General features: G+C 41.3%; 2 protein-coding genes across 5 annotated transcripts; one reads left to right on the top strand and one right to left on the bottom strand.

Annotated features, from left to right (window-relative positions):
* Positions 1-2,180: 2,180 nt before the first annotated feature.
* Positions 2,181-30,791, bottom strand: LOC121292154 (trihelix transcription factor GT-3a-like). The gene is made up of 3 exons (XM_041213774.1): positions 30,737-30,791; positions 30,033-30,583; positions 2,181-9,078 (listed from the first exon to the last, which is right to left on the bottom strand). Coding segments are annotated over exons 1-3 (900 nt in total). The 5' UTR covers positions 30,739-30,791; the 3' UTR covers positions 2,181-8,731.
* A 44-nt stretch (positions 30,792-30,835) lies between these two features.
* On the top strand, positions 30,836-101,657 carry nubpl (nucleotide binding protein-like). Of its 4 annotated transcripts, none has more exons than XM_041213827.1 (12): positions 31,007-31,128; positions 37,305-37,611; positions 43,168-43,315; positions 47,590-47,624; positions 58,903-58,987; positions 75,451-75,490; positions 75,630-75,720; positions 76,413-76,506; positions 82,874-82,959; positions 95,930-96,050; positions 99,014-99,096; positions 101,319-101,657. In XM_041213827.1, exons 5-12 carry the CDS (start codon positions 58,951-58,953, stop codon positions 101,379-101,381), a joined length of 615 nt encoding a protein of 204 aa, XP_041069761.1. In that variant the 5' UTR covers positions 31,007-31,128; positions 37,305-37,611; positions 43,168-43,315; positions 47,590-47,624; positions 58,903-58,950; the 3' UTR covers positions 101,382-101,657. The 4 variants fall into 4 exon arrangements, with proteins under 4 accessions (XP_041069759.1, XP_041069760.1, XP_041069761.1 ...); XM_041213828.1 differs by lacking the exon at positions 31,007-31,128 and adding an exon at positions 34,874-34,888; XM_041213825.1 differs by lacking the exon at positions 37,305-37,611 and having other exon boundaries at positions 30,836-31,128.
* The last annotated feature ends 27,617 nt before the right edge of the window (positions 101,658-129,274 follow it).

Below are 129,274 nucleotides of genomic sequence, written 5' to 3' on the forward strand. Positions count from 1 at the left end.
GGGTGAAGTGAGGACGAGGGGGACCCTATCATGGTTCTGGGAGGGGAAGGTGTGAGGGCAGAGGAGTGGGAGATGGGTCGGACACGGTTGAGGGCCCTGCAAACCACAGTTTTGGTGTTAAGGAAGAAGGAAGACATGTCAGAAGCGCCGTTGTGGAAGGTGGCATCATAACAGATGCAATGGAGGCGAAAGAACTGAGAGCATGGGGTGGAGTCCTTACAGGAAGCCAGGTGTGAGCAGCTGTAGTCGAGGTAACTGTGGGAGTTGGTGGGCTCATAATAAATATTGGTGGACAGTCTATCACCAGAAACGGAGACATAGAGAGGTCAAGGATGGGAAGGGAAGTGTTGAAGATCGACCATGTGAATGTGATAGAGGGGTGGAAACTGGAAACAAAATTGATACATTTTTTCAGGTCCAGACGAGAGCATGAGCATGATAAAAGCCATCGATGTACTGAAAGAGTTGTGGGAGAGGGCCTGAGTAGGATTGGAACAAGGAATGATCCATATACCCCCATAAAGAGGCAGGCATAATTGGGGCCCATGAGGATACCCATAGCCACACCTTTTATTCGGAGGAAGTGAGACAAGTTAGAGGAGAAACTGTTCAGTGAGAGAACAGGTTCAGCCAGACATAAATGCACTCATTAAAATTAGTTATTTGTTTTGCTGTAATAATGGTACATATTTTTAAGCATAGAAGTTATAAAACATAAGCAGGTCAACCAGTCCATGTTGGGACAAAAGCAAAATACAGGAGATGTTGGAAATCTGGAATAAAAATGGAAATACTCAGGTGGTCTGGCATCACATGTGGAGGGAGAAACAGAGTTCGCATTTTAGGTCACTGTTACTTTGCTTTACCCTTCTCCAATTTTTCTCTTGTGAAAGTACAGGACCAGTGCCTTTGGAAACTCAAGTTATTAATGTGCAACAATTTTGAAGTTTTCCTTCATATCTTTGCCCTCCTGAATCTAGATTGTTCTCTTTTAAAATGAAAATGGCCTGCATTTTTCCATCAGACCTTTGCCTGGGTATGAATGATACACTTTGAAGGATATTTAGAAACAAGATTACCAGCTGTTTCTTTTAAGCTCTGTTGGAATTTTTGGACACCTTTGTGTAATTTATTTACTTTTATCAAGGACTTTAAATTTGAATGGTTTGTTATGTAGTTTTATCATGGCAATTTTTTGATTGCTGTATCTTCATTTCATTCAGTTATGTATATCCTTTGATATTTTATGTATGAAATTAAACCCCATAAGTGATGTTTGAGAGGCTTATATTATTTCCATCCAAAAATATTGCTACGAAAGATCATTTATTTGTCATTGTTGGATCTTTTGAGATGCCTTGGGCACTTTATATATTTGCAATCACCCTGAAGGACGGAATATTTCTTTTTTAGTTTCACCATGAAGCATTTTCACACCTAAATTACCAGTTCAGCATGTTCTTCCCTAGCAAGGTAATGGGATTCAAGCTTCAGAAGAGCACCTACTGTGTGACGTCTTAAAAACTATATGCAAGAGATAAAAGCAAATGAAAACTGATGATTTGTGAAGCATCAAAGAACAAGCTGCATGAAAGAACTTGTGCCTGAATGGTACACTTGGAACATGGCTATATAGGATTGGAATCAGAGTGCTGATAAGAACAGACTCTTAACATATGAAGAACAAAACCTAATTGTTTTTACTTGGAATACAGATTCAAAAACACCCAGTTCCAAACCACACTCCTGAAGAAAATGCTAATGACCATTTTAATTACATTCATTAGACAGCATATAGGCAATCCTGATGGCTCTGCTGATCGTGTGATACACATAATGAACTTGACTTTCAGAATAAATTTACCTAGTCTTTAATTTTAAAAACTTCGAATCGTTGAGAATTGGTACATCCAAAAGCTGTAATGAGGTAACATTACACTGTATTTTTTGTACAAGTTTTTTCAACTTAAAGTGCCTGAGATCTAAAGCAAAACTGGATAATGCTGGAAACATTCAACAAGTTTGGTAGCATCTGTAAAAGAACAGATACTGTTAACATTGCAAGAGTAGACCTTCATCAGCACAAAGCAGAAAGGCTATGCTTGCACTGTTAAACAATGATGTACGCTGAAAATATCTGAATAAAGGGAATAAAACACAATCATTTTTTTAAGGACTGAAGTTTTTTTTATTTGAGAAACAAATGCTTATTGTCACATTTTTTACAGTATTTGGGGAAACAATACTGATAATAACAACACAATTAGAATAATCTTAGAACACATGCCAGTTTATAACATATTGGAGAAACCTAGGATGATATACCAGTGACAGGTAGGTACTATTGCTCTTTCACTAACTTGAAAGATCTATAGCTAATAAGTACCACTGTATCTTCATCCAAGTGGAAGACTCCTGACAACATTACTGGTGTAATAGTTTTCAGTATATGGTGGACTGATAACATTTCAGTGCTTACACAAAGAGGTGTCAAAATTGTTCACATTTCCTTTTAAAAAAAAGGCATAACAGAAACAAAAATGTATGTGTATATATATGTGTGTGTGTGTGTGTGTATATATCTATATATATATATATATATATATATACACACACACAATCATTTTAAAAGCTGCAGTTTTTCAATATGGTTACTATTAATATTGAAATCTATTTTGCAAAAAAATGTCAACTACATTTTAAAATCAATGGAATGTTAGCCAGTCAGATAACAGAATAGCAGCATGAGTGCCCACATTTGAGTGACGTCTTGAATAACTGATCTAACAGCCATACACAGGTGCAAACACATCATTTTCTTATAATTGTAACCTTTTCTAATAACTATATGAAGACATTGAAGCAGCAGACAATTACCAACTTACAGTAAACTATAATTAATATAAGGCTTACATGGTAAAGATCAGTAACAACGTATCCAAGCAACTTATCCTTTTCTATGTACCGATACTAAAGGTAACATTCTTAAGACAATGAATACTGGACTGTCCCCACACATCAATAAACATGAAAATCAATAGCTTGGTGTCATGATACAAACTTCTGATGAGGAAATTTTACTTGGAAAAATACCAAGGAGCTCTTTTATGATCTAGTGATGTAAACAGAATGAAAAGACACCTGTTTGGGTTGGAACGGGAAACGTTTTTAAATCAGTGGTGAGTTTTCCACACAAATTGGTAAAACCAAGGGAAATGGAATGAAGATACTTCCTATTTCGGTTAATCAAAATATCAATTACAGCAAATTTGAAACGTGTAATACTTTACACAGATTAGTTGTGTAAAAGTTAACAAATAAATAATCCCTTTGTAGCAATTAAAAAGTCAATTTTCCAATTAGCTACGGGCTTCTTTTAGATGGCAAGTTGCTGATCTTGGCTGGGTCATTGTATATAATACTGAATAATGAGGTGAAATAAGCATCGGGAAGGAGGAAGTGGGTTGTAACTTGGGACATGTTTCAGCTTCAATTCTTAGAGAGCAGCATTATCTGAGGCCACTGAGACATTTGCTGCTTATCTGTTTCAGAGCTTGAAACAAGACATAACCTGAGAAGCAAGATTCACAAGGTGAAGGAAACCTGTGCTGTTACAGAAAAATTTTTAACTTAAAATTGTTGACATTCTCCATTTTAACCCATGTTTGAGTCTGATCTAGATGACATGATGTCCTGTATTCAATATTAATAATGTTAAAAAATCTCATGAAAGTATCAATGCATGATGGTATTATCCAATCAACTCCTTCAATAAATAAATGCAAAATTTCTCGGCAACAGCCGGAGAATGAACCACGTATTTAAGCCACAATTCATTGTAAATAAAGAAATATGGAAAATTGACTTAAACAGTAGCTGAAACAATAGTCAGATAATAAAGGCTTCATTTGCTCAATTCTGCAGAAAGCTCCTCCTTCAGCTCCAGAATCAACTACCTTCAAAGTCCCAGTAAACAGCAGGCAGAAGCCATGGTAACCTAGTAGTATGTCTAACAGTGGATGTATTCATTTCTAGGCATCTTACAGAGTGCTTAAATCCATGAATTGGTAAATATGGACCTATTAGTATGGTGCTAGAAAGTTGAATTTTTTGGGGGTGGGGAAGATCTAAAACTAAAAAAGGAATTAAACAATGCTTGGGATAAAAGATTTGGCAGAACAATCTTGAAATACAGCTCAGTGCACTGATTCAGTAACTATAAGGCACTATACCCAGAGTATCTCATTCAACATATTTCTGCATTATAGTTGCACACACCAGAACTAGAACTAATGTTCATAAAATAATTTACCTCTCCCTCCAAAAAAGCCATGTGTATTAAGAACAAATATTGCAAGGTACAATGAATAAAGTAGAAATGTACAGATTTCAAAGGTAATTTGAAACTGCAACACAATAGGACTTATAAAATTACTTAAGCATCAACTGGGACTTGTGAATTTAAGAAAGGCATCAGAGGGGAAAGCATAATTTGGAAACTTTCTGAAGTTGCTTTATGATCATTTAAATAAATGATAGGTGCTACATTCTATTCCAAATTGTTTCATCTCCATTGTAATTAGTGCACTTCATTGACTTGAAACTCAACATTGATCAGAAATGTTGAGGAGTTTCCTCCTCCTCCTCACATTTCCAATCATTGGAGTCAACTTCAATGCTCAAATTTAAATAGAAACTAATTTTGTGTGCAGCTCCAGCTGGGCATATTCGCCAGTCCAACAGCATTTACCACAACTTTTGTTATCTCGAAGATAAAAGCAAAAAACTGTGGATGCTGGAAATCCAAAACAAAAATAAAAATAAAAATACCTGGAAAAACTCAGCAGGTCTGACAGAGAGTCTTCAACAGAGAGTCATACGGACTTGAAACGTTAACTGTGTTCCTCTCCGCAGATGCTGTCAGACCTGCTGAGTTTTTCCAGGTATTTTTAGTTTTGTCTTGTTATCTCTGTTGAATTCTGAATTTCTGTTGTCAGGAGTTAATGTGTATTGGAGAAGATAAACAATAGGAAAGGAACAATAGAACAAAAGGGAAGAAAGAAAATGAAAGAAGTGTATAGCTTGTTCGGAGCATCTTACCTTTACCTCAGGCCTTTAGCACACAGTACTTAAGAGATTGTTTTTTTTATAATTGCCTGATAGAAAGATAACCATCTCAGGCAAGCTTCCTAGAAGGTGGAGTCAACCCACACTAATTTCATGAGAACCACTCAACAAAACTAGTAGGGGCCTGAAATCAGGCCACTTCCCAGTCTTAATATTTTCTGTACAATAGAGTGAATGCAGTTAAGACATAAAAAAATAGATCTATGGGATTATGCAAGTGAAGAAACAAAAGTCTCAAAGAAACAAGAAAACATTTTGCTAATTATATCTCAAAAACACTCGGCACTGCACACCTTTTACTTTACCATGATAAAGCTCACATACTAGGAACAACTTTCTTTTTTTCCTTTCCTGTTATTTCTCTCTCTTGGTTGACTCTTTGCATGATCTCTACGTTCTGAAAATGGATCACACTGTGAAACCAAATTTCAACATTAAGCTTTTATTTTACTTCAGTAACAATCTATTCTACTGTACAAAATTGTAAAAATACTTCAAAGTGAAAGAGAAAGGATTCCTCTCCCACCGTGGATCTATTCACAGTTTGTGGGATAGATCATTCATTTCAGTTGTTCTAAGTTCAAATGAATTTTGCACTCAATACATCCACAAGGACTTGTTCTTTTTCTTAAATGATAATTGTGTTATATTTATAATTTAGACATCTGAATCTGTTCTATTTTTCATCTGTTCCTATTTTCACCCTACATGGACAAAATTGTCGCTGCAATTTTCCACAAAAAATAAAAATTCTTCAAAATGGAAAAAACTAATCTTCTATTTGTATGGTTAAAGGTAGTAAACAAAAATGGCTTTACAATTATGAGGTTTATAAAACTGCTAAATTTTGGGACTGTCTTTAATTAAAGGTAAAATGAAGGTGGTCATGTAATATGTTCTGAAGTCTGCCTGACAGCAAGCCTGGGTGGTTTGATTGTTAGAGATTAAAGGGGGCCCAGATTGTTTTATTGGGAAGAAGGTTCAAGGCGTTTACACTTGGAGACAATGGCAGGAGCCGGTGTGCTGACATTGGCTAGACTATGTGTCTTCAAGGTCTCAGAAATGTGTTGAGAACCTCAGGTTGTAATCAGTTGTGATTTAAACTGTGCATTTACCTCCAAGATTAAACAGAGATGAGAGTCTCACAAAGAGCTCATCGGCATTTCTAGCTGGATACATGGCCCATGTGATTCACATTGCCATTGAGATGGGCTTTGAGAGGGAAAGGGCCTAAGATATACTTGAAAACTCACAAACAGGGCTAGTCTTTTCAGGGAGAAGGAGAGCAGATATAGGTGGCAAGACACTGTGTTTCACCACATAGGAATGCAGATGGGAGGTGGTGCTCTGATTGGAAAGACCAAATTCATGAGGAGTTAAAACAAGACTGGAAGATTTGCCTAACTTAGATAGAGAAAGAATCTCCGGGGGAAAGCCTCACGTTCAAAGACAGTTCTGAGGTTAGAAGCTCCCAGGTTGAGAAAGGACAAAAACAGAAGTAAACCCAAGGGAGCAAAGAATCACTGGTTTCGGGACAATTGAATATCTACTTAAAGTACAATGTAAAGTATATCTGTGAGGCGTGTTTTCTGGTTGTATTTAAAGTCTGTTGTTTAAAGTTTAAGTTGTCTACAAAAGGAAGCAATTAGTTAAGAGTGCTTTTAGTCTGTTTGCTACAGTAAATGACTTAACGTGTGAAATTGCGTATTGTCATCTTTTCAGCTATTAGCTGGAAGTTCAAATTTATTTTTAAAAGTTAATGGTCTCTACGGAGATCATAACACTTCTCTTTGGTTAATGCTTTCTGTGATCTAACAAGAGTGCCTGTGGGTAGAAAGCATCTATAAAAGGGAAGGATATGAATTAAGTATACAGACTGAAACTTATTGGCATGAAATTACAGTAACTAAGTAAACAAGCTAAAATAATCTATAATCATAAACTTGGTATTAAAATATGCACATGCTTCTGCACATAAGTTATTTGTAACCACCAGTATTAAGCATCTTTTAACAATTGTGTCTTCCAAGCATACTACAAAGCATACTTTTGTCAGGAGGGATTAGTAATCGAACACAAACATTGTCCTACCCCAGTAACCAGTTAACATAACATTTTTCAGTTTAATTGCATTCAGCACCTTAAACTAGTAATATTTATGATAAGTATATTATATGAAAATACAGTTCATTAACTAGCACCTCTCATTCACAACCCAATGCTAAGATTAATTTACAAATGATGTCTGTGAGAGAAATCACTATCTACCAATTATGTTTAAGGCTTTCAGGTTTCTTGTCAAGATTATCTCAACTGGGACAGAACAGCTCAGCTGTAACTCCTTTTGACAACAGTTGACAAGACTCCTATCTTGTCAAGAAACGCATTTATATACAGTTGTACTATTGTTTTTTGGGTAAAAAAATTAAATCTTTCATTACAAGTCCCTGGGAGTTATTAATTCCTTTTTAAAGCAACATTAGCTCCATTTAATTTCACAATGGCCAATGTTGAAACATGTGCATCTCAAATCAAATGCACATCCTTATCTGTGGCTATTACAGCATTAATTCAAACTAATTATTCAGAACTTCTGACATCATCTAAAAATTAAAAACCAAAGTAAGGTGGCTCTGTAAAAGTGATATTTAAAAATGTTAAGAATTCCATTTCTTAAAAATAGAAACAAATAGCTATTGCTCTGTAGGTAACAGAAGGCTGGATCCTCTGTTAAGGTAATGGCGATTTGTGAACATTCTGGTTTGAGCAGATGCCATTTAACTTAGCAAAGGGAAAGGTCCCATTAAGGCCATGTTGAGTCCATTTGCTAAAACTGAAATACCAAAAAACAAAAAACAGATAACATACACATTTAATCAAAAAAACACATTCACTCATTCACAATTCATGGTGTTACGATTCAGTTAAACAAAATACTGTACCATATGCTATATTACTCAATATGGAACACTGCTCTTTTACATAGTGTTGTAACATTTCCATTTTTTGAAGGACTGCTAAGTGCATTGCATACTTATAACAACTGCTGTGAGGGAAACAATAGAATGAATGACTGGCTATGCTGCAGCAAACCACTTCTAATAGTGCTGTGAAATAAAAGAAAATAACAAAGGCAGGGCAGTGGACTTAATGCAACATTTCCAGTATCACATTGGGTCATTTGATCTCCACAGTCTTATCTCTTACTTCGGGTTATATGAAAGAACATCAGTGATTGATTTTATAGTTACCTTATTTTTGAAGTCTTATATTAGCATTGCTACAAATATTTCCTCCTGACTTCATGTTAATTTAAAAGTGAACTCAATTTTTGCACTAAAACCACTCCCCTGCAGTACTCCCACCCCAGAAATTAGTCAACAAGGAGATGGCTGGTTTACTGTTGAGCTATTGCTCTAAATAGTTTTTCCAAACAACATTGTTTACCACTCAACATGCAAGCTTATCAACAATTAAAAAATATTTTGGTTATGAACCTGTACGCAGTGACATCAGAAAACATACTGTATATAAAATAAAAATGCGCTACAAAGATACAACTTCATTTTTAAGTGAATAAGTTGGCAGTGAATTTAACCGTGACCTAAAATACTTTCCTTTCAGTTATTTCACCCTCAGCAGTTGACGAGGTGGAGGGAAAGTCAGTCATATTATGGCCCATCATCTGTCCCAACATGAATAAAACACGAGCTTCATGTTCTCTATCACTTTGTCTCATCCTTTCCTCCATTTCCATACGGAGTTGCTCAAGACGAGCGAACCGTTCTTCTGATGCCTCCATGTAACGAAGAAATTTTTCATCAGCAGCTTCACTATAGCGAATGAACTTCTCCATCATACCATCCATTATGTCCTCCAGTGAGTGTTTCTTTGCTTTCTTGGGCTGAGGATTAAGTGGCACAGATGAATGGGCACGTCGCACACGGGGAGCTGGGGGCAAAAGAAAAACCCAACAAATTTGAAACATATCCCACTCAACCAAATGGCTTGTACAAACCTAACAAACATGTCTTATCTTGTTCATGATGTATAACAGAAGTCTGGGAACGACCAGATGTTCTATAAAGCCTATTCTGTATTATCACGACTTAACTTCAATACACTATGGCCCCTTCCTGCAGAACTCCACAATCTCCTAGGAGAGAGAAAGAAATTAGGCCAATTTGGGAAATGCTCTGGGAAAATCCTCTAATTTCCAATGGCAATCAACCACCATGGGAGCTGGGAGACGCATCCTCCAATACCCATCTACCCTCTTTGTAGTTCTGTTGAAATGGGCTATTGAGACAATAATTTGATGCTGCATCTCAAATAAAAAGCGATGTATCTTTGCCAAATTATAAGTGACGCACCTGCTTTTTAAATAATTTACTGCCAATTTATAAAGAGAAAGCTTTTGAGTGTTCACAAAGTAGCTGTCATTCAAAAACCAGATAGTTGCCTTCAAATAGGGTTTGAGCCTTATTCCCAAATACAGACTTAAAATTTCCAATGTTCAGTTTAAACAATAACAAATTATATTTATAAAGCATTTTTAATTCAATAAAATGACCCACCGGAGAGTTTCATCGGAAAGTTATCAAGCAAAATCTGACATCAAGTCACGTAAGAAGATATTAGGGCAGATGCCCAAAAGCTTTGCAAAGAGGTAGGTTTGAAGGAGTTAAAAGTGAAAGAGGTGCAGAGAGGCAAAGAGTTTTAGGGAGGAAATTCCAGAGTCTAGGGCCTTGGCAGCTGAAAGCACGGTCACCGAAGTGGAGCTGTTAAAACCAGGGACACTCAAGAGACCAGAACTAGAGGAGGATTAATATTTCTTGAGGGTTGTTGGGCAAGAGAATACAGAAGTAGGGATGGGTGAGGCCATGGGTGGACTTGAAAGCAAGAAAACATCTATTACAGGTCTTTCATTGGAAAATTTATGACAATATTCTACATGCAGTTGTGCATACCACTGATTGCAGTAAACAGTCAACAACCTCAACGTTTATTGGATTTCACCCGAATCACGAAGATCTGTTTAAAAAATTCCTCTCAATATTTTGATAGGGTTCTCCTTTTCATACCTTATTGCTCATCAGTTTTAAGGGATTTGTTCCATGAAAAAGTAATAAAAATGGTACAGATGGGTACTTTTTTGATTCATGCACCTGTTTAAAAGCCCACCGTTAAATAATTAATCATGTAGTACTTAGTCATTTTGTGAGAAGCAGTGTCTCCTTGGAGGTGTATCAATAATCAAACTTAAAATACCAAGGTAAAGGCAAAATACTCTGGATGCTGGAAATCTGAAACAGGAACAAAAATGCTGGAAAAACTCAGCAGGTCTGACAGCATGCGTGGAGAGAAAGACAGAGTCAACGTTTCGAGTCAGTATCTGAAGAGTCATATGGATTCGAAATGTTAATTCTTTCTCTTCACAGATGTTGTCAGACCTGCTGAGCTTTTCCGGCATTTTTTGTTTCTGGTAAAATACCAAAGTGTGCCAGCACTTATTTGAACTTAAAAACAATATTGTTTGACGATGAAATTTCATGCCCATTTTAGTGCTTTTTATTTGTTGATGGGATGTGGGCGTTGCTGGCTAAGCCAGCATTTATTGCCTATCCCTAATTGCTCTTGAGAAGGGGGTGATGAGCTGCTTCTCAAAAGTCATTAATGTTGATTAATGTGCGACTACATAAACATGACTGTCTTCCACTTCCCCTCTTATTTACATGTTGGGATAAGTATCTATGTAGAGTCTTTCGACGCACAGAAGATATCCACCTGGCAGGTCTTCACAGGTCGACCTTCCTAATCACATAAGTGTCTGACTGTTAAAGGCCACCAATGAAAACACCACTGATCCAATCAGCAAACTGAAACCATTAACCAATAAGCCAATTGTAGTGCCTGAAAAGATAATTCTGCAAGAAGTTATTTTAATTATGTTTTATAATAGTATGAGGAGTATCTTTACATGATTTCAGGATATGATCTCAGTAAAGAGATTTAAAGAAAAAAATCCAAATTTCTTTCAACTTGGTTACAGAGTTCAGACACTTCAAATGCATCACTATCAATTCCCAACAAGATGACATGAAAACAAATTATCAGCTATTTTGGGATTATACAGTTAACAATTCACATGTTTTAGAATATGACTCTTAATTTTAGGGATATAACTTTAGGTTGGAGATTAAAGTGTTAAATACAAGTTATACAGAAAAGCCTGGTTAAGAAACAGATAAATCTGTGAAGGCAGATCATCAAGACTAGGTTTAATTAACCTGTGTTTATCATATAAGGTCAGAGTTAATAATGAAAATGAACTTAAATAATGAGTGACCCATTTCTGGACCTCTTGGTAGAGCCAGAGTTCTATTGTTATCTTCATAAAAAAAAAATCAAAAAACTAACAATCTAGAAAAGATAGTTGTAAAACTGAATTAGCAATATAAATTATTCACGAGGGACAGAGTTATAATGTTGTTGTCTGGTGCACTGACCTCTACTTCACAGAGGCTGAGCGTCAACTCGCAGACACTTCCTCTTACCTCCCCCTGGACCATGACCCCACCACTGAACATCAAGCCATTGTTTCCAGGACTGTTACTGACTTCATCTCCTCTGGAGATCTTCCTTCCACAGCTTCCAACCTCATATTCTCCCAACCTTGGACGGCCCGGTACCTCCTACCCAAAATCCACAAACAGGACTGTCCTGGCAGACCGATCGTGTCAGCCTGTTCCTGCCCCACGGAACTCATTTCTTGCTATCTTGACTCCATTCTCTCTCCCCTTGTCCAGTCCCTTCCCACCTACATCCGTGATCCTTCTGACACCCTAAATCATACCAACAATTTCCAGTTCCCTGGCCCCAACCGCCGCCTCTTCACCATGGGCGTCCAATCCCTCTACACCTCCATCCCCTACCTTCCTTGAACAGAGGCCCGAACAATCCCCATCCATCACCACTCTCCTCCATCTGGCTGAACTTGTTCTCTCACTGAACAATTTCTCCTGAAACTCCTCTCACTTCTTCCAAATAAAAGGTGTGGCTATGGGTACCCGCATGGGCCCCAGTTATGCCTGTCTCTTTATGGGGTATGTGGAACATTCCTTGATCCAGTCCTACTCCAGCCCCCTCCCACAACTTTCTCCGGTACATTGATGATTGCTTCGGTGCTGCTTCATGCTCTCATCTGGACCTGGAAAAATTTATTAATTTTGCTTCCAATTTTTCACATGGTCCCTTCCCTTCCTTGACCTCTCTGTCTCAATTTCTGGTGAAAGACTGTCCACCAATATTCATTACAAGCCCACCGACTCCCACAGCTACCTCGACTACATCTCCTCACACCCCGCTTCCTGTAAGGACTCCATCCCATTCTCTCAGTTCCTTTGCATTGTTCTGATGATGCCACTTTCAAAAACAGTTCCTCTGACATGTCTTCCTTCTTCCTTAACCAAGGTTTTCCACCCACAGTGGTTGACAGGGCCCTCAACTGTGTCTGGCCTATCTCCCGCGCATCCACCCTCACACCTTCCTCGCCCTCCCAGAACCATGATAGGGTCCCCCTTGACCTCACTAATCACCCCACCAGCCTCCGCATTCAAAGGATCATCCTCCGCCATTTCCGCCAACTCCAGTATGATGCCACCACCAAACACATCTTCCCTTCACACCCCCCACACCCCCCGGCGGCATTCCACAGGGATTGTTCCCTCCGGGACACCCTGGTCCATTCCTCCATCACCCCCTACACCTCAACCCCCTCCCACAGAACCTTCCCATGCAACTGCAGAAGGTGCAATACCCAGCCCTTTACTTCCCCTCACCGTCCAAGGGCCTAAACACTCCTTTCAAGTGAAGCAACATTTCACTTGCTCTTCCCTCAATTTAATCTACTGCATTCGCTGCTCCCAATGCGGTTTCCTGTACACTGGACAGACCAAATGCAGACTGGGTGACCGCTTTGCGGAACACCTTCGGTCTGTCTGCAAGCATGACCCAGACCTCCCTGTCGCTTGCCATTTCAACACTCCACCCTGCTCTCATGCCCACATGTCCGTCCTTGGCCTGCTGCAACGTTCCAGTGGAGCTCAATGCAAACTGGAGGAACAGCACCTCATCTTCCAACTAGGCACTTTACAGCCTTCCGGACTGAATATTGAGTTCAACAACTTTAGATCATGAACTCTCTCCTCCATCCCCACCCCCTTTCCGTTTCCCCTTTTTTCCAATAATGTACATAGATTTTTCTGTTCCCACCCATTTCCATTATTTTTAAATGTATTTCCATCCATTGTTTTATCTTTGCCTTTTAGCCTATTTCGATCCCTTCCCCCCACCCTAGCCCCACTAGGGCTATCTGTACCTTTATTATCACATTTCTTAGATAATATCACCACCTTCAACACCTCTTTGTCCTTTGTCTGACATCTTTTGGCTATCTCCACCTATCACTGGCCCTCTATCTAGCTCTACTTGTTCCCCCCCCCCCCCCCTTAAACCAGCTTATATTTCACCTCTTTTCTATTTTTCCTTAGTTCTGTTGAAGAGTCATACGGACTCGAAATGTTAACTGTGTTCCTCTCCGCAGATGCTGTCAGACCTGCTGAGTTTTTCCAGGTATTTTTCTTTTTGTTTTGAATTAATCTACACTTGGAGAGGTAGGGATTAATCAAGGACAGTCCATGAGGTTTTGTTATGGGGAGGTCATGTCTGACCAATTTGATTGAATTTTTCGAAGAGGTGACCAGTTGTGTAGATGAAGGCAATGCATTTGACGTAGTCTGCTTGGACTTCAGAAAGGCTTTTGATAAGGTCCCGCATGGGAGACTGATAATGAAGGTAAGAGCCCATGGGATCCAAGGCAATTTGGCAAATTGGATCCAGAATTCAGTTGAGTGGCAGGAAGCAGAGGATGATGGTTTCTGTGACTGGATGCCTGTGTCCAGTGGGATTCCACAGGGATCGGTGTTGGGTCCCTTGCTGTTTGTGGTATATATAAATGATTTCGACTTGAACTCAGGAGGGTTGATCGGTAAGCTTGTGGATGACACAAAAATTGATGGGGTAGTAAATAGTGAGGATAGCCTTAGATTACAGGATATAGATGGGTTGATCAGTGGCAAATGGAATTTAATCCAGATAAGTGTGAGGTGATGCACTTGGGCAGGACAAACAGAGCATGGGAATACATGATGAATGGTAGGACTCTGGGAAGTACTGAGGCTCAGAGGGACCTTGGTGTGCCTGTCCACCGGTCCATTAAAGTAGCGGGACAGGTGGATAAAGTGGTTAAGAAGATATATGGGATACTTGTCTTTATTAGCCAAGGCATAGAATATAAGAGCAGGGAGGTTATGCTGGAACTGTATAAAACGCTGGTTAGGCCACAACTAGAGTGTTGCATGCAGTTCTGGAATCCGCATTATAGGAAGGATGTGATTGCACTAGAGAGGGTGCAGAGATTTGCCAGGCTGTTGCCTAGGCTGGAGCGTTTTAGTTTATGAGGAGAGATTGGATAAACTAGGGTTATTTTCCCTGGAGCAGAGGAGATTGAGGGGGACATGGTTGAGGTGTATAAAATTATGAGGGGCATAGATAGAGGAGACAGGAAGGAACATTTCCCCTTGGTGGAGGGATCAATAACCAGGAGGCATAGATTTAAGGTAAGGGGGAGGAGGTTTAGCGGGGATGTGAGAAAGAATATTTTCACCCAGTGGGTGGTGGGAATCTGGAACTCACTGCCTGAAAGGGTGGTAGAGGCAGAAACCCTCATAACATTTAAGAAGTATTTGGATGTGCACTTGTGATGCCATGGCATACAAGGATATGGGCCTAGTGCTGGAAAATGGGATTAGAATGGTTAGGTGCTTGATTGACTGGTGCAGGCTCGATGGGCCGAAGGGCCTTTTTCTGTGTTGTAGACCTCTATGGCTCTATGACATGGGCTGCAGAATCAAAGAGTTGTTTTGAAATTAAAATGATTTGTTTGCATTTCAGTTTGAACCATCCGAAAGCATGCCACGTTGCTATAGTGATTCAGTGTGGAGTCTTGGTTAGAAGGTTCTTTTACTTGATTTATCTGTGCGTTTGCTAACGGAAGCATGCAGTTCAGTTTGGAGAACAGACAGAGGCCGTTGTAGCTTTGCTTTGGTGTAGATTGCATCTCATCGAATTGAGAGAGCCAACACAAGGTGATAGTCAGGCATAGATAGGGTGGTTCAAGCACAGAAAATACTAACTTCATTATTCACCATTTGAAAAGCAGATAGGATTCTCTCCCAGTTGGGAGTTTGAGAGGGAAAAACAGCCGGAAGAAAAGCAGCTTTAGCTTGGAGCGAGTGGAAGAAATCTACAGTAGTCCTCACGGAGCCTTGTAGCAGAAAGCAGTCAGCAGAGTTAGCTTGGAAAGCTGTGGGAAGGCAGTTAGGTATCTGCCGGCAACTTGAACAAGGAGCTGAGGCATCCACAGTCGTGAATTTTGCAAAGAAAAGGTGGAAAGCTGCGTAGACAAGAAGGACCCTCATAGAATCTTACCTCAGAGGATAGCTGGAACACTTAGGAGAATTAAAGTGAATTCCGAAGGGCTGTGGCGTACCTTTGGATTGGTCTCTCGAGAAGTGAATGCACCTTCAAGGTTGTTTTAATGTATAAGGGAATTCGTAGTGAGGGGAAGTAAAAAGTAAAACTGAGTTCATTATATACGTAGTTGTAAACTATAGTGTTAATAGAACTTACTTTGTTTAAATCTTTTTGATATACAATAAAGTTTGTTTTGTTTTAAAGCATGAAATCTCATGGTGTATTTCTGTCAGTTAATTGCCGGGTATATGGATTTCTTCTTTAAATATTAATGGTTCCTAACAGGGTCGTAACAACTCCAAAATAAAAGATTCTAGTCTCCAAGTTTGTTTGCACAATAGCAGATTTATCCTTCATGGCTGTTCTTTGTTCTTATGGAATGCTATTAACCAGTGGTTCTAGAATCAAGAATGATACAGTACACAAGGAGGCCATTTGGCCCTTTGCGCCAATTCTTTAAAAGAGTTTCTGGTCAGCTGTTTCCTGTGCAGTCAACAATAGGTTTTGTGCAAGACTTGGACTGCTACATAAAATTAAACAACAAGGAGATTACTATTAAAATATAGTGGTCTGATTCATTGCCAGTTTTATTCCATTTCCACTGAAAACTGTACCCTCTGACTGAAGTTAAAGTACATAGAGTTCTCACAAATATCCTGAATTTTCCAACACATGTCTGCCACATCCAATAATAGCCCCACTACCCACCAAAAAACATATTTTCATTTGACCATTAGATATAGAAATTCCTATAAAGGCAAGGGTTTTGTTTTCTACTACCTGCCTTTTTGGAAAGGGAACTTACAAAGTATCATATAACTCAATGAATAATTAAGAAGTTGATCCGTAAAGAGCTCAGATTTTAGTATGATTGCAAATGAGTGATTCACCTGAATAGAATCGCTTCAAGACTAAATAATAAAGCAATGCATTTTTTCCAAAGCCTGCTATCTTGATTTGCTTTAATAGTTACAACAAAAGCAGGGGCAACACGGCCTTCATCTCAAAAGGTGACATTAACGCAATTTTGCTTGCATATCCGCACTTACATTTTCACATTCAAATATGCATTGTCTGCTGGCAACTGGACAGGCGTAAAAGCACCCAGAGACAAAATGCATTTCATCTTTTACTCACTGATCAATTAAGATAGATGACTATTGGATTTTCCAGATCTATGTGAAAAACGATTTACCAGTATTGCATCACAAATATTCAAAAGCAAATGTCAGAAATATTCAGCAGGTCACGGAGCATCTGTGGAGAGAGAAACAGTCAACAATTCAGGTCGATGACCTTTCATCAGAATAGGGAAAAGTTAGAAATGTAATGGATAAACGTAATAACAACAAGTGAAATGGGGGAGGGTAGGGATACGAATAAAGGGAAGGACTATGATAGGGTGGAAGACAGGAGAGATTAAATGGCAAAAGATCTAAATAGTGTTTGGTAGTACAGAACTTGAGTATTGCTGGAAAAAGAGATACGTCTAAGCTTTTTGTCTTGTACTCATCAGGACACTCGCAAGAATACCAATATAAGGGGGAAAACAACAATTTATACTGTAAAGCAAAATACTGCGGATGCTTCAAATCTAGAACAAAAAGAAAAATACCTGGAAAAACTCAGCAGGTCTGACAGCATCTGTGGAGAGGGACACAGTTGACGTTGAGTCTGGATGACCCTTCAGACTCGAAATGTCAACTGTGTCCCTCTCCACAGATGCTGTCAGACCTGCTGAGTTTTTCCAGGTATTTTTCTTTTTGTTCAACAATTTATACTGTATGTGAAGAGAGTCCTGATTGGTTGGCAAGTGATGTTGCCATATCGAATGCACCACTGACAGATGGTGTCTGGCAGTTAACTGCCAAGCATTGTTTGAAATTTAAACCAGGTCGCTTGACCCTGATTACTCAGGACAATGCCTTGACCAATGAGTCAGCGAATGGCTGTCACTTATTTTGTTTAGCCCTAACAGGTACAATGTGCATAGATGTTCTTTCCGTCTGCAAAGAACGGGGCCCTGAGAGTTAATATATGTAGCTTCGGTTACATGCAAATGTGCCACATTGTGAGCCGACTGACAACATCAAATTGGTTGTCAGCGTAATTCTTAGCACATTGAGGATTATTTAGCAAATGCTGTCCAATTGCGGAATCACATCTAATGTCGGACACTGTGTTTTGATTTTTGTAAGCATGGGCTGGTTGGGGAGTCTGAATCCTGCCTGTTGTGAACCGAGGCTGGGACATGTTGTTTGATACGATCCGCCAGTCTTTGGTACGTCCGGCTTACATACCTCCCATCACACTGGCACTGGTTTACCACAAGCCAATCTTCACTAGTCAATATATGTGTTGGGATTCTTACAGTTCCACACTCTATAAGATTGGTCTTATTGGCTAACTTGTAAATAGGGCCTGAGCCATTTGCACAAGCTTGATGCTGAAGTAGGGTGCATCAAAGGCAGGATGGATCATTTTGCACTGGATATCATGCAAACTCATGAATGGGATTCAGCCCTGAAAAATGGCCCGTCTACCTCAGATTACCCTGGAAGGGCAAGGTATCTCAAAAATTTGAGCAATAGGCGAAGCTAGCTGTTTCACACTGTTACTATGCAGTCGCAACACAGGTGGTATTCACTACTAACAGGATTCTGCCGTCAAGTCAAAAAGATGTTCTGACTATCACACAAATGAGTAAAGCGGTACATGAATTTCAGTGCCAGTGTGATGCTAGGTATGTAGGCCGTATGTCTTAAAGACGGACGGATCTTACCAAACAGCATGTCCCAGCCACTGTTCACAACGGGCAGGATACAGACCGTACCCAAGTAGCCCATGCTTGCAAAACTCAAAACACATTGTCCGACATTAGATATGATTCTGCGATTGAGGATTTGTGCTAAGAATTACGCTGACAACCAATTTAAGATAGTCAGTCAGGCTCGCAGTGCGGCGCATTTGTGTGTACTAGAACCAGGGTCAAGCTGCCTGGTTTAAATTTCGAACAATGCTTGACAGTTAACTGTCAGTCACCATCAGTGGTGCATTCTCCACGGCAACGCCACTTGCCAATCAATCACATACAGTATAACTTATTGTGTACCCCCCCCACCGCCACCATATTGGTATTCTTGGGAGTGTCCTGATGAGTGCAAGACGAAAAGCTTAGGCATGTCTCTTTTTTTGACAAAAGGTTTGGTGGTGTAGGGCCAAAGGGAATAGTGATGGGACAAGAAACAAGAACAGGTTCCCTGTATGCAAAAGCAAGGGGAAAACAATACTAAAAGTAGAAGCTGGGGCTGTCTCCTTTGAGAAAAGATGGTTGAGAGATTCGATGGAGATGTTCAAAATCATGAGGTCTGGACAGAGAGAAACTGTTCCTATTAATGGAAAGTTTGAGAACTAGAGGACACTAATTTAAAATGTTTACAAAAGAACCAACGGCAACATGAGGAAAAACCTTTCTACGCAGCAAGTGGTTAGGACCTGGAATGCACTACCTCAAAGTTTGGCAGAGCCATGTACAATCCAGTCGTTCAAAAGGGGATTGGATCAGCTCCTGAAGAGAAAAAAAAACATTTGCAGGGCTGGGGGGAAAGGGCAGGGAAGTGAGACTAGCTGTGTTGCTCTTAACAGAAGCCAGCACTGACACAATGGGCCAAATGTGCTATGCTGTAACCATTCTACGATTCTAAGAAACCAAGTCCTACAAAGAAAAAGGAATCAAAGAGATTACAGCTTGGAATTGTTGAACTCATGTTGATAACCTACTGGACTTAACTGCCTAATCGAAAGATTAGATATTGTTCCTTGAGCTTATGTTGAGCTTCACTGGAACACTGCAGAAGGCCGAACAGAGAAGTCAGTATGAGACCAAGGTGAAGTAATAAAATAACAGGCAGCTGGACTTTACAGAGGTGTTCCGCAAAGTCAACATTTGGTCTCCCCAGTGTCAAACAGACCGCATTTGAGTGGAAAATACAGTATGCTAAATTCAAAGGAGCACACGAAAATTGTTGTTTCATTTGGAAGGAGTATGTGGGGCCTTGGACAGTGAAGAAAGAGGAGATAAAAGTGCAGGTGCTGCATCTTTTGCACATGCATGGAATGATGGGGTGGTGGAGTGGTGATTGAGGAGTGGACCGGGATGTCATGGGAGGATATCACAAATAGGAACAAACAAAATACTAACAAGTTAATCTTGGAGGTTAGAGACATTGTTCACAGCCAACATTAATATGTGACCAGTTTTAACAGTAAACTAGAAGTGTAAATAAAGATTCCACTAAATTCATGGCTTCCAGTGACCTTGAGCCATCAACAGGAATGAGTCGCAAAAAAACTGTCAAAAAAAGGACAGTGTATACCTGTGGAGCAATAAAACACAGGAGTTTAAATTTTCTGACTGAGTGCATGTTTATTGATTTGTATAATTTGGTGCTATTGCTATGGATGAATGAACAGAAATGTAAATGTTTTCCAATTCATAAACTTAGTGGTTTTGTGCAGTGGAGCTCTGAGGACAATGTACCTAGTAAACCAGAACTTGAACTAGTGGTAAAATTGCACAATCATTGTATATTGCTGTCAAGAGTCTATGGGAAGGAGATAAAATGGCATTTGCCTTTACACATCTATGCACTGTAGATTAACGATCATGGGTCATATCATCTGTGCACCATTAAATGATTTGGAGAAAACAAAACTAAGAGCGATTTTAACTTTTAGAACCACTGGCAGTACAATGACTTCAGGCAGGTTTGGCTGCAACTAACTTTGCAGCATGTGAGATATCCCATTCACAGGCTCCTAACTAATTGCAGTGTATGCAAGCACCGCTCCTGACAATTATATGTCTATCTGCAAGTTTATGTGTGAAGGTACTAGTTCTTAGACAATATTTCCTTGTTGTTATCATATCTGCCTTACAACCCTGTCAGCCCATCCCAACTTCAATCAAACCAGATTTAGGGGAATTCCCATGGAGAAACACCCTATACTATTTTGGGGCAAAATAGTTAGACCACAATTGCCACAAAAGCGCCTGAAAACCTAAGCAACAAAAAAATGATTGTGAGGCAAACCGAAGATTGTGCAGAGAATCCTTTTTGTAGGACTCTGAATTAACAGTTGTAAACAGCCCAGTCCCTAAAACATTGGAACATATTTTATACGGGAGGCAGATGAATTACTATTAAACACAAATGAACTTAAAGAAATTGCATGAACATTTAAGTCAGCTCTTGGTAATTTCAGGTGAGAGTTTCCTTTGCCCATCAAATCGCCAATGCACATGATACACTGAACAAAGATTTAGAGTGATGTATCTGGTTCTTAAGTAAATTGCTCATATCCATTTGTTTGGGAGATTTTGGTTGACATATGGGAATATTAACTGGTTGTATGCAGCAACTCATTGGCTTACCTACCAAACTTTTATATAAGTCATATATCATACAAGATGTAAACAGGAATGTTTCTACAATCTGAAGGCATTCAATACTCAACAGAGATGAATACAAGGAACAGCTTAATAAAATAAGGACTGCAAAAAGGATAATGGAAAAGAGAATTGCAGGCAATTGTAGAATTGGAAAAGTTTTTCAGTTATGTGGAAAGTCAGAGACTGCCAAAGATTTTATTGGGCCATTGAAGGTTATGAAGAACTTACTATGTATGTTGGAAATATTACATTGAGAACATCACCAAGGTCTTCACTCTTGAATACAATATTTGACAGAATTTAATGATTTCTTAATAATAAAACTACTAATTGTAATATAAATGAACACGCTGTTTTAGTGAGAATTAAGAACCTGAAAGCAGACAGAGCAACTGAATTGGATGACAGCCACCAGAGGGTCCTTGCGGAGATGGGACATGTGTTATATGAGTCCCTTGCCTGTATTTTTAACAGCTCACTGCACTCTTGAACAGAGGTAGGGGGCTTTTAAAAAGAGACAAGATCGATTCAGGTAATAAGACATAGTTTGGCATCAGTAATAGGAAAGAGGCTTGACAGAATGATTGAACATTTGATCATTTGGCTGGACGGGGATACATTAGGGACATTCAATATGGCTTGAAAAAGAAAACTTACAAATTAAGCAGACCGAAAGAAATTGCAAATCAGAGGGTGGCCTACGTTTATTTTATAAGGTCATGGGGAAAATATTGGAAACTAAACAATGGACCATCCCTTCGAGCTTTTTTGGTGTTTGTAGGATATATATAGCTTCTCAAGAAGAGATTTAAATTATTCATATGGCTTCCTAGAACAAAAGGATGGTGTGGAATTGAGGATAATTAGTTTAAATTTCTATCTGGACATCGCAGTCATGCAACATTGCCATGGGGATAGATCAAGGGGAGGTTTTCTTTTTGGTTTTGGGCTTTATTGCAGTGAGAAATCACCCAAGTAGTCAGTTGAAACGTGGATCTGGAGCTGTAAAGCTGCTGAAACCAGCAGCAGGGGGCTTCAGGAACTGAGGGCATTTTCTGATTTGAAGTCACTAAGCAAGAATGCAGTGAGACCCAGGATTGACCTTGGAATCCACAATTCTGTGCTGCTGAGGGAGATTTGGAGGCCAGATGTTAGTGGAAGGATCCAAGAGATTTCATACCTTGGGGAATAGTGGGAACACTGAAGAGAATCAAAGTGAATTCCTGAGAGCTGTGGCACACTTTGGTTTGGTCCCGGGGAGGTGAAGGGCCCCTCAGGACCCTGTAAAGAAAAGGGGATGCAAGGATACTGAAGGAGATGATAATGGAAATTGATGTGGCACTGGTCATAATTTTTCAGTCCACCTTGGACTTGTGCGTGATGCCAGTGGACTGGAGAATTGCAAGCGTTCCTTGTTCAAAAAAGGATGTAAAGATAAGCCCAGCAACTACAGGCCAGCCACTTTAACCTTGGTGGTGAGGAAGCTTCTAGAAATTACAATTTGGGACAAAATTGTCACTTAGGAAAATGCAGGTTAATTAAGGAAAACCAGCATGGATTTAAGGGAAAATTGTGTCAAATTCACTAGCTGGAGCTTTTTGATGAGGTAGGAGAATTTTGATGAAGCTAATGCTGTTGATGTGGTGCATATGGTGCATTGATAAAGTGCCACACAACAAAGTTGTGGGCAAAGTTATAGGACATGGAATAAAAGGCACAATAGCGACACACATACAAAATTGGCTGAGTGACAGGACACAGAGTAGTAGTTAATGGATGTTTATCACACTGGAGGAAGGTTTGTAGTTAAGTCCCCAGAGGGTCGGTGCTGGATCCTTTGCACTTCCTGATATATTAATGACCTAGACCTTGGTGTACAGGCACAATTTCAAAATTTGTGGATGATACAAAACTTGGAAGCATTGTGAACTGTGAAGAGGATAGTGCAGGTTGGTGGAATGGGTGGACAGGTGGCAGGTGAAATTTTATTCTGAGAACATAGGAGGAGTAGGCCATTCAGCCCCTTGAGCCTGCTCCACCATTCAACTCGATCGTGGCTGATCTTCTATCTCTAAAATAACAGAAGTGTGAAAATTCTTACCACTTGAGTAACAGATCCAAATCCAAACAAATAAATTAAGACACAGTTAACTGTGGCCTTTATCCAACACAAAAACAGGCGTTGCATGCTTCCAAATCACCCTCAAACTCAATTTCTCTAAAACTAAAATAATGTGTAAGAAGGTACATCTATAAATGGCAATTACAGACCCATCAGAATCACTTAGCAGTAAACCAACTGAATTATTAGGTAAAAGCAAAAAACTGCGGATGCTGGAAATCCAAAACAAAAACAAAAATACCTGGAAAAACTCAGCAGGTCTGACAGCATCTGTGGAGAGGAACACAGTTAACGTTTCGAGTCTGTATGACTCTTCAACAGAACTAAGAAAAAATAGAAAAAAGATGAAATATAAGTATCGGAGGGGTGGGACAAGTAGAGCTGGATAGAGGGCCAGTGATAGGTGGAGATCACCAAAAGATATCATAGACAAAAGGACAAAGAGGTGTTGAAGCTGGTGATATTATCTAAGGAATGTGATAATAAAGGTACAGATAGTCCTAGTGGGGGTGGGGTGGGGGGAAGGAATCGAAATAGGCCAAAAGGCAAAGATAAAACAATGGATGGAAATACATTTAAAAATCATGGAAATAGGTGGTAAAAGAAAAATCTATATAAATTATTGGGAAAAAGGGGATCGGAAAAGGGATGGGGATGGAGGAGAGAGTTCATGATCTAAAATTGTTGAACGCAGTATTCAGTCCGGAAGGCTGTAAAGTGCCTAGTCAGAAGATGAGGTGCTGTTCCTCCAGTTTGCGTTGAGCTTCACTGGAACAATGCAGCAGGCCAAGGACGGACATGTGGGCATGAGAGCAGGGTGGTGTGTTGAAATGGTAACTGACAGGGAGGTCTGGGTCATGCTTGCGGACAGACCAAAGGTGTTCTGCAAAGCGGTCGCCCAGACTGCGTTTGGTCTCTCCAATGTAGAGGAAACCGCATTGGGAGCAGCGAATGCAGTAGACTAAATTGTGGGACGTGCAAGTGAAATGCTGCTTCGCTTGAAAGGAGTGAAAGGGCCATTGGATGGTGAGGAGAGGGGAAGTAAAGGGGCAGGTATTGCACCTTCTGTGGTTGCATGGGAAGGTGCCATGGGAGGGGGTAGGGGGTGATAGAGGAGTGGACCAGGGTGTCCTGGAGGGAACGATCCTTGTGGAATGCCGCCGGGAGGGGGTGAAGGGAAGATGTGTTTGGTGGTGGCATCATGCTGAAAATAGCAGAGGATGATCCTTTGAATGTGGAGGCAGGTGGGGTGATAAGTGAGGACATGGGGGACCCTATCATGTTTCTGGGAGGGAGAGGAAGGTGTGAGGGCGGATGCGCTGGAGATGGGCCGGACACGGTTGAGGGCCCTGTCAATCACCGTGGGTGAAAAACCTCGGTTAAGGAAGAAGGAAGACATGTCAGAGGAATTGTTTTTGAAAGTGGCATCATCAGAACAGAGGTGACGGAGGCGAAGAAACTGAAAGAATAGGATGGAGTCCTTACAGGAAGCGGGGTGTGAGGAGCTGTAGTCGAGGTAGCTGTGGGAGTTGGTAGGCATGTAATGATCAGATTTTTCTTTTCCCAACTATTTCCATTATTTTTAAATATATTTCCATCCATTGTTTTATCTTTGCCTTTTAGCCTATTTCGATCCCTTCCCCCCACCCCACCCCCACTAGGGCTATCTATACCTTTATTATCACATTCCTTGCATAATATCACCAGCTTCAACACCTCTTTGTCCTTTTGGCTATCTCCATCTATCACTGGCCCTCTATCTAGCTCTAATTGTGTTGTCGTCCCCCCCCCCACCACCCAGCCCCCCCAAACCAGCTTACATTTCACCTCTTTTCTACTTTTACTTAGTTCTGTTGAAGAGTCATACAGACTCGAAAGGTTAACTTGTTCCTCTGTTCCTCTCCGCAGATGCTGTCAGACCTGCTGAGTTTTTCCAGGTATTTTTGTTTTTGAATTATTAGGTGACAGTTGCCAATATTCTGCAGAAAGAGCCACTGATTTCAGCAGTATTTTGTGTATTAATCTTGTACTTTCCCTTGTGGTTGAAATTTATCCACAGATTTCATATCGAGAAATCCTGAGCAACTCTAAAAATGAAAACAGACAAGTGAAGTGGACACTCGGTAGAGCGCATACCTTCGCCAGCTCTTCCTTGAGGCTTTTCCCTGCCTGGTTGATGCTCTGTAACTGCAAAGCTGAAAAAAGAAATCTTTTTATTAAGAACTTCCATCTCACTGCGAAGACTTCAGGCCAATCCACATCCAGCAACCTGCTCTGAAAACTCTGTTCATATTTTAACAGCTGTGACAAATTGCACCGCAGCAGCTGAGACAATCCACAATATCCTAAAACAATCAACACCATTCTAAATAAAACAACCCACAACATTCTAAAGAAGTCAGTTTTCCCCATCTCCCAGTGTAAACGGACCCTTTAAAAAATTCCAGCATCCAAGTCTACATCTTCACCAAAATCTAATCAGTTCTTCCTTGGGTCATACACTATCTGAGTAGCATGTTACACTGAAATCCGTCCATTAGTTTTTAAGTTATATTGCTTACAGACAAATAGGAGATCTGTGGCATAGTGGTAGTGTCCCTACCTCTGAGAAGCTCTGGATTCAAGTCCCACTCCTGGGTTTGACCAAGGAAGGTCAACATGCGTTCATGTGACCAAACGGGTTGATTATCAATTTGTAAACCCTTTCAATATACACAAATGGCAGGCAGGAAGGACGGGAGAGATTCCTGCTCGGCCATTTGATGAAAAGAAATTGGTGCCTCTACCATCACTATCCATAGCTCTAGGCTACAACATGCATGCAAAAGTGCATGTTGCCACAGTAACTCGAACTCCTTGTGGGGGTTGGTTGGTCTGGAACAGATTGGTGTCAACAGTACGATCTCTGTTCTGGTTGGGTGGACTTGGAACCTGCCTCCTTGCCCTACCCATGGTTGAAGTTGTGGTGCTGTGGGTGGAACTTGCCTTTGGGCAGAGAACGGAGGAAGAAGAAACAACAGACGAACAGGGGCAAAAACATTATTTCTGCCCCCCATAAGTGGTGGAGGTAAAAATATTGGAAGTGTTTCAGCAAGGCAAGCAACATTTGCAGAGAAACAGAAGTCAGTCAAATCAGGGTTACTTTACCCTCCATCCCATTGTTTAGAAAATGGCAGGGTTAAGTTTTATTTAATAAAATAACTTTGTAATTAGGTATTCCTTTCCTTGAATAGAATCTTCATTTAAAAAACTTCACCAGGCTGATTTATTGTCCTGACTATTTCTACCACCTTTTAATATTAACCTATTTTCAATCACATTGCTCTTCACTTAAGAATTATAATGCTTGACCAAAGCCATCTTTCATATACCCACATCTACAGCCTTGTTCTGCAAGATAACAAGTAATTGAAGATAAAAAAATCAATTGGCCCACCTTAATACATCTATCCAGAAATAAATGTACCTCTTACCTCCGCACCTGCCACTGCAGCATCTAAATTTTACTTAATTGTTTCAGGGTTTATGCCTCCAATATTCTATCTGGAAGTTCATTCCATATGTTGAACATTCTTTGCTCAACATAGAATATACCTGATAGCTATAGAACATAGTTGATAGCTATCCTAAATTTGTCTTTACTCGTCTGAACCCATGTCCGCTTATCCTACTTTTGCAACTTAATTTACAGTAAAGTTATGGATTTTCCTTGTCCATATAATTTACTACATTACACACCTTTCAATTTTCTACTTTTAAAGGTGAAAATTCCCAGATTCTACAGTCTTTCCTCGTAGCTCAGCTCTTTTGATCTTCAACAATTCAGGCCTTGTTGTTATTTGCTGTTCATATGGCCTCAAGTCATTTCATGTCTGCCTTAGGTCTTGGTGACCAGAAGTGGATACAATTCTCAAGCTGTGGTCTGACTAACATGCCATAGAGTTTGAACACTGTTTCTTCTGACTTAAGATTGTTTAGGCTGTACAGTTTACAATTCTATTTGATTTCTTGAGTACTGCTCTGCAGTGGTTAGGAATGTTGAGCATCTAGATCTTTTCAGTTTCATCTTCAATATTTTTGATGCTAATCATGGAATGCCTATGTTGCCCACCCGCCCCCACCACCTCCCCACCCCCCCTCAATATTTAGGACTTTATGCTTCATTTGCTATTATTCTGCCAATTTACAATTTTTTTTACCTTATGCATTTTCCAAACTGCCTCCCCAGAATCAACTCTTCTTCACATAGTTAGTCATTATTTGAATCTTTGACCACTTTTCTTCAGGTTTCTGAATCCAAGCGGTTGATGCAAATTAGAAAGAATAGCAGTCCAAGACCAACCCCTGAGGCACCGCATATGGTCAAGGAGTTGGTCATGCAGAATCTTCCCATTCTGAATCTATTTTTGTATGTATAATCCTCAAATCTGCTCCTGATCATCTATTCTATTATTTGTCTAATACTGATCAAAGTCTTGTAGTTGCTAGTGTTTGGTTTTGCCCTTTCTGAAAATGGGCGACTTTTGAGGAACAGGCTTGAAGGTCTGAATGTTCCAATGTTTCCTTCTTATATCTACTGGTACCCCACCATTAATCATTGACTCTGCCAATCCCTCACAATTTTCCTCTGCTGTCTCTTAGGACTCTTGGCATAAGTATCATTTATCCCTTGCAACTTGTCTAGGATCTTCATCACATTGATACTGAAGTCACAAATTGTACCCAGGTTAGTACGAGAAGGGCATGTTTCTCATATCCTGGCTTGTGAAATTTTGGAAAAAGTAATTATTCAGAACCCACAATGGTTATGTATTGCATATGAAAAATTACAAGTTCACATTGATTGAATATGCATATTTATATTGCAATCAAAGAAGCTGAAACCTCCTCTCCTCCTTCCCAATTCCAACAATCCTGATTTGACCTATTTTCCAAAACCAAATCTTACTGTGATAAAAACAAAGAATTGAATAAATTATATGTTGCATTATTTATTGATCTTTGTCTTACTAGCTGTAGAGCACGGGGGCAATACTGGTTACTGTTACCTGCGAGCTACTTGAATATAATGTGTAGTCTGGGGTAAAATCAATCGCTTCAGCTGCATTATTCCTGATAAGGATTTATTCTCACTTTTTCTGCCAAGATATCATTGTTTGAATTTAGTCACCACAACCTTTTGGCTTTGTGTAGACACACATCCTTTGCATTGTGCACCTGTTAATGAGAGGTACTTTTTCTTCATGTCATTCGTTTCAACATATCTTCAAAGAATTTTGTGCAATATAGTTACTGCTGACTTTATGCCAGCCAGCAGTAAGTCTGAAGCGAGCAGGGCCATAAACTAAATCAGGGGTTTATGGTTACATTTCACCACATAAAAAGCAAGTGGGTTTCAAAGATTAATTTTATTTTGAACAATAGTGCAAGAGAAGTGTCTCAGTTGCTCTGACATTGTTTTTATTCAAAGTGCTGGAAAAACTCAGCAGGTCTGGCAGCATCTGTGGAAAGTGAAACAGAGTTAACATTTCGAGTCCAATATGACTCTTTTTCGGAACAGTTCCTGTTGAATTTTTCCAAAATTTTACTGGCTCAGTTGATTTATATTCTGCATTGGTTGTACATGTTTGGTGTTGAGTTTATTGTCTTTGTATGCATGTACATTTCTGTCTTCACTTTTGTAGCAATCACACTCAATGTGCCACTGAAGGCAGTGCAGAGATAAAGAGAGTGCGCCATGCGCACACAAAAATTATTGTAAAATCAGAACCTGGAATGCATACCAGGCCCAGAATAAATATTATTGTCAAGCCATGCAGACTTGTAAAGCTTGCCTCTTCTGAGTTTTGCCAACTCATTTATGCTTTCCCATTTGTAGAAAGCTGAAGGGTGAAAAAAAGACCGGTTCAGACAAGAGTATTCCTACTTTCCTAATCTGCAAAGATAGCGTTAAATTGATAATATGTTAAACGTCCATAAAGTAATTTATTACTTGATTTGCTAAAAAACCTCCAGTGTTCTTTCAAACATTGCTTTTTAAAAAAAACATGAAAGTTGATAGCAACAGGACCAAATAAATTTCTAAAAACACGAATCTTGGTGGGACTTTCCCCTTCCAATTTGTAGATTTTGCATAGGTGAAGTAAAACATGTAAATAAATCTAAATAAATCCTGAAAATTGCACAGCCAAATGTTCTACGAAATCTCGGGATTTAAAAGCGAAAGAACAGAAATATTAAGTTACAACCTAATGATGTCCCAAGCAATTATCAATCCTCCAGTGTCTTTTAATGCCTGACGGCAAAAGCGAACAAGAAAAGTCTACCAGGAATGTAAACAAGCGCCTGTTACAGTTATTAATTAGAAGATTTGCAGAATAGACCACTGAACCCCAAAAGACTTTTGGACGAGGGATCACGATCACTTACTAAATATGTAATAAAGCTGGATTTTTACATAATAGCAATGAATTAAGTTCGGAAATGCAGAGGAAACGGAGAAAGGTACAGGAAACCGAATGCATTTATACACAACTTCCTGTTATAGTCAGAGCATTGTTTACATTTGCCCGGGTTGAATTTCTTGTCACATACGGAATTGCAGTCTGGGACTTGACCATCTAATTGTCATATTACAGTTGCATGATCCGTACTTTCCAGGATTTCTCATTTGGTCTACGAAAGACAATTCTGTACGCTTTGAACCAGAGAAAGGTAAAAATGAAATATACTTACTACAGAAAGCACTGGTAGAGGGTTGAGGTTCAAACTGCCGGTTGCTGGTCTCCCCCAACAAGTGATCGGGCTCCTCGGAAGAACAATGGCCATTCCGGCATTCAACCCTTTGACTGATATCGGAGTGCGGACTGCTCTGCTCCTCTTTGATATCCTGCGACTCACCCGTTGTCGCGATTGCGTCCATAAGTACGGGCCGCTCATTGGCGACCCGAGAACCGAGCACCACATCAAGCTGCTCGTAGAAGCGGCAGATCTTCCTCCCACTGGCGCTACAGCCCCTCTTGATGCTGTCCTTAGCCAGGGTGTATTTCCTCTTCAGCCCCTTGATACGGATGCGGCACTGCTCCGGGGTGCGGATGTAACCCTGGTCCAGCAGCTGCGAGGAGATGAATTTAAAAACGTGGCTGTTCCTGAGTTGCTCGTCCAGCGCCGTCTGCACATTCTCCTCGCTCCAGACGGCGATCAGCGCCAGGGTCTCGGCATCAGACCACAGGGCACCGCGTTCAGACCTCACCTCTGACATCATTGGAAAACCAAGCTCCCGGCGCCTGGACACCGCAAAAAAATTAAACAATAAAATCAACCAACTCCTTTCACCAACACCTCCAGGGCGACAACTCTGCGGTCGGCCCCAATTGAACAGCAAATAAATGAAAACAAAACCTAAAAGAAAAGCCCCAAGATTGAAACAAACGGCTCACATGAAAGGCCCCTTCAAATTTGCCCCCTCTGAGAACCATGGGTAGACGTTGACGTCATGACGACTTCCGGTCGTGACGTCATGACGCCGGGGGGGCGGTGGGGGGAGTTTGTTTGCAGCCGGGCGCGCGAAACTTGTCATTTTATCGGTGGTGGGGGGAAAAGAGGATTAATTGTGACTAATTCTTCTTGTTTTTTTATTCGTAACTGTACGGGAGGTTTAGTGGTGTGTTGATATAAACGTTTTGGGTTGGTGCGTGTTAATTCCGTGCTGAGGAAGTACAGCTCCGGCGGGTTTCGGATGGCCCAGCTGCAAAGAGCCTGGCGGCGATGGCCGGTACTGTGTCATATTGTGCAGGGTCCGCCCTTGGTTACGGCTATGCTGAGGGTCTGGGTGAGTATCATTTTAAGGTCGCCCCCCCCCCCACCTCATCTATCTGTGTTATTCGGGTTGTACCTCAACTTTGAGTATGGTCTGTAATAAATCATGTGTTTTTGAACGGGAAGCTCTGAAGAAAGGTCATACGAACTCGAAACGTTAACTCTTTCTCTTTCCACAGAAGCTGTTAGACCTGCTGAGTTTTTCCAGCAATTTTTTTGTTTTTGTTTCAGATTTCCAGCATCCGCAGTGTTTTGCTTTTATCTTAGCGCATCGCCCCCAGTTGATCACAATTAACTCGCCCACCTCCGGTTTAAAATGCAGGTGAACACCAATTCCTGGGGCACAGATGAATATTGACCAGAACATTGGAAATAATTCTGGTGCTCTGTGAATTGGTCCCATGAGATTTCTAATGTTTACTTGAGAGGGTTAAGAGTTTGATGTTTTGATGTCTTATCCAAAAGGCAGCACCTCTGACAGTGCAGCACTCCTTCAGTCCTGCACTTGAGTTTTAGTCTAGATTTTTCTGCTCAAGTCCTGGAGTGAGACTTGAACCCACAAACTTCTCATTCAGATGAGAGCGTTACCAACTGAGCCACAGTTGATAGCAAGTTCATGGAGAGATTTGAAAATTAAGATGAAAATTTTAAAATTGAGATGTTGCTGCTCAACTAGGAGCCAAAATAGTTCAGGTGAACATGGGTGATGACTGAATGAAACTTAGTGCAAGTCAGGACATAGGCAGCAGAGCTTTGGATAACCGCAGGTTTGTGGAGGTGAAATGTGGGAGGTAGGGTTGGTTGACTCAGATAGCTAGAGTGCGATGTTTAATGGCACTGATGGTGTGGGTTCATCCCCTCTGCTTGCTCTATTGTGATAATCATGACATCGTGAAAAGATAGAGATGTATGCAGAGCCATAATTAGTAACATTCAGGCTTTAGAAAACTCTACATGGAGAGAGAGAGCATGTGAGAAATACATTGCAGTAGTCAGGTCTGGAAGTTAGAGGAATGGATGAGGGCTTCAGGAGCAGATGAGCAGCGGGAGAGTTAGAGTCGGGTAATGTTAGAAAAGCTGAGGGAGAAATTGAAATGTTTCAATACGCTTCTGCTTCCATTGGCTACTGAAGGAGAGATTGACTGGAATTCTTGGTTAAAGTATGGAAACTCTTGTTGGAAATATGTGGTTCTGTTGGAGGACAGCATGGGGTTAGATTGTGATGCACCTTGCAGTTGGATAGCCTGTAGCAATTTATTATTGAGGTGCAACACTTGATGCTTGGTAAGTTAGAGGAAGTATCAGACAGAGTTCATGCATTCAAAAGGAGACATGAAAATTATAAGGGTTGATTGCACGAGGTGGCAGAAAATATATTGACACATTTCCAGCCTGTGTTCCTCAAATAAGAACATAAGAACTAGGAGCTGGAGTAGGCAATTCAGCCCCTCGAGTCAGCTCCGCCATTCAATATGAGCGTGGCTGATCTCATTTCGGCCTCAGCTCCAATTTCCTGCCCTCTCCCCAAAATCATTCAACCCATTTCTAATTAAAAATCTATCTCCTCAAATTTATCCAGTGTCCCGGCATCCACTGCACTCTGAGATAGTGAATTCCACAGATTCATGACCCTTTTGAGAAAAGTAATTCCTCCTCATCTCTGATTTAAATCTACCACCCCTTAGCCTAAAACTTTGGCCTCTCGTTCTAGAATGCCCCACAAGGGGAAACATCCGCTCTACGTCTACTTTGTCTATCCCCTCTAGCATCTTTTATTCCTCAATTAGATCTCCTCTCATCCTTCTAAACTGTAGCGAGTATGGGCCTAAACTGCTCAATCTCTCCTCATAAGACAAGCCCCACATCTCTGGAATCAGTCTAGTGAGCTTCATCTGAACCGCCTCCAATGCAACTACATCCTTCCTAAGGGGACCAAAACTGTGCACAGTACTCCAGGTGTGGTCTCACCAATGCCTTGTACAGTTGCAACAACACTTCCCTATTTTTAGACTCTATTCCTTTAGCAATAAGTGCCAAAATTCTATTTGCCTTCCTTATTACCTGCTTTACCTGCATACTAGCTTTCAGTGATTCATGCATGAGGATGATCTCTCTGCACTGAAGCATTCTGAAATTTTTCTCCATTTAAATAATAGGTCACCTTTTTATTCTTCTGACCAAAATGGATAACCTCACACTTATCCACATTAAACTCCATCTGCCAAATAACACTACTAGGTTTGAAGCAGCATTGTCAAAGTTCAGGTCAGTGTCGCACGGATCTAGATATGCTCAAAGTTTCCATTTGGGTGTGGCCATCACCTTCACAAAACTTAAGCAATGTTATGTGCAACTTAACCCTGAATGTACCAGTGCGTTGCACTGTGGTGTAAGAAGGCACATGACCTAGAGTTAGGGTCATTGTGGTGTTACATACGAACTTATGAAATAGAAGCAATAAAATCATGGGTGATGTGTTTGTTTCAAATTCCATATTCCTGTCTATCCCTGGTAACAGTAGATTCTTGTTAGGCAAGGGAATCAATCTACCTTTGTGTTAAAAATATTGAATGACCCCGCCTCCACCGTCTTCTGAGGCAGGGAGTTCCAAAGTCGCACAACCCACAGAGAATTTTTTTTCCTCATCTCTGTTCTAAAAGGGTGACCCCTAATTTTAAAACAGTGCCCCCTAGTTCTGGACTTGCCCATAAGAGGTAACATCCTTTTCATGTTCACCTTGTCAAGACTGTTCAGGATCTTGTATACTTCAATCAAGTCATACCTCACTCTTCTAAATTCCAGTGGAAACAAGCCCAGTCTGTCTAACCTTTCCTCATAAGACAGCCCTTTCATTCCAGGTATCAATCTAGTAAACCTCCTCTGAACAGCCTCCGAAGCATTTACATCCTTCCTTATGTTAGGAAATGGCGGTAGTTTAAGTAAGTTTCATTGGTATTTGTGGGAGTTTGGAATGAGTTTTTTGAGCTTTAATGTTTAAGTTTGATTTGTATTTCTGTACCTGTGTGTTAAGGAAAGATCAAGTTGAGGTTTAGTATCACTTTAAAAGGTGCCTGCATTTCTGATGAGAGTTTACAACTATAAGAGAAGTTAAGCAAACACAAGAGTAGAAAACTGGGCTGGTCCCTAGCAACAGGAGGTCCAGGGAGGCAGGCTGCCCCCCACAGACACACACACACACACACACACACACACACACACACACACACACACACACACACACACACACACACACACACAGATAGAAAGAACTAGAAAAGCAGTTTTGAGTTCAGCTTTGAAGACTGCTGACAGACAGAAGCAGCTTAAAAGGGGACAGATAGCCAGCCCCAAGCTAAAGAAGAAAATTCCCAAGAATCCAGAGGAGTGGGACAGGAGAAGGTCTGCTTGGGACTTTCTGATCGAAGGAAGGACAGGAACCTGGAAAAAGACCTGTTAAGTGAAGTTAACAGTGAGGGGCAGAGAAAAGCTTAAAGCTACAAGCTGCAGAAAGCAGAGTCAAAGTGATATAAAGCTTTGAGAGAAGTCAGAAGGCCCAAAGAGGCAACTGAAGGTCTGTAACTCTTTGCTGTGGGAATGTGAAGCAGTGGCGTACTGTTGACAGCTGAGTTGGGGTGAGAGAGTGCGTGGAAGAAAGCTTTAATGGATATGGTGACCCAGGGGAGAGGAAAATCGGAAGGAGAGTTTGAAACCTTGGAGGTGAACCCTTGCAGAAGGCATCAGAAAAAACCGTTGGATTGGGAGAAGATTCCAAGGTGAGTTCTTGGAAAGTGGCGATTGGAAACCCTCGTGTGAAAGACAGAGTTCATTGAGACTGATTGGCTCACAGTGTAACAGGGAGTTGAGGAGAGACCCATAGCATCTGCCTGGGTGGCATCTGTCACTTGGTTTCAGAGTGTGGTATGTCTGCCCACAATCGCCAATTAATTTACATGGATTGTACTTCCTGTGAACATTAGCGTATAAGATAGCTTTTGTAACTTGTGTTATCCTTACAAATCTGTATATACCTGTAAACATATAGTTGTGGGTGGAGAAGTATTGTAACATAGCTATTTTCTGTTTAATAAATGTTTTATGCTTTTGTTAGTTTATTAGCTGACTCCGGTGACTGTTCAGTAGCCCATCTCCATGTATCTAAACAAACAAAGAAATCAAATTTAGGACCTATCAAGCTGGGCTCCACTCTGGGATTGGGCTTGTCCAGTAGTAACCTCGGATCGTTATACTTAAATAAGGAGACAAGAACAGCATATAATACTCGATGTGGTCTCACCAATGCCCTGTATAACTGAAGCATAACATCCTTCCTTTTATGTTTAATTTCTCTCGTAATAAAGGATAGCATTCCATCCGCATTCTTAATTATGTGCTGTAGCTGCGTACTAACTTTTTGTAACTCATGCACTAAAACACCGAGAACCCTCTGCACCTTGGAATTTTGCAGCTGCTCTCCATTTAGGTAATACTTTTTTTTTCTTTCAGCCAAAGTGAACAACTTCATATTTTCCCACACCATACTCCATCTGCTATATTTTTGCCCACTCACAACCTATCTGTCTGCAAACTCCTAATGTCATCTTCACAGCATACTTTCCTAACTATCTTTGCGTCTTCTGCAAATTTAGCTACCATGCCTTCGCTTCCCTCATCTAAGTCATTAAGGTAAATTGATAAAAGCTGAGGACCCAGCAAAGGCCCCTGCAGGGCTCCACTTGTCACATCCTGCTAATCAGAAAAATACCCATTTATGCATGCTGTTTTCTGCCAACCAGCCAATCTTCACTCCACACTAATATGTGACCCCTTATACCATGAGCTTTTATTTTCCTCAATAACCTTTGATATGGCACCTTATCATATGCCTTCTAGAAATCCAAGTACAGTATGTCCACAGGCTCCCCTTTATCCACAGCGCATGTTGCTCCTTCAAAGAACTCCAATAAATTGGTTAAACATGAGTTCCCTTTCTCAAAATCATGCTGATTTTTCCTGATTACCTTGAGTTTCTCGAAGTACCCAGCTATAACCCCCTTAAAGATGGATTCTGACACCTTCCCCACAACAGACATCAAGCTAATTGGCCTGTAGTTTCCTTTATCTGCCTCCCTCCCTTTTTGAATAAAGGGGTTATATTTGCTACTTTTCAATCTGATGAAACTTTAAATGCATCTACTACTCATTTGCCACCTCCCTTAAGACCCTAGGATGAAGTCCATCAGGACCCAGAAACTTGTCAGCCTGCAACTCCATCAATTTGTTCAGTACTGCTTCCCGAGTGATTGGAATTTCACCAAGTTCCCCTCTCCCTCCCACCTTCTGATTCACAGCTATTACTGGAATATTTTTTGTATTTTCTATTAGTGAAGTCAGCGGCAAAATATTCCTTCATTTCATCTGCCATTTCCTTCTCATCCACTATTAACTTCCCAATGTCACTCACTTACTCTTTTCATTTTTAAATACCCTTGCTATCCGATTTTACGTTTTTAGCTAGCTTCCTCTATACTCTTAATTTCTTTCTGCTGATTAATCTTTTAGTCATTCTCTTCGTTCTTTATATTCCGACCAATCATCTGACTTGTTACTCATCTTTGTGCAGTGATATGCTTTTTTCTTAAATTTGATGCTTTCTTTAACTCCTTTGGTTAACCATGGATGGTGGGCCCTCCCCTTAGAACTTTTCTTTATAGAGGAACATACTTATTCTTATTCTGAACCATCCCCTTAAATGTCTGCCACTGCCTCTCTATTGATCAATCCTCTAACCTAGTATCCCAGTTCACTTCAACTAGCTCCACTTTTATGCCCCTATTTAAGTTTGAAGTACTACTCTTAGACCCACTCTTCTCCCTTTGAAACTGGATGTAAAATTCAATCATATTGTGGTCGCTGCTACCTAGAGGTACCTTTATTCTGAGGTCATTAATTAATCCTGTCACATTACACAATACCAAGTCTAATATAATCTGCTGTCTGGTTAATTACAGAAAGTGCTGCTGTATGGAACTATCTCAAAAGCTTTCTATGAATTCTTCACTCAGCTATTACTGCCAATCTGGCCAGAGAGGTGTTAAGACCTAGGATGAAGATAGCTCTATATCTGTACCCTTTACTGTATAATTGTATATAATTACGAGTAGTTGATAAAGACCTGTTTTTAACATACAGAAGACTACAAAGACTTCTTTAATAGACAGGATCTACAATCAGCACCATCCCAACATGGTGCCAACTCCGAATCAAAAATCCCTCACAGAAATGCTGAAAAATGAAGGAAAAGAAAATGATTTAAAGAAATGATTTTGAACTGTAAGAAGCTCCCAACTGAAGCTACAGATGCTGAGAGAATTCACCAGAAAAAACTCCTGAGAGAAAAGCCTAAAAGCTAAGAGCAGGGGTTTCACTGCAGCAGAAGACTCCATTGAATCTCCCTTGGAAGTCCAGCTTCAGCAAGCAGAGTTTATTGCCTGCAAGGGTGAGCTACATTGTTTTACTTTCGAGGCTGCAGCTAATCCTGAGAAGTTCTTTTTACTAATTAGGTCTGATGTGCAGTTTGAATGAAACCCGTCGCTAATTCTGATTCTCAGCCTCAACGCATGGCCTCAGAGTTGAACAGGGAAAAAAAACAAATGAATAAATAACTTACCCAGGCTCTCTGGAACCTCGTGACCATCCTAATCCTTAAACAGCAAGCCTGAGGATCATCTAAACGCCTAGTTACTTACAACAATGCCTTGCTGATTAAATCAAGCCAGCTGACCCCATGCAGCTAATGTTGAAATTTCTTCTTTCTGAAGCACACCACCAATTTGCGAAGCCCACCAAAAGCGACAGGCGTAGGAAATCATTTTATTTATTTGCTCATGGGATGTGGGTGTCACTTACTAGGCCAGCATTTATTACCCATCCCTAATTGCTCTTGATGTGGTGGTGAGTCGCTTTCTTGAACTGCTACAGTCCATGTGGTGTAAGTACACCCACAGTGCTGTTAGGGAAGGAGTTCCAGGATTTTGACCCAGCGATGGTGAAGCAACGGCGATATGGTTCCAAGTCAGGATGGTGTGTGGCTTGGAGGGGAACTAGCAGATGGTGGTGTTCCCATGCATCTGCCCTTGATCTTCTAGATGGTAGCGGATGCAGGTTTGGAAGGTGCTGTCTGAAGAGCTTTTGAGAGTTCCTGCAGCGCATCTTGTAGATGGTACACACTGCTACCACTGTGATTGTGGAGGGAGTGAAAGTTTGTGGATGTGGTGCCAATTAAGTGGGCTGCTTTGTCCTGGATGGTGTCAAGTTTCTTGAGTTGTTGGAGTTGCACTCATCCAGGCAAGTGGAGAGTATTCCATCACGTTCCTGACTTGTGCCTTGTAGATGGTGGACATATGTTGGGGAGTCAGGAGGTGAGTTACTCACTGCAGAATTTCTAGCCTCTGACCTGCTCTTGTAGCCACAGTATTTATACGGCTAGCCCAGTTCACTTTCTGGTCAATGGTAACCCCCAGGATGTTGATAGTGGGGGATTCAGTGATGGTAATGCCATTGAATGTCAAGGGGCGATGGTTAGATTCTCTCGTTGCAGATAGTCATTGCCTGGCACTTGTGTAGTGCAAATGTTACTTGCTACTTGTCTGCCCACGCCTGGATATTGCCCAGGTCTTGCTGCATTTGCGCGTGGACTGCTTAAGTTTCTGAGGAATCGTGAATGGTGCTGACCATTGTGCAATCGTCAGCGAACATCCCCACTTCTGACCTTATGGAAGGAAGGTTATTGTTCTGCAGTGAATGGCAACGCCATCTTGGAAGCCTGTAGGCTCTTAAAGCTGTACTCACACTTTAAAAATCTTCACCTTGGATCAAAAATGCCACTTACCAGATCGGTTTGGACTAACCCCAGGGCCAAACTCAACAGGACATTTGGCATCCTTGAGAAGCATTTTTTCAGTTTGTTTGAGTACATTAGTCTAGGAAGACCAGATTATTGCCTTTTATTCCTGGTTTAGTAATTGTGCTCATGTTGTCCTCATGCAAGGCATTGCTGAATCCGCAACCAACCAGCCTCAAGGAACTGTTTGAATATTTTAACCTTCAAGCTGAGGAGAGTTTGGAGCTGAAGAGGCATTAAAAAAAACCCAAGAAAAACAACGAAAAGGCAAAAGACAACACCTGAACAAACCACATGAGGGTGCCAGAGAAGCATAGAAGGCCCAGTAATACATCTTTTTGGGAAGCTTGAGCCAGAAGTCCCAAATGATTTATTTTTCAAAGAAGTGGACAAGTTTCCAGAACTGTACCAGCAGCTGATAGTGAATAACAAGGAAAATGCCCTGCGTCAGGGACAACAAGAAAAAGCAGAGATACAATCAGAAAATGGGTTGGAAGAACTCTCTACCTGAAGTACAGCCGGGCACAGCAGTAGACAAAGGCACTTGCAGAGCTCATTGCCTTGAGAGATGAACCAATACATGGAAAAACACGATGAGTTGGAAAAGACATCGAATGCTACTTCAGAGAAAGCTGCATTGGAGCTACCAGCATTGAAAAAGTTATACACCAATACGCAGAGAGAGAAGACAAGAGCTGAACAAGAAATTAAACAGTTGAAAGAGCAACTAATTGTCCTTCAGGATCAGATTCAAAAACCATTCATTACCCTTCAGCAACATGATGGAATAAATAATACTTTGAGCAGCAGAATGGCAGAACAAACTCGATGAAACTCTGTTAAATCAGAAGAAAACTTGAGACTAAGTACTTGAGCATTGCAACAAAAGGGAAAACCTGATGAAGGGCCTTCACATACATGCAGCAAGGATCTCTCAAGTCTGACCTCAGTAACATTACAAAGTGAGACAAAATGAATGTAATGCCACTCAGAAAGAACTGACAGCCCAGTTTTCAGAGAAGACACCGGAATGTTCACTTTCGGGATGAAGCCAAGAGGTACAAGAATGCATCTGGAGTAGGCATTGCCGCTGAAGTTAGTTCGGGGATTCTCGGGAGACTGAAGGAAACTACTTTTGACAGACACTGGGCATTATGACTCGGCAAAGTGTGGAAAAGTTAGCCCGTTAGAAGCTAGGAGTAGTTTTGGACTGGTTCCTGTAAAGTTGACAATTCTGCAGAGTGCAGTGTGATGTATAAACATGGTGTGGGATTATTGGTTGTGTTGAGAAATTAAAAAGGAACACCTGTTAATTGTTTAGAGTATTAGCTGTCTACTAAGTAATGTTTAGTCGATGTTGATTTTGTTTTGTTTAATCCCAAGTTTTTTGTTTAGTCTGATGTATTTGCAAAAGCTATCAGTCTCTATGGGTATCGTAACATTGTCTAGTCTCGTTTATCAGCAAAGTGATGGAAGCTGTCATTAACAGTGCGATCAGTTGACACTTACGCAACAGCTCGTCTTACTCAAGCTGCTCACAGTTTGGGTTCCGTCAGGACCACTCTGCTCCAGACCTCATTTACAGCCTTTCATGTAATCAAACGTTCCAAGGCATTACACAGGAGCATTATAAAATGTATGACACTAAGCCACATAAGGAGCTGTTAGGTCAGATGAGGGAGGTTTTAAGGACTGTCTTAAAGGAGGAAAGCAAGGTAGGGTTAAAAATATAAAAACACTCAAGCAAGGTAGAGTGACAAACAGATGTAGAAAGGGAGTTTGAGAGCTTGGGGCATTGGCAACTGAAGACACTACCATCAATAGTGAAGTAATTATAATTGGGAATGTACAAGAGGCCAAATTAGAGGAGCATAGATATCGCAAGGGATTTTGGGGCTGAAGGAAATTTTATAGAACTTGTGCAGAGCAAGCCCGCAGAGGGTTTTGAAAACAAGGATGAGAATTTTAAAGGTAAGATGTTGCTTGGCTAGGAGCCAATGTAGCTCAGCAAGCAGAAGGGTGATAGGGGAATGGGAGTTGCTGCAAGTTAAAACATGGGATGACCATCTGTTAATGGAGGGTAAAATATGAGATTTCAGCCAGGAGTGCATTGGAATTGTTGGGTCCTGAGGTAATGGAGGAATGAGTGATGGTTTCAGGAACAGATGAGCTAAGATGGGTGAAATCTGGTGATGATACAGAGGTGGGAATAGGTGATCTTACTGATGGCACGAATGAGGTTAGAAGCTCACCTTGGGATCAAGGTGATACCAAGGTTGTGAGCTGGGAAAGATGGGAATGGATTTGAGAGTCAATAATACGTTCGAGGAATTTGGAAAGGCAAAGGAGGTCGGAGACTGACAGCAAGGATGGTTGGGTCAAGAGTTTTTTTTTTTAAGGAGTGATGACAGCAAATTTAGAAGAGAGAGGGACAACACCTGAGGAGTGAGAACCATTTACAACATTGGCTAACAAGGGGGCCAGGAAGGGAAGTTGGATGATCCATTTAGTAGGAATCTGATCATGTGAACAGGAACTGGATCTCATGGTCAAGATGAGTTCAGTGAGGGCTTAAATGGAGTTAGGAGAGAAATTGGGGAAAGATGCGAGTTCAGGACCAGGGCATGGACAAAAGATCTGAATTCCATAAGTGAGGTGAGCGTGATTGCCCTTGACATCAAGGCAGTATTTGAGTGAGTGTGGTATCAAGGAAACCTAATAAAACAGAAATCAGTGGAATCGGGATGGTGAGGGGAAAGCTCTGTACAAGCTGGAGTTATACTTGCCAGAAAGGAAGAAGATTGTGGTTGTTGGAGGCCAATCTTCTCAGCCAAAGGACATTGCACCTGGAGTTCCTTAGAGTGTTGTCCTAGGCCTAATCATCTTTAGCTGTTTTATCAATGACCTTCCTTCCAATATGGCTGGTTGCGCTATTGCAAAATGGAGGTCCTTAATGAAACCCTATGCCATTGCTTATCGGGAATTTTGGCTGAGTATAGCTATCACGGCCACTTTCTTCTAAAAGATATAAGGAGGTAAAAAGGCAGTAAAAGACAAATCTTCCAGTCAAGGACTGAGGTGCATGGACTTGTGCCAGAATCATGTGAAATGGGTTACAGAAGAATGACTATCACCTGGAAGCATACTGTGCGTTTTGCTCAAACTTGTACAATGTTTATGAAATTATTGCAGTAAATGTTGCTTTGGAAAAAAAAAGTCAGAAGTGGGAGTGTTCCCTGATTGTGCAGTGTTCAATACCATTCACAGCTCCCAGGTACTGTAGTAATCTGTGCCCATGGACAGCATTCAGGCTTGGGCTAATAAGTGGCAAGTAACATTTGCACCACACAAGTACCAGCCAATGACCACCTCCAACAAGAGAGAATCCAGCCATCCCCCCACCTTGACATTCAATGGCATTACCATTGCTGCATCCCCCACTATCAACACCCTGGGGGTTACCATTGATCAGAAACTTAGCTGGATCAGCCCTATGAATATTGTGGCTACAAGATCTGGTCAGAGGCTGGGAATTCTGTGACAAGTAACTTTCTTCTTAATTCCCCAAAGCCTGTCTACCATCAAGTCAGGAGTGTGATGGAATATTCTTCATTTGCCTGGATGAAGTAGTTCCAACAACACTCAAAGCTCGACACCATCCAGGACAAAGCAGCTTGCTTGCCAAGGACCCAATCTACCACCTTAAACATTCACTGCCTCCACTAGTGACACATGGTGCAGCAGTACATACTATCGACAAAATGCACTGTGGCAACAAGCTAAAGCCCCTTCAACAGTATTCTCCAGACACACAACCTCTAATACCTAGAAGGACAAGGGCAGCAGATGCATGGGGATACCACCACCCCCTGCAAATTCCTCTCCAAATCACATACCATCCTGACTTGGAACTATATCGCTGTTCCTTCACTGGGTCAAAATACTGAAACTCGCTCTGTGGTTATACCTACACCACATGGACTCCAGCAGTTCAAGAAGGTGACTCGCCACCAACTTCTCAAGGGCACTTGGGAATCAGCGATAAATGCTGGCCTTGCCAGTAAAGCTCACATCCCAAATGAATTTTTTTTTAAAAGTTGATGTGTTTTAAGTAGGAAATGCATTCTTATATTGTGACAATTTTTTTTTAAGTCTTCAGGGTCCAGTATTGAATCGGTACAGGACAGACAAAAACACTTGTTGACTCGGGGACTTCCAAAGCAAAAAGTGATTCCAGGAGTGAAGCAGGTTATTGTTGTAGCCTCAGGAAAAGGAGGTGTTGGAAAATCAACTACTGCAGGTTACCTAGTGAATGTATATGGTTTCATTTGCAAACTGGTGTTGAAGAATTCCAAAATTTTATACAGGACAGTGGTATTCTTGAATATTGTTGAAAAGAGAGATGTATTGCCGAAGTTTTTCATCCTGAAATCATCAAAACATATGCAAGAATGCCAAATTACAAACGATCACAACAATTAATACTACAAAAAGTGTACAAAAGAGAGCTAATTGGTTGGCAAGTTGACTCTGGCTGAGGTGTTGCCATGGAGAAAGCAATAGGTGATTGTCGGCTCCCCAAGCTCCTAGGCATTTCAAAAAAGATGCAAGGCTAGAACATATTCCTTTTGTATGTAGAGAACAGGTCCCTCTGTTTGAATTTTTGTCACTTCTAGGGAGCACAATGTCAAAATGGATGATTTCACATTTTCCCACTTTATACTCCATTTGTCAGATCTTTGCCCATTCACTTAACCTATCTGTATCCCTTTGTAGTCTCCTTGTCCTCTTCACATTTTTCTTTCCTACCTATCTTTGTCTCATCAGCAAATTTAGCAACCATATCTTCAGTCCCTTCATGCAAGCCATTTCCATAAAATTGTAAAAAGTTGTGGCCCTAGCACTGGTCCCTGTGGCACACCACCCATTATATCTTGCCAACCAGAAAATTGCCCATTTATGCCTACTGTTTCCTGTTAGCTGGCCAATCTTCCATCCATGCCAATGTGTTACCTCCTACACCATGGGCTTTTATTTTCTGCAATAACCTTTGATATGGTACTTTATCAAATGCCTTCTGGAAATCTAAGTACAATACATCCGTCATTCCCCTTTATCCACAGCATGTTTTACTTCAAAGAATTCCCAATAAATTGTTTAAACATGATTTCCCGTTCACAAAACCTGTGACTCCGCCTGATTCCCTTGAATTTATCTAAGTGCCCTATTGTAACGTCTTTAATAACAGCTTCTAACGTTTTTACTATGAGCGATGTTGAGCCAACTGGCCTGTAATTTCCTACTTTCTGCCCCGCCACCCTTCCTTTTTGAATAAAGGAGTTACATTTGCTATTTTCCGATCTAATGGAACACCCAGAGGGTGGTGACGGTCTGGAATGTGCTGCCTGGGAGGGTTGCCTCACATCCTTTTAAAAGTACCTTGGTGAGCCCTTGGCACATCATTACATTCAAGGCTATGGGCCAAGTGCTGGTAAATGGAATTAGGTAGCTAGGTCAGGTGTTTCTCACGTGTCGGTGCAGACTCAATGGGCCGAAGGGCCTCTTCTGCACTCTGTGATTCCGTGATTCCCCGAATCTAGGAAATTTTGGAAAATTAAAACCATTGCATCAACTATTTCACTAGACACTTCCTTTAAGATCCTAGGATGACGTCTATCAGGACCCGGGCACTTATCAGCCCGTATCTCCAACAATTTGCTCAGTCCCACTTCCTTGGTGTTTGTAATTTTCTTGAGTTCCTCCCTCCCTGTTTCCTGATTTATAGCTATTTTAGGGATGTTACTTAGATGATCCTATTATGAAAACCAATGCAAAGTACCTGTTCAATTCATCTGCCACCTCCTTATTTTCCATTATTAATTTCTCAGACTCATTTCCTATAGAACCAACGCTTGCTATGTTAATTCTTTTCTTCTTTAAATATCTGTAGAAATTTTTACTATCTTTATATTTCTAGCTAGCCTTCTCTCGTACTCTAATTTTTCCCTTCTTTATTAATCTTTCAGGCGGTCTCGGCTGTTTTTTATATTCTATCCAAACTTCTGACCTGCCACCCATCCTTGTGCAATTATATACTTTTTCTTTAACTTTGATACTATCTTCAACTTTTTAGTTAACCATGGATGGTGGGGGGGTCCTCTTGGAATTTTTCTTTCTGGTTGGAATGTATCTATTTTGTGCTTTCTGAGATGCCACTGTATCTCTGTTGACCTAACCCTTAATCTAATTTGCCAGTGCACTTTAGCTCTGCTTTCATGCCCTCAACTGCCCTTATTCAAGTTGAAAATACTAGTCTTGGACTCACTCATTCTCTCAAACTGAATGTAATATCCAATCATATTATGATTGCTGCTACTTAGAGGCACCTTTACTATGAGGTCATTAGTTAACCCTATCTCGTTGCACAATACCTGGTCTACTATAGTCTGCTGTCTGGTTGGTTCCAGAACGTGCTGCTTTAAGAAACTATCCTGAAAACATTTTATGAAGTCCTCATCCACGCTACCTTTGCCCATCTGATTTTTCCAGTCTATATGTAGATTAAGATGCCCCATGAATATTGCTGCACCTTTCTGGCAAGCTCTCATTATCTCCTGTTATATATTCTGTCCTCCTGTGTAGCTACAATTAGGGGGCCTGTACACAACTTCCACAAGTAGCTTCTTGCCTTTATTGTTTCTCATCTTTACCCAAACTGCTTCTACATCCTGGTTTCCTGAACTTGGGTCATCCCTCTCTATTGTGCTATTACCATCCCTCCACCTTTTCCTACCTTCATGTCCTTCCTAAATGTCATAGACCCTTCAATATTCTGTCTGCAATCTGTCATTCTGCAGCCATGTCACTGTAAAGGCTATCAGATAGCACTTATTTATTTCTATTTGAACTATCAGTTTATCTGTTGTTTTGAATGCCAGATACAAATGCATTCAGATACAAAGCCTTTAGTTTTGTCCTTTTTATTATTTTTGTAATCTTGTCTGCTGATTTACTCTTAGGTTTGTACTCTGTCACTCCCCACCATGGTCTGTTTATCGCTTCCCAAATTTGGTGCTTTGGTCCCCACTATTTAGTTTAAAGTCCTCTCGACTTCTTTGCAAGAACACTGGTCCCAGCACGCTTCAGGTGTAGACCATCCCAATAATCCAGCCCTCGCTTTTCCAAGCACTGGTGCCAGTCCCCCCATGAACTGGAACCCTCTTCTCCAACACCAGCCTTTGAGCCACACACTTGTGTCTCTAACCTTGTTCACACTATGCCAATTTGCACGTGACTCAGGTAATAATCCAGAGATTATTACTTTTTGAGGTTCTGTTTCTTAATTTAATGCCTAGCTCCTCATACTCCCTTTGCAGAACCTCTTGCTAGCCTCATCTATGTCATTAGTACTTGGATGGACCCCTCCCACTGCAAGTTCCTTTCTAGCCCTGTGCAGCCATCCCGAACCCTGGTATCAGACAGGCAACACAGCCTTCTGGATTCTCGCTTTCGATTGCAGAGAACAGTATCTATCCCCTTGACTATGCTGTCGCCTATCTCTGCCACATTCCTCTTTGTGCCCCGCACCCACTTGAATGGCATCCTTCAACATGGTGCCATGGTCAGCCCACTCAACCACCTTGCAGTCCTTCTCCTCATCCATACAAATAGCAAGCACCTCATATCTGTTGGACAAAGTCAGGGGCTGAAGTTCCTCCATCACTACATGCTGGATCTCTTACCTGCCTGACTCACAGTCACACCCTCCTGCCCCTGACCCATTGGTCAGTTCTAAAGTTCTGCCTAACCTAAGGGGTGTGACTGCCTCCTGGAACAAAATGTACAGGTCACTCGCCCCCTCCCTTATGCCCTGCAATGCACAACTTGGATTCCAGCTCAGCAACTTGGTGCCGAAGTTGCCTAAGCTGCAAACACTTTGTGCATGTGTGGTTGTCCGGGATTGCAGAGCATTCCAGATTCCCACATGCTGCAGTCAAGGCACACCACCAGCCCTGTCATTTCTGTCCAATCTAATTTACTTAATTAGTCAAATGTTTAATAATTTAGACAGATAAAGTAATACAAAGTTGCACACACTGAGCTTGGAGATGAGGAAGGAAACTTGAGAACCACTGAAGGCTGAAAAAAAGCAGGGAAAGGATCACCTCTTTCCACCCCCCCCCGCCTCGAATTCCCACCTGAACCAAACTCACAACTTCTCATTTGTCCGTATCACCCACTTTTCTGCAGCATGTCTCTCTTTTCAAATATATATGTCTATATATAAATTATTTATATAAATTATATATCTGCTGTAATGTATTTACGGCAGTAAATTGGATTACAGCCTTGTACTATTTTTCTTTTTTTTTGCATTTTTCCTCAAAGACCATACTGCTTGGCAACTGGTATAAAGTGGGAGATCAGAGGCACTCGATGAATCGCTCTGTGGAATATCTCTTCCAAGTTTTTGGGTTGAGGGAGGGGTGATAGCTGGTGTGTCATCTACTTTTGTCTAATTTTAAGTTCTGATATGGTGTATTGTACTGATCTCTAAATTTACTTTAATTTCAGTGAATTTGGCTCTGGGATTAGCAGCTAACAATTTGGTAAGTGGACATGCTTTTGCAGCAGAATTTTGTTAAAGCGTTGTATAAGATGTGACTTTTGTGTGAAAGTTAACAATGACACTATAATTTATAAGTTAAATATATTTTTACAATAATTTCTACTGATACAATTCTTAGTGTTGCAAACTATACTTTGTCATTAACTTGTTCAGTGTTGACAATTTGTCTTAATACAATTTATTTATGGCAAAATCCCATGTTGTTATGAAGTTTGACCTAGAAGCAGTACACTATGAAAACCTGTAATTTCTTTAAAATGCTTGTTTTTAAGAATGTTGGCAAGGACTCTTAAGAATTGGGATCAATTGTAATTTTCTTGGATACTAAGAAATATTGGTCCATGTGACCATTGACCTGGAAGCAGTACCAACAGGAAGGAGATTAAGACTGTGACTGGCAGACACAAAGATGAGATGCAGCACAGGAGAAAGCAGAGAAGACATATTTACTAGTAGCTGTGCATGACAGAAAGCCAAAGATGGGTTTTGAGTAGGGATTTTTGAATTGGATAATTTTACTGCTGCTGCTTTAGTTTTGCCAGAGCTGACCAATCTGACCAGTTTAATGGCATTTATTAAAGGGGTCGGATAACGGAGTCTCTGGGGAATCTGTGCCATCAAGACTGTCATGAAACTAGCTAAGGAGGGTCTGCAGAAGTCTGCCGTTTGGGTAACGACCATCTCCAGGAACATCTGTAAATACCATTGTAATCATTAATCAGTTATGATTGTCACCTTATCTCCAACAGCCTCAAGGAATAGGTTTGAAAAGCTGCACATGAGGGCTGAGTTTGATAAAATTCAAGAGTGACATCACAGGAGAAACATAAAGTCATTGGTTAGTGAGAAACTGGTATTAGGGAGGGTCTGTAAGTGGATGAAAATGAGAAATTTGCATTCTTTTTAAAAGAAGTAGGATTTAATTAAGGAACACAAATAATAGGGAAGTAAAGTTAACTCATGGCCAGGTAAAATAAGGTAGTATAAATAAAGCAAAGTAAAATAAAGTTAACATAAGGAAAATAAATGGAAGCCGTGGCAGGACAGCTCAGTTGTGTGAAATACATATCCTGTAATGCCTATGTCGTTATTTATCAGTAAGGGGCAAGTGAGGGGACAGGTGACTACGCCGCAGTGAGGCGGAGACTGAGTGAGTAGTGAATTAGGTTTGCGTGGGAATGCGGTGAATGGGGAAATGGGTGTGGCGTAATAGGAATTATTCTAAGTTAATTAAATGAGTAGCTAAATTAACTATATAACCTAAGTAACAATAACAGGACAAGTGTTATGTTGCAGTTGTGGAATGTGGGAGCTTTTGTACGCCAAGGCAACCCAGGACAAACACATCTGCAGAAAGTGTAAGCTGCTAGATGAATTCTGGATCAGGATTCTTGATCTGGAAGCCGAACTGCAGACCCTGTGCAACACAAGGAAGGGACAGAAATACCTTATCACTTTGTTCCAGAAGACAGCCATGCCTCTTAGGTCATCTGTTTTGGTCAGCAGTGAGTGACAGGAGGATGCGACTGTGAGTGAGGCAGGTAATGGGAACAAGCAGACAGTAGTGGAGGAGCCTCAGACTTTGCAATTGTCAGACAGACTTGAGGTGCTCACAACCTGTTTGGATGAAAGTGAGGTCTGCAAGGTAGATGACCAGATTGGCAATGGCACCTTGGTACAGGAAGCCGTTCAAGCAGGGGAGCAAAGAAGAATATAGTGGTAGTAGGGGACAGTATAGTGAGGGGAATGACACTGTTTTCTACAGCAAAGAGCGAAAGTCCAGAAGGCATGTATTGCCTGCCGGTGGCAGGGTTCAGGACATCTGCTTGGGGCTGGAGAGTAAATTGCAGTAGGGGGGGATCCGGTTGTCGTGGTCCATGTAGGTACCAACGACGTAGGCAGGACAAGGAAGGAGGTTCTGCATAATCAGTATGAGAAGATAGGTACCAAGTTAAGAAGCAGAACCTCAAAAGTAATAATTCTGGATTATTACCTGAGCCACGTGCAAATTAGCATAGGGCAAATAAGGTTAGAGAGATGAATGTGTGGCTTAAAGACTATTATGGGAGAAGTGGGTTCCGGTTTGTGGGACACTGACACCAGCTCTGGGGAAAGTGGGGGCTGTGCGATGGGACAGTCTGCACCTGAACTATGCTGGGATGAGTATTCTTGCGAATCGCATAACTAGGGAAGTAGAAAGGGTTTTAAACTAAACCAAGGTACCCAACGGATCAAGCTTGGGTAGATGTGGCAAATCAAGAGGTAAATTTAAGGCAGGAGACCATAATAGTAATATGGAAAATGAGGGCCATAGAATAGCAGGAAGGGACAGAAACTTAAAACCTAAGAATGCACCAATAGTCAGGACTAGATGTTACAAAGATAACAAAAAGACAAAATGAAAGTCTCTGTACCTGAATGCATGTAGCATTCATAACAAAGTAAACGAATTGATAGTGCATATTGAAGTCAATAACTATGATCTGTTAGCCATTACGGAGACATGGCTGCAGGATGACAAGGGTTGGGTCCTAAATATTGAGGGGTATGAGACATTGAAGAAGAATAGGAAGCTGGGTAAAAGTGGAGGGGTAGCACTGTTGAGCAAGGATGGCATTTGTGCAACAGTTAGAGATCACCATGGATCAGGACATCAGGAGATCATGTAGAATCAGTTTGGGTGGAGATGAGGAATATTGGGGAAAGAAGTCTCTAGAGGGAGTGGCCTACATGCTCCCTAACAGTAACCACAATTTAGGACAAAGTATATAATATTGGGTGTTTGTGATAAAGGGGTGGCAATAATAATGGGTGATTTTAATCTACATATAAGTTAGAAAAATCAAATTGGCAGTAGTAGCCTGGGTGAGGCGATCAAAGATTGCTGTCAAGATAGATTTTTAGAGCAGCACATTCTGGAACCAAACAGAGAGCAGGTTATATTAGACTTGGTATTGTGTAATGTGACAGGATTAATTAATGACCTCAGTAAAATCAGCCTGAGGCAGCAGCAACCTCCATATGATTGAATTTTACAACCAGTTTCAAAGGGAAGAAGAGTGGGTCTAAGACTAGTATTTTAAACTTAAATGTGGGCATGAAAGTTGAGCTAGCTGAAGTGAACTAGGATATTAGGCTAGAGGATAGATCAACAGAGAAACACCAGCAAACATTTAAGGGGATATTTCCGAATACTCAGAATAAATATATTCTTACTATAAAGAAAAATCCTAAAAGAAGGACCCACCATCTGTGGTTAACTGAAGTTAAAGAAAGCATCACACTTGAGGGAAAAGCATATCACTGCGCAAAGATGAGTGGCAGGTCAGATGATTGGTCAGAATATAAAGAATGGTAGAGAATGTTTAAAAGGTTAATCAGAAGAGAGAAATTAGAGCATGAGAGAAAGCTAGATAGAAATGTAAAAACAGATAGCAAAAATTTCTAAAGGTATTTAAAAAGGAAAAGAGCAAGTAAAGTGAGTGTTGGTCCTCCAGAGAGTGACAATGGGGAGTTAATAGTGGATAATAGGAAATGGCAGATGAAGTGAACAAATATTTTGCTTCTGTCTATATAAGATGCAAAAACATTCCAATAATAGCTGTAAATCAGGAGGTAGAAGGAGAGAGGAACTAGGTGAAATTACAATCACTAGAGTAGCCTTGCAGAGCAAACTGATAGAATTGCAGGCTGACAAGTCTCCGGGTCCTAATGGACTTCATCCCAGGGTCTTAAAAGACCAAATGTGGTAGTAGATGCGTCGATGTTAATTTTCCAAAATTCGCTAGTTTCAATCAGACTAGAAAGTAGCAAATATAACCCCACTGTTCAAAAAAGGAGGGAGGCACATAACAGCAAACTACAGGCCAGTTAACTTGATGTCTGTCATGGGGAAGGTGTTGGAATCGATCATTAAGGAAGTCATAACTGGGCACTTAGAGAAACTCAAGGTAATTGGGAAGAGTTAGCATGGTTTTGTGAAAAGGAAATCATGTTTAACTAATTCATTGGAGTTCTTTGAAGGAGTAACATGCGCTGTGGCTAAAGGGGAGCCTGTAGATTTACTGTACTTGAATTTCCAGAAGGTATTTGATAAGGTGCCACACCAAAGGTTATTGTGGAAAATAAAAGCTCATGGGATAGAGGGTAACATATTAGCATGGAAAGAAGATTGGCTAGCTGGCAAAAAACGGAGTAGACGTAATGAGTCTTTTTCTGATTGGCAGGATATGACGCGAAGAGTCCCGCAGGGACTTGCGCTGGGTCTTAAACTTCTTACAATTTATATCCATGACTTAGATAAGGGGAGTGAAGGCATGATGGCTAAATTTGCAGATGACACAAAAATAGTTAGGAAAGTAAGCTGTGAAGAGGACATAAGTAGGTTGCAGACAGATATAGATAGGTTGAGCTAGTGGGCAAAAATATGGCAAATAGAGTATAATGTGGGAAAGTGTGAAGTTGCTTATTTCGACTGGAAGAAAAAAGCAGAGTATTACTTAAACGGAGAACAGCTGCAGAATTCTGAGGTGCAGAGGGATCTAGGTGCTCTAGTGCATGAGTTACAAAAAGTATGCAGGTACAGCAAGTAATTAAGAAGGCTAATGGAATGTTATCCTTTATTATGAGAGGAATCAAACTTAAAAGTAAGTTTGATATGCTTCAGTTATATGGTGCATGTGAGACCACATCTCAAGTATTGTGTGCAGTTTTGGACTCCTTATTTAAGGAAGGATGTAAATGCATTGGAGTTAGCTCAGGAGGTTTACGAGATTGATACTTGGAGTGAGTGCGTTGTCTAATGAGCAAAGGCTAGACAGACTGGGATTGTTTTCTCTGGAGTTCAGTTGAGTAAGGGGTGATATGATTGAAATATGTAAGATTCTGAATGGTATTGATAAGGTGGATGTGGAAAGGATGTTCCTTTTGTAGGTGAGTCCAGAACTAGGTGACACTGTTTTAAAATTAGGAGTTGCCATTTTAGGACAGAGATGAAAAATTTTTTTCTCAGGGTTGTGTGACTTTGGAACTCCCTGCCTCAGAAGGCGGTGGAATCGGGATCATTGAATATTCTTAAGACAGAGGTGGGTAGATTCTTGTCAGGCAAGGCAATCTAAAGTTATTGGGGGTCGATGGAAATGTGGAATTTGAAACACACAGATGAGCCATGATCTTAATGAATTTCATATGTTTGTATGTTGTGGATGTTACGGGTGTCCTAGACAACCACATGTGCAGGAAGTGTCATCAGCTGCAGAAACTTGAGCACTAGGTTTTGGAGTGTGAACGGCGGCTGGAGTCACTGTGGCACATTTGCGAAGTTGAGAGCTACGTGGCTAGCACGGTCTGAGGTGGCCGCATGGCAATTTAGGAGCCTGGAGGCAGAAAGGGAATGGGTGACCGCCAGTTAGCCCAGGAGTGCCCCCTGGAGTCCTGCTCATCAATTGGTTTGCCACTTTGATTACTGGTGAGAGGGTTGGTTTCTCAGACGAGTGCCGTCAGAGCCATGTTTGTGGCACCACAGGTGGCTCTGCTGTACAGGATGGGTGGAAGAAGAAAGGAAGAACAGTAGGTAATAGGGAATTTGTTAGGGGAGCAAACAGGCATTTCTGTGGCTGTAGTTATGACTTCAGGTTGGTATGTTGCCTCCCTGGTACCAGGGTCAAGGATGTCATGGAATGGCTGCAGGACATTCTTCTGGGAGAGGGTGATCAGCCAGAGGTAATGGTTCATGTTGATACCAATGACTTAGGTGAGAAAAAGAATGAGGCCCTGAAAGCAGATTTTAGGGAGCTAGGGAGGAGATTGAAAAGCAGGACTGCTAAAGCAGTTATCTTGGGATTACTCCCAGTCTCATGTGCAAATGAGTATTGAAATGGGAGAATTGAGTGATGGAACAAGTGGCTAGAAAGCTGATGTAGGAGGGAGGAGATCAGACTTCTGGGGCTTGGGACCGGTTCTAGGTAAGATAGGACCTGTATAAGCAGGATGGTCTACACCTGAACGGGGTTGGGCAAATATCCTCACAGGAAGATTTACTAGTGCTGTTGGGGCAGAGGGGATGTTTAAACTAGGTTGGCAGGGAGATGGGAACCTGAGGACAAACTCAGAGCAGGGAACAGGAGTTGGAAAATTAGGGAGTGACTCTGAGAAACAGAAGCAGCACAGGATTAGTGTACAGCACAGGAATTTGGCAGTGTTAAGAGGCATATATGTAAATGTAAGGAGTATTGTAAATAAAGCTGATGAGCTGACGGCATAGTTGGACACAAGGCCATAACGGAAACTTGGCTTAGAAGAGGGGCAAAAATGGCAGGTATAGAGTTTTCAGTCATGATAGAGAGGGAAGTAAAAAAAAAAAAGTGGGGGTGTACCATTATTGGTTAAAGAATCAATTACAGCTGTGAGGGAGGATGATACACTAAATGAGCCATCAAATATGGGTTGAGCTCAGAAATAAAAAAGGGGCGGCCACCTTGCTAGGAGTGTACTATAGAGCCTCAAATACTGGAAAGGAGTTAGTAGAGCAAATATGCAGACACATTTTTGAGTGCAAAAACAATAGGGCAGTGACTTCAACTATCCGAATATCATCTGGGATATGAGCAGTGTGAAGGGCACAGAGGGCACAAAATTCTTGAACTGCATTCAAGAGAACTTTTTCAGCCAGCATGTAACAAGCCCATCGAGAGGGGACACAATTCTCGATTTAGTGTTTGGAAATGAAGCTGGGCAAGTGGATGAAGTAGCAGTAGGAGTCCAGTTTGGAGATAGTGATCATAATACAGTTACATTTAGCATCAATATGGGAAAGGACTAAAATAGAATAGGAGTAAAAGTTCTAAATTGGGGGAGAACAAATTTTACAAAGTTGAGATGTGAGCAGGTGAAAGTGGACTGGTTATAGCTACTGGAAGGGAAAACTGTCAAATCAGTGGAAGGCATTCAAAAGTGAGACTCTATGGGCACAGTGTAGACATGTTCCCACAGAGGAAAAGGATGGTACTGTCAAATCTAGAGCCCCTTGGTCATCCAGAAGCATACAGGGGAAGATAAAACAGAAAAAGAAAGCTTATGATGGTCACAAAAAGCTTATTACTGCAGAAAGCTCTAGTGAGGGTTGCAAAATGATCCTCAGAGCATCCACTATTTCATCCTTAGCTTCCTTCAACAGCCTAGGATACAATCCATCCAGCCCTGGCGATTTATCCACCTTCAAGGATGCCAGTCCCTCCAGTACTTCGTCTCTCACTATGCTTATTTTATCTAATATTTCACACTCCTCCTCATTAACTAGAATGTCTGCATCATCCTTCTCCACAGTGAAGACAGAGACAAAGTACTCATTGAGAGCTATAAAAACAAAAAAACTGCGGATGCTGGAAATCCAAAGCAAAAACAGAATTACCTGGAAAAACTCAGCAGGTCTGGCAGCATCGGCGGAGAAGAAAAGAGTTGACGTTTCGAGTCCTCATGACCCTTCGACAGAACTTGAGTTCGAGTCCAAGAAAGAGTTGAAATATAAGCTGATTTAAGGTGTTGGGGGGTGGGGGGAGAGAGAGAGAGAGAGAGAAGTGGAGGGGGGTGGTGTGGTTGTAGGCAAAAGCAGTGATAGAAGCAGATCGTCAAAAGATGTCATAAACAACAGGACAAAAGAACACAGGTGTTAAAGTTGGTGATATTATCTAAACAAATGTGCTAATTAAGAATGGATGGTAGGGCATTCAAGGTATAGCTCTAGTGGGGGTGGGGGGAGCATAAAAAATTTAAAATATTTAAAAATAATGGAAATAGGTGGGAAAAGAAAATCTATATAATTTATTGGAAAAAAACAAAAGGAATGGGGAAACAGAAATGGCTCTCATTGAGAGCCATGCCTCACATCTTTAGCGTAAACACACAAGTTACCACATACATCTCCGATAGGCCCTACCCTTTCCTTAGTTAGTCTCTTGCTCTTAATGTACTCTCTTCAATTATTTTTTCATATGTAATTTCTATACTCCTCTGAGGCCAGCAAATTATAGGCCGGTCAGTCTGACTTCGGTGGTGGGCAACTTACTGGAATTAATTCTGAGAGACAGGATTAACTGTCACTTAGAAACACATGGATCAGAGGACATTGTTTTGTTGGAGGAAGATTGTGCCTCACGTACTTAGTCAAATTTTTTATGGAAATAATGGAGGATTGATGATGGTAATGCAGTGAATGTTGTCTACATGGATTTTAGTAAGGCATTTGACAAGGTCCCACATGGTAGACTGGTCAGAAAAGTGAGATCCCATGGGACACAGGAAGGTGGCGAGTTGGATTCAAAATTGGCTCAGTGACAGGAAACAAAAGATAATAATTGATGGATATTTTTGCAAATGGAAAGTGATTTCCAGTGGCGTTCCACAGGACTCAGTGTTGGGCCCTTTGCTGGTTGTTGTATATATTAATGATTTGGACATAAATGTGGGAGGTATGATTGGGAAATTTGCAGATGACACCAAAATTGACCATGTAGTTGATAGTGAAGAGAATAGCTGTTCTCTCCAGAATGATATCAATGATTTGGCTGAATAGGTGGAGAAGTATCCAGTGGAATTCAATCTGGAAAAGTGAGTGGTAATGCATTTGGGGAGGGCAAACAAAACAAGGGAATACTCAATAAACGGGAGGATATTGAGAGGGGTTGAGAGTGAGGAACATTGGAATGCATGTCCACAGGTCCCCGAAGGTGGCAGGACAGGTGGACAAGGTAGTAAAGAATGCATTTGGAATGGTTTCCTTTATTGGAGGAGATATTGAATACAAAAGCAGGGATGTAATGCTGGAATTTTGTGTACAGTTCTGGTCACCCCATTGCAGGAAGGACATAATTGCTCTGGAGAGAGTACAGAGGAGATTTACAAGAATGTTGCCGAGGCATGAAAATTGCAGCCATGAGGAGAGGTTGGGTAGGCTAGAATTGTTTTCCTCAGAACAGCAGAGGCTGAGGGGTGACCTAATTGAGGTGTACAAAATTAAGGGCCTAGATAGAATAGACAAAAAAGACCTGTTTCCTGCAGCTGAAGGGTCAGTTACCATGAGGTATAGATTTAAGGTGATTGGGAGAAAGATTAGAGGGGACATGAGGAAAAACTTGTTCGCCCAGAGAGTGCTGGACGTCTGGAGTTTACTGCCTGAATTGATGGTTGAGGCTGAAACACTCAACTCATTAAAAGGTACCTGGATCTGCACCTGAAGTGCTGTAACCTGCAAGGCTAGCTTTTTTTTTTCTCTATTTTGGTTGATGCAGACACGAAGGGCCGAATGGACTCTGCGCTGTAACTTTTCGATGGTTCCAAAGTTTGCTTTATTTTGCTGATCTGGGTTACATGATGGACGTGTTATGCTCTTCCACTTGAATCTTGAAGTGAATGTTTTTAGCACAATATACATTTGTTGTTCATGATACAACTGAGCATTTTGTAAGATCATTGCTATATTGTAGAAACATTGCCCGTGTTGTTTTACTGTATGCTATACGGAGCCAGAAGAAATCTGGCATTGCTGACCAGAACCCATCATAATGCTTGTTGGTAGTTGGTAGTCCAAGACAGAATGGCCTGAGTTTTGTGGCAAGAATGTGGCTTTCAGTGCTCGCCCACTAAACAAAGGTTAGGGCTCACCCATTTAAGTGTAATTGAATTTTTAATGGTGTGATAAATCTTAATTATTGCAAACAACCTCACTGGCATTGAAAATCTTATTTTTTGATGTGTGTAATCTCATTTCTTATTTTAATTATTGGAAATTATTAAAAATAAATTTTAAAACTTTTTTTCTTTGTCTCTTAGCTGTCTCAATTCCACTTTTCTTTCCTCTCGCTTTGCTTTCCGTGCATGATTTTACATTGAATTAATTACTCTTAAACCTCCTAGATGCTGTGTGCCTCACTAAGGATTTTTCAGTCTGCTTGAAGAAGCACCTTAAGCTTGGCTTAATCACACAGGTCTCTGGTCACCTGGGGAGTGCACCAAACTGCTTTTACTATCTGATAACTGGAAATCGCAGAATAAAAACCCACAAATTTCATAGAAAAGTGTAAGCTGCTGAATACAAAGTCCAGACCAACATTATCTAATTGGAAAGGTAGAACTTTTCCACCTGAATTGATGAGAAATAACACATCACTTGAAATATTTATTGGGCTTATGCTTAAGATGATTCATACAGTTTTTTTCAGCAGTTCTACTGAGCATTAATTGTTGGATATTTGATCACATCCTGTAATTAAAAGTTGTGGCACTCAAATGTCAATATTTTGTTATGCTTTGTCTCAACTGGATTGAAAGCCAATGCTGGCTATAATTTGCAGTATGTATAAGGTTTTTTCTTTTCAGTAAAGGAACCTTTCTCTTTGCTAGTTGTCCTGTTTTAAAAATCAGACCATTGTAAAATGTTAACAATTTCATATCTTAACATTTTACAAGTTTATTCAGGCCTTTTGCAGTAGTGAAATAGTGATTACTGTGCACAATTTGCTTTCAAGTGCGATACAGTATGTAATCAGTTTACTTGAACTAAAATTCAGTTTTGTTTGTAATGCATAAAAATTATACTGTAGTATATAGGTGGGTGTAGTGTCAGTGTTATATATGCTTGCAATTGTACAATTAGTGTGATACAAAAAGTTCAATTTGCTTTTTCCTCTCCATGAGGGTTGCTTGCCACTACCCACCACTTGCCCTGTTCTCGGCAAGACTGGTGGGAGGGAGATGGGGGGCAGGCCATCTTTAAGTTAAAAGCTTTCGCAATGTATTTCCTGGTCAGAGTTCAACTGAATTGAATTTGATGGGGTGAAAATGTAATACTTGTTGTTTCTCTCTAACTTCATGGGTTTGAAGAGAAAGTTGCATAATTGATATGAATAAGACTTTTTTATATCTGTTTTCATAATATTGCTAATTGAGATGAGATGAGAAAAATAGAGTCTACAAAGCTCATAAACAGAAAATTCTGCAAATGGGCAACGGTAAACACCTGAAAGAAGGAAAAATTAAACAATTTGGGCATGACACCATTAGAACTAAAGGTATTTAATGTACTTGCTGTTTTATTTGTAACCCTGATTTGAGGGTGACATTTTGGGCTAAGCTGTTCTTTTGAAGAATTAAATGTTTGCATTGTTGCAAAGCTGCTTTCAGTTGTGTTAGAATGTAAGGCTGAATATATGCAACAATATTGCCCTGAATTGTATAGTAAATTGGTTCATTTTTTTCTGATTAAGGTTGTGGGGCTGCTGGATGCAGATGTGTATGGTCCGTCTATACCACGTATGATGAATTTAAGAGGAAACCCAGAGTTAACAGACAGTAAGTTTCTTAACTTGAGGTGTTATAAATTAAGGTTGCACTAAGTTCTATGGAGTATTGACAAAAGAAAGTTAGACAAAATTTAAGAAACTGACATATTTCACACAAATCCTGATGGGTCTTGCTGAATTCTGTGAATGTTATTGAAAATTATAGAAATAGCAAAAGTAAGTTAGAAACTACCACGTAGGTTTCACGGTAGTACTTGGAAGTTGGAATTACTATGTTGATAAGTAATACGTTGAGGTCAGCAAGGGTTTTGCTGACTTGTTTTCTGCATGGGCATGCTGTAAGGATATCTTTATTGGGTTTGTTTTTTATTTTATAACATAAAACAACTTTAGTTTTGAGGTTTAATTTACCTCTTAGTGGGATATCTTTCTGTTGTTTGGATGGCATTGGCTTGTCCTTCAACACGCCACTCCTTTAATGAATCCTTACTTTGTGAGTAGTGTGCAGATGAGGCAAACGGAAAAGATTTGACAATAGATGTGCAGAGCATTGAACTTATTCAACCATGTCTAAGGAAGCAATTGCTTTTTCTTCCAGTAGCTTGCTGGAGTCTATTGTTACTCTTCAAGCTTGAAGAGAGCTACTCAAATGGTGTCTGTGGTTCGCATCACTGAGCAGTTCTTAATATAATAGTAGCAGACTTGCATATTTGGTCCAGGCAAAATGATGAGCTTTAAAAATTGAGAACTTGATAGCATTGAGTTGAAGCATACTTCTTGGGTTTGAATCCAACCTAAATTGATAGAATAGATTAAATAAAATAAGTTAAACAGTTTTAGTTTCGTGTTATGACGTGGTAGACCAAAGCTACGAGGGAAACTTGGCCATGCTATCACAACAGTTTTGCAATTTGAATTTATTTTGAGATGCATGCACTGAATTCAGAAGTAATAAGTTCACTTAGACTTTTGGAGATTTAAAAAAAAATTTAAATATTGATTAATAAAATAAAAGATGTCAAACGCATACTTAAGATTACAGTTACAACTATAATAATTCCTAAAATTCTGAATTAACCTGACGACCAGCTACACCCTCTTTCGGGCAACAATCCAAAAATAGATTTTAGATTTTAAACAGATACAGCAAATTAACACAATACCATGGACAGTGGAATTCCAAATGGCTTTTCTCCAGCTTCAGTTTTGGTAGACAGTAGACTTATGCACAAATACTGGAAGCCTCATTAAGGCTATTTCACACACTTCTGTTAGATCACATGGCCATCTTCTATTGTTTCTTGTGTCACTGTATCTTCCTCATTAATATAAAAACTTTCATGTTGCTACTATTTATTGTCAGTAACATTTGGGAAAAATAAACACATTACTTAGCCTTGCTTATCTGGCCCATTGTAAACAGACTAAGATCCCATTGAAATCCAGATCTCCCTTCGTTTATCTAAAAATGCAAATTCCCTTCACACCTTACATTCTAAACCAGCATCCACGTTTAATGTCAAGCATCTAGCTTCTTTTCATGAGTTAAAGCTTGCAGTCTACTTGACTCCAAATGTAATTAAATCACACACAGACAGACCCAACTATACTTACCCCAATAATCCTTCTTCATAATAAACCAGAGAAATTTTATGAAAATTATTATACTTTCATGACACCTCCATCCTCATGAGAAAATGAACCATCATAATTTAAAAAGACAGCTTCATTTTCTTAACCCCTCTTACACTAACTACTATGCTTATCTATATACCTACATTATTAGGTTACATGATGCAGAAAATTAACATGACTATATATAAATCCTTGGTATCAACAGAAGTCAGTTCAGTCCAGTGCCAACGTTTTAAATGTTCAATTTCTCTTTGAGCATTAAACTCTAGACAATGCATCTGCTTCAGACTTTCTCAGCCAGCCACACGTATAATCCGTAGATTTAATGGTTGCAGTAATAAACTCCATCTGAATAGCCTTGCACACCGGTCTCCAAATCTGTCCAGAAATTTTAAAGGATTGTGGTCTGTATAAACAATTGTTTCTAACAAATTGTTTGCAACTTGAACCTCATTGCTGCAACGCTATCACCAGACACAGAGCCTCCTTCTCAATCATTGAATATTTTCTCTGTTATACATTCAACTTTCATGAAAAATACCCTATCGGTTTTTCAATTCCAGTTTCTTCATCTTGCAATAGTACGGCCCCAATGCTGACATCACTCGCGTCAATGGCTAACTTAAATTGATTGGCATAATTGGATTCTGCCAAAATTGGTGTTGTAGCCAATACAGTTTTCAAACTATCACATATCTTCTGACATCACTATGTCCATTGAAACTTCTTGTTTTTCAATAGTTCAGTCAATGGAGCAACCACACTGCTAAAATTTGATACAAATTTCCTTTAAATCCACACATGCCCAGAAATCTCAAAATGTTTCATTTAGTGTAGACACGGGGAAATCCTCGATGTATTTGACTTTCACATCTCTCACAGCCACCTTATCATGTGCAATGGTATCGCCTAGATATGTAACTTGTGCTTTTGCAAATTCACTTTTAGCCAAGTTCATCACCAAATTAGCTTCTTGTAGTCGATTAAATAATACTTCCAGATGTTATAAATGCTCCTCCCAAGTTTAACTGAAAACTATCAAGTCGCCAATATAAACAGCACAATTGCTCAGTTCTGCAATTACTTTGTCAGCCTTTGAAATGTTGCTGGTGCATTTTTCATACCAAATGGCATGACTTTAAGCTGATATCGTCCATCTGGCATTACAAAAGCCGCTATCTCATTTGCTCTCTCCAGTAAAGGCACTTGCCAATATCCTCTCAGCAAGTCAACCTTTGTGATAAACTTTGATTGTCCACCTTCTCAATGCAATATTCCAACCGTGGTATAGGATAGAAATAGGATAGGAATTCGCTTTTGTCACTGTTCACATTTCGCTAGTCCACACACAGTCCTTGTGTCCAGCTCCTGTACCATCACAATAGGCAAGCTCCAGTTACTGCAACTAGACTCAAAGATATTTTGAAGCAGGAAATCAGTTTTTTTCTGTACTTGTGATAACTTTTCTGGGCTTAATCTATAAGGATGTTGCCTTATTGAAGATGAATCTTCTACACTCGTGTAGCTAAATTTGCCCTCCCCAGCTTATTCCCACAAATAACTTTGTGTGACTGCAGTAACTTCTCCAAATCACTTTGACACTTGCCTGGAAGGTAACTCAATATTACATTTAAAGTACCCCATCATTATCCAGTTTGATTCGAGGAAAATCAATTTCAGAATCCTTCATTTCTACCTCTTTCTCCTTAACCACCACAACTAATACCTCCTTTTGTCCTCTTCTTTGTCAAAGTACTTTTTAAGCATGACACACCATCTGCTTCTTGCTTCTATCTGGAGTATTTATTAAATAATTTACTTCACTCAGTTTCTTTTCAATCCTGTAAGGGCCACTAAACCGTGCCTTTAACGAATCACTCAGTACTGGTAACAAACTAGCACTTTTTCCCCAGCAACAAAACTACGAGCTGTAGCTTTCCTGTCTGCCATCACTTTCGTCATTGTTGTGATATCTTTAAATGTTCCCTAGCTAACTCACATGGTCTGTTCAGTCTTTCTCTGAAGCTTGATACTAACCTAGTAGAGTAGCTTTTGAATTTTGACCCACTAATTTCTCATGAATCAATTTCAGTGGTCCCCTTACCTCATGACCATAGACTAATTCAAAAGGACTAAATCCAGTCGATGCACGAGGAGTATCCCTAATAGCAAATAACAAGAATGGAATTCCCCTATCCCAATCCTGTGGATAGTCCTATAGAGGACTATACACCCTCATCATGGTTTTTAAACTTTAATGCCTTCTTTCCAAAGCCCCTTATGATTCAGGATGGTAAGCTGGTAACTTAAACTGTTTTTTCCCCAAACTGTTCATTACTTCCTTAAACAGCTGTGACATGAAATTTGAACCATGGTCAGATTATATTTCTTTTGGTAAACCATATCTTGTTTAAAGATTTAGGCAACTCTTTCACAATTCTCTTTGTTGTAATATTTCTCAATATTGCTTCATAAAACCTTGTAGATGCATCTATTATTGGCAGCAAGTACTGATTTCCACTTTTAGTCTCAGGAGTCCCACACAATCAATCATGACCCTCGTAAAAGGTTCATCAAATGCTTGAATTGGAATTAAAGGTGCTGGCTTAATCACTGCTTGTGGTTTCCCTATCACCTGATACGCGTGACATGTTCTACAGAATTTGACTACATCTCTCTGCAATCCAGGCCAATAAAAATGTTGTTGTATTTTTGCCTGTGTCTTTCTAATTCCTAAATGTCCCCCTATTGGAATTTCATGAGATATTCTTAGTATCTCATTTCTATATCCAGATGTTATAACAATCTGATGCACTTCCATCCACTTTTCTTCTACTGAAACTTGATACGGTCGCCACTTCCTCATTAACACATTATCCTTAAGGTAATAACATTCTGGAATATATTCTGTCTCTGTTTGAGTAAGCTGTCTGATATAACTTCCTCTTCTTCCTGTTTCAACCTGTGAGCTAATGATCTCTTTACCACACAATCTGGTAACAATCCAGGATGCTCTTTCTGCAACAGTTCTGTTGAAAACATCTCCACAGACTTCTCAACTACCGTAGGTATCACCCACATTTGTGACCCAGCTATATCATTACTTAAAATAAATTGAAACCCCGCAATGGGCAGTTTTTCCACTACTCCAACAATCACCTCACCTGTTTTTCACTTATTCTTTAAATTTACTTCCCATTATGGAATAGGTTTAGTATCTCTATGAACCCCACTTATTATCACCTGTTCCTGCAATATATTCGTGGATCCTTTTGCTGTAGCTCTACCAACTGCCTTGAACTAAACACTTCAGCTGTATTCTCTTCCATTCTTTCTTCCTGAACAATCTTATTAAAGATTGTATCAGCTAATTGAACTTGAACACCTTTCCCCTGCCTTTTAACTTCCTCTTAAGGATTGACTTGCCCTAATATCTTTACCTGCTCCACCCTGTACACATGGAAATACTTCTCTGTCACATACAAAACCTTTAAACATTTCCGCAACCTGCTCCTCAGAGCTCCCTTGGGTAAATTGTGAACACATTCCTACTTCTTATCACTGCTTTACCTTTGCCTTACACAAACCACGGTTTTTTCCTGTGCCTGGACCTCAGAACCCACAGTACTTTTATTTCCAGAACTTTTCTGCATTTCAATTATTGTAACAGATTTTCCCTGTAATTTCCAAAGACTTGATCCGCCCAACTTTATTGCAATGAAAACACCTCAATTTTCGAGTGTCACTTCTACCCTCAGCACCTTCGTTTTTAGTCTGAGAAAAATCTTCTTGGGAATTTCCACCTACTCCTCTAACCTGACTTATCTAGCTTCCTTTCACCTTTCCACTTTCCATCCTTCTCTAATTTATAAGGGTAATGGAAAAAAGGTTTAGATCTATGAACAAACTCATAATCATCAGCTATCTCTGCCACTTGTCTTACCGCTTGAACCCTCTGTTCTTCCACATGAGTTCTAACTACAGAAGGAATTGAATCTTTGAATTCTTCTGAAAGATTTATTTCTCTGAGAGCTGCATATGCTGTCTCTACCTTTAATGCCCATATCCACTGTCCAAAATTACTTTGTTTTACTCTCTCAAACTCAATATAAGTTTGCCCAGGCTGTTTCCTTATATTCCTAAATTACTGCCTGTAAGCCTCAGGAACCAACTTGATGTGCTCAAAATAGTCTTTTTTACCACATCATAATCTGACAGTGAAGCATAAATCTCATGAGCTCTACCCACCAACCTAGACTGTAAAAGCAATGTCCAGTTTTCTTGTGGCCATTTCATCTGTTTAGCTATCTTCTCAAATTAAATAAAGAACACTCCACGTCTCTTTTTTCTCAAACTTCGGAAGAGCTTGCACAAATTTAAACATCTCTCCACTGGATTTTAGGTTGAAGGTTTCTTTCCTAATCAGAACCTTCCTCAGCATCTGAGGTCTTGTTTTTTTTAAAGGTTTTTAAGATGGTACTCTTTCCTTCTCCCTCACTCCCATTGCTAACTTTTCCCTTTGGAGGTCAAGTTTTCGCATTTCCATTTCTCTTTGAAATACTCTTTCTTTTTCTCTGCCCTTTTTGTCTGCCCTTTTTCTGCTGCCTCTAGTTGAAGTTTTTTCATTTCTGTTGCTTGTTGATATTCAAGCTTCTTCCATTTGTAAGTGAAGTCTCACTACCTCCAGCTGTGACTCACGAGTGTCAAATATCACTTCCAACTTCAAATGCTGTGCTATCTCTCCACCTGTGTCTGCTTTATTTGCCCCTACAGGTAACCTCAACTGCAGCTTATCTGGCAATTCTGTTAACTTACCCTTTAGATACTTTTTGTAATTCAGAGTTATATCTTCATTTTCCAAAAAAGGTTTCAGCCATGGATACATACATTTTGGAAGTCTCAATTCTTTAAAATACCTCACACCAACTCCTGAATTCAAAGTGCTCCTCGTACTCGTAACCTTAAAATTCACCAACTCCAAAACAATTGAGGAATTTCAAATATCCTGCAAAGAGTCCCATTTTGTTATGATGTGGCAAGTGGTGTGTGCTAGGTGGACCAAATCCATGAGGGAAGCTTGGTTGTGCTATCACAACAGTTTTGCAATTTGTATTTATTTCGAGATGCATGCACTGAATTCAGAAGTAATAAGTCCACCAAGACTTTTGAAGATTTAAAAATAAATAAATTAAAATATTGATTAATAAAATAAAATATGGCAAACACATAAGACTACAGTTACAACTATAATAATTCCTAATTCACCTGACTCTCAGCTGCACCCCCTTTCAGGCAACAGTCCAAAAATAGATTTTAGATTTTAAACAGATACATTAAATTAACACAATACCATGGGCAATGGAATTCCAAATGGCTTTTCTCCAGCTTCAATTTCGGTAGACAGCAGACTTATGCACAAATACTGGAGGCTTCATTAAGGCTATTTCATATACTTCTGTTAGATCTCACATGGCCTTCTGACACAATCTCATTCTCCTTCATATAAGTTTTTCTCCTTTTACTATGTAAATTCTATTATTTCATATGTCTTTGAAATCTTTCTTCCTCACAATATAAAAACTTTCATGTTGCTGCTATTTGTTGTCAGTAACCTTTGGGAAAAATAAACACTTCCTTAGCCATGCGTATCTGGCCAGTTGTAAACAGACTGAGATTTCTTTGAAATCCAAATCTCTCTTCATTCATCTAAAAATGCAAATTCCCATCACGCCTTACATGCTAAGTCAGCATCCATGTTTACTCATTAGCGTGTTAAGCACCTAGCTTCTTTTGATGTGTTAAAGCTTACAGTCTATTTGACTCCAAATATAATTAAATCACACACAGACCCAACTATACTTACTTACTATAAACCTACTTCACAATAAACCAGAAAAATATTATGAAAATTATTATACTTTGATGACACTTGTTTTAAGCTACTAAAGGACCAGAGTACAAAAGTTCCCCTAATCAACACGCATTAGTCATATTTATAAGGTTCTGGTGATAAATTTTCAAATTTGAACTGCAACCTGTCTGGTTCAATCAGGCTCTTTAGGGAAGGAACCTGCTAACCTTTCCCTGCTTGACCTATGTGTGATATTGAACCCTCAACAATGTAATTGCTTCTTAACTGCCCTCTGAAATAGCCTAGCAATCTGTTACATCAAAACTCTACAAAGGAGTCAAATAAGAATAAAACCACTTGGCTCCAACCCAGGAAATGGATTTGGATGCTATAAAAGCATACCTAGACCAGTTGATCCTGAAGAGTCATCCTCAGTAACTTTTGTCAAAGTAGGAAGAGCTATCCCACAGACTAATCTGACATAGCCTTACTCGCAGAATCTACAGCAAACGTCTCAGACGCCTTCATCCCCATCCCTGGCTATGTCCTGTCCCGCCAGCAGGACAGCTGTATACAGTCGGCAAACACCCTGGGTGTTCTAACTTTGACTCCAGATCTCATGTAGTCTCAGGGCGCCAGTCAAACATGGGCAAAAGAAACTTGATAATTGGTATCAACAGCACTCCTCCATGTTGATTACCACTTGGAAAAAGCACTGAGGATAGCCTGGGCACAGAGTGTACTCTAGTTGGGTACTTCAGTATCATTCACCAAGTGTGGCTCAGTAGTATCACCACTGACTGGACTGGCCTAGCTTTGAAGGACGTAGTTGCCATGGTTTGGAAACCTGCTTAACCGCGTACTCTCCAATCTGCCAACTGTAAATGCATTCCTTCATTACTGTATTGGTAGGAGTGATTTCCGCATAGTCTTTTTGGGTCGAACCCTGTCGTCAAGTGGAGGCCACAGTCCATCGTGCTATAAGGGATAGATTCAGAATAGATCTCCCAGCTCATAACTGGACATCTGTGAGCGATCATCAACAGCAGAATTGTGTTCCACCACTCTATAACTTAGTGGTCCACCATATTCCTCACCCTGATTACCATCAAGCCAAATGACCAACACTGATTGAATGAGGCTGGAGAAGAGGATACCAAGAATAGCACCTTGAGGTTGTGGCATAGTTGTATTGTCACTAGACTAGCATTCCAGAGACCCAGCTTAATAGTCTGCGAACCCAAGTTCAAATCCCACCATGGCAGATGGTGAAATTTGAATTCAATAAAAAAAACTCTGGAATTAAAAGTTTGGTGATCACCATGAAACCATTGTCGATTGTCGTAAAAATTTGCTGTCCTTACCTGGTCTGGCCTATATGTGACACCAGACCCACAACAATGTGGTTTAAATGCCTCTGAACAAGAACAATTTGGGATGGGCAATAAATGCTGGCCTAGCCAGTGATGTCCACATCCCATGAATGAACAAAAAAAAATCTGAAAGTGAGGTGCCAACTTGCCAATGCTATGTCATGGGATTACATGCTAAACAATAGAAGCAGTATGTAATTAACACATCCAAAAGATCAGATTAAAACTCTGTCATCATGAATCAATTAAACAACTAAGGGGAGTGATGTCTCCATGATTATCCCCACCCTCAACGATGGAGTCCAGCATGTGAGTGCACAGAATGATAAACAATGCACAATCTCCTTCAATCAAAAGTGCTGAGTGGATGATCCATCTCACCCTCCTCCTGAAGTCCCGAGCATCACAAATGCAAGTCTTTAGCCAATTCGATTCACTCTGCATGATATCAAGAAACTGCTGAAGCCACTGGATACAAGAAAGACTATTGGCCCTGGCAACATCCTGGCAGTAGTGCTGAAGACTTGTGCTCCTGAGTTAGCTGTGTCTTTAGCCAAGCTGTTCCAATATAGCTACATTTCTTTGGTAGCCTTCTGCCTTGTGAGATGGTCGTTTGTGCTTTGGTCATCAACTCTATATTCAGCATTGCCTGGCATGGCTTAGGAGCCCTGCTCTGGCATAGCAGTCTCTGCCGCATTTACTGCAGATGAGGTACAGCTACCAAGCTGGCATCTACTCGACAAAGTGGAACATTGCCTCGTTCGCAAAATGGGCAAATTCAATCCAGTCCATTGCTGCACCTTCAGCCTACTTTCCAGCCACATGGTTGAAAGTGTGGATAACGTACGAACAAACAAAATAGGAACAAGAGTAGGCCACTCAACCCTTGGAGTCTGCTCTGCCATTCAATCAGGTCATGGTTGATCTGATTGCAACCTCAACTCCACCTAGCCGCCGACAGCCTTTTACCCTCCCCTTGCTTATTAAGAATCTATCTCTGTCTTAAAAGCATTCAAAAACCCTGCATCTGCCACCTTTTGAGGAAGAGAGTTCCAAAGCCACTCAACCCTCAGAGAAAAAAATTCTCCTCATCTCTGTCGTTAATGGGCAACCCCTTATTTTTAAACTGTGGCCCGTAGTACTAGATTCTCCCACAAGAGGAAGCATCCTCTCCACATTGATCCTGTCAAGACCCCTCAGGATTGATTGTTTCAATCAAGAACAGTGCTAGCCAGCACTTACTAAAAACCTGTCCAACAATGCTCAAGTTGGATTCCACCAGGAAGACACAGCTGAAGGCCTCATTATAACCTTGGTCCAAACATGGATAAAAGAGGTGATTTTGAGAAGTGAAGTAAGAATGACCTTGACATCGAGGCAGTATCTGAAGTAGTGTGGCAGTGGCCAGAGTAAAACTGACGTCGCTGGCGGGGAAGGAGAACTTTCCACTGGAGTCATGCCTAGCACAAAAGAAGATGGTTGTGGTTGTTGAGGTCAGTTACCTGCAGGACATCACCACAGGAGCTCCTCAGGGCAGTATCTTAGGCCCAATTATCTTGAATGCCCAGGATGGCATTGGAGCAATAGTTAGAGATGACCTTGATTCAGGACATCAGGATGTAGAATTAGTTTGGGTGGATACGTGCAATAGCAGGGGAAAGAAATCACTCGTGGGAGCAGTACAGGCCCGCAAACAGTAACCATAAGAGGACAAGAGGATGTTAGATGATTATTTGAATAGAAACCATGTGCAAGTGTACGGGGAAAAGGCAGGTCAATGGCACGAGGTCACAATGCTCATTTGGAGCGCCGGTACAGACATGATGGGCTGAATGGAGGCCTCCTCTGCTGTTTAGATTCTGTGACAAAGTAGATAAGACGAAATATTGGGTGCTTGTGATGGAGCGGCAATAATCATGGGTGATTTTAATCTATGTAGAAACTAGAAACATAAGATGGGAATAGTAGCCTGGTTGAGGAGTTCATACTTTTGAGAGAGTTTCATAGAGCAGCACAGAAAGTAGGTTATAATAGACTTGGTATTGTGTAATGTGACAGGATTAATCAATAACCTCAGAGTAAAGGCACTCCTAGGTAGCAGTGACCACAATATGATTGAATTTTATATCTAGTTTGAAAGGGAGAAGAGTGTGTCCAATAAGACTAGTATTTTAAGCTTAAAGTAGGGGCAACTATGTGGGCATGAGAGTTGAGCTAGCTGAAGTGAACTGGTATATTAGGCTAGAGGATAGATCAACAGAGAAACACCAGCAGACATTTAAGGGGATATTTCCGAATACTCAGAATAACTATGTTCTTACTATAAAGAAAAATTCTAAAAGGAGGACCTACCATCCATGGTTAACTAAAGTTAAAGAAAGCATCAAACTTGAGGAAAAAGCATAACACTGTGCAAAGATGAGTGGCAGGTCAGATGATTGGTCAGAATATGAAGAATGGTAGAGAATGATTAAAAGGTTAATCAGAAGAGAGAAATTACAGTATGAGAGTAACCTAGATAGAAATGTAAAAATAGCTAGAATTTCTACAGATATTTAAAAAGGAAAAGAGTAAGTAAAGTAAGTAAAGTAAATGACAATGGGGAGTAAGTGGATAATAGGAAATGGCAGATGAAATGAACAAATATTTTGCTTCTGTCTTCACTATATATGATACAAAAACATTCCAATAATAGCTGTAAATTGGGAGGTGGAAGGGAGAGAGGACCGAGGTGAAATTACAATCATTAGGGAAGTGGTACTGAACAAACTGATGGAACTGCAAGCTGACAAGTCTCTGGATCCTGAAGGACTTCATTCTAGTCTTAAGAGGTGGCAAATGTGGTAGTAGATGCGTTGGTATTAATTTTCCAAAATTCCCTGGATTCTGGAAAGTAGCAAATATAACCCCTCTGTTCAAGAAGAGAAGGAAGCAGAAAGCAGGAAACTATAGGCCAGTTAACTTTTATGACTGTCATGGAGAAGGTGTTGGAATCAATCATTAAGGAAGTTATAACTGGGCACCTGGAAAAACTCAAGGTAATCGGGAAGAATCAGGATGGTTTGTGAAAGGTAAATCCTGTTTAACCAATTTATTGAAGTTCTTTGATGGAGTAATATGCTCTGTGGATAAAGGGGAGCCTGTAGATTTCCTCTGCCTGGATTTGCAGAAGGCATTTGATAAGGTGCCACATCAACGGTTATTGTGGAAAATAAAAGCTCATGGTATAGAGGGTAACACCTATTAGCCTAGATAGAAGATTGGCTGGCTGGCAGAAAACAGAGTATGCATGAATGGGTCTTTGTTTGATTGGCAGGATGTGATGAATGGAGTCCTGCAGGGATCTGTGCTGAATCCTCAATTTTTTACAATTTATATCAGTGACTTGGTAGCTAAATTTGCAGATGACACAAAGGTAGGTAGGAAAGCATGTTGTGAAGAGGACACATGGCGGTTGCAGATGGATATAAATAAGTGAATGAGTGGGCAAAAAATCTGGCAGCTGGAGTATAATGTGGGAAAATGTGAAGTTGTTCACATTGGCAGGAAGAATAAAAAGCAGAGTATTACTTGAACAGAGAATGGATGCAGAATTCTAAGATGCAGAGGTGTTTTCGGGTATGAGTCACAAAAATGAGTGTGCAGGTACAGCAAGTAATTAAGAAGGCTAATGAAATGCTAACCTTTGTTATAAGAGGAATTGAACTTAAAAGTAAGGATGTTATGCTTCAGTTATACAGGATATTGTTGAGACCACACTTTGAATACTGTGTGCAATTTTGGTCTGCTTATTTAAGTAAGGATGTAAATGCGTTGGAGGCTGTTTTAGAGGAGGTTATCTAAATTGATAATCTGGAATGAGGAAAGGTTGGAAGAACTGGGCTTGATTCCACTGAAATTTAGAAGATTGAGGGTTACTTGATTGGAGTATATAAGATCCAGGATGGTCCTGACAAGGTGGACATGGAAAGGATGGTTTCTCTTGTGAGTGGGTCCAGAACTAGGGAACGCTTTCAAAATTAGGGGTTGCCCTTAAAGGACAGAGAGGAGGAGAATTTTTTTCCCTGAGGGTTGTGCGACTTTGGAACTCCCCGCTTCAGAAGGCGGTGGAAACGGGATCATTGAATATTTTTAAGGTAGTTTAGTTAGATTCTTGTTAGGCAAGGGAATTGTAGGTTATTGTGGGTGGTAGATGGGAATGTGGAATTCAAAACACAAACAGGTCAGCCGTGATCTTATTGAATGGCAGAGCAGGCTTGAGGGGCCGAATGGCCTACTTCTCCTATTTCGTACATTCATATCTTCAGCTACTTCATGACTGACCTTCTCGCCATCGTAAGGTCAGAATTGTTATGTTCGCTGATGATTGTACAGTGTTTGTAATTGTAATTTCTCAGGAAACAAAATAGTTGTGCCCACATGCAGCAAGAACTGGATAACTTTTGGATTTGGGCTCGACAAGGAACATTGGTGCCAAGCTTGGCAAGTGACATTTGTGCCAGGCAAAGACCAATGTTCTCTCTAACTTTTCATTGTGCGAAGCCAGTTTGTTGTACTGTTTGGTTCTTTTAAGATTGCTGAATGGCCATGTGCAGAGCTTAAAAGGAACACTGTGCAACTTGTTTGCACTTCAAAATGTGTCCTGGATTGGTGCGTGATTATGCATCCACTCAACTTAGAGGGTACATTGGCAACTGCTATCCCCACCAGCCACCTCCCTCCCAGAACTTCACTGAATCAGTGACATAAATATTATGGCTACAAGTGCAAGTCAGAGGCTGGATATTCTGCAGTAAGTGACTCATCTCCTGACTCCCTGAAGTATTTCTACCAAACTTACATTCCAAACTTTCAACTTTACCTCTAGAAAGACTAGGGCAGCAGTTGCTTAGGTTTAGAAGATCACGATATAGAATCAGTTTGAGTGGAGATAAGAAATAGCAAAGGGAAGAAGACGCTGGTGGGAGTAGTTTATAGGCTCCCCTAACAGGAGCTACACAATAGGACAGAGTACACATCAAGAAATAAGTGGGGGCTTGCAATAATCATGGGTGAATTTAATCTTTACACGGATTGGGCAATTAAATTGGCAAAGATGGCCTGGATCTTGAGTTCATGGAATAATTGGGACAATCTCTTAGAACAGTACGTTCAGGAACCTAGTAGAAAACAGGCTACTTTGGACCTAGAAGTGTGCAATGAGACAGGATTAATTAAAGACCTCATAATAAAGGACCCTGTGATCATAACAAGGTAGAATTTCACATTAAGTTTGAGTGTGAGAAAAGTGGGTTTGAAACTAGTGTCTTCAACTTAAATAAAGGCAATTACAAGGGTTTGAAGACAAAGTTAGCTAAAGTGGACTGGGAAAATAGGTTAAAAAGTAAGACGTTTAGAGATGCAGTGACAGGAGATATTTCATAATTCTCAATAACCATAAGTTCCTTTGAGGAAGAAAGACTTATTGGAAGAATGCACTGCCATGGTTAATGAAGGATGTTAAGGATGGTATCAAATTGAAAGAAAAGGCAAACAATGCTGAGAGGATTAGTGGTAGGCCTGAAATTGGGAAAGTTATAGAAACCAGCAAAGGGTGACTGAAAAAATATAAAGAGGGAGCATGAGAGGAAACTAGCAAGAATTATAAAAACGGGAAAAGCTTCTAAAAGTAAATACAAAGAAAAGAATAACAGAAGTGCACATTGGTCCCATAGAGTGTGAGCCTGGGGAATGAATAATGGGAAATGAGGAAATGGCAGAGTCTTTGAACAAGTATTTTATATCTGTCTTCAAGGTAGAAGGTACCAAAAGCACCCCAAGAATAGTAGGAAATCAAAAGGCAAAAGGGAGAAATTTAAACCATCCCTATAGGAAAAAGTACTGGGAAAACTAATGGAACTTAAGGCTGGCAAGCCCCCTAGACCTGATGGCCATCATTCTAGGGCCTTAAAAGAAGTGGCTGCAGAGATGGTGGATGCGTGGGTTGTAATTTTCCAAAATCCCTAAATTCTGGAAAGACCCCAGTGGATATGAAAACGGCAAATGTAACAGCTTGTTCAAGAAAGGAGGGAGGCAGAGAGCAGTAAGCTGTAGGCCAGTTAGCCATGAGAGGTGATCTTATTGAATCATATAAGATTCAGATTCATGGGGGAATCTGGAACTGGGGGCACTCTGAAAATAAGAGTCTCTCATATAAGAGAGAGATGAGGAGGAATTTCTCTCTCAGGGTCGTTAGTATTTGGAATCATCTTCCCAGCCAGCAGTGGAGCCTGGATCATTCAATATATTCAAGACTGAGTCTTACTTATGTTTTTGGGGCCATAACTATAATTACTTTATTACAAGCCTGTCTGAATTCTGACTTTTTAAATGGCATTAAGGTGCTATTGTCATGCTTGTGGTTGTCATCCTTGCATGTTCTGTTTTTACTCACCACTCTCCCATAATGCTGAAAATCTGGTGGTTAACTCCCCATTCTTTTTACATGACAGAGAAGTTACCATGCGCTGTTCCTTTTTGCTGCCTATTTCATTAGTAACAGCCTCACAAAGTATCTTGGGGGTACTTTTCCTTGTTGCATTTAGTACACACTGTAACTAGATGGCCTTTGAAGCAGGTATCTTAAGGTATTTCATTAATTGTACAGTGGTTCTCATGCTGTTCTGATTGAACAATTCTTTTTCAAATTGATTAACAATCATGGACTCTGCACACCACCCTCCTCCCCCATTTGAATTATAAAATATAATAATTGATACAAGCAAACTTTTCTATTTTGTCAGCCTTTCTTTCGAGCTTAAGTAAATATTTTTTTAAAAGTTCCCCTGTCCTGAGCAAGGCTGAACTCACTGGGCACCCACTTTGGTAACCAAAGGTCTGCCTGGTGATCTTGCGGCTCTTGACACTCCTCCACGCACAGCCCTCTCCAGGCTAAGGCAGCCAGCCCGCTCTGCAGTGCACATGTAGCTGCACTCCACCTTCAACTCGCACCAAGCCTGCGTCCAACTGCCCCTCACTCGTGCACCAGTTGACTGTTTTGCAGACATCCTGGAAAGTTTCACCCTTACCTCACCCCCCCCCCCCCCCCAACCCCTGTAACCATGTCTGTGGGCTGCAGTTGGAAAAATGTAGGCACTTCCTGCAAGTGTACATCCTCCATCATTTTGTGGATCCCAATATGTCACATCTCTCACCTAACAATTTAGATTGTTTCGCATCCACAATAGCCACCTCAAATCAGATATATGGCAGAATGTTTAGCTTCAATTTTTTTAGATTCTCTGCAGCCATCATGCTTTGGTTCTGTTCCCCCTCTTGTTTCTCAAGTCACACTCCACCATAAGCCTCCAAATCTTGTGCTGGACCCATTTCCTGACAATGTTTCTGTTATGAGTTGCTCTGTTCATTTATGACAGAAGCTGCCTAAGTAATCTTTTAACCCAGTAATCATATCCTTCCCCGTTCCCTCTTTTTGTGTTTCTGTAATAGAATGTGACTGCTACATGATGGCATTAAAATATTGGGATACCAGCATGCTGCCAGTGTGCTTATGTTTGGTGGAACAGCATTGAGGGAAGCCAGGAATAAGGCTGTTATTTATAATTCTTTTAATAAAATATTTACAATGTAATATAAAAAATTTTTCTCTCAAAGGCAACTTGATGAGACCCTTGGTAAATTTCGGGATTGTCTGGTAAGGATTTTCCATTAATGGCATCCCAGCTTTCTTTGAAATCATTCAGATGTATGTGTTAGTAACAACATGTTGTTACCTGATGATGCTTATTAAATAAGCTTTGACTTTGCCTTTTTATTTGCCCATTCTTTTTCAGCATGTCAATTGGCTTTCTGGTAGAGGAAGCTGCACCAATTGTTTGGAGAGGTCTCATGGTTATGTCAGCAATACAAAAACTATTGAGACAGGTGAGAAAAACCCTCTTGGTAGACCTTTTTTAAAGAACAGGATAATCAGTACAGAAATTATATTTAAACTATAATCCATAAATACTTTTTGAAATGTGCTTCCGTATAATTGGGTGAACGTACTCCTTGTGTAGAGTTCCAAAACATCTGTACCCATGTTCTATAAAAGCTGCTCTTTTTCTAACTGCTTAAACCATGTTGGAATGCCATCAGCTAATCTTCATTTTCCAAATGTCTGAGGTTTATCTTGTGCTAAGCACCTTGCAGACACTAAAGTCAGGAGTTTGCAATGTGAAGAAGCTCAGTGAGTAATGTAGTTCTGACTGGTTACACAATGGGATGTTGGTGTGCTAACCAACCAGGGCTGTTCATAGAATAGGTAATATTTTTGTCTTGTGTGTAAATATCCCCAGAAACAATTGGCATGGATTTTTAAAAAAAATCTGATTGCATTTGAATCATTTTGCTACCAACTTCTTTGAAACACAAGTAGATTTGTGAATGTTGCTTACTTATTTTTAGTTGTAATTTGAGTTCTGCTTTCAGCAAGGATTTTCTTGCTGAACCTGGCATACCTTTTGCAGTTTTGCTATTGATTTCACTAGCACTTTAATCATAGGATATTTATTAAGAATATATGTACAACTGTAAATATTCACCCTGCTGTGAATGTTTTCCACTCTTTTCTGTAGGTTGACTGGGGTCAACTAGATTACCTTGTGATAGACTTGCCTCCTGGCACAGGGGATGTGCAACTTTCCATCTCTCAAAATATTCCTATTTCAGGTAGGTTTAACATTCTTGTCCAAACCTTCCAATATTGCATCCAATTAATCTTGCCTGTGAGCTGCCCTCTGAGTGTGATCTGTTTTTCTTTCTGTTGGGCTTAGTCTTTCTACACAATAATAAAATTAGGAAGCTAAATTTAACAAAATATTACTTTCTCTTTAGAAGCTTTTGTTCGGCCACTTGCTTGCACCATTGCAGGTCGTGGGCACTTTTCATTTTGATTCTTGTGGAGAGGCTGAGGGGTTTGTTTTCTGCTCAGTAGCAGGGTCACTGTTTCAGTTTGAAAACTATTTTGTGAATCTGTGTGTAAATATTTCATCGGCCCTTTTATTGTTGGAATCAATACTTGCAGCTCTAGTTTTGGAACTTCAAAAATGGGACTTTGTTTGCCAGGCACTATCAGCAATAATCTATTATTGGTATTTTAATGGGCTTACCCAACTCAGAAGAGACAAAAAATATAAAAATTGCATTGGATATGCAAGCTAAACCTGATTTAACCATTGATAATACAGGTGCTGGAGAATTTATGGAGGAGATCACTTCACTCCTCATCAGTTATGTGTACCTCTAGAGGAGAAATATGTAGTTGAGCTTTCATTCAAGGTCAAAATTAATTTATGGTTAGAAGTGCAATAAGTCATTGATAATCTGATTTTACAGTACTTCACAAACTTCCATTTGACATGCCTTTTTCTTCACTTTAATGAGTTGAATACGATAAAAAGTCAGAACAGAAAAAACTGAAGAAATACTGTGGACTGTCATCCAGTAATTTGGCATGTATTTCCAAGTTTAAATCTGGCAATACTGTTAATGTTGTTTGTTTGTTTCGTATCTTCAGACATAATTGTTTTCCTTTACAGAATAGTGGTGAAATGTTGGGGGGATTAACTGGTTGATTATCAACCTATTGAACTGCATTACGAATGCTTCTTCAGTAGCCAACAGTGGTCCTGGAGTGGGCCTTGAACCCAGAGCTTCTGACTCAGAGGCAGGGGCACTACCAACTGAAGCACAAGACCTTCTTGTTAATGTTATACATAAACAAACAATAAACGTGTTAGGTTTCAGGCATTAGTAAGCTGAAACTTAATTGAACAGAATTTGAATTTTTTAACAATGGGCTTGGAATGAGACTGTCACTAGCAAGGCTAGCATTTATTGTCCATCCTCATTTCCTTGGAGAAGCTTTGAACCACTGCAGATTGTGTGTACTTATGTGGGCTAGAGGTTAGCTCACCACGCTGCTGTACTAATATACTGCGTTGTGGAGTTGTAATGTATCAACTTGTACATGAATTGAGAATTGGTTAGCAGACGGGAAACATTAGGAATAAATGGGTCTTTTTTCAGACCGGTAGGCGGTGACTAGTGGGGTATCACAGGGATCAGTGCTTGGGCCCCAGCTATTCACAATATATGTTAATGATTAGGATGAGGGAACCAAATGTAATATTTCCAAATTTGCTGACTACATGAAACTTGATGGGAATGTGAGCGATGAGAAGGGTGTTAAGAAGCTTCAAGGCGATTTAGACAGGTTGAGTGAGTGGGAAAATACATGGCAGGTGCAGTGTAACATGGATAATGTGAAGTTATCCATTTTGATCAGAAAAACAGAGAGGCAGAGTGTTATTTAAATGGTGATAGATTGGGAAATGTTGATGTATAAAGGGACCAGGGTGAACTTGTACACCAATCACTGAAAGCAAGCATGCAGGTGCAGCAAGCAGCTAAGGCAAATGGTATGTTGGCCTTCATTGCAAAAGGAATACAAGAGCAAGGGATGTTTTACTGCAGCTGTGCAGGGCCTTGGTGAGACCACACCTGCAGCATTGTGTGCAGTTTGGTTTCCTACCTAAGAAAGGATATACTTGGCATAGAAGGAGTGCAGGGAAGGTTCACCAGACTGGTTACTGGGATGCCAGGATTGTTATATGAGGATAGATTGGGTCGATTAGGCCTGTATTCACTGGAGTTTAGAAGAATGAGTGGAGATCTCATAGAAACATATAAAATTCTGACAGGGATGGACAGACTGGTGCATGGATGATATTTCCTCTGGCTGGGTTTATAACAAGGGGTCACGGTCTCAGGATATGGGGTAGACAATTTAGGACTGAGATGAGGAGAAACTTTTTCACTTGGAGGGTGGTGAGCCAGTGAAATTTTCTACCACAGAAGGCTGTGGAGGCCAAGTCACTATGTATTTCAGAAGGAAATAGATTTCTGGACTCTCGAGGCGCAAGGAATATAGGGAGAGTGCAGGATGGCGTTGAGATAGAGGATCAGGTGTGGTTATATTGAACGGCAGAGCAGGCTTGAAGGGTCGAATAACCTACTACTCCTGCTCCTATTTTCTATGTTACTACTCACCTTGTGTCTTCTGGGGGAAAAGGTTGAAAGGAGTCTTCTCCTTAACAAAGCCATTTAGTTTGATACAGTAATGTGCAATTAGAAAAATATAATAAGGTCTAGCTACTTTGGCAAATTAACAACGTTATTCTCCTTACCTAATTGGTCATTTCATAAATGGTATTACAAGTTAAAATCAAATGTGGCATTCTCCGGTATCCTGTCTTTACAGGGCCAAGAGCACAGATGTGCAACCTAATACAATAAACCTGGTGCAGAGGCATTGTAACTGGGATTCAGCAGAATAAAAAAGACAAGACTTAGTGATTTGTCCCTCTGGCCTCCATTCAGTGCCATATCTTCATTGTGTTGTCTGAGTTCAACAATTCCCAGTTTGAGGAATTGTTATTAGTACCGCTTTTTAGTACTTCAACATACAGCACCACCAGGTCTCTGCAGCAATCACTTTTTAAACTTAAGGATTTAATTTGTTTTTACCTGAGAAATAGGAGCAGGGGCAGACCATACAGCCCCTCAAGCACATTTCCTGATTCAATTAAACCTCTACATCAACAATTGTAAGTGACTTAAATCTACATTTTGTTGGGTGACCCTTGCGAAGGTTGACACATGGTTTGTACACAGAAGACTCCAAAATCTGGCTAGCAATGAAACCTTATGAACCCATTGAATGACAGTCACATCATGCCAGAGTCAGGTTATTGTTAGTTTAATGATTAGCTGTAGATGTTGTTGGGTATTTTGGTTGACTTTTACATGTTTCTTCCTTCCAGAGACCATCAAGCCTTAATGTTTCAAACAGGAGTAGAAGGGGGTTATTTCTTCCTATTTCTTAATCTGATTTTGAACAACTCTTTTTCACTCATTTGCTAGACTCTTGCAAGGCCTCATGGACCTTATCAGGATTCTGGAATGACTTCCTTGTTTGCAGTTTCAGCCGAAACTGCGCATTTTCCCATGAGAGAGACTTGAACTTATAAAATAATTATACATTAATACCTAAATGGAAGTACAGTCTTTTTAATATGATTATTGATCATATTGACGTATTAATTATAACTCAATCAAGGTTCATTATTTTTACAATCGTCTGTTTCATGACTGGTCACTACTTAATGTAGTACTTGTACTACAGGATACAGAATGGCTTCTTCAACCATGTTAAAATGGTTTCTTTGACCTTGCTAATTATTACAGTGAATGTAGTTTAAAAATGGTCAAATTAAACTAAAATCTAACGACCCCAAATCTACTTACCCTCTCTAAGGCAGGTGCCTCCTACTTTACATAAGGAGACCAAAACTGTACACAGTACTCCAGGTATGTTCCCACCTAAGCACAATATAATTGCAGCAAGACATCCTTATTCTTATACTCCAGCCCACTTGTAATAGAGGCTAACATGTCATTTGCCTTCCTAATTGCTTGCTGTACCTCCGTATTAACTTTGTGATTGATGTACAAAAACACACAAATTCCTGTGCATACCAGTCTCTCGCCTTTTAAAAATTATTCTGCTTTTCCATTCTTCCTACTAAATTGGTTAATTTCACATCCCTGTTATACCCTATTGCAGCCTCTTTGTGCCTCCTTGCAGCTTACTTTCCCAGTTTGATTTGCATCATTGGCAAAAATGGATGCGTTATGTTCGATTTGTTCATTCATGTCATTGATATAGATTAAGTAGCTGAGGTCCAAGCCAACCCTTTCAGTATTCCGTTAGTTATACACTGCCATTCCAAAAATGATTGGTTTACTCATATTCTGTTTTCTGCCCATGAACCAAACCTCAATCCATGCAAATTCTTAATCATTCCCAATCCCATGAGCCCCACTTTGTGTAAGAACCTCTTGTGTGGAACCTTATTAAATGCCTTCTGAAAATCCAAATATATTTCATCCATTGGTTCCCATTATGTAGCCAGCTAATTACAATCAAAAAGCTCTAATAGATTTGTCTATTAGTATTTCCCTTTTGTAAAACTTTGATTCTGCCTAATCATATTGATTTTTTCCAAATACTCTGTTACCATATCCTTAATAATAGATTCTAGTATTTTCCGTACTACAGATATCAGGTTATTTTTCCTGCAATTCCCTGTTTTCTTTCACTACCTTCAACAGCAGGCACGATTAGATGGCTTCTAATCCACAGGGACTATTGTAGAATCCAGGGAATTCTGAGGATCAAAACCAATGCATCCCCTATCTCTTTTTAAACACCCTAGGATATAAGCCATCAGGTCCAGGGGATTTGTTGGCTTTTAGTCCTATTAATTTGCTAATATTAATTCCTAGAAGTTCCTCACTCTCATAGACCCTTGGTTTCCTACAATTTCTGTTTCATTCTTTGTGTGTTCTAATTTGAAAATAGTTAGAAAAGATATGCTGATAAGGTTAGTTCATAGAATAATACAACACAGGAAGAGGCCATTTAGCCCAACAAGTCTGCATTAGTTCTTTTAAAGAACAATGCAGTTACCTCCTGCTCTTTCCCTATATCCCCAAATTTTTTCAAAATTTTATCCAATTCCCTTTTTTAAGGCTCGTATTGAATATATGTCCACCACCCTATTAGGCTGTGCATTCCAAATCCTAATCACTCATTGCGTAAAAATGCTTTCTCATGTCACCTCTGGTTCTTTTACCAATCACCTTTAAATCCATACTCCTTATAATTGACGCATCAACCATTGGATAAAGTTCCTTTTTGTTCACTCTATCTAAAACCTTCATGATTTTAAATACTAATATCAAATCTCCTCTCAGCCTTCTCTGCTCTCAGGAGAAGAACCCAGCTACTCCAGTCTGTCCATATAATTGTAACCCCTTGTGCCTGGAAACGTACTAGTGATCTCTTCTGTATCCTGTCCAAAGCCTTCATGTCTTTCTGACAGCATGGTGCCAGACTCCAGCTGGAACCAAACTGGGTGTTTTATATGTTTTGCATAGCTTCCTGCCTTTTGTATTCAATACCTGTACTTATAAATCCCAGGGTCCTTTTATTAATTGCTTTGTTAACCTGCCCTTCTACCTTTAAAGATTTGTGCACAAACACCCAAGTCTATTTCTTTTTGTATCCATTTTAAAATTGTACCTATGTAACATTTTTTATCTCTTCATTTTATACATAATTATACATTATTATCTAAATGGAACTGCAGTGTTTTTAATATTAAAATGTATCTGTGCTGAATTTCATCTGCCATATATCTGCCCATTCCACCCCAGCCTGCCTATGTCCTTTTGAAGTCAACAGCTATCTCATAATTATTTTGCCTTGGTTTCAGTCAGGGGAGTGGTTGTACGGTGATTGCATTCTCCCGCTCTCTGCTACCCCCTCTCCCTTTCTGTAACCCACCCTCACTGCGAGTGAGACACTATGCTGGCATCAGAACCTCAATATTTGACAGTTGTGTTGTTTCACTCAGTAGTTTGCTTTTGAAATTTCTTTGTCACATTGTCCGGTTCTTATGTTTGAATTCAACTTGCTGCGTCTCTTCTAAATATATATGCAAACTAAATTCTCTTTAGAAATCATTGTGAAAAGCAAGGGTTGGAGCAATGGGGAAGAAAAAGATATAGAGGACATGGAAAAGGGGATAGAGAAGAGGAGAAAATGCTTCATGTGGAAGAGTAGGGAATGAGGTAGAAGTGGAAATAGAGTATATTGAAGAGTGGGAGGAGCTAAAGACAAGGGAGTATATAGCAAAGGGGAGAGGTGAAAAGATAAATAGATGGAATGGAGATAGAAGAGGATGGGAGGAAATAAGTGGAGATTTTTAAAGTAATGTAAATTAAATAAGCCTCAACTTTCATGTTCGGTAATTAATCGCAGAGCTAATTGGAATCGAAACACTCCATGGGTATGATGCAAAACCCATGCTTATTAGTTCATCACTCATTGACTACATTTTCAAAAATGCTTTTCATGTATCTCCAAAAAGATGGTGATCTAATGGTAGTTTATTATACTTCCCTTTAGGAGCAGTTATTGTTTCCACTCCCCAGGACATTGCTTTGTTGGATGCACAAAGAGCAGCAGAAATGTTTCGAAAAGTTAAGGTTCCTGTAAGTACAATTTATAAAAGTAATGCTATGTTTCTGTTAATGATTTAAAATGAAATGGGGATGTAAGTAAATTATTCTCATGCTGCTATGTAATGGTATTGATTTCCTGCAGCAATAAAAATTTGAAGAATTCAAAGTTAGGTAGCAGAAGAGTGTGTGCGTTCTATACGTTAGGAATATGCATGTTTCCATGGTGAATAGTTAGAATGGGGCAGTAGAGGAAGTGTCGGGTCATGGGATGGGAGTAGTCGTGATGGAGATGGAGTAAGAGGTAGCTGAAGGTAGGCCTCATGATTTCTCTAGTTTACGCCTGTGGAAATTGCTGATTTTGGGTTGAAAGGTTCAGCTTTTTGACTCTGTTTTGGGGTTTGCACTGACACTCAGCATACATTTGAAATGTCTAAACCCGGAAGCAAACGCAATCAGAATGAAACTGGGCAGCTGGTAACAACATGGCGGTTTCCCACGCTGAATTTAATACTGTCAGCACACTTGCTGATTTAGAGGATTATTGTAGCTGAATTTGTTTGACTCCATGCGGAACTGCGTTCTTATGTTGCTACTCTACAAGCTTCTGTCACCTCCTTCAATCAAAGGCTGTAGGATGTTGAACAATCCACGATTGACTGGAGTGACAGAATTGTGGCTCTGGAGACCTGCTGCACCCAGCTGGAAGCCCAAAATACTAAATTGTTGACCCGGAGAATTGCAGCCGCAGACTGAATTTAAGGATTCTCTTGGTGCCCGAGAAAGCAAAACAGGGAAACTCTACAACATTTACTGAGGCTCTTCTTTTGGAGGTTTTTGGCAAGGACAATTTCGATTTACCGCCAGTAGTGGATCGAGCCCATTGCTCTTTGGCGTTGTGGCCACAGCATGGTGAGCCTCCAAGGCTGTTAATAATAAGACTGCATCACTAGGGTGACGGAACAAATTTTACATCCCTAGAGATACTTTCGTGGAAACAAGATAATCATCTAGCCTGGTGTGTGGAGAATACAAATTTGTTAAAGCCACCAACTTCTGTGAAGCTGGACTTAAATATAGCTTTCTCCACCCTGTTCACCTGTGTGTAATTTTCAACATGCCTTTTTCAAGGACACAGTTATATCTTCTCTTAATAAGTCATATCGTGACTTCACCTGGGACAAAACGGTACTCAATGCTTCATTAGGTAACTATGCATGATGGATCTGTTACACATTAAATTTTGTTGGTTATACCGATCTTTTTGTAGCTTATGTCCAAATTGCACTAATCGTGGGAAGTTTTACATAAATCCTTATGGGTGTTTATTTTTTACCTTTTGTCACATGTGCAATTGAATTCTTTGAGAGTTGAATCTCTCTTTATATTCTACCTCTCTTGTTGAGTACCATATTACAAAAGTATTGCTTTGGACAGATTCTGCGCCTTGTTTAGTGTATGCTGAGCTTTACAATACTTTTGGGATATTTGATTGTATATTGTTTTAATGTAGGCTGTCTTTTCAAGACCCACTGTATTTGCAATGGTTAACCTATAGGGGCCATATGTTTTGATACATTTTTATTATCATAACGTCCACTAATATTAGGCCTCACAGTGTGGTTGCCCAATTCATTTTTATCACCTGGAATGTGAAAGGTCTCAATCACCCAGTTAAAAGAAATAACATTCTCTCTCATTTACAACATTTGAAAGTGGGCATTGCCTACCTGAAGGAAACTCACTTACTGCATCTGACCACTTTGGAATGTGAAAGGTTTGGGTTGGCAGATGTTTCATTCTAATTTTCATAGTAAAGTGAGAGGTGTGGCAAGTTTAACCCATAACAGCATTCCCTCTGTTCACTCTCAGGTTATAGCTGACCTTAATGGCCGCTATGTTATAATACAAAGCAGACTTTTTAACTGTCCATTGATCCTAGTTAATGTATATGCACCCAACTGGAGGCAGTTCAAAACACATTCACTGGGCTGATTCCTGGGATAAATGGGTTGAATTATTAAGAACAGTTAAACAGATTAGGCCTTTATTTATTAGAGTTTAGAAGAATGAGGGGTGATCTTATTGAAATGTGCAAGATTCTGAGGGAGCTTGACAGGGCAGATGTTGAGAAAATGTTTCCACTAGTGGGGGAACCTTGAACTAGGGGACATAGTTACAGAATAAGGAGATACTCACCTAAAACTGAGATGCGAAGGAATTTCTTCTCGGAGGGTAGTGAATATCTGGAATTCTTTACCCCAGACAGTTGTGGAGGCTAGATCACAAAGTATTTAAAGAGGAGGCAGATAGATTTTTGAAATATCAGGGAATTGAGGGCTATGAGGAACTGGCATGAAAGAAGAGTTGAGGCCTGGGGCAGATCAGCCATTATCTTATTGAATGACTAGGCAGGCTTGAGGGGCCGAAAGGCCTACTCCTCCTATTTCTTATGTTCTTAACTGGGATGATCACTATTTCATTTCAAATTTCGTATCACTTACTTCTTTAACTGTGTTCTTCACCCAAATTTAGATCACTCATCCACAAAATCTGTTCTAACATCAAAGTCAGCCTCAGCCATCAGTTCTTTTCTGGATACACAGATTGGTAGACTCATAGCATTTTCTATACCCATCAGCAAAGCCATACTACTTTTTCTCGCCTGTTCACCACACCTATTCACATATTGACTATTTTTTCCTTGGCAAGAGGCTACTCGTGTTAATTTGATCTTGCTCATACAATAGTTTTGTGACCTCTGATCATGCCCCCCTAGTTTTAGCAATACGATTCCATGACCAACCTGTTTCTCATTCATCATGGCGTCTTGATTCCCTTCTTCTGGCGGACCCAGATTTTACTAAGTTCATTGTCTTGCTAATAGATCCTTCCATAGAACTTAATGTTACTCCAGATATTTCCTTTGCTACTGTCTGGGAGATTATGAAGTCTTACCTTTGTGGACAAATAATTTAATATATTGCTCAACTTAACAAACGCAATACCTGAAAATTGTCCCAATTGATTGACCAAGTTCTCTTATTGGACCAGCAATATGCTATTGCACCTACCCCAATATTATACATACAGCGTTTGGCTCTACAGACTGAATTTGATCTTCTTTCCACTAATCAAACAGAAAAGCTTATACTTGGATCACGTGGTACATTTTATGAGCATGGTGAAAGAACCTGTAGGCTCCTGGCTCACCAGCTTCGCCAGTCTGCTTCCTTTCAACTTATAGCTGAAATGACCTCTCCAACAGGGTCACCCACCACCAATCATCAGGAGATCGATGATCAATTCAAACTTTTTTATTAAAATGTTCATATCTCAGACTCCTTTTCAGACCCGGTTTATTTCACAATTTTTTGAAAATAATGCCTGACTTCTATGAAAGCACTCCTTTCCCAAGATGAAATACTAAAGGCAATTAAGTCCATGCAAAGATAGGTGGAGATTGCCAAAAGATCTCATTGACAAAAGGACAAAGAGGTGTTGACAGTGGTGACATTAGCTAAGATATGCTAATGGTGACATTAAGGGTAGAAAGCAGGATGAGCAAAGTACAGATAGCCCTAGTGAGGGTGGGATGGGGGGAAGGGATCGAAATAGGCTAAAAGGTAAAGATAAAACAATGGGTGGAATTATATTTAAAAATAATGGAAATAGGTGGGAAAAGAAAAATATATATAAATTATTGGAAAAAGGGGGATCGGAATGGGGGTGGGGATGGAGGAGAGGGTTCATGATCTAAAGTTGTTAAACTCAATATTCAGTCCGGCAGGTTGTAAAGTGCCTATTCGGAAGATGAGGTGCTGTTCCTCCAGTTTGCGTTGAGCTTCACTGGAACATTGCAGCAGGCCACGGACGGACATGTGGACATGAGAGCAGGGTGGTATGTTGAAATGGCAAGCGACAGGGAGGTCTGGGCCATGCTGGAGACAGACCGAAAGTGTTCTGCAAAGCGGTCACCCAGTCTGCGTTTGGTCTCTCCAATGTAGAGGAAACCGCATTGGGAGCAGCGAATGCAATAGACTAAATTGAGAGAAGTGCAAGTGAAATGCTGCTACACTTGAAAGGAGTGTTTAGGCTCTTGGCTGGTGAGGAGGGTGGAAGTAAAGGGGCAGTTGTTACACCTTCTGCGGTTGCATGGGAAGGTGCCGTGGGAGGGGGTTGAGGTGTAAGGGGTGATGGAGGAGTGGACCAGGGTGTCCCGGAGGGAACGATCCCTGCAGAATGCTGCCGGCTGGGGGGGCGGGGTGGTGGTGTCGGTGGTGGTGAAGGGAAGATGTGTTTGGTGGTGGCATCATGCTGGAGTTGGCAGAAATGGCGGAGGATGATCCTTTGAATGCGGAGGCTGGTGGGGTGATAAGTGAGGACACACCTTCCTCTCTGTCCCATGATAGGGTCCCCCTTGTCCTCACTTTTTGTTTTCGTTTTGGATTTCCAGCATCCGCAGTTCTTTGCTTTTATACTAGCTAAAGCCTTTTTCCACCATCTTGAACCTGTCTTTCCATTTCTCCTGACCAGACAGGTTTTACACAGCGCAGGCAATCTTTTTCTGGTTTAAGGTGTCTTTTGAATATTATTTATACACATTCAATTACTCCTCTCCCTGAGGTTCTTATAACTATGGATGCAGAAAAGGTTCTTAATGGAGTGAAATGGGACTACCTTTTCTTCACTCATCAAAAATTTGGATTATGACCCTTTTTTTATAAAATCGATAAGACTATTGTATTCCTCACTGGTTACTTCAGTACGTACAAATAATATCCACTCTCAACTCTTTGACCTCCATCGAGGCACTAGATAGGGCTGTCCCATTTCCCTCTTACTTTTCGTTATTTCTATTGTGCCCCTGGCAATTTTATTGCAGACCTGTGGAGATATACAGGGTGTTACACAGGGCAGAGGCAAGCAGAAACTCTCCCTATATGCTGATGACCTGCTTCTTTACATTTCTGATCTGGTGTCATCCCTCCCACATATTTTCTTTATCATTGAGTGATTTGATCATATTTCAGGTTTTAAAATTAATTTGCAAAAGAATGAAATTTTTCCTATTAACTCCATTGCAGAGTTACCTTTTTTCTTCCTTCCCCTTCAAGGTTTCAGCAAGCAGTTTTAAATATTTAGGAACTTTAGTTACCTGGTCCTTTGAAGACCTTTTAAGCTCCACTCTGACCCTTTGCTGGAATGTACAATGCTGGACGTAGCACCTTGGCCTAGCTTACCCCTTTCTTTAGTTGGTCGAACAAATTCTGTAAAGATGAATATTTTGCCAAATTTCTATACTTATTTCAGAGCATTCCATTGTTTGTTCCCAAGTGTTTTTTTTGTTACAATAGACCAATTAATTTCTTCCTTTTATTTGGATTAAGAAAACATACAGAATTTGTAAAGTTTTTCTACAAAGTCCCAAGCATTTAGGTGGTTTGGCACTGCCAAACTTTAAGTTTTATTATTGGTCTGCTAATATTTGTAATATTTATTTTTGGTTTCATTCTGACTAAGCTGGTTGAGCGTGGGTGCAATTGGAGGCTGCCTTCTATCAATCCACTGCTCTGTTTTTCTCTTCCATTCCTTTCTCAACTCGTCACTTTTCTCTTCAAACCCTATGTTAGACAGTTACTTAAAATTTGGACCCAGTTCAGAACACACTTTGGGCTGCAATCTCTCTTTATACAACCTTATTAATGCAAACCATTTATTTCCGCCTTCATTAGGAGATTCTGCCTTTTCAGTCTGGCACATGAGATGCATCAAAACCCTTGCTAACTTATACATTGATAATATTTTTGTTTCTTTTGACTCTCTTTCTCTTGGAAATATGACCTGCCCACACATTGATTTCGCTATTTACAAATCAGAGATTTTGCACACAAAAAAAATTGCCCAGTTTCCTTTATTGCCCCCTAAATCACCGATAGATGTTAGAATTAAGTTCTTTTGTTAGGGGGTTCATTTCCAAATTATATTCTCTAATTTTTTCACAATACTGCCTTTCGTTTTCTACCTTAAAAACTCCTTGGGAGCAAGATTTTGACTCAGACTTATCAGAAGACAACTGGAAGTTTATTCTCTTTCGTGTACATTCGCCATCTGTATGTGCGAGACATGGGTTGCTACAATTTAAAATCTTGCATCGTATCCATCTATCCGAGGTGGAATTATCTAAGATTTATCCAAATTTTGATCCAACCTGTGATAAATGTCATTAGCCCCAGCCTCTCTAATTAATATGTACTGGTAGTGTCCTAAATTGGCTTTGTTTTGGACAAAAATTTTTAGATCACACTCTCATATTTTCATAGCAACATTAAATCCTCTCCTATTACAGTGCTCTTTGGAGTGGAACTAAATGTCATCCCTCTTATGAAAATTCAGACTGATGCCCATGCCTTTTCAACATTATAGGCTAGACATATTATTCTATTAAATTGGAATGTCTGCCCTGCCATCTTTTACTAATTGGATGCATGATCTTATGGGGAATCTTAAATTTGAGAAAATAAAGTACACCATGGATTTTATGTAGCTTGGCAACCATTCTTAGATTACTTTGAGGAACTACAGCTCTCTCCTTTCATACATCCTAATTAGAGAAAGTTATATGCATTATATCATGTGAAACTGTATATGACCCATGATTGTTGTTGATTTTCTTTCTTAATTTTTGGGGGGCTTGAAAGAGTTTTTTTTTTCCTCTCCTTCCTCCTCCTCTCTTCCTTTCTTTCTCTTTCTCTTCCAAATGTAAATGTATTGAAATATTGCAGTACTGTAAGCTTTTCTTTGGTATGGTTTCTTATTATGACTTCTATTTTTTTAGAAAATAAGGAATTGATTCTTAAAAAAAGCATGGTTAGAATGAGGAATTCTTTGCTACTAACACACAGATCACAGAATTGTTACAACACAGAGGGGGCCATTCAGCTCATTGTTTCTGTGCCGGCTCTCTGAATTAACAATGCACCTAGCGCCATTCACCCCCAACCCCCCACCCAACCTTCTCCCCATAACCCTGCACAGCCTTCCTTTTCAGCCAATAATCCAATTCCCTCTTGAATGCCTCAATTGAACCTGCCTCCAACACAATTTCACATTGCAGTTCTTAACCACTCATTTACCCTTAAGTTGCCATTGCTCCTTTTGCTAACTACCTTGAATTTGTGCACTCCTCTTGTTCTCGATCCTTCCACCAATGGGAATAGTTTATCCCGATCTTGTCTGTCCAGACTCCTCATGATTTTGAATCCCTCTATCAAATCTCCCCTAAACCTTCTCTTCTGTAAAGAAAAACGACTCAATTATCTAATCTATCTACATAATCGAAGTTCCTCATACCTAAGAACCATGAATCTTTTCTTCACTTCCTCTAATTCCTTCACATCTTTCGTGAAGTGTGGCAACCAGAACTGAATACACAACTCAACCGCGCAGCTATTATCGGTAATTGTGACCATGAAACTCTCATAGGTTTTCATAAAAACTCATCTGGTTCACTAATGTCCTTTAGGGAAAGAAACCTGTCATCCTAACCTGGCCTGGCCTACATGTGACAGCCATGTGGTTGAATCTTAACTACCCTCTGAAATGGCCAAGCAAGCCACTCAGTTCAAGGGCAAATAGGGATAGGCACAAATGCTGGCCTTGCCAGCCATGCTCACATCCCATAATAGAATGAAGAAAAAAAAGCTGAGGCTGAACCAGTGTTTTACACAACTTTAACATAACCTCCTTCTTGTACTTTGTAAAAGCAAATCCCAAACATCCCTTTAAAAGGGAATTAGATGCTAGCTTAAAAGAAGGATTGTAACACATTTGGAGCCAACATTTGCATGAAGATAAATTATTGGATAAAAAATTGGGCATACAGATATGTTTGGACAGTTGTAAACTTATCAGAACTTATCATTTAATAAAAGTTTTTTTCCCATTGATTTTCTTGTTTCCTTTCCTCTTGGAGGTGTTTATGCAGTGCATTTTCATGAGTGCTTGGCATCTTCTAGTACTTCATCTAAATGACCATTCCCCTTGTGTGAGCCCAGACAGTGACTGTTGGGAAGCAATCAGATATTGGTGATATTACGATCATCTCGATTCTGTATGCATGGGCACAGCAGCTGCTTGATAATCAACAGTTGGAACTTTTCTGACTCCTTTGTTCACCCTGTCTGTCTGAAGGACAGTGAGGCTTTTTGTATTTCACTCCATCCTCCACCTGTTTAACCGGCTCCTGGTAAGAGCAGTTACCTCAATAGACTAAACCAGGAACTTTTATGGTTTTTATAGCTGAATTACTTAGTACATAAGGAGACTTCTCATTTTGAAACATTGTGCTTACCCATTTGTCTTTTGGCAATAAGTTTGATGTCAGTGCACTCTCTGAAGGAAAATTGTACTTTGGCTGAAAACTGTGTCAAAAGGCTTCTTTATCTGATCAAAGCCCTTTGGTACTAAGATTAATGTAGTTAGAACAGGTTGCATTAAGGCTTAAAAATATTTTCTATCTCCTATGTAAATGTATACGGAATGTTAAAGTGATCCATATTTTCTGAGATATGGCTGGAGGCAAACATGGCAGTATTGTGGAGTGAGCAGCACTGTGGAATGTTCAAGTTTTTAGTGCCTGCAACACTGCAACACTTTGAAGCACACCTTTTTTTTAGAACACCAATCAGGCCCTTACGGCCTTAAATATAACTCACTTAGCGGCAGGATGATCTATTTGTAGTAAGCATGACATTGGACTTGCTGTATGGGAGATTTTGCTGCTGAATTTAGACCTTTATTTTGGTTTCATCATTATTGCAGAATGCAAGAATTTATCTTGTTATGAGCGTATCATATTCTGTACTAATTTGTTGCACACAGTAGAAAAAATAAACTGGCTTTCTGATATATATTTTAAAGACAACACAAAGGTAACTGGAAAACACAGCACTGATTTCCCCCACTCCATTGAGTTCTTGATTTCAGATACTAGCTGCTAGCAAATGTTATGCAAAGGCCAATTTTCTAAACTAACAGTAGATTGAATGGGGTGTGTCCACTAGTTTGATCTGTAAATTTTGAGAGCTGGTAAAGTGTGCTCATCATTCCACACTGATGCAGGTCTGTGGCTAGCAAAGCTATTTGCCAATTGATCTGTTTGAATAAGATTATTGCATTAATGTATGCAAAAATGAAAAATGGAATAACGTTTTAGTTTTAAAAATGGTAGATTGAGTGTTTGACTGAATAGGAGCTCTAGTCTCTTTATTATTTAAACTAGTTTCTTTGTGTGCTTTATTTATATGCTAACCATGTTGTTGGTCCTGATGCATTGAAGGTATGTATCCTTTTGTGTGGTGAGCAAGCATTCCATAATTCACCTGTTTGTTTTGCTGAACACGTGAACCTTTGATTTTAAAAAATTTGCACTAAACACTGTTTTCTTTACTTGAGCTTAACAAGTTAGTGATGGTGCTGTGGGATAGAATGATTTCTCTTTTAGGCACCCTGCATCATCATGGAACACGTTCTAGTCAATTTGACATGGTATTAGCATCATAAAATGCCCTTTTACTCTGCCACAGAACAGCATCCATTAATGCACCAGTTGTCAAGTGTTAACTTTGGTAGCACATTCACCTCAGTCAAAAGGTTGTCGGCTCAAGTCCCACTCCAAGACTTGAGCGCAAAAATCAAAGCTGACAATCCAGTGAAGTACTGAGAAGTGTTGCACTTAGAGGTGCTGTCTTTTGGATGAGATGTTAAACGGAGGCCTTGTCTGCCCCTTCTGACAGGTGTTTGTAAAAGATTCTAAGAAACTTTTTCCAAGAGCAAGGGTGTTATGCCAGTGTTCTACCTCAATCAGCAAAGCAGAAACTGATTATCTGGTCATTATCACATTGCTGCTTGTGGGTGCTTGCTATGTGCAAATTGGCTGAAAAGCTATTTGGGTTGTTCTGTGGTTGTGAAAGGTACTATGTAATTGCAAGTCTTTTTTATCATTTTGATACAATTTTGCCATTCATTCTCCAATAAGATGGCCAAATAGTTCCATATTAAAGATAATTTTGAGCTATGTGTTCATGCCCAGAGCAGTAATGTACATTTATATAGCGCATTAAGCTTTTTTTATAAAGGCATTCCAAACTGCTTCAGTGTGGAAATGTAAAGCATGCCAAGCTGCAAGGAAGAATTTAGGAAGTGAGTTTTTTTTTATTGTAGAGAGAGCTATAATAAGTGGTTTACGAGGAGATCAGGAGGTTAGGGCCAAGAGAACTTAACACTGTTGTGAGTTAGTCAGAATGAAATGCAATGGTGGTGGAGCTGCTGAGAGTGGAGTTAGGCAGTGAGAGGATTTTAAATTGAGAATTTTGTATTGGCAACTAAGACCGAGGTACGTTAGTGAGTAGAGTACTGGGTGAGGAGGATTTTCAGCGCAGGATGAGATGCAGGCTGTTGAATTTTTGACAAATTATCAAAATTTTTTATTCAAATCCTTGTAATCTAGCTTCTGCCCTGGTCATAGAACTGAGAGTCCTAGGCAAAAATCACAAATTGCACCCCTGGTGATTGTCACATTGACAAATTATCAAAATTCTTATAAAGGTTGGGAGGAAGGTTTGGGTGATGAGTCCAGAGTAGAGTTTCAAGGAGATATTTGCAGAATGTTAGCAAGTGGCCTTAGCCAGGGTGTTGAATTTGAAGCTCTGTTTTTGATTGAAAAGGATGCCAGGGTTTCACAGACTAAGCAGCTGGCTGGCAAGGGGGAATGGAGTTATTAGAGCAGTAGACTTCATAGTGTGGGCTGCTAACGATGGCTTTGGACTTCCTGAAGTTCAGTTGAAGGAACTTGTCAAATTTAACTTTATGGGAGAGTGACAGTCTTGACAGCTTGGCAGGAGTCTTGGGATCAGAAAATATGGTGGAGAGGTCAAATTGTGTACCATTAATGTATATGGTGAAGCTGACCCTATGCTTATGTATAATCTCACCAAGAAAACAGTGTGTGGTTGAGGAAGTATTCTAAGATTTTAAGTTTGGGAGTCACAGATTACCCACAAAAGGAGATTGAGCTCATATGTGACTTTAGAATATTTTACGAAGTAGTTTATTAAGAAGCAACCACTTAAGTATGTTGCAATAGCTAAATAGGAAAAGCATACAACCCATGACAAGTGCAAGTGAATGAATAGATGATGCCGATTTCTGCAGCTGGGAGGGCAATCTATTGCCTGTTCTGTTAGCAGCTGCCTTCACTTTATTTCTTTTTTCTCAAACTAACCCCAAGGTGTTTGGGAGCCCCTTCTCCTAGTCTTCCTCTGTCTGATCACTTCAAAAAAAACTGTCCAAAGTGATTTTGTTTCTGCTCGAGAGCCTGTTTTTAACCTTTTTCTCTGGGGTTACTTTTGAGCAGGGTTTACCTATGGGTTATGAGATCCAAATTTATCAGGAATGTCTGTGTTAGAAACTTGCTCTTGGCAGAGATAGTAGGCTTGTCCTGTGTGTTTAAGCCAGCAAGCTTTCTTATTAAGGCTTCTGTAATATCCAATACATTTCTTAAGATTTTAAGCAATTTCTTACACTAGTGGGGGGCCAAAGTAAGATCTTTGATTAGATTCTGGAGTATTGAAGAGGCTTGGCATTAAAGTTGCTGGAGATGCTCCAGCTACATTTGGATTATAGGAGTAAAAACCTTTCAAGAACATTCTTGTGACCTCAGAAAAGGAAGGTTGATAGGAGAGGGTGGCATGGTTGACTCCATAATGCTGCTAGGTGGGGGACAGGGATGGTGGTGATGTGTAGAGCTCAGGAATGGATAATATATCATTGTAACATTCACCAAGAATGCAATTTATGATTTTTTGCCCAGGACTGTCTGACCTGGGCAGAAGCTAGATTACAGGGATTTGAATAAAGAATTTTGATAGAAATGGGAATGGAAATGAGGGGCAACAACCCTTTCCAGTATAAAAGGTCTTGGAAAGCACTGTTCAAGATTGGGTAACTGTGGAGAGCGTGAATGGATTACAATTGAGCTTTGGGAGGGGATTGGGCAGAGGTGATCGTGGTTTTGTAAAGAAGGTCAGCACCTGAGGAGATAATCATTAACTAAGGCTGTTAGAATGGGATCCTGAAGAGTAAATTGGGCAGTTTGGCAGTCATGAAAGTGAATTGTATGTCCCCTGAAAGATGAGTGAAATAAAGTGAGGAGATGCTGCAGAATACCTGAGGACCAAGGCATGAGTGGATGAGGAACTTGCAGGGGGTGACCACAGAGAAATTGGCAGCAGTCGCTGCACAGGGATTCACAGTCTTGGAGGCCAAAAGAATCTGTGAGCTCTTTGCACATGAAATTGGATGTAAGAGCGGAGTTGGCAGGCAAAGGATTGAAACTATGGAAACTGAGCATGCATTGGGACTGAGATCATCTAAACTTGAGCCCTAACCTATGATAGAGGCTGGCAGGATTAGATATTAAGTAGCCTGTCGTTAGAGTCAGGTTATGGGAATACTTTTTTTTTGAAAATCTGGTTACTGTATGGATTTTTAAACGATTTATTTCCAACGTTTGTTCTTGATAGTAATATTCAATTTCTGTTAATGAGAGGAAATGGCTCTCCAGTAAAGAATACTGAGCTGGAATGTAACTGGAAAGCCATGAAGAAACATACTAATTATTTCCAAGTGGAATTGAAAACTGCAATAGATTCACATAGAAGTTTAAAAAAAACCTGCATCAACTATAAATAGTGATTTACTGTAATGAGTTGTCAAGTTAATCTAATACATAAACAATTTTTCCACAATCTCAATAATGATGACTAAAAGTGTAAACTCGGCTACAAATGAACAGTTTGTCTATTTCTAGCATCAAAATTCCATTGATAAATGTATAGAAGTTGGCAGCTGTGATTCAATTATCTTGTCTTTTTGTGCTTGAATTACATTTTTTCTTAATATGTTTCTATCTTCTATACTTAGCAGCTCTCTCTTTTGACAGGTTCTCGGTATTGTTCAAAACATGAGTGTCTTCCAGTGTCCCAAGTGCAAGTATGAGACTCACATCTTTGGGGCTGATGGAGCAAAGGCGTTGGCAACAAAACTTGGGCTAGATGTCCTAGGTAGAGATCAAAACTCAAGGGATTTTTATTAAGCTGACTGTATGCTGAAAATGATGTGCTGTTTTATATCTTTTTGCTGCAATGTAACTTTATTTTGCCTGCAGGTTAGGAGAGGCGGTGGCATAATGGTAATGCCATCAGACTAATGATCCAGGGGCTAAGGCTAATGCTCTGGGGACACTGGTTCGAATCCCACCATGGCAGCTGGTGGAATTTAAATTCAGTCAGTAAACCTGGAACTAAAAAGCTAGTCTCGGTAATAGTGGCCATGAAACTATTGTCAATTGTGATAAAAACTCATCTGTCCACTGATGTGGACTAATGTCCTTTAGGGAAAGAAATCTGCTGTCCTTACCTGGTCTGGCCTATGCATAACTCCAGACCCACAGCAATGTGGTTGATTCTTAAATGCCTAGCAAGCTTCTCAGTTGTATCAAACCACTATGAAGTACTCCTCCATGTTGAACACCACTTGGGTGAAGCACTGAGGGTGGCACAGGTACAGAATGTACTCTGGCTGGGGGACTTCAATGTCCGTTTCCAAGAGTGGTTCGGTAGCACCATTACTGACCAAGCTAGCCAAGTCCTAAAGGACGTCGTAGCTTCTAGATTGCGTCTGGGTCAGGTAGTGAGGAGAAAACCAACTTGACATTGTCTTCAACAATCTACCTGTCGCAGATGTGTCTATGCAAGACAGTATTGTTAAGAGGGACCACCCCACAGTCCTTGTGGAGACAAAGTCCTGTCTTCACAATGAGGATATCCTCCATTTTATTGTGTGGCACTACCACAGTGCTAAATGGGATAGATTTCAAATAGATCTAGCAACTCAAAACTGGGCAACCAGGAGATGCTGTGGGCCATTCAGCAGCAGCAGAATTGCATACAACCACAATCTATAACTTCATGTCCTGGCATATTCCCCACTCTACCATTATCATCAGGCCAGGGGATCAACCCTGACTCAATGAAGAGTGCAGGAGGGCATGCCAGGAGCAGCACCAGGCATACCTAAAAATGAGGTGTCAACCTGGTGAAGCTACAACACCGGACTACTTGCATGCCGAGCAGCGAAAGCTGCATGCAATAGACAGAGCTAAGTGATCCCACAACCAACAGATCAGATCTAAGCTGTGCAGCCCTGCCACACCCAATCATGAATGGTGGTGGACAATTAAACAACTAACTGGAGGAGGAGTCTTTACAATATCTCCATCTCCAGTGATGGGGGAGCCCAGCACATCAGTGTAAAAGACAAGGCTAAAGCATTTGCAACTATCTTCAGCCAGATGCGTGGAGTGAATGATTCATCTCGGCTTCCTTCAGAGGCCCCCAGCATTATAGATGCCAGCCTTCAGCCAATTGGATTCAGTCCATGTGATATCAAGAAATGGCTGAAAGCACCAGATACTACAAAGGCTATGGGCCCTGATAACATTCCAGCAATAATACTGAGGATTTGTGCCCCAGAATTTGCCGCCGCCCCTAGCCTAGCTCTTCTAATACAGCTACAACATGAGCATCTACCTGGCAATGTGGATAACTGCCCAGGTATGCCTTGTCCACAAAAAAATGGACAAATCCAACCTGGCTGATTACCAGTCTACCAATTACCTATCAGTCTACTCTCAATCATCAGCAAAATGATAGAAGGAGTCATCGACAGTGCTATCAAGCGGCACTGGCAAAGTTTGGGTTCCGCCAGGGCCACTCAGCTCCTAACCTCATTACAGCCTTTGTCCAAAAATGGACAAAATAACTGAGCTCAAGGGGTGAGATGAGAATGACTGCCCCTGACATCAAGTGGCATTTGCCTGAGTGTGTCATCAAGGAGCCCTAGCAAAATAGAAGTTAATGGGAATCAGGGGAAACTCTCCACTGGTTGGAGTCATATTTAGCACAAAGGAAGATGGTTGTGGTTGTTGGAAGTCAGTCGTCTCGTTCCTGAGACTGAGAGCCTGTCCTCAGCCCAAACATTTTCAGCTGCTTCATCAATGACCTTCCCTCCATCATAAGGTCAGAAGTGGGGATGTTTGCTGCTGATTGCAGAATGTTCAGCACCATTCGTGTCTCTTCTGGTACTAAAGTAGTGTGTGCCCATATGCAACAAGACTTGGACAACATTCAGGCTTGGGCTGATAAGTGGCAAGTAACATTCGTGCCATAAAAGTGCCAGGCAATGGCCATCTCCAACCAGAGAGAATCCAGCCATCTCCCCTTGACATTCAATGGCATTACCATTGCTGAATCCCCCACTATTAACATCTTGGGGGCTACCATTGACCAGAAATTGAACTGGACCAGCCGTATAAATACTGTGGCTCCAAGAGCAGGTCAGAGGCAGGAAATTCTGTGCAAAATCAATTCACGACCTGACTCCCCAAAGCACAAGTCAGGAATGTGATGGAGTACTCTCCACTTGTCTGGATGAGTGCAGTTCCAACAATACACAAGAAGTATGATACCATCCACGACAAAGCAGCCCATTTGACTGGCATCCCATCCACCATCTTCAACATCCACTCCCTACATTGCTGACGCACAGTTGCAGGAGTATGTACCATCTACAAGATGCACTGCAACTACTCACCAAGGCTCCTTTGACAGCACCTTACAAACCCACGACCTATACCACTTAGAAGGACAAGGGCAAATGCATGGGAACAATACCAGCTGCAAGTTCCCCTCCAAGCTGCACACCATCTTGACTTGGAACTATTGCCATTCCTTCACTGTTGGTGGATCAAAATCCTGGAACTCCATCCTTAATAGCACTGTGGGTGTACCTACGTCACATCGGTTGAAGAAGGCAGCTCACCATCACCTTCTTCTCAAGGACAATTAGGAATGGGTAATAAAAATGCTGGCGCAATGCCCACATCCCGTGAAAGAGTAAAGAAAAAGGTTTATTTTTGTAGCCAGACTGCAAAACTGGAAAAATCATTCTGATTTATCTTTTATAGGTGACATCCCATTACATTTAAATATAAGGGAAATGTCAGATAAAGGCCAACCAATTGTTGTATCTTATCCAGACAGTCCAGAGGTACGTTGTTTTGGTTTTGCTTCTTGACAAATGGCCGAACAGCTATAGTTTTTTCAGATTTTAATTCTTCCTTATCTAATAGATGCCAACAAATAACTCCGTACTCAATATAATGTCTGCATAGTATTTTTAAAGTATTCTAACATTGCACTAGCTGCCTAAACTTCAGAGGGAATATGTCAACTATTTAATACACTTCAATACATCCTTAAAAACTGAAAGCCAATGCAAAAAATATGGAATGTTTTAAGGAAATGTAGAAACAGCTGCAATCTTTTTAAGCTTTTGATAGGCTTTGAATGGTAATGATCTGTATTGTCCAGGAAGGCTCCAAATTGAATTTCTTCACTGAGTTAGTTCATCCCAGCCTGGTTAGAAGTTGGAGCACCTAAGTTGGCTTCTGTCCCTGAACTTCAAAAGTAGATCAGCCAGAATTGCTCGTCAGATGTATGGAATACACATGTTGTCTTTTTATGCTTGAATTGCAGTTTTTCATAAATGGTTTATTGAAAAACATGTTTTTGATGCCATTTAGTGATTGAATCAAATTCCTTTGGAAAATGTATGTGTGTCTCGTGAAGACAGGTTTATGATACTTCCTATGGTTAAATGGTCATCTGCCACTGAGTTCCCAACCTTTTCATGAATATAGTTACATGAGTAAGTTCCTTGATGTCTCTGAAACAGTATTTCACCAAGGTGTTGTTATGACTCACTGGGGATAGTATGCTGTAATATCAAGCTCACTGTTCCCTGAGCCGCAACAAATGTGAAAATTTTGACCAAACCATCAGAGTGCCCCAATTCTAGCTCACTGTTTAATTGAAGTTAGCAGAATACAAGCACTGGGTTTGTAAACTTAATAAATCACTGTTTATTAAACCCCTACACGCGCGCGCGCGCGCACACACGCACGCACACACGTTCAGTTCTCCCCTGTTGCAGGCTAGGAGCTGTACGCCCTGCACTGTTACCACACACAACCCTGGTCACCTGGTCAGGAACCAATTAAACTGCTGTCGTCAGGCAGCTCCCCTTAGTCCAGGACTTCTTTCCGGCACTATCCTGTTCTTTTATGGCACATTCTGTTCCAGGATAGTAACATTGTAGATATTCCTCATCCTGTTCCAGTGAACTTTCAACTGCAGCCATGGTGGTTCTTAAAGCCACAGTCCAACTTTAAAGCCACAGTACAAGAAAAATAAAAATAAGCTATTTACAGTGTCATTCCCATAAGGAGAGAAGGGATGAAAATTAGTTTCAATAATTGCTAAATGTTATAATGCAATGCCAAAGGAGAGAAAGAAGTGAATGCAGTATTCGTCTAGTAGCCAAGTAATGCAAGTTAAGTGGTTATGAGTATATAAGGACAACACTGCCCATTGGATAAAATCCTTATCCAGCAGGTACTTGATAAATGCCTGTTCATAACAAGGGCATGAATGGAAAACCTTTTTAAGAATCTAAAGTTAGGAACATCAAAAGAAGTGCTTTGAAGCCTCTTGAGGTAAAAGCCTTTGGGACATTTTTAATGTCTCAGATTTGGACTTGCTTGATCTTAAAGTTACATCTCTTTCAGTGCTCTGGGTAATGCAGTCTATCAAATTATTTCAATGAACGCTTGACCACAAACATGTCAAAGATTGATATCTTGGGGACTGAATTTTGGGACTATGTTTAGGTTAGCTATGTCTGAAGGATGCAGTTATACTTGGCATATAAATATAAGAAATTGGGTACAGTGTGTATGCTCCTGAGTTTGTGGTGACTGATGCATAGTGATTTAACTATACACCATCAGTTTCATTCCTCAGTGCAAAAATGCTTAGAATTCAACATTATATTAATTATGTCACTTGCAGAAACAAAGATAAGGATTGAATTTACTGTGTGGAACTGCAGGTGCAAGCATTTTATTCCACGTTACAGTAATACAGTTCTGTCTTTTACTGCATTTCCTGCATTACTATCTTTCTAACTGATAATTGACAAACTATTATCATAGAGAGTTAGTTTAAGGAATATTTCCCCAAAGCAGTAGTGTTTATCTGTAACTTGTAGCCCCACTAAAACTGTTCAGCCAAGAAACTGCCATTTAGTTCACCAGTTTATGATGTAAAATTTACATTTTATTTTTGCTGTCTAAAAAATGTATATGAATCCATAGTCAACATTTCCTAACTAGACCAGATACTTTTGTAGCTTTTCTGTTTGTATTACAGGCCAAGGCCTACCTGAGACTTACTGCAGAGGTGGTGAAAAGACTGCCAGCACCTCATGGGTGAGCAATGGGTAGTTCCAATCTACGGCATCCAAGTCTGTTTCCAGTTATATTTTGTCTCAAGTACGCAGTTTAAAGACTTGCTGTGAAGCAGAATATTTAGGTGGAACACGTGATGACTGCAGGAAATGTAGTAACATTCTGATCGTACACAGAAACACCTGATTTTATATTTGGCATCAAGAAGACTAACTGCTGTTTGTGATGAAGTGAGAAGTATTCACTGACTGAAGTTGAAATTGTTAATTATTGTACTGATAAATAAAAGGCAACCAAAATATACTGAGGGTGCAGTTTTGCAGTGATCAAATGCAAGTCATTGTTAAATATTTGCAATATTTTGTTTTCAGCTATCCAGAGTTGATCCAAGGAGGAGTAGGAAAAATCTGTTCATTCCACTAAACCTTCTATTGCTCCACTCAGCCAAACATCCAACTGTACTTTAATGCCTTTAATATTTTTGACACTACAAACCTGAGCTATTACATTTTTGCAAAGGCTTAATTGCTAAAAACTTTGAAAATACTTTTCATTAATAACATATGGTCCTTCAATCCTGATTTATTTCCTGGGTTCATCATCTTTATGCTGTTGAATAACTGAGATACTTAACATTTTTTTTATATGGATTTTAGTGCTTAAGTTTACTTTGTTGCTTATTCCCTTTACAATGTAGGTTGTTATTGTTGCTTTTCTCTGCGCCTTTTTTCCCAATGTATGTACGTCCCAGTGTTCTAGGGCACCTTTGCACTTTTAGATGCCACCAGTGCAAGGCAATACCCAAAACCGAGACCTTGCACCAATAAACAGTGCACATTTTAAAATAAAATTTCCAGTTCTAGCCCCACCATGTGCCAGGATGCTATCATGTCTACCATTCAGTATTTAGACTTTAGATGAAATACCCTGTGCCGAATTTGTACACATCGCCAGAAATAAGTGCTCGGTGTTTGCCAGCACATGGTTTCAATAATTTTACATTGAATATGTATTCATTTCAGTGTAATTGATATCTTTGTATTAGAATGTTGAGTAGAAATTATTAAATATATGAATATTTTTATTGTGTACAAGCTGCAAAAATTTCCTATTAAAATTGAACTGAGTCTGCAACATTTTTAAACCTGAGGATACTTGGAGGTAGGCGAGGGCGAGATGGCAGAAACGTCCCAGGTCAGTTGCAACAGAATTGAGAATAAGCTTAAGCTTATAAACTGTACAGTTGTTTTTCATTTGTCAGTTTAATTGACCAAAATCAAATAGTACCATAAAAGCAAAATACTGTGGATGCTAGAAATCTGAAACAAAAATTGCTGGAAAAACTCAGCAGGCCTGACAGCATCTGTGGAGAGAAAGACAGAGTTAACGTTTCGAGCCTGTATGACAACTCTTCAGAACCAAAGAGAAGTAAAAATGTGGCTAAATGTATACTGTTTAAGGAGGGTAGGACAGGTGAAGCTGGATAGTAGGCCAGCGATAGGGAGGGGGAGGGGAGGGGGGGGAAAGCGCAAAGGAGCGATTGCAAAAGATGTCATAAACAAAAGGTCGAAGGGGTGTTGATGGTGGTGATACTGGCTAAAGGAGGTGCTAATGGTGACGTTAAGAGTAGAAAGAATGAGCATGTGACAGATGGCCCTAATGGGGGTGGGGTGGGGGGAGGGGACGCTGTGCGAGATAAGATCGAAATAGGCCAAAAGGTGGGTATAAAACAATGAATGGAAATAAATTTTAAAAAATAATAGAAATAGGTGGGAAAAATATATAAAAATTTAAAAATAAATATTTGAAAAAAGGGATGAGGATGGAGGAGAGAGTTCATGATCTGATGTTGTTGAACTCAATGTTAAGTCCGGAAGGCTGTAAAGTGCCTAATCCGAAGATGAGGTGGTGTTCCTCCTGTTTGGGTTGAGCTTCACTGGAACATTGCAGCAGGCCAAGGACGGAAATGTGGACATGAGAGCAGGATGGTGTGTTGAAATGGCAAGCGGCTAGAAGGTCCGGGTCATGCTTGTGGACAGACTGAAGGTGTTCTGCAAAGCAGTCACCCAGTCTGCGTTTGGTCTCCCCAATGTAGAGGAAACCGCATTGGGAGCAGCGAATGCAGTAGACCAAATTGAGGGTAATGCAAGTGAAACGCTGCTTCACCTGAAAGGAGTGGTTGGGCCCTTGGAGGGTGAGGAGGGGGAAGTAAAGGGGCAGGTGTTGCACCTTCTATGATTGCATAGGAAGGTGCCATAGGAGGGGCTTGGGGTGATGGAGGAGTGGACCAGGGTGTCCTGGAGGGAACAGTCCCTATGGAATGCCGATGGGGGGGGCGGTGAAGGGAAGATGCATTTGTTGGCGGCATCATGCTGGAGTTGACGGAAATGGTGGAGGATGATCCTTTGAATGCGGAGGCTGTTGGGGTGAAAAGTGAGGTCAAGGGGGACCCTATCGTGGGTCTGGGAGGGAGAGGAAGGTGTGAGAGCAGAGGTGCGGGAGATAGGTCGGACACGGTTGAGGGCCCCGTCAACCACCGTGGGTGGGAAACCTCGGTTAAGGAAGAAGGAAGACCTGTCAGAAGCATTGTTTTGGAAAGTAGGATCATTGGAACAGATGTGATGGAGGCGAAGGAACTGAGAGAATCGGATGAAGCCCTTACAGGAAGCGGGGTGTGAGGAGTTGTAGCCGAGGAAGCTGTGGGAGTCAGTGGGCTTGTAATGAATATTGGTGGACAGTCTATCACCAGAAATTGAGACAGAGAGGTCAAGGAAAGGAAGTGTCAGTTTATTTCCGCCCCCCTCCTCACCGTCCAAACACTCTTTTCAAGTGAAACAGCACTTCACTTGCACTTCCCTCAATTTATTCTACTGCATTCGCTGCTCCCAATGCAGTTTCCTCTACATTGGAGAGACCAAACGCAGACTGGGTGATCATTTTGCGGAACACCTTCAATCTGCCGCAAGCATGACCCAGACCTCCCTTTCGCTTGCAATTTCAACACACCACCCTGCCTTCATGCCCATATGTCCGTCCGTGGCCTGCTGCAATGTTGCAGTGAAGTTCAACGCAAACTGGAGGAACAGCACCTCATCTTCCGATTAGGCACTTTACAGCCTTCCGGACTTAATATTGAGTTCAACAACTTCAGACCATGAACTCGCTTCTCCATCCCCACCCCCTTTCCGATTCCCCTTTTCCAATTATTTATAATTTTTAAAAAATATATTTTTCTTTTCCCACCTATTTCAATCTATCGTTTTATCTCCACCTTTTAGCCCATTTCGATCCCTTCCCTTCCCCACCCCACCCCCACTAGGGCCACCTGCTACTTGCTTGTCCTGCTTGCTACCCTCAATGCCCCCATTTGCACATTCCTTAAATAATATCACCACCATCAACATCCCTTTGTCCTTCTGTCTATATCATCTTTGGAAATCTCTTCTTTGCCTCCACCTATCATTGGCCCTCTATCCGGTTCCACCTGTCCCACCCTCTTCTACCAGCTTATATTTCACCTCATTTCTCTATTTCCTTAGTTCTGATGAAGAGTCATACGGACTCGAAACGTCAACTGTGTTCCTCTCCGCAGATGCTATCAGACTTGCTGAGTTTTTCCAGCTATTTTTGTTTTTGTCAGTAATGGACCATGTGAAAGTGATGTAGGGGTGGAAATTGGAAGCAAAATTAATAAATTTTTTCCAGGTCCAGACGAGAGCATGAAGCGGCACCAAAACAGTCATCGATGTATTGGAGAAAGAGTTGTGGGAGGGGGCCTGAGTAGGACTGAAACAAGCAATGTTCCACATACCCCATAAAGAGACCTCAAATAGTACCATGTCCATTTATTCTAATAAATTCACATGGATTAGGAAGATTGTTTTGGTGCTAGGAATTGTTGCGATAGCAATTGTCCTTGTTTTACGTTCTTTATCAAAGTTGCAATGTTGTGGATTCAGGGTCCACTCCAGAACTTAGGCATATAATCAAAGTTCATATTTCAGTGCACTGCTGAAAAAGTGCAACATTTTTTCAAATAAGAAGTTAAATTGAAGCCCTCTCTATTCAGGTGAAGATTAAGGTCCCAAGGTAGTATTTGAAGAGGAACTGAATTTTCAGTGTCAGTTCAACATTCTTCCCTCAACCAATTAAAAATAAATAAATTCAAGTTCATTCTTTATATTGGACACAAGTCAGTATCAGGGGTATCTTGTCACTTTTGTTTGGAGTTAAAGTGTGGTGTTAATTTTAACACTGAGCAGCAAAACTGAGCTGCCCTGGAGTAGAATGATCATTTCAAACTCCTTCCTTGTTTAAAAACTGCCTCTTACAATTTTCCCCTTTCCGTGTTGCTCCATCTCATCTGACACTTGATTCAACAGTCTTAGTCTTTGTCTCAGAAATTGAGGTTTTTTTCACTGAGCTGCCTTGGCCTCCAAAGTCATGCCCACCACTCTCAGTCCAGTCCCCATTTGGAGACAAACTCTGCAGTTTCGATCGATAATTCTGCAGCCCCAGACTTTAGCAGATTTATTTCCTCAATGAAACACTCCACCTAACTACTACCCCTCAAAATCCAGATATTCACCACTAAATTATTACTGCTCAGCCCATTGCTTTCTGATATCAACAGGCATGCTGTATTTTGTAAACTCTTGTTATGGATACCCACCCCTAAAAGTCTTCAATTGACTCTCTTCAAATGGTTACTGATTTTCCAATCTCTTTTTGTCTGCAAAGTCCTAGAATATATTAATCTATCCTTGTTTCCTAGGCGTCCAGGACTTGGTTATTATCGTTCTGTCCCAATAACCAGAGCGGAGCATAATATTTAACATAGTACTTGACCAGAGCACCATACAGCTTTGGCAGGATGGCTTCAGATTTGAACTTTACTGATTGAGAAATGTAATTCAGTATTCTGTTTAATTGCTGCTCTGCTCTACAATGATTGGATGTAATCAATGTTGAGTCTATATTCACCATCAGACTTTTCTGCCTCTTCCCTTCCTCGTTCAATGTCATTCATGCTGCCATCTGCCTATGCTGCTCATGCTCTGCAGGAAGCTCATGCCTCCAGGTTATGCTTGACGCCACTAATTGTGTGCCAAAATCACTTCTGACCAATTAGGGCATTTACATTTCCAGATAGCTTTGCATGAGTGATGCAGTTATAGCACGGGTCAGATCCTGGAAATTATCCAGTCATTGGGTTCCTGATCCTGATTTGCAGATCAAGCCTCTAGTAACTGTCCTTATGGCTTATAAGTTTTGAGCCCTTTAAACTTGTCTATCAAATGTATTTTCTCATTTACTTAAGGCTACTTGTACAGCCTCCAGTGATTGTTGGTGTCTTCTATGTTGATACTTGAAATAGCTAGTTGTCATGTTTCAGTCCTGATGAACTTTCCATCTCAATTCTTGCTAACACTCTTGGCTGTTTATAATTCTGGAATAATTTAACATTGCATTTGTTTTCTACAATAATGTTCATTTTGAATTATCTCATTGCTTTTTTGTTTCTTTTTGTAGGTTCTCCAATTCTCCCCAGTGGTTTCCCACTCTTCCCCCCCACCCCCCATTATAGTCATTATGGAATTAATCTTTTCCCTCTCTGTTATCTTAATCCATTTAGATTTTTTTTAACCAATTAGCCCATGTCATGTACTTATCCTGTATACTTGAAGAAATTGCGTGCTATAGTCACCTGCACCTGTTGTGTGGCTAGAGCTAATTGGAAGTTTTTTATTCCCGTAAGCAGATACATGTGTAATTTAGTGTTTTTCTCACTTAATCAGAAAGATAAGTTCTTTGTATTTGTATTGGAACTCCTGATAAGCCATTAAAACTAGTAAATTATAAGCTACATCAAACCTAATAGAGTTGCTCCTCCACAACAGGTACGTGTGGGTTATGGTGTCAATGCAGCTCTAACCCACTAGAAAGAAACAAGATTTGTCAATTTAGGATTTTTTTGCTTTCTTTTCTACAGATTGAAATGTTTTTCATAGTAATCCTCCAGTTTACCACCTGGAATGTATGGTGCACAAATGCAGCTACTTCAAAAGAGCAAATATTGCAGTAACGAGCGTTGTTATGCAGCCGTGGTAAAATGTAAAAGTGACCTGAGAATGCATTTCCCTAAATGCTGCTCGTGCTCTGTAGGAAGCTCATACCTCCAGGTTATGCTTGATGCCACGAATTGTGTGCCAAAATCACTTCTAACCAATTAGGGCATTTACATTTCCAGATAGCTTTGCATGAGTGATGCAGTTATAGCACGGGTCAGATCCCGGAAATTATCCAGCCATTGGGTTCCTGATCCCGATTTGCAGGTCAAATGGTTTTTCTGTGCCATTCGTTGTGTATGTCCCTCATAAATTACGTTATTTCCACTTGCTCCAATAGTATGGGTATCTGTGTATGCCAAGACTAATAAAAGGAGTAAGGGTAAATTAGGGGGATGATCAGGTTTTTTTTGTATATTAATATTAATTTTTCTCATTCAGAATGGACATTTAATAAACAAAACCCTGGTCAAATTTCTTTTAAAATGGTTCACATTTGTGCATGGTAAAATTTGCTGTCTCCTTTCCTGACTCAATTTTTTCCATCTATGGAAGCAAAGACCGATGTGTGTTTGGTAGGGGTGGGGTGAGAAGCCATGTTGAGGATTTGATTTTTAGAAGCTTGAGAATTCAATGAAGTGTGTATATTAAGGTAATTTTGACATGTTAAACACTGACCAGCAATTGCTGTACATGAATTTATCATACACCTTAAAAATGTTGATATCTTCGAAGCTTATAGAACTGTCTGTTACAATAGCAAAAGGTAAGACACAAAATATAAAAAAATTGAGCATTTTAACAAGTTGCTGAAGTCAGTGTAGCAAAAATTGCTTCTGATTTGACATTTTAAAATTGCAGATGCTTTGACCATGTCAATATTTTTTTTAAATTATGCCATTATTATTCTGTCATACTTACTCTGGTTCAGTGGCATCAAACACTCCCTCAGGCTATCTGAGCCTCTTCTAAGGAAACTGCCTTGTACTGCCCTATATCTACTTGCACAATAATATAATACAGGATGTGAAATGTAGCATCCCCTTGTAATTAGGACTGGATATGTGTAATTTCCACACATTTATTTGTTTTATTCCTGATGTTAGCCCAAGCTAATATTAAATGAGCTGAAGTTTGATTTGAATCATAAGCTGCTTTCTTTCACAGTAAGATAGAATGCACAATGCAACAGTTATGATCAGGGTCACTTCATTCAACAGGTAGGTACAAATTGTATTTGCACAAGACAAAATGGGAACCTGCAACACTTTGATTTAGGTCATCTTAATTTCACTTCAACAGAATAGCTTCTGCTCAACACACAACATCTTGCTCATCTCCCTTTTTTAACCCCTTTGGCAGAATTTTGTTGCTTTTGTAGCATATTTTTCCCCAAAAGCTAGACTGCCATTTTTAGCATATGATCTATTCTTAAAAGCCTCTTATTCTACATAAAAGTGTCTGTCCCTTTCAATGTTATAAATTTTTCAACACTGATGAGAGTTGTGTTTCTAAATATCCAGGCCATCTATCTGTTAATTCACTTGCCATCTGTATGATGCAGCCTCAGCTTCATTCAAAGGCCAATCCAGTCATATATATAAAACCTGTGAATACACACTCCTATTAAAAATGCAGCATTAAAGGTAACAACTTTCACAACTCCTTTCTGTGGAAAGATGGTCAAAAATTAGAAATATGACATATACTTGGCTTTTATTACTTTGACTTTTTAAAAAATCTTTATATATGAAAGCTACCATTGCATTTTTGGATTCTGCTGTGATGTCAGCATGCACTGTGGAGAGGGGAAATTGGAAACTGTTTCTCAGACTTAATTTTTCCATTACCCTTGCTCAGTATGTTCCGGTTATGTACCAAAGCTGGATTTTGAACAAACTATTGAAATGTACCTTTTTATGTAAGTTAAGTTCTTCTTTAAGGCTGCTTTTGAACATGTTTACGTCAAATTCAAACAAAATTATTTTTCCAGCTTATTTTGGAAATATGTGTATGTATGGATCCAATGTTGGTTTGACAATGGAATGTAAAAGCATACAGGAAATATTTTCACCTGTTACATGATAGATAACAAGAATATGGTTTGTCATCTAAAAAGCATGTTCATTGTTCCATGAGACAGTTAAAATCAAATATTTTACCAAATTTGAGATTGCTGTCAATTTTCATTCTCAACTCGTGTTGTCAGCAGGGCCTTAACATTTTATCTCGTTCAGCTCACCTTTATGGAGCTGTCTACATTCAAATGCAGCAGGAACCATTTCTCTAAGGGTGTGCTGTTTTGTTAGATGTAATTTGGCAACTTAATCACACAACCTTTACAATGCAGAAGGAGGCCATTCAGCCCATTGAGTCTGCACTGGCTCTCTGAAAGAGCATTCTACCAAGTCCCACTCCCCTGCCTGATCTCCGTAACCTTGCACATTCTATCTTTTCATGTAGCAATCCAACTCCCTTTTGAATACCTCGATTGAACCTGCCTCCACCACCCTCTCAGGAAGTTTGTTCCAGGCTCCTCTGGGTGATAAAATTCTCCCCGCATCACAATTACTCCTTTTGTCAATTATTTTGAATCTGTGCCCTTTAGTTCTTGATGTTCTCGAGTGGGAACAGTTTCCTCACTATTTACTCCATCCATAACCCTCAGGATCTCAGTTACTTCTGTCGTCTCCTCTTAGCCTTTTTCTTCCAAGGAAAACAATCCCAACCTTTCCAATCTACCCTTATAGCTACAGTCCTTCATCGCTGGAATCATTCTTGTGAATCTCCTCTGTATTCTCTCCGATGCTTTCGCACTCTTTCTCAAGTATGGTGCCTAGAACTGGATGCAGAACTACCGCCTTCTCAAGGGCACCTAGGGATGGGCAATAAATGGTCAGCCAGCGAAGCCCACACCCTGTGAATGAATTAAAAAAAACAATTGCCTCCTCTTTCATCTTGGCCTGTGTAGCATCTTTTTCCTTTATAAAGACAAATGCAAAGTACTTGTTTAATACCTCCGCTACTTTACCCGCCTCCTTTTTTTAATCCCTAATCGGCCCTCTTTCTTTTACCACTCATTATTTATATGCTTTTGGAGAACTTGGGATTCCCTTTTATGTTAGTTGCCAGTCCCTTTTCATGATCTCTCCTTGCTTTTCTTACTGATTTTTTTCACCTCCCTCCTTGTCCTATTTTCTGCATGACATGAGTTTAAGTCAGACATGAATTTATATTTTTCAAAAAATGTTTGCTAAAGTTTAATTGAATTGTTGAACAAAACAGTATGCTGGCAACTCTGAAATAAGCTCCTAACCCAAATAGTTTCGAAATTTAGAGGTGGGTTTTATGGTTCTTTGGGAAATATCTAAGATGTTCATAAAATATGTGTATTTCCAGCTTAATATTGCTTAAGGAATGATATGAAGGACCTTCATCAGTGACCTTTGTTGACTTGATAATTAGGTTTGGGTTTGAGAGCGAAGGAAACAGACAGTTGAGTCAGCCATTGTCACTGTTAGTCAAAATCAGTAAGGAGAAACTGAATTCTGTTCAGCTAAACATTCTTCATGACACCATTTCAAATAAAAGAATACACTTTTACATTTATTTTGAATTGTGCCATTTTTGATTAGCACTGGTACTCCTGTAGGAAGTATTGAGGTACAGAAGCCCTATAAAATAAAAGGGGATGGATTGCATGCTGATAAGATTATTCAAGTCTGAGAGACTGGGGAGGACAGAGGGGCATGCATTTTAACCAATATCATGTCGTAACAGGCATGAAGATATTACAAATTTTAAAACTGCATTTTTAAAAAATGGACACTGATGAACTGTCAAGAGGTCACTAGCTATACATAATAAACCCTTGTTTGCTTTTCCTGTGCACTTTTAAGGAGTTGTTAATAATTATAACCAGTTCTCTTTCTTGATTTGTTACCTGTTAACAACCTGAAGTGCATAACACTGCATTTATCTGCATTAAAGGAGAACTGCCCACACTGGCGCATTCTTTTCAATGGGTTTCAGATCTACCGAAACAATTTGTTTGATCTTAAGTACTCAGCTCTATTCACATTTTTGTGTCATCTGTAAACATAATACTGACACTTATGCCCTCATCTAAATCTTAATGAGGTGCCACCAGACAATGACTAAGTCAAATTCAGATCAAGTATCATTAATGACGATCCTCTGCCTGTAAAAATTTCCACCAATTACCTATTTGATCAGTATTCCTTATTCTTTCCTTCTCGCAACCTGATTGCCACAGGAGATTCCCAAGAGGATGGTGGAAATGCTTTAGGGATGTCCTCAAAGCATCCCCGAAGAGGTCAAACATCCCTGCTGACTCATGGGAGAGAAAGCTTACCTGGGAAGGGACCAAACACATAAGAAACTTTGGCAGTGTGCAGAGATGAAGTCAAGGGGTTGAAAGGAGCGCACCATTCTCCAAACAACCCATCTACCTGACCCCATATGTGGCAAAGTTTGCAAATTGCACATTGCACCTATCAGCTATCTCAGAACTCCCCATCCTCAATCCCAAGGGACTGCCTAAGAAGAGATTCCTTTCCCCCAGAAGCCTTTTGCTGGAGCTTTTGAGTGGCATAAAATATACTTTTCAGGCCACACAAATGGTTATTGTACAAATTAATGTGGTATTATGCCCCCCCCCTCCCCCACCTTAAACCAGCTTATATTTCACCCCTCTCCTCATATTCACTCAGTTCTGTGGAAGGGTCATGAGGAATCAAAATGTCAACTCTTCTTCTCTGCCGATGCGGCCAGATCTGCTGAGTTTTTCCAGGTAATTCTGTTTTTGTTGTGGTATTTACTTGATCTTTAGACTTCACTATTTTCCTAAATAGAAATAAAATATTTAAATGATATTTGATATTTTTAGCTTTTACTAAATAGCCTCAAAGTAGAATGCAGACCTTTGTAATAATCCCTGTAGCGTATTTGTAAGAAAATGAGCTGAAATGTAAAATGCATATGCAACTGGCAGTTTGCTGCGGAGGATGTAAATAGGTTTGCATAATAAACACAACAGTTCACTGCAGCTGTCATAACTGCTTAGGATCTAACTCTTGAACAAGTTGATCTCAGCTTTGTAATTCATTGGTGTTACCTTTTGGTCTGTTCCCTGCAACCCCATCCCCCACTCCTCCCCCACCACCAATGCACACACAACCTCTCTCCTTCCAGATCTGTTTTTTTTCTGTTCTGTTTGGAGACCGGTTAGCTCAGGTTGCTGGACGGCTGCTTTGTGATGCCAACAGCATAGGTTCAATTTCCATACGACTAAGGTCATCCATCTTCTCAACCTCGCCCCTCACCTGAGGTGTGGTGACACTCAGGTTAAGCTCACCACCAGTTGTCTCTCTCTGATGAGAGAGCAGCCTATGGTTCTCTGGGACTACGATGACTTCTATTTCATTCATTTGTTGTGTTATGGACTGGAGGGAGTTTAATTTAATTTAATTTAAAATGGCCCTGATTTCTCCTTTCACCACCCTTTACAAGTGGTGGTATATTTTCCCCAGCCTTCATATTTTGGAATGATCCAATCCTCTATTGATAACCCAAACTCAAGATGAGGTAAAATCAGAGGGTTAATTTATTTTTACACACACTCAAAAACACGGGAAAGGGGTTCGCAATGCAGACCCCCCAGTACATTAACACAATAAGAGGGATAAGGGAAAGAAAGAAGTACAAGCAAAGGTCACAGACTAAATAAGAATTGTTATTTCACGTGAGCCCATAATCTGCAGTCCAATGGTGTATTCCTTCAGAGAGGTTAGCCAGCTGAAACTGATGCGGAATGATCCACTTTTCTAGTAGTGGGAGAAGCACGTAGAGATGAATCAGTAGGCACTGATACAGAAGTTCAGACATTCCAGTAGAAAACCGCGCAGCTGAGGGCCAGGCAATTTTAGCCTGGACAGAGCTCTGTTCCTGCTGCTACTTTGCTGATGGAATATGGCAGACAGAGGCAGGCTGTTACCCTGGAGTCCAGTTTTTTCTTCCAAGGTTAAATTGCAACTGAAGACAGAATTCAAAAGCTGTATAATTGAAGCAATTCAAACAGCTCAAGTCTCAGTCATGTGACAGGTGGTTTTGGGTGGAGCCTTTTGGCTAACAAGGCTTCCTTGTTAAAATCCATTATTTTTTGAGCAGGTAACTGTGGAACCATTAGTCCAAAGTTGGAGATGAGCAGTCACAAACACCTCTGCCTTTGGCTAGAGCTGGCTGGTGCAGGCATCTCGTCTACTAGTTCTTTGCATTGGTAAAAACAAAAAACTGTGGATGCTGGAAATCCAAAACAAAAACAGAATTACCTGGAAAAACTCAGCAGGTCTGGCAGCATCGGTGGAGAAGAAAAGAGTTGACGTTTCGAGTCTTCATGACCCTTCGACAGAACTAGGTGAATCCAAGGAAGGGGTGAAATATAAGCTGGTTGGCGGGGTGGTGGTGGTGGTGGTGGGGGTGGGGGGCTTGTGGGGGTGGGGGGGAGAGAAGTGAAGGGGGGTGGTGTGGTTGTAGGGACAAACAAGCAGTGATAGAAGCAGATCATCAAAAGATGTCGCAGACAAAAGAACAGGTGTTGAAGTTGGTGATATCTAAACGAATGTGCTAATTAAGAATGGATGGTAGGGCACTCAAGGTATAGCTCTAGTGGGGGTGGGGGGAGCACAAAAGATTTAAAAATATTTAAAAATAATGGAAATAGGTGGGAAAAGAAAAATCTATATAATTTATTGGAAAAAACAAAAGGAAGGGGGAAGAAACAGGGGGTGGGGATGGAGGAGGGAGTTCAAGACCTAAAGTTGTTGAATTCAATATTCAGTCCAGAAGGCTGTAAAGTGCCTAGTCGGAAGATGAGGTGCTGTTCCTCCAGTTTGCGTTGGGCTTCACTGGAACAATGCAGCAAGCCAAGGACAGACATGTGGGCAAGAGAGCAGGGTGGAGTGTTAAAATGGCAAGCGACAGGGAGGTTTGGGTTAATCTTGTGGACAGACCGCAGGTGTTTTGCAAAGCGGTCGCCCAGTTTACGTTTGGCCTCTCCAATGTAGAGGAGACCACATTGGGAGCAATGAATACAGTAGACTAAGTTGGGGGAAATGCAAGTGAAATGCTGCTTCACTTGAAAGGAGTGTTTGGGCCCTTGGATGGTGAGGAGAGAGGAAGTGAAGGGGCAGGTGTTACATCTTTTGCATGGGCATGGGAAGATGCCATAGGTGGGGGTTGAGGAGTAGGGGGTGATGGAGGAGTGGACCAGGGTGTCCCAGAAACGTCAATTCTTTTATTCTCTGCCGATGGTGCCAGACCTGCTGAGTTTTTCCAGGTAATTCTGTTTTTGTTTTGGATTTCCAGCATCCGCGGTTTTTTATTTTTATAACTGGAAATTGTTGATGTGACGTACGGTGGTTTGGCTGGAATGTTCATACAATGCAAGGAGTGTTACATCCAGGATTTTAATGAGTTAGCCTTTGTTCATTTTTAAACTGCTCAGAAACTTCCGTACCACATATGGCCTGCTGCAGCCATTTTATCAGTCCAGCCATTTGTCCTTTTTCCAAAAAAAAAATTTAAATAAGAGAATATGGAAGAGAAACAAATGTCTCTGAGATTTTTCTTCTTGCCTTCTCAGCAGGAAGTTGTTTGTTTTCACTTTCAAAACAAACCATGATACTTGCCAATTTTGGTAGTCCAAACATAATATTCAAATAAAGCATAATGTTTTCATTGCCCTATGATCCAAAGGGATAGCCCCAGCACAACAATAGGAGTTGCACAACGCCTATGTTATTTATGATGAGATATCCAGCTTTTGACATTGTTAAGCAAGTATATGCATAATAAAATATCCTGTTGTTATGAAAGGAAATAATCAAAAAAGCCATTCATCCTATTTCTTGACTCAGTTTGTTGCATGATACAGCATTTAGAGTGAAAAGTGCAGAACTTAGGTCAGTAGTTTCCTTTGTAATTGAAGGTAAAATTGTGTTTATGATACTTGTGAACAGTGAAAATTCCTACTGCCAATTGGGTTGGGAAATATTACCCAATCCTATCCTTTTCTTTGCTAACCTATTTGTTCCATTTGACTGCTATATGTTTAGTAAATGTTTCAGATAGTTTGTGTTTTTTGATTGGTATTCTAGATGGCATAGAAAATATTAATGATGCTGTGCAGATAAAAACTACCAGTAACATGTTTTGATAATTATTTTCCAAATATTCTACCAGCAGGCAAAATCCCAAATATATTTTTCAGATGTCATTAGCAACAAAGGAAACTTGAAATAAGTCACTGAAACAACAGCAAACTTTTGAATCACATGTTACGATTGATCCTCTGAACACAGTAATAGTATCTCTACCATTTTCTATCCCTTTTACCCCCAAAATGCTTCCGTTAACTAGGATGATGAAAATAAATTTTTGACTCCAAGCTTGCGTTTGAAGGAATTGTTAGCTGATGCGATATGTGCTTGAGTGAGGTGATGGATCCTTTTGCTGATTTAACACTCTACCAGAATTCAGCTAATGGCAGTTAACAATAGAAAAGATAAGTAGGAAATTTCCTAAACCAATTCCACACATGCACATCTACAGAGTTTTCATTTTGATAGTTCACATTTTCCAGCATTTTATATTAATATGGTGGCACATTTTATTGGTATTGGAATAGGCTAATTATTTTTGCAAAAGTTAAAGGGTAGTTTGAAAATAAATTCTGTTTTTGGAAATGTTTTAAGAACATCTTCAGTTGTCTGCCTGAAAGCAGGCCCGATCCATAGTGGAGCGACCTGCACCATTGGTAGGTCAAGGAGGCAGACCCCAAACCACCCCGTCTGGAATAGGGATCAAGCCCCATGCTGTTGGCACAATCTGATCCAGACTGGCAGCCCAGTTAACTGGCCCCCCAAAGGAGTCTGAATTTTTTGTGGCAGCTTGCAGGTTGTAATCCGGAGCTATGAATAACGATGGCAGAGGCTTAAATTTTCTTTCCATTATGTGGCTGACCAGGAATCACTCCCACTCTTAACACCTGCCACTGGCATATGTTGGAAAGATTTACAGTTATTTGGCTGCATTATGAACGCATCTTCCTTGGCCATCAAGTCCTGGAGTGGGACTTGAACTGAGAGCTTCTGTCTCAGAGGCAGAGATACTGCAGGAAAGTGGAATTGAGGATTATTAGATCAGCCATGATCTCATTGAATGGTGAAGCAGACGAGATGGGCTGAATGGCCTACTCCTGCTCCTACGCCTTATGGTCTTATGCCCACTGTACCACAGGACCTCCTCCTAAAGTCTGAATGCTTCTTAAATTCGTAAGTTTTTTTGTTCCTGTTGTCTGGATATGAGCAATAGTGCACTTATTGCCCAACTAGGAGGTTGCCCACAAAAGATGTTGGTGGAACTTCTGCTTAAACTACTGTTTGTCATCGTACACCGATAGTGATATTAGATAGGCAATTCTAAGCTTTTGATCCGGATTATTTATTTATTTAATGAATGCAAATTCTCAAAGCTAAGCACTAACCTGCTCATTTGCTGTGTTTAATGTGATTAGTATGCCACTTTGGCTGTAAAGGGGACACTCCTCGGTAATACGCACCATTGTTTGTGTCTCTCCACAAGTGCATAAGTGGTTTGTTCTGAGGCCCCAGCAGTGGGGTTTGGCTGTACAGGGGCCATGGCCTGTGCTGAACCTGTTTAGCAAGCGCCACTCTTGCTGTGATAGTTCAAAGCCTCCCATTGTGTAATTTGTTGTAAGCAACTTGTTGACATCCTGTGTTTGCATTCCTTGATCCAAAGAATGTTTACTGGTAGGTCTTGCAAAGGAAGGGTGCTCCATATGGGACACCAAGATGGGAGGCAGACAGTAGATGTGTTGAATAGGTCATCACAGAGTGGTAAGTGAGGTGCAGCATGGATGGTTTTAACCAGCTTGTGGGTTTTCATCAATTGGTGGGTGTGTGGATGAATGATGTGTGTGAGGACAGGAAGCCTGAGAATGGGTGTTGAGCAGAGGGTTCCAGTTATGATACACATTGTTGCATTCAACTGTGTGTCAACAAGATGTTTGTGTGATGACCTTTGCCAGAGAGTTGCACAGTACTCTGCTGTGATGATAGGGCATCTGCTGAGGTCTGGAGTGTTGTAGCAGCATCACTCCACGTAGATCGAGCAAGTTTGGTTAGGTTGTTTCTGGTTTTGTCCATTGCTGCTGTTTACTTCAGATACTCCTGGAAAGAAAGAGCTCTATCCGGAGTCACTCCAAAGTATGTTGGGTTGGGACCATGCTTTATTCTCTGACCATCCATGTAGATATGCAATTCTTTTTTGGCACTGGCATTGGGGAGGTAGAACACACTGGATATGGCTTCACAGGGATTCAGCTTGACACTCTATGCTGCACTAGTCTGTAAATTTTGTATCAGATCCTTAATGAAGACATTACAGAGTGCAGAAGGATAGAGCTTGGGTGGCTCAACAGATGTCATCAGCGTAGATGAACTTACGGGATGTGGTTGTTGGGAAATCATTTGTATATATGTTAAACAGGGTTCGGACTGTGGTTGTCCATTGGCCAGTCTTCTCCATGTACTTATCTCTTGCTCAAGACATTCTCTGAATTGCCTGTTGCGAAGGGGTGTTTCGACAGCTTTCCTGATCCAGGTTGGAATCACTCTGGACAGGTTTAGGAGCAGGCCAATGTGTCACAGTGTATTATAGGCAGCAGTGAGGTACAATACACTATGCCTGTCTTCAGGTTCTTTTGGAAGTCATTTTCGATGTAGGTAGTGAGTGCCAGAAGTTAATCACATGCTCCTTATGGAAACCAGCTTGGTCAACATCAAGGATAATTACTTCTGGTGATATGCCTTGTAGGATAAATCACTCAAAGATCTTAAAGGAAACAGAAAATGCTGAAATCAATCAATAGGTGTCTGCCAATGATAGACCTTTTACAGGTTTTGGAATGATTTTTGCCATATCCCACATCTTTGGGGGTGAGTTTGAGCTGGTGATTCTTGTGTAGAAGTGAGTCAGCCAGGCATGAACATGGGCACCAAGTTGTTTAAGGAATTCTCGTGCGATATTGTCATGTTTTGTTGCTCTGCCACATTTCAGGCCAGTAAATCTGATCCAGTAAATAGTAAATAGAAACTGCTACAGATGCCCAAGTCTGGTTGATGTGAGAACTGGAGAGAAACTGGAAGGCAATGGTATTCTCATGACGTTGATGCTCGAGGCCGATTTGGTGGTGGAAGTATTGGAGGTGCACTGAATTTAAGTGTGCACCCCGTAGATAGTATCTATTGCATCCACATTGCACCAGTGCTGGCCGGGGCGAATATTGAGTTCCATGGCATGGGTGCCAACCTCTCAAGCTTCTTGAGTATTATTAAAGCTACACCTATATAGGCAAGTGGTGAATCACCCTCCTGATGGTACCTTGATGGTAAAATGGCATTGAGAATGACAAGATGAGCCACTTGAACCCAGCCTTTTATGTGCTCTTGTAGCCATAGTGTTGATATGGTGGGGTCAGTTAAACTTCTGGTCAACAGTAACCCCCAGGATGTTTGAAAATTGCAGTTATAATGCCATTCAAGGTTGAATAAGGGCTTTTACTTGTTAGAGATTGTCATTATATAGCATTTATTTGGCAGAAGTGTTACTTGCCACTTGTTAGCTGAAGCCCAGATATTGTCCAGGTCCAACTGTAAGATTGCATAGGCTGCAAAATAATTGCTTAATCAGTTAAAGACTCTGGCTGGTTGAGCTCCAGGGACTGTGATCATTGAGCTGCAATAATCAGTGTGGTCTTGCGGTTTTTCAGATGGGAGACGACATTAGTTTTGTTAGGGTTCCTTTGGTGCCTTACTCTGTCTACTTTTCTCTAGATGCAAAGGATAATAACCCTTCTCTGTAACATTCTATTCTTCTGATTTAGGGTTAAATAAAATATCTGCCAAACCAAAACCCTGCAATAAATTTCAAAGTTGAAGTTAGATTTGATTTTTAAGACCCGGTGGTCTCCCTTTAAGCATACTGCAACCATAGTGTCATGGACATGCTGCTCTTCTTTTCAGTGCCTTCTATTAACATGTAGAGAAAAGTAGACAGAGTAGGTGTATAAAATTGAAGCGCATAGATAGAGTAGGCAGGAAGGAACTTTTCCCCTTGGTGGAGGGATCAATAACTAGGGGGCATAGATTTAAGCTAAGGGGCAGGAGGTTTAGAGGGGATGTGAGGAAGAATTTTTTCACCCAGAGGGTGGTGGGAATCTGGAACTCACTGCCTGAAAGGATGGTAGAGGCAGAAACCCTCATATAACATTTAAGAAGTATTTGGATGTGCACTTGTGATACCATGCAAGGCTATGGGCCTAGTGCTGGAAAATGGGATTAGAATAGTTAGGTACTTGTTTGACTGGCACAGTCTCCAAGGGCTGAAGAGCCTTTTTCTGTGCTGTAGACCTCTGACTCTATAACATGTACTGAGTGCTGAATCAACTTATATAAGTGAGCAAGGGTGAAATGTGCAGTTCCTGTTTCACATGAAGTCTTGTCAGCATTACTCTTTGTGAAAGCAGTTCTAAACAATTATTGAAGTATCTTATTTGTTCTTCACAACATGATTCTGCCAATTATACTCAAAGTTTTTTGATTGCAAGCATTCAGTTTTATTTTTGCTTCAAAAGCATGTATGTGATTGCAGTTGATTTCACTCTTCAGACCTTTGATGAAGAATTAAATTCTGTACTTATGCTTCATGTCTTTCTCCTTTTTGTTCATGAAATCAATGTTTGATGTTTTTAATATACAATTGAGTCTGAATTTTATTTTGGATTTGGATTATAATTCTCACGTAATTTTATATTGCAGTGGCAGTTAGTGCATTTACAGGAAATGGAAGCATTGTTGTCATCTTACTGGATCCATGATTGAGAGGCCTGGACTAATGATCCGGAGACATGAATCCCAAACCCATGGCAGCTGGGGAATTTAAATAAATATGGAATTTTAAAAAAAGCTATTATCAGCAATGGTTATGAAACAAACAGATTGTTATAAAAACTCATCTGTTCCTTTTATGCTATCGGGTCTGGCCTCTGTGACTCCAGATCCAGAGCAATGTGCTTGACTCATAACTGCCCTCTGGATTTTTTTTACTCATTCATTGGATGTGGGCATAGCTGGGTGGGCCAGCATTTATTGCCCATCCCTAATTGCCCTTAAGAAAGTGGTGGTGAGATGCCTTCCTGAACCACTACAGTCCATGTGTTGTAGGTGCACTCACAGTACTGTTCAGGAGGGAGTTCTAGGATTTTGACCCAGCGACAATGAAGAAACAGCGATATGTTTCCAAGTCAGGATGATGAGTGGCTTGGAGGGGAACTTCCAGGTGGTGGTGTTCCCATGTGTCTGCAGCCCTTGTCCTTTTAGATGGTAGTGGTCATGGTTTTGGAAGGTGCTGTCTAAGGAGCCTTGGCGAGTTCCTGCAGTGCATCTTGTAGATGCTACATACTCCTGTCACCATATGTCCATGATGGAGGGAGGAAATGTTTGTGGATGGTGTGCCAATCAAGTGGGCTGCTTTGCCCTGGATGGTGTCAAGCTTCTTGAGTGTTGTTGGAGCTGCACTCATCCAGTCAAGCAGAAAGTATGCCATCACACTCCTGACTTATGTCTTATAGATGATGGATAGACTCTGGGGAGTCAGGAGGTTACTCACCACAGAATCCCTAGCCTCTGACCTGCTCTTGTAGTCATAGTATTTATATGGCTGGTCCAGTTTAGTTTCTGGTCAATCCCCCAGGATGTTGATAGTTTGGGTTTCAGCTATGGTAATGCAATTGAATATGAAGGGGCGATTGTTAGATTCTCTCTTGTTCACAGAATCACACAGTGCAGAAGAGGCCTTTCGGCCCATCGAGTCCGCACCAACACATGAGAAACACCTGACCTACCTACCTAATCCCATTTACCAGCACTTGGCCCATAGCCTTGAATGCTATGATGTGCCAAATGCTCATCCAAGTACTTTTTAAAGGATGTGAGGCAACCCGCCTCCACCACCCTCCCAGGCAGTGCATTCCAGACCGTCACCACCCTCTGGGTAGAAAAGATTTTCCCCTCATCCCCCCCCCAAACCACCTGCCCCTCACCTTGAACCTGTCTCCCCTCGTGATTGACCCTTCAACTAAGGGAAACAGCTGCTCCCTATCCACCCTGTCCATGTCCCTCATAATCTGTACGCCTCAATCAGGTCACCCCTCAATCTTCTCTACTCCAACGAAAACAACCCAAGTCTATCCAACCTCTCTTCATAACTTAAACGTTTCATCCCAGGCAACATCCTGGTGAATCTCCTCTGCACCCCTTCCAGTGCAATCACATCCTTCCTATATTGTGGTGACCAGAACTTCACACAGTACTCCAGCTGTGGCCTCACCAAGGTTCTATATAACTCCAACATGACCTTCTTACTTTTGTAATCTATGCCTCAATTGATAAAGGCAGGTGTTCCATATGCCTTTTTCACCACCCCACTAACATGCCCATCCGCCTTCAGGGATCTATGGACCCACGCGCTAAGGTCCCTTTGTTCCTCAGAACTTCCAAGTATCATGCCATTCATTGAATACTTCCTTGTCAAATTACTCCTACCAGAGTGTATCACCTTACACTTTTCAGAGTTAAATTCCATCTGCCACTTATCTGCCCATTTGACCATCCCATCTATATCTTCCTGTAGCCCAAGTCACTCAACCTCACTATTAACCACCCGGCCAATCTTTGTCATTCGCAAACTTACTAATCCTACCCCTCACGTAGTCATCTATGTCGTTTATATATATGACGAATAATAGGGGCCCAGCACAGATCCCTGTGGTATGCCACTGGACAGTGGCTTCCAGTCACTAAAGCATCCTTCTGTGATCACCCTCTGTCTCCTACAACTAAGCTAATTTTGAATCCACCTTATCAAATTACCCTGTATCTCATGTGCATTTGTCTTCTTTATATGTCTCCCATGTGAGACCTTGTCAAAGACTTTGCTGAAATCCATATAAACTACAGCAACTGCACTACCCTCCCCTACACACCTGGTCACCTCTTCAAAAAATTCAATCAAACTTGTTAGGCATGACCTCCCTCTGAAAAAGCCATGCTGACTATCTCTGATCAAACCTTGCCTCTCCAAGTGGAGATAGATTCTCTCCTTCAGAATTTTCCCTAATAGTTTCCCTACCACTGATGTGAGACTCACTGGCCTGTAGTTCCCTGGCTTATCTCTACAACCCTTCTTAAATAGCAGAACCACATTAGCTGTTGTCCAGTCCTCTGGCACCTCCCCTGTGGCCAGAGAGGAATTAAAAATTTGGGTCAGAGCCCTTGCGATCTCCTCCCTTGCCTCCCTCAGCAGTCTGGGGCACAAATTATCTGGACCTGGAGATTTGTCCACTTTTAATCCTGCCACCACCTCCAATACCTTGTCACTCCCTATATCAATTTGCTCAAGAACCTTGCAGTCTCTCTCCCCGAGTTCCATACCTTCATCTTCATTCTCTTGGGTGAAGATGGATATTAAGCACTCATTCAACACTCGAGCGATGTCCTCTGGCTCCACCCATAGATTGCCCCCTTGGTCCCTAATGGGCCCCACTCTTTCCCTGGTTATCCTCTTTCCATTGATATACATAGAATATCTTGGGATTTTACCTACTTTTACCAGCCAGAGCTTTCTTGTATCCCCTCTTTGCTCTCCTAATTGCTTTCTTAAGCTCCACCCTGCACTTTCTGTACTCCACTAATGCCTCTGCTGATTTGCTCCCTTTGTACTTGCTAAAAGCCTCTCTTTTCCTTCTCATCATATCCTGAATATCTCTGGTCATCCATGGTTCTCTGGGCTCGTTACTCCTTCTTATCACCTGAGAGGGGACATGTTGAGCCTGTACCCTCCCCATTTCCTTTTTAAACGCCCCCCTCTGCTCTTCTGTAGATTTCCCCACAAGTAGCTGTTCCCAGTCTACCTTGGCCAGATCCTGCCTTATTTTATTAAAATCTGCTTTCCACCAATCCAAAACATTTTTTTGCAACTTGTCTATGATGTTTGGGCAGCCTCCGTTTTCCATAACACTTCGCCCAATTGTGTGGTTTGGAGATGACACTCCAGTATCACTGCAGAGCATGAAACACATCACAGAATGCAGTAATTATGAGTGATAAGCCGAACTCGCTTGGTGCAGAGAATGGGTACTACAGGCTGTCTCTGGTAGGAGAGACCATGTTCCACCACCCACCATAAGTCAGGCAGATGCCTATGAGTAAGGGCTGACCCACTATGGTCCATTTGTTTCAATTGGTGCTTGGAGCTTAGTGTCTCTGCTCAACAAATGAATGGAATCCATCACACCACTTAAATAAAAAGAAAGAAGATGCCAACTCTTTGATTGGCGAGCTGGAACATCAGAACCGTGTGCATGGGGCTGACAGATGACTTGCAACTGGTTGGTTAATGCAGCAAGATCCCCGTGTGATCATCATTAAAAATTGATGGGCTGAACATCATCATAGCATCCCTTCAAGAGATCAGGCTCACCAAGAGCAGATCACTGAAATTAAAACATAAGGCAGGGAAAGAGTTTGGAGGAAACACATGAGCAAGGTGTAGGCTTTGCTGTAAGGAACTTGCTACTCCGCATGATAAAACCCCATGTGAATTGTTCAAATTGTGTTCTCTCCATCCACCTCTGAACTCAAATAGGGTTGGTTAACCTCATTTGTTTCTATGCTCTAATGCTGTTCTCCACTGCAGGGCTGAAAAGCCTATTCTATGAGGCACTTAACACTGTTATGAACAGAATCCCGATGTTTTTACCTAATTGGACATTGCAAGGCAAGAGTGAGCACTGACCATGAGGCTTGGCTCTCTTGCCTCAGACATCATGCCCTGAGAAAGGTGAATGAGAAGGACAGAGAGTACTTGAACTTTGCTGCCACGAGCTTTGTGTAACTAATACCAACTCTCATATTTCAACTCTTTCTTGGACTCGAACTCAAGTTCTGTCAAAGGGTCATGAGGACTCGAAATGTCAACTCTTTTCTTCTCCGCCAATGCTGCCAGACCTGCTGAGTTTTTCCATGTAATTCTGTTTTCGTTTTTGTTTTGTGTAACTTATACCTTCTTTCAGAACCAGCCCTGTCAGAAGGTGTCTTGCGTAATCTAAGATCACCAAACATGACTGTCTGAACACCATTCTCAACACACACGCTGACCACAGTGTTGACTGAGATGCAGATCACTCCTCTGGTGTGCACGAGGGTGAGGATGCAAACCTTGGAGCTTTTTCATTCAAAGCAGAAATGCCAACATCAGCCATACTGCCTACCCAGATAAAAACCAACTGTTCTGCGACTCAATTGAACAAGTGCTCTCCAGCATTCTCTGAGTTCAAAAGCGAAATGGAACATACTTCAAGTCACTATCTGAACATATGGGAAGCAAGAATGGTCAAAATTGGGGTTCTAGGCTAACATCACTGTGACGGAACCCACCATTGAAGCCAAGCAGACTACTCTCATTAATTACAAGAGAGTTCCAAGTGAGAAGATTCAATGCACTAAGAGTTACTCCAAGAAAAGTCCAACCAACTGCTGGGCAATGCAGCAGTGAAAACTCTGCCAGAATATCCAGATGTTCTTTGACATAGGGGGAATGTCCAGGACATGTGTGGTTAGGCTGGGGGCGTAAGTATGAAAGGTTCAAAATGGCAACAGGTCTATCAACAAAGAAAATTGCTCCATTGAAAACAAAGGCAGGACAGTCATTACAGACTGCAATAAAATTTTGGAGAGATGGGTGGAACACAACCTTGAGTTGTACTCTAGGGAGAACATTATCACTGAGGAAGCTTTGGACACCATAGCGTGGCAGAGCTGGATATTGAACCCACAGTGGAGGAGCTTAGCAAAGCTATTGACTTGCTTGCCATGGGCAAATCTCCATGTGCTGATGCTACATCCCCTGCTACACATCTGTTCAAGCAGTGCCCCAAGGTATGCGTGATGCAAAGATTGTGACCCTGTACAGTTATTGCAACAACTATCAAGGCATCTTCCAGCTGACCATCATGGGAAAAGTATTTGCCCGTGTTGCCCTTGCCTTAGAAATCTATATCTCCAAGAACCATATGCTTTTTTAAAAAAATGGAAGGACATTAAATCATATGGACGCTGCTGATTTTTTTTTCTGAAAGTTTGCAAGCTCACTTTGGCCTGTGAGGAAGCTGCTTTTTCCAAGAAATCACATGACTTCGGCTAAGTGACCAAGACACTTGACGAGTTATTTTGTTTGAGTTAAAATGAAGAAAAAAATGCCATTGGCAGGCTATAGGCTTCTGATTGTTGCCCAGACCAGGTGTTTTTCAGTCAAGCTGCCTGAGCATGCTTTTTGAATTGTGTGCCTCCTGGAAGCATATTGTGAAGGAAGATTGCTCTTACGATGGCCGATTGCTCTTGCGAAGGATGATTGCGCCCTCTGTCATTCCTCTGTCTCCCCTCTATCCCTCTTTCTGAGTCTCTCTCTCTCTTTCTCTCTGTCTCTGTCCCTCTCTCTTTCCGCCTCTCTCTTCCCCCCCCTTTCCTCCTCTCTCTTTACCCCCCTCTCTCTTTACCCCCCTCTCTCTTTACCCCCCTCTCTCTTTACCCCCCTCTCTCTTTACCCCCCTCTCTCTTTACCCCCCTCTCTCTTTACCCCCCTCTCTCTTTACCCCCATCTCTCTTTACCCCCATCTCTCTTTACCCCCATCTCTCTTTACCCCCATCTCTCTTTACCCCCATCTCTCTTTACCCCCATCTCTCTTTACCCCCATCTCTCTTTATTCCATCTCTTTACCCCATCTCTTTATTGAATCTATCTTTACTCCCATCTCTCTTTACCCCCATCTCTCTTTACCCCCATCTCTCTTTTCCCCCATCTCTCTTTTCCCCCATCTCTCTTTACCCCCATCTCTCTTTTCCGCTCCTCTCTCTTCCCCCCGTTCTCTCTTTCCCCCCCGTTCTCTCTTTCCCCCCCGTTCTCTCTTTCCCCCCGTTCTCTCTTTCCCCCCGTTCTCTCTTTCCCCCCGTTCTCTCTTTCCCCCCCGTTCTCTCTTTCCCCCCCGTTCTCTCTTTCCCCCCCGCTCTCTCTTTCCCCCCCCTGCGCTCTCTTTCCCCCCCCTGCGCTCTCTTTCCCCCCCCGCGCTCTCTTTCCCCCCCCGCGCTCTCTTTCCCCCCCCGCGCTCTCTTTCCCCCCCCGCGCTCTCTTTCCCCCCCCGCGCTCTCTTTCCCCCCCCGCGCTCTCTTTCCCCCCCGCGCTCTCTTTCCCCCCCGCGCTCTCTTTCCCCCCCGCGCTCTCTTTCCCCCCCGCGCTCTCTTTCCCCCCCGCGCTCTCTTTCCCCCCCGCGCTCTCTTTCCCCCCCCGCGCTCTCTTTCCCCCCCCGCGCTCTCTTTCCCCCCCCGCGCTCTCTTTCCCCCCCCGCGCTCTCTTTCCCCCCCCGCGCTCTCTTTCCCCCCCGTGCTCTCTTTCCCCCCCGTGCTCTCTTTCCCCCCCGTGCTCTCTTTCCCCCCCGTGCTCTCTTTCCCCCCCGTGCTCTCTTTCCCCCCCCGCGCTCTTTCCCCCCCCGCGCTCTCTTTCCCCCCCGCGCTCTCTTTCCCCCCCGCGCTCCCTTTTCCCCCCCGCGCTCCCTTTCCCCCCCGCGCTCCCTTTTCCCCCCCGCGCTCCCTTTTCCCCCCCGCGCTCCCTTTTCCCCCCCGCGCTCCCTTTTCCCCCCCGCGCTCCCTTTTCCCCCCCGCGCTCCCTTTTCCCCCCCGCGCTCCCTTTTCCCCCCCGCGCTCCCTTTTCCCCCCCGCGCTCCCTTTTCCCCCCCGCGCTCCCTTTTCCCCCCCGCGCTCCCTTTTCCCCCCCGCGCTCCCTTTTCCCCCCCGCGCTCCCTTTCCCCCCCCGCGCTCTCTTTCCCCCCCCGCGCTCTCTTTCCCCCCCGCGCTCTCTTTCCCCCCCCGCGCTCTCTTTCCCCCCCCCGCGCTCTCTTTCCCCCCCCGCGCTCTCTTTCCCCCCCCGCGCTCTCTTTCCCCCCCCGCGCTCTCTTTCCCCCCCCGCGCTCTCTTTCCCCCCCCCGCGCTCTCTTTCCCCCCCCGCGCTCTCTTTCCCCCCCCGCGCTCTCTTTCCCCCCCCGCGCTCTCTTTCCCCCCCCGCGCTCTCTTTCCCCCCCCGCGCTCTCTTTCCCCCCCCGCGCTCTCTTTCCCCCCCCGCGCTCTCTTTCCCCCCCCGCGCTCTCTTTCCCCCCCCGCGCTCTCTTTCCCCCCCGCGCTCTCTTTCCCCCCCCGCGCTCTCTTTCCCCCCCCGCGCTCTCTTTCCCCCCCCGCGCTCTCTTTCCCCCCCCGCGCTCTCTTTCCCCCCCGCGCTCTCTTTCCCCCCCCGCGCTCTCTTTCCCCCCCCGCGCTCTCTTTCCCCCCCCGCGCTCTCTTTCCCCCCCCGCGCTCTCTTTCCCCCCCCGCGCTCTCTTTCCCCCCCCGCGCTCTCTTTCCCCCCCGCGCTCTCTTTCCCCCCCGCGCTCTCTTTCCCCCCCCGCGCTCTCTTTCCCCCCCCGCGCTGTCTTTCCCCCCCCGCGCTGTCTTTCCCCCCCCGCGCTGTCTTTCCCCCCCCGCGCTGTCTTTCCCCCCCCGCGCTGTCTTTCCCCCCCCGCGCTGTCTTTCCCCCCCCGCGCTCTCTTTCCCCCCCGCGCTCTCTTTCCCCCCCCGCGCTCTCTTCCCCCCCCGCGCTCTCTTTCCCCCCCGCGCTCTCTTTCCCCCCCGCGCTCTCTTTCCCCCCCGCGCTCTCTTTCCCCCCCCGCGCTCTCTTTCCCCCCCCGCGCTCTCTTTCCCCCCCGCGCTCTCTTTCCCCCCCCGCGCTCTCTTTCCCCCCCCGCGCTCTCTTTCCCCCCCCGCGCTCTCTTTCCCCCCCCGCGCTCTCTTTCCCCCCCCCGCGCTCTCTTTCCCCCCCCGCGCTCTCTTTCCCCCCCCGCGCTCTCTTTCCCCCCCCGCGTTCTCTTTTCCCCCCCGCGCTCCCTTTTCCCCCCCGCGCTCCCTTTTCCCCCCCGCGCTCCCTTTTCCCCCCCCGCGCTCCCTTTTCCCCCCCGCGCTCCCTTTTCCCCCCCGCGCTCCCTTTTCCCCCCCGCGCTCCCTTTTCCCCCCCGCGCTCCCTTTTCCCCCCCGCGCTCCCTTTTCCCCCCCGCGCTCCCTTTTCCCCCCCGCGCTCCCTTTTCCCCCCCGCGCTCCCTTTTCCCCCCCGCGCTCCCTTTTCCCCCCCCGCGCTCCCTTTTCCCCCCCGCGCTCCCTTTTCCCCCCCGCGCTCCCTTTTCCCCCCCGCGCTCCCTTTTCCCCCCCGCGCTCCCTTTTTCCCCCCCGCGCTCCCTTTTCCCCCCCGCGCTCCCTTTTCCCCCCCGCGCTCCCTTTTCCCCCCCGCGCTCCCTTTTCCCCCCCGCGCTCCCTTTTCCCCCCCGCGCTCCCTTTTCCCCCCCGCGCTCCCTTTTCCCCCCCGCGCTCCCTTTTCCCCCCCGCGCTCCCTTTTCCCCCCCCGCGCTCCCTTTTCCCCCCCGCGCTCCCTTTCCCCCCCGCGCTCCCTTTTCCCCCCGCGCTCCCTTTCCCCCCCCCGCGCTCCCTTTCCCCCCCCCGCGCTCTCTTTCCCCCCCGCGCTCTCTTCCCCCCCCGCGCTCTCTTTCCCCCCCCGCGCTCTATTTCCCCCCCCGCGCTCTCTTTCCCCCCCCGCGCTCTCTTTTCCCCCCCCGCGCTCT

This window comes from Carcharodon carcharias, chromosome 20 (assembly GCF_017639515.1).
Source record: "Carcharodon carcharias isolate sCarCar2 chromosome 20, sCarCar2.pri, whole genome shotgun sequence".
Lineage (NCBI taxonomy): Eukaryota > Metazoa > Chordata > Chondrichthyes > Lamniformes > Lamnidae > Carcharodon > Carcharodon carcharias.

What these genes read in the sequence shown, in the direction of transcription:
- LOC121292154 (XM_041213774.1), bottom strand. An exon ending in CTCTACCAGTGCTTTCTGTA is followed by an intron (nt 9,079 to 30,032) that starts GTAAGTATATTT and finishes TTTTGCCCCCAG; the next exon opens with CTCCCCGTGTGCGACGTGCC.
- nubpl (XM_041213825.1), top strand. Translation starts at nt 31,036, where the DNA reads ATGGCCCAGCTGCAAAGAGCCTGGCGGCGATGGCCGGTACTGTGTCAT. An exon ending in CGGCTATGCTGAGGGTCTGG is followed by an intron (nt 31,129 to 43,167) that starts GTGAGTATCATT and finishes TTTTTTTTTAAG; the next exon opens with TCTTCAGGGTCCAGTATTGA. An exon ending in AAACCCAGAGTTAACAGACA is followed by an intron (nt 58,988 to 75,450) that starts GTAAGTTTCTTA and finishes TTTCTCTCAAAG; the next exon opens with GCAACTTGATGAGACCCTTG.